Source organism: Phalaenopsis equestris, unplaced genomic scaffold, assembly GCF_001263595.1.
Source record: "Phalaenopsis equestris unplaced genomic scaffold, ASM126359v1 Scaffold223304, whole genome shotgun sequence".
Classification (NCBI taxonomy): domain Eukaryota; kingdom Viridiplantae; phylum Streptophyta; class Magnoliopsida; order Asparagales; family Orchidaceae; genus Phalaenopsis; species Phalaenopsis equestris.
In genome coordinates this window covers 83,643-227,818 of record NW_018241430.1, presented here as the reverse complement: position 1 = coordinate 227,818, position 144,176 = coordinate 83,643, and the positions used below count along the sequence as shown (strand labels likewise).

Here is a 144,176-nt window from a genome sequence, read left to right as displayed (position 1 = left end):
TATATATATATGTATATATATATGTATATATGTTTGAAGAATTACATAAGGTGAACTATGGTAAAACAAGAGGAAATTTGAGAGTCATGGTTTGGGAGAAAGAGCATGTTGAACAATTAAAATTTGTTCTTGATCAAGATGGGGGCTTCTCAAGTCGCATGCATGTGAAGACTTGGCTAAGGTGAACTGTGACAAAACAAAAAGAATATTGAGAGTCTTGGTTTGGGAGAAAGAGCATGCTTCACAATTAAAATTTGTTGTTCTTGATCAAGAGTGCATGCTTCACAATTAAACTTTGCTGTTCTTGATCAAGATGAGGTCCTCTCATTGCCATTATTCATGTCTCAAAGGTACTCCATAAGGGATTCCATGGGCTTGGAGTAGCTGCTTGAGTCTTGGGTAATCTCTTATTTGCTTCTGGGCTAAATAGAAAAAGGAGAGGGAGCGAGAGTCATGGTTTTCGAGAAAGAGCATGCTTCACAATTAAAATTTGTCGCTCTTGATCAAGATGAAGGCTTCTGATTGTCATTATTCACGTCTCAAAGAGATTCCATAAGGGATTCCATGAGCTTTGAGAAGCCGCTGCTAGTCTTGGGTAATCTTTTATTTGCTTCTTGGGTACGCTGGTAGCAAAAGGAGAGGGAGAGAGAGTTTTAGAAGAACTCCAATTATTTTCTATTGTTTTGGATACTATAGCTGTTATTGATAAGCACAAAATATCAATAAAAGAACTCAAATGTACATGTGAAATTAAAGTTGAAGATATAGTCAAACTCCTATTTTATGTTTGGGAAGTATCAAAGACATTATGGATCTAATCATATGGGATATCTTCCGTTCTGGATAAATATTAAATTCATACCGCAAGGGACTTCTAATAGCCGGGTGCATTGATGTTTCCTGTATGTTTTCCTGACGTAGCATTGATATTGGTACCTTGTAAGATTGATTTATTAATCTAGCATAACTCTAAAATGAGAATTGAGCTTACCTCTTAGAGCCTTTGGTTTTTGACAGCCTCTTAAATAAATCAAAATGGGAAAAATTAATATATGTTTCAAATAAGTTCTGATTTTATCAAAAGTTTATGGTGAGGTAAATGGCCAATCCCTTATACAGATGGAAGATATAAAATCTTTTTTTTTAATAATCCATATCATTACAATGAAAATATACAAGTTTACTAGTGCTGAAGAACAAATAACACATGTTCAAATATAAATGGCTGGTGATTGAAAAGGTTGATAGAAGACTAAAACTAATATATATTTCCATCTAAAAAATACACCTACAACATCAATGTTGCTTGGCTTCTTCATCAAACAAACCTTCAAATGTTATTCATGATTATATCACTTGGGGTTTCTAGATACAATAGGACTCATATATAGTGGGGATGTAGGTATAATGTATCGTAGCATTTTTTTAAAGGGAAATGTATTAGCCGGATAATAATAAGAATACATTAATGACATTTACCAATAAATGTTACAGTCAAAAGATTCGTACAACTAGGCAAAAGAAGGAACAAAGATTTTATTTGGTCTTTCAGTCCGCAGCCTAGTAAGAATAAAATAGTGATGATAAGTTTTTTTTTATTTCTACTACTTTTGGAATATGGTACATGAAATCCTACAATCTGAATAAAAACATGTTAGGACAAATATTCATCGTTTTGTTTGCCACTAGGAAGTTGTTGAGGCATTTCAAGAATTTGCAGAGAATTAATAATAGTTTTAGTAACGTGAAATGATCATCACAAGGCTGTAGGAGAAGTGGGAACATCAACCACTTTCTCTTGAAAAGAGAATGAACCTGCATATGGATTTTGAGCTTTGGTCTGATCATAAATAAGCTGATATTTTTTATAGGGTCAATAGATATTCAGGTTTTACAATTTAAATAAAAGGTTCCACACCTCAAAATGAGCATTGAAACATTATGATAATTTGTCTAAAAATTTGACAAAAGGAGTACAATGGTATACTTTTTAAATTTCACAGTTTGCCAATATTTGAAAGACAAACCCCTTATCCACACATTTTGAAAAGTGAAGGTCCAATCCACCTAGATCAGCAACATCAACCACATATAGCCTAACATGACGGGCTATTACAACAACCATTCGTAAAGGTTTTTTAAATGTTGAAGTTTAAGAGAACAATGTAAACTGGTTAATATAGTATAAATGAAGCCTTGGAAAAGTGATTCAAATTGGAGTGCCAAGAGGCTCCCCGAATAAATAATATTGTCTAATTACCTTCGGATTTGCGTCAAACCAAGTTCGATGGATAACACGTCGGATTGTTAGACGCAAATTGGACGCAAAAATCTAACATAAAAATTTTTTAAAAATTAATTACATTTCAACAACCTACACACAACATTTAATTTACATCACAACAACAATATATCCAACCATATCACAGATTAAAGCTCTTAAAAATATCAATACTGAAAAAGAAGATACCATCACAAATCTAAATTATAAAAAATTTAGATCTACACCCTGATCAATGCAAGTTCAAACATTTCCTAAATTAAAAATACGTAAAAACTCCTCTTACTCATCCTTTTCTTCCTTATCCGCCTCGACTAGAATAGTCACATTTCACTTGCCCTAACGATCTTCTATAATCTCCGTCAGACGTGCTATGCTCCACTCATTTCTCTGTTGGCCTTCACGTAGATGGCGAACCTCTTTAGTCATAGCAGTGACTTCCCTAACAAGCTCTGCAATACTCGGGTGTGACTAGCTCGTGCTACCCACAAAAGCACGATAGATCTCGACCTGCTTCATTCTCGTTGCCTGCATCTATAGCTTTAACTTAGATTGCATAGTGGTAGGCTGACTGTCACTACTGCTGGCAGTGCTCGGAGTCCGGGATCCCTGAGCTGCTCTTATTCTTCCTACATTATAAAAGATAATTATTAATTGTCATTTTAAACATTAAGAGTCAAAGTAAATATGAAAAAATCATTTTTTTAACTGATATTCACCCTCTCACTAGCACCACATGTGACCATCTGTAGTAGGACTAATAAAAAAAATAATCAGGAGCAGTATAGACAAGTAAAAGGAGGAATGTGCAAAAATCTAAACAGGAAACATATTGTAAATATGTTTAAACAAGAATAAAAAATAGGACAAGTATGACATACGTGGCAAAAGAAAACAAAAAGTTCATGGATATATTCATTTCAAATTTTGTTTCATTGTGTAAAGCCACTCATCCACTTTAGCATAAGTTTAAACTAACTTACTTTTATGCTTCTTTTATAGGCTAACATTCTGCAAGCATTGCAAGGCTCACCGTTGTCTTATAAAATTTATGCTCTAGTCTAAATGGTTCTTTTCTATGTACAATAGGTCTTATGCATTTATTCACTTCAACCATCCAATTTAAAGTGAAAATAAACTTAAAATCGACATTAACATAAGCATAGGGTAACTCATTAAGCCTAGAATTCTAAGCTTTCAAGCTTAACCTTTCCTCTGAACCTAAACCTAAAATGACAAGAGATAGTGTTAAAACTTGAATAGACTTAAATTAATCAAGTTTTAACATAAATCATCTAAACACTAACCACACAATCCCCATGCTATATTCAATTCCAAACTTAAACTCAAGCCAAATTACATAATTTAAAATGCAAGAAGGTTAATTTAAAACCCATAAATGAAACATAAACTAAGAAAAGCTACCTAAAATCAAATCTTAATTAAACTACAATCAACGCAAAACTAAACCTAAAATCTATATTACTCCAAACCAAATCTTAAAAGGAAAAAGAAGATCTCATCATGACTGGGTTGAAGACAGCCTCCATCTCACTATGTCTTCTATGCATGAACTAGAAAATTTATTAGCTGGTAACTCCTCTTTAAGCTTTTCTCCAAGCTTTAATTAGAAATCTACTTCAACTTTGAAGAGAAAGAGATGGAGAGGAAGTTCATTCTCATTGTCTTTATAGGGTGGTTAAGTGGCTCACTTAAGCTAAAATAGAGAACAAAGAAGAAGAGAAGGGGAAGAGCTCTCTTGATAAAATTTCTACTCTAGGCTCTTCAAGTTGATCTAAAAGTAATTCTCACATTATTCCAACCTCAATCTTAAATATATCTAAAAGCTAACTGGAACACAAGATACTAGGCCTAGCACCATAACGCTATGTAGGGTATCGTAAGCGCCAAGGTATGTGTAGCTTTGTTGTCTATGAAGCTCCCGATGGATGTTTGGGAAGCTTGGCATATAGTCAAAAAATATTTAAAATGTAGTCCACAATAATTTATATAAACCTAATGCTAAAATATGGATCCTCATTAATCTTCAATTTTTACATGCATACGACTGTACCCTTACCCATATACCTAACACCAAACTTAATTTTTTTACATTCATACCACATCACCTACATATATATATTTATATGCATTTCATGCATATCACTAATTTTTTTTGTTTATACGCACCTAACACTTAAACTTTAATTTTTTACATACATATCTCTGAACTTCTATGTATATACTTACTTAACACAAAAAATTTAGTTTTTACATACATACCACATCATCTATGCATTTTATACACGTTACACCTAAATATCAATTTTTACATGCATATCACATATGAATGAAAATAATGGCGCAAATAGACTTACCTTCTTCATTGCTTTCTGATAGGAGCAGAGTTGAAGGAAGAGGGGAGTTTTGGCGGTCTCTGTAAGCACGATCCGATTGTTCCCTCTCTAGCTAGCTCTAAAGGTGACTGTATTGCGAAGGTTTGTTCGGGAAAGCGATAGTTTTGAGCGAAACCGGAAGGGAAAGGGAGAGAGAGAGGGGAAGGGGCGAGGGAGCTTGAGAGAGTTTAGAGAAGAAGGAGAGAGCGAGAGACAAAGCGCTCAGAAATGAAATTTAGGCGGGCGAGATGAGTTATTTATGTTATTTGCGTTGGATTTTCGTCTAATTGACGCTAACAAGTAAAGTTTTAACATTGTTTTATTCGACGTCAACACCGTCACAACTCCAGTTGAAGTTTCACCATTTTCAGAATGTTTTTTTCTTTCGAACTTTATGAAGCAAATCAGACACAAAATCTGTTGTAAAGATCAGAACTTATTATTCACCGCTTTACAACCGTAAATTCAACATTAATACTTGCGTTCAAAAATTCCGTCGCAAATATCGGACGACTGTTTTCTTCTCCAAATATGTTTTTTTTTTTGCTTTTATTTTCTTTTATGGAATTATGAGTTTCCTATTATTATTATTCCATTTTTTTCTCTTTTTTATGTCATATTTCTTTCCTCTGTAATGATTTTAATTATGTTTGTTCTAGTTGTTCCTTATTATATGAGGAGAAAAGTTGTAATTTGATAGTTGAGAAGTAAGATAATGTGGTTTTCTCCCCCTTTCTACATTGTATCAAAGCTAAGTAACAAAACCTAGCTTTTCTTCTCTCAAATAGATTGGTTCGTAGTAGGCGCACAGATCACTTAAATGTGATTCTTTCAGTATGTCACAGATCGCATCCTTCAATTGCACATTCCATGATTCTTTTCGTCCGCACAGGGGTGTAGATTGCGTACACGATTCTTTTCGCTTACACAGGCATGTAGACCGCTTTCACTATTCTTTCTGTGCGCCCCCACCTTTCTGTCTGCACAGAGTCAATTCCTTCCCTCAATTGGATTCTCTCTCTAGTGGAAATCCTAAGCTGCCTTAGAGGATTGATAAGTTCAATAGCGTCTAGAACTCATTCCAGTCGTCGAAACTTCAGCCGACAGTAATTGAAATCCCTTTAGCTGGCGTTAAATCTACCCTACAGCTCTATTCCTTCTTGCTTCAGGCCCTCCGTTGTTCACGTTGTTGCCGTCTTAATTTTCTTCTAACAACACTAGTAGCCGCAAAACCAATAGACTCCTCTTCTATAAAAACCACTCACCAAGCCTTTCTTCCTACAACATTTGTGACTATCTTTCCACTTGTAACAAGCTGCAACCGTAAATACAAAGGATTTATTACCAAGTACGGTATGAAGACGTCGAGTTTCACTTTGGAGGCTAATTGCCTCTTGTGTGGTGATTACAATAAACTTGGTCAAACAAAGGACATGCGCTAGAAAATATATGAAAAACCTGCAGAATGGAAACCTGAGTAATGGAGGAAATATTAAGTCAGCAAGGCCCATATTTTGATCTCTTTTGAAGGGTTGGTCAACCTTTAACCCTTTCACAAAGGAACATCTGAAGATGTTGAAGAATCTTATTTCAAGCATGAGTGAGTGGCCAACCAACTTGATGATACACTAAGGTATCATGTCCTTTCTCTCTGAAAATGGAAGATTTTGACCTCAGATATGATCACATAAATGGTGATATGCATGCTCTCACCAACTATCAAGAGTTCACCTACTCCAAATTTGTCAAACTTGCTGATGGTTCCCACTTCAAAATTGTTGGGAAATGAGAAGTGAAGGTCTCCAAAGATATTAAGTTCTCTTCCGTGTTTTATGTTCCCCAATTAGATTGCAATTTATTGTCAATTAGCAAGTTTACTAATGCTTGAACTGTTTTGCTAAATTTCATTCTAACACGTGAATTTTGGGCAGTGGATTCGGAGAAGGTGTTCCACAGTTATAAATTGCATCAAGGTCTATACATGCTCAAGGAAATCTATTCTCTTAACACAAGTGTTTTCTTCATCATCATCTTCCCATATTTCTTAGTTTGTGATGGCTGATTTTGTTGAATGTCAAGTTTTATTATGACATTGTTGTCTTAGTCATCCCAATTTTTATTATGTTATAAAACTGTACCCTTATCTCTTTATTAATAAGAAAATCAAAGTTTATCGGTGTGAATCCTGTCAATCTTCTGTCCCTGTAGAAACTCACATTATTTTTCTATCATTCATAGTGACATTTGGGTACTATCAAAATTGAAACCAATTAATGTAGCTAGATGGTTTGTCTCTTTTATTGATGGCCACACTAGAACAGTTGGATATTACCCACGAAGGAAAAATTTAGAACTACACAAACCTTTTAGTTCTCTCATAATACGATTTCCACTCAGTTCCAATGCAAAATTTATATTCTCAAAATTATTAATAGAAAAGAATACTTCAATTATATCCTTGTACCCTACCTTACAAAGAATAATATCATCCATATGAGTTCCTGTGTTGAAATTTCACAATAAAATGGGATAGTTGATAGGAAGAGTAGACATTTTCTTGATGTACCAAAGTCTATAATGCTTTCTCACAATTTTTCAAAAGTTCTTAGGACAATTACTTACAACCATCTATTTCATTAATATTATGCCAAACAGGGTCATTAGAGTCAAATCCCGTCTCGATATTGTGATGAAAAAAATTCCCTCATGTCAGTGTTTTCTCATCCAATCTTTCTCTAAAAATATTGGTCGTCTTCTTTGTTCACATTCACTAACCAAACCGTACAAAGTTTGACCTAAAATCCTTCACTTGTATTTTTTTTAGTGTGTTTCTACAAAAAGGGACACAAGTTTTATTGTCCCATGACAAAAAAAAAATTATAACTCCAAAGATGTAATCTTCTTTGAAAACCAACCATATTACCCTAAATCTGATATTAAGGAGGAGAGTCCAGGTGAAGATTAGACTTGGGACACTACTCTGGATAGTCACACTGATTGAGAGTCATCACAATCTATTATACTTCCCTACGCAACTTGGGATTCCAACACTGATCCAAAGTTATTACAACCTATTCTCCTTCCTCTAACCACCTTGTCTCTCATGTTCCCCTAATTGAGAACATTCAACCTGAGATTGATAACACAAAACTTCATTTGTATACTAGGAGAAAGAAATTCACCGAGCGTGATAAAGATAATATGCAACTACAAGACTGTTCACAACCAAACCTAAATTCCCATATCTCTAAATTTTCAAAGGAGGTATAATCCGGTGGAGAAGATAGGGACAGTTGCACAAATTATCCTATTCAGGATTATGTTGCGTATGATAAGTTATCATCAACTTATAAATTCTTTGTATCTAATTTTGATAGTGTTAAGATACACGTCTTTTTATGAAGCACTCCAAAGTCTAAAATGGAAAAAAGGCAGTTGAAGAGGAGATTCAAGCACTTGATCTAAATGACACATGAATCTTTACAAAGTTTCTTCTTTATAACAAACCTATTGCAAAGGTGGCCTCAATGCCAACTACAACGTAGATGGGAGCATTGAGATGTTGAAGGCTAGTTTGTTGGCCAACAATTTTACTCAATCTCATGGGATAGACTATCAAGACGCATTTGCCCCGGTGACCAAATCAAACATTGTTAAGAGTTTTCCTTTCCTTGGCAATGAACAAAGAATGAGAACAACATCAATTTCATATCAAGAATGAATTTCTAATTCTAAATGGAGACTTTGAGGAAGAAGTGTATATGAAAATCCTACCAAAACCGGAAAATGACTCAAATAAACATCTGATTTGTAAAATTAATGGATACATCTAATATCAAGACCATACACTGTTCATAATGCATGCTCATGAAGGTTAGAAGGCTATACTCTTATTTTATATAGATGATATGATTCTGATTGGTGATGATGAAAAGGAGATGGGAAAATCAATTGCCACCGAATTTGAAATTAAGAATCTATGAGCGATGAGATATTTTATGGGTATGGAAGTTGTCAGTTCTAAGATGGGTATTGTGATATCCTTAAGAAAGTGTACCCTAGACATATTGAAAGGGACATGAATGCTAGGATTTAAACCTGTTGAGACTCTTATGGATTTCAGCAAAAGTTACTTTGAGAGGGAGAAGAGGCACTAGCGGAAAAAGACATACTAAAGATTAATGTGTAACATTATCTTCTGTCACACATTATACCCGATATCACTTATTCTGTCGGCATTTTGAGTCAAAATATGAATAGTCCATAAAGAATATTTGGAGATGATTTACAAAATATTGAAATTTCTTAAGAAGACCCCTGATGGAGGGTTATAGTTTAAAAAATCAGACAACAAGGAGGTAGATGTTTACACTGATGTTACTTGGGTAGAAGAACTCACTGGAAGGTCTGCTTATTGGTATTGTTCCTATGTCTGGGGAAATTTTGTCACATAGAGAGCAAGAAGCAAACAATGGTCTCTAAAAGTAATGCAAAATTTGAGTACCGGACACTTACTTTAGGAATTTGTGATAGAGTGTAGATTCAAAGTTACTAAGTGAGTTGAGATACTCTACGGTCAATGCTATAAAGATGTTCTGTGATAGCTAGACCGTCATTAGTATTGCAAAGAAGTTTGTGTATCATGACAGGACCAAACATGCTGAGATTGATAGACATTTCATCTCAAAAAATGTCAATGGAGGCATTATTCACTTAATCTACTTTCCAACTCATCTTCAAGTCGCTGACTTTTTTACTATACTCTACCTCTAGGTTGCTTCACTGATTTGAATACCAAGCTGAGCCTTTACAACATCTATGGCCCAGCTTGAGGGGGAGTTTGGAAGTATGAGTTTCCTATTTTAGTGTTATTCCTTTTTGTTCTCTTTTTGTTATGTCATATTTCTTTCCTCTTTGTGTTAATTTATGTTTGGTAAGTTGTAATTAAGTTTGCTCTAGTCGTTCCTTTTTATATAAGGAGAAGAGTTGTAATTTTATAATTGAGAAATATGATATTACAATCATCTCCACCTTTCTACAAATTGTAAGAATTGGGGGTTGTGATTTGGATACACGCCAGACTTTTTTTGTGGGGCATTGATGTGGTGCGTTGGTGGCATGGACATTATGTTTGTTTCAAGTACAAGTGGAGAGAAACAATATTTCTTTATATGCTTGGCATCCAACCAGTTAATTTCAGATTAATAAAATAAACTACATTTGTTAAAGTCATGCATTTTAAATAAATCCTTAAAAAAAAGCCTCAAATATGGGTTGTTGTATGTCTTTATATTAATTTAAGGTGCTCGTTCTGAGCAAACAATTGGAAAATAGATGGGGCTACATATAAGGTGGACAATATTGATGATATTGTTGAAGAAGGATGATAAAAATGAACCCAAAATGCTAATGAAAATAATGATCTAGATTGCAAGATATCTTTGATGTTTACATTTAAAAGAGTTCTTCTCAGTTGAGGAAAGTTATTAAACATTTGCGTTTTGTAAGATCTGCTGAAGCATCTAGTACGCTGAAAGTGTTACCTGCATGATATTTTATTTTTTTGTGTGCGTGCCGCACTATGATGGAAGATTTTATTTTGTTTTTTCATTTTATTCATATTATCTACTTCGATTTTTGGGTTGCAATGTAATGTAAATGCAGCCAACTTGATAACATTTAAAATTTTGAAGGAAATGAGCTATAAAATAAAATAACTTTACTTCAATTCCAAAAAATTAAATATGCATGCTAAGTGTTGTGTTTTCATCAAATTTTCACTCAGCTGAACAGCCCCTTAGTAAGTTTGAATTTATTGATACCAATAACATTATTAATGAGGGAAATTTACATAAGTAGCACACAATTCTTATGTATCATATCTCACACCTATGCTTACGTATTTACATAACACTTTGGTGCTTTAAAACTATGCATGAGGTGTTTTTCACTTTTAAAAAGTGGTATGAGTACTATTTTTTATGTGATGTTAAAAATTTTAATGCTGTTGTGTAAATATGAAAGCTTAGGTTTGAAGTTTGTAAATACATATTCATTTTAGCTCTGTTTTGTGCTATGTTTGTAAATGTCTCGAGTAATAAGCATTTTCTCCAGTTTGCTAATTTTATTATAGCTGCCAGGCGGTTGCATTTATTTCTTTCTGTGCTGTTACTTGGAGATGATGGCTGGCAATCAGGAGCTTGTTCTGACAGAGGAAAGGATAGTTATGCTGCAATTGTAGCTATATTCCGTAGTATTAAATGTTCAGAAGATGCTACAGACTGTGCAAGGTCTAGAGTACGTAAACATCATTTACACGATCTGATATGATATATCATCATCTTGCACAAAACATTCAATTTCTAATGTTTTTATAGGCTTTTATGCGTTAATGTAATTGTATTACTCATAAACTACAGACATCACATGCTCTTTCGGATCTTGGACTGTCAATTACAAAGAAGTTGGTTCCTGATCAAGCAGATGTTTCAGAGTTAGCTAATACAGTTTCATTGCCAGCTAGTTTATACAAAGCTTACGAGAGGGATGAAGAGAGCTCCAGGGTAAGCATTTCTATGCAGCTCTTCTATGCACCTCTCTTAGAATATATATTGCAAGGCCAGTGTTAAGCACATTCTAATTTTATTTTTCATTCTTTCTGCAAGTGTCTCTTATGGTTTTCATGAATATGTTGAATCTAAAGTGCAAAATACGAGGGTTATAATATCATTAATTGTAATAATAAAAAAAGTCTGTAAATGCATGAAATTTATGGAAACCTAAGAGAAGTGAGATGTACCGTTGGAGTAGCTCTAATTGATGAATGTGTTGGCGCTCATTTTTGGAGTTTCACTTGGGAGGGCTGGGTTCGGTGCAAACTTTGACCTATCCAGAGCTTTCAGTTTCTGCCTACTGACTCAATATAGCTCTTCCCTACTCGTATTGGAACAGCTTGGGCGGTATATATTGGTTGGCTTGATTTAAATTGTGCATTGGTTTGCCAATGAAAACTTCTACCATACCAGTAAGGAAAATGCTATTATGATTGCTGTGCAAATAAGTTTGTCCTTATTAGACACAACTATGATGTTTATTGGATGCCTGCATTCTTATAAATGTCTATAGCCTCATTCGTTCAACTCTATCAATTCACCCCACTAAACAGTATGTTTAAGTGAGAAGGTAGCATCCCACAAGACTGCGTGATCGGGCGTCCCACGATCCCTATCGCGGGATTCCTGTGATTTCAGGATTTCGTAAGCTGAATCAATTCGGCATGACTCCATCTTTTGGTAATCGTAGATCGAGTCCAGAAGCTTTATGGGAAGAAGACGAAGCTCCAAATCGGGGAGAAACGGGACGTGGGAATTTCTTGTGATGTTGTAGGCTACAATTTGCTGCTCGTGATTGTGGAATTCCGCATGGATTGCAAAATCAATCCCGCACGAGATCCTGTCCTGTAAGGATTGCGAGAATCCCACGATCGAGTAAATTTGAATGGAGCTCCGCTCCTAAATTTTTGCATATTTTCTCTTTCTTTTTTATTTCTTTCCTAATTTGCTATTTTTAATTAGTTCTGTTTCTACACGGGTTTCTCCTTGGTAGCGTGTCGTCCTCCCGGTCACATTTCCTGCTTAGAGAAAATAATAATTTAGGGCATGGTTAGTGTTAGGGTGAAAATTTGGTGGAGGTAAGAATGTTGGTTTTTGAAAATTTGGGGCCTAATATTAGGAATTGTGGTAGGAATACTTTTGGTATGGTGGGAATTATTTTTGGATTTTGTCCAGAAAAGACGAATCACTAAAAATTTTTAGTTAACCTTTATTTAATACCGTTCTAGGACTCTTAGAAGGTGTTTAAGAGGTTTAGAAATGTAGGATGGGAAGCTGGAGGATGATGTAGATTGAATTCAGCATGAATGATGACGGAACAACTATCCAAAACACCGTAAATAGAAGTTTCCTGCTGTTAGACAACTTCTTTCATTTGTTGAACAGTAGTAACAACACGAAGGATGGTTGGTCGGCTGAAAACAGTAGATAGTTGGCGTTTGGAAAGGTATCAAGGTTGAGGTTTGTTGTTGGACAACAAAATGGAAGAGTTTAGCTGCTATCTAGTTGGAAATAGTAGAACCACAAAATAGTAGAGTGCGGATATCGAGGAGGTTCACCACCTATTTTCGAATGAGCTGCAGACACACCGCTTGCAAAATGAATACAATACAATACTCCATAGGTATAAATCAGAGATTACAATCTCTAAAACTCAAACAAATCAGAAGTCTTCTCAAATTAGAAAGTAACAACATATAAATAGTCTCATGCCTGCAAGAAGCTTTAAGTAGAAACAAAATAAGAAATAAATCAAGAAAGGAAAATAAAATCACATGGAAGTTGAATTAGGAAGGAACGATATTGGCAGTTTGTGATTGATGTATTCATGCGGAATTGATTTTGCTTGTGGTATCCTGGATTCGTTGGAATCCTGTGATCGGGATTGTTGGGCGGCCCTGAGCCCATTCTAAGTTGCTTTCACATTAATTTGTTTGGAATTTTACATACCTGGCGCAAAAAATGGCTTGTGATAACTAACTCTTCTCCCGCCTAAGCTCGAAACAATAAAGACAAACAGTTTTCCTGATACTTGAGTTAATCTAAACAACAATAAGCAACAAATATTATTTCTGGAAAAACTAATTGGCGATGACAACCAACACATGGAAAGTGGAAATAATAACACATGGACATTTGAAAGTACGACAAATAATAACAACCCAAACTTGGGTGGATATTGGAGGGGTGGTGATGATCGACGAGGGTTTGGATCACCAAAGAGGTAGTAAGGGGCGGTTAGAAGGTCGGATGGTGGGGCTACAACAAGTTGGTGATGGTGTCGACAAAGGGAATGTGAGAAACTATCAGAACGACAAGTAGGCACACTGTCCAGGGCAATGGCAGCAAGGATGCGGGTTGGACAACGGCCGAATAGCAGGGCAAGCACTATTCCTGACTGCGACGACAAGGGAGGAGGGCGGCGACAATGGGTGTGTCAGCCGTTTTATTTTAAAAAGATAGTGATTTTATGATTTTTAAAGAAGAAGATATAATTTTGTAAGATATGTAAATAATTTAAATATAAATATGATTTTTTTTTTGAAAAGTAACATTTTAATTTAAAAATAGACGAGACCAAACGAGTCTCACATTTCCAAACGAGTCTCACATTTTGGTTTGGATAGTTTGGATGATGGAGCGCAATACCACAAGTAATACACTTATCTCGAAGAATAAACATATCAATTGTAGTAAGAACTCAATCATCTAGACTAAAGAATTTGTGACATTCGTTTGGTCTGTGAAATATTTTTATATGAGACCAACAAGTTCCTCTACCTAATATAAGGATTAGATAGGGTTTATTTTACCTGGATTTCAAGTTTAGCCTTTATAGTTAATTACATCTTAAATGACCAGGGTCACTTAAGAAAACTCTCGATTAAGATCAGTAGTTTTACTTTTCAGATTTCAAAGTTTAGGCTTCCACAATTAGACATGGGAAAATCAAGTGGAAGTGGCTCAAAATATGAACACTTATTTTTAAGAATCCAAATAAGTGAAAAATAGGGGATATCACAGATCCAGGGAGAACCCCGGTGACCTCTCAACTATCCTATTGTTTGGCTTTATGTCTTTGAAATGATGTTATTTAATGTTTAATCCTACAATTTATTTAGAATTTAAGACTTATGTTCACACGATATCTCATCGTGCAAATTGTCTAAAAAGATAGGAGGATTTACACCGTACCTTACGGTAACCTCGAAATCCTAAAGTGTTAGAACTTATAATTGCACAACATGGTTGTGCAAATGCCTAAAAGTGATATGTGAGGGCTTACATTGCACTAAGCAAACCACCTCGAAATCCTATGGGTTGTTATTTAAACTAAGGAAAGTGATCGGTGTTATAAATGTGTTTTGATGTTGCTCATCCACCTTGAAGTTGTTTCTTGTCGTGCTGCCCATAGTTTTAGCTCCAAAGCTCTTCGTAGTAGCACCTCCAGGTTTAATGTTAATTCTTATATAACCACTAGGTTTTCCTATACTAAGGTATACTGTATACTAAAACAAATAAAGCATGCGGTATATAAAAAAAAGGGTACAACATGCTAGCAGAACGATATGACGTGCTAGGAAATAAGCAGTATAGCATGCTAGGAAATAAGCGGTATAACATGCTAGGGAAAAGCGATATAACGTGCTAGGAAATAAAAATACTGCAATGTAAATCACACCTGTAAATTTGGGAAGTCTGATGCTCCTTTAAACTAGCTATTATTCACTGTATAAACAAAAGAAAACGTTGCCTGGAAAACTCGAGAAAATCGACGAAGAAGCCACGATGGAAAACTCGAGAAAATTGACGAGCAACAATTCAAATAAAACTACCAAAATCTCAGGAAAATTACGGAGAAAAGACCACGAGTGCTTTGTTCAAAAATTTCGATAAAACAAACGAAAAATCCGAAAAGAGGGGACCGCAAGCACTCGGGTCGGGGCTAGACTCAGATATATATTTGTACTCGAGGGATGTCGAAGACTAATCGGTCACCCGGATGTATAAAGTCCGCCACTCCACTAGAGGGATATCCTACTGAACCTAACTTAGAAGGATACTCCTTAGCTCAAAATCGGTAATCAACAAGTGGACAACTCAGTTGTAATATATGTAAAATTTAAATTTTAGCATGCACATGCATTTCAGGCATACAAAAGGAAAGTTGTATTTAATTTTGTAATGAAAATATTTTTTATAAATATTATATCTGTTCTTATCAATTTTAAAAGAAAGTATAGTCCACAAATCGATCACGTCATCGGACCTAGGACTACCAACATCCTAAGAAGGTACGGGTCCTCTAGTTTTATGTCGGTGAATGATAATTTTATTCTACAGTTCATCAGGTCCCATAATTGAGTTCTGATGTTGTAGGATGAGATATCATTCAGCTCTACCATCGACGTGCCTTTCTTTTTTGTCATCATTGCCCTACGCCCCAAAAACAAAACCGACCTACTTTGACCTTGCTTGATGGTTTCACATATAGCAAAAGACTATACATGAGCACTTATATGAGCACTTATGTATCGGATTATGTATCGGATATAAGCACAGAAAATCGAACCAAGAAGCAAGGAAAAAAAATAAAAATGGAGATGAGAGGAGGAATTGATCCACCCAAAAGATCGAAAGACAAAAAGGGTGAGACAATCCTCAAAAGAGAGCTCAAGATCCTTGAATCAATCCAAAAATGATATCATTTTTTCAAATTTTATTAATTGGATCAAGCTAAGGAGGGTATCCTTTCCAAATAGCAATTTAATGAATTTTCAAACCCTTCATGAATTCAATTTATATCAACTTCATGATTTCTCGAAATAAAATTTCAAGAACTTTTCATATGTCACAAAGCGAAAGAGAGTAATCCATAGGAAATAACTTTCTAAATTTCGAAAAGCCATGTCAATATCAAATTCATTCCATTCCATCTTTAATCAACAGTTTTTTATGTCAAATAAGCCATGAAATCACCATATAAATGTTTACAGCCAGGAACGACAGAGAATCAGTCAAATAGGACAAAGAGAATCAATTGGGATGTCTACGGGTAAAGGCAGCAGACAAAACCACCAAACTAGTCTCAAGGCAAAGGAGAAACAATCAAACAGGACAATAAGAACCTAGCTAAGATACTCATGGATAAGGGCAACAGGCCCAGGCCATCAAGCCAAACTCACGGCAAAGACAGCAGACCAAAGCCACCAACCTCATGGCAACGACAGCAAACCAAAGCCACCATCCTCACGGCAAAGCAGCAAACCAAAGTCACCAAAATTAGCTTCACAGCAAAGGGGAAAGCCACCATAAGTAGTGCCATTGCATCGTATTTGATATACATAAGAGAGTGAATTGACAAGTTATTATATATCATTAGGACCGAAACTGCTTTCATCATATAAAGCATGAGAACACTCATAATAAATACTCCCGCATAGAGTTAGATATTAAAATTCATGTATTTTTGGATGACAAACTTGATTACCAATAAAACTCTTAGGAGGAGGAGCATTAAAGAAGAGGCCCTCACCCAAACCGAGCCCAACAAAGGGGTCAAACCGAGTCTAAGAAATGGATCAAACAGTAAGATATTTCAACCAACATAAATCACCAAAAGAAGCCCCAAATCGAGCCCACCAAAGAGGTAAACCAAGCCCAAAGAATGGTCCATACAGTGAGATTTCAGCCAACATAAATCACCAAAAGGAGCCCAAACCGAGCCCAGCAAAGGGCCAACCCAAGCCCATCAAAGGGTCAAACTGAGCCCAATACAAGATACAAACCGAGTCCAGACAAGAGTGAAACCAAGCCATCAAATGGGTTTAGAAATTGTGTAAAACCTTTGCTAACTCTAGCCTAGAAGAAACCCAAATCGAACTCACCAAAGGGGCCAAAAACAACAAGGATTTCAGCCAACATAAATCACCAAAAGGAGCCCAAAGCGAGCCCAAGAAAGGGGGCAAACCGAGCCCAGCACAGGGGCAAACCAGAAATAATATCCAACATTTACCCATTTTGAAAGAACTAAAACCGATCCCAAAGAAGGGGAAAAAACCGAGCAGCAAAGGGGGAAAACCCAGTCCAACACGGGCAAAACGAGTCCAGCCACATGGGAGGGCAAGCAAAAAAAAATATTTCCAGCATTTACTCATTTCAAAAGAAATAAAACCGAGCCCAAAGAAGGGCAAAAAACCAAGTAGCAAAGGGGCGAAATCCAGCCCGACAAGGGAAAAACCGAAACCACATCCACCATAAAAAAAACACTTTGAAACCAAATTCCAAATATTTATATGTTTTAAAATGATCCAAAACCGAGCTCAGTTTATGGGCAAAAATAAGAACAATGATCTCAGCATTCATCCAGCCCTGCATAACTAAAACAGAGCAGCATAGAGGCTAAACCGAGCCCCAAGATAAGAGGGTTCCAGCTTTTGTATCAAATGGTGATAGACAATAGGTAAACATGAATAAATCCTTTTAGAGCCAACCTTTTCCAACATTTATCTAAGCATGAATAACAATAATAAAAGCTTTGATAAATTCTTCTAACATGCATTTCTAGAGGGATGAACTTCATTTCCAAGCTACCAACATAATGTTTCCAAGTATTCCAAGCAAAAAGAATAGAGGCAACCCATACGTGCTTTCCTTTTACTGAATCTAACATGTATCAATGCATTCTAACATGTATCAATGAATAAGCTTCAGAATAAACTAAGCCATGCTTCCATTAATTTTTTTAAGAGGATAGAGATACCTCAAAATGCAATCCTAAATAAAATAGAATAGGAAGAAGGGGAAAAATACCTCGTTTCAGCAGATTTAAGATAAAAAATTGAAAGACAATTTTAAGAAAACCACTCCAAGAGAAATATTCCTCCTAAAGACTTCAAGAAATGACAACCATGAATGCTCCACGCCACAAGCACCCGAAAGTATAGCTTAGAGAGGATTTTCGGCAAAGTAAACAGCACTCCACGAACACCCCACACTCCAAACGCACGAGAATCAGATTTTGGAGAAGATTTTAGCAGAGTTTTCTTTCTTAGAGCCTCCCACAGCAAAAATACAGCCTCTCCTTTCTCTCAAGAAAATTTCAACAACCCAAAACAGTGTTTTATGAAGCTCTTCTATAGACAGAGAAGAGAGGGGAAACAACCATCCACCACCGCCTCACTGCCGAATAAAAAAACAGGGATTGAAACGTCACAATAAAGAAGGAGAAACAAAAGCCTAGAGAAAGAGAAGAGTCGGTCAGCCAATTCCTTGCGATTGGAGAGCCGAAAAGTCAAGGGGGAGCTCGAGGAGATGAGCCGCGAGCAAGAACGGCAAAGGAAAGTCGCGTGGATCGCCCGCGGGAATCTAGGGCACGGGCGAGAGAGACGAGCCGAGCGCAAAACTTGTTCGAACCCGTGAAGTGGTCGAACGGAGAGTGAGAGGTGCGGGTGGAGACGTAAATAGGATTTAGGGTTTATTATGATAAATAGTGATATAAATATAAAAATACTTATTATTTTGAAAAATAAAATTTGCTTCATGTCTTTTATCCGTGTGTCGGATTGTAGATAATTGAATGTCTTTTTTAGGCAATTCTGACGTTTTGGACGTGCTAGCGTGGTCCGTTTCACTGTCGGAACTCGTTTTGATGAATTCTTCGATTTGCGTGTCATTTTCTTGCGTCGAAAATTACGGCAATATGGGTGTCCTTTCCTACTAAAATTGATGTCCCGGATGCGTTGGCATAGTCCGTTTTGTCGTCGAAGGTCATCCGGAGAAGTTCGCATTTTTACCCATCTTTTAGGCTCAATTTAAGTTCAATCTTGTGCAATTTAGTGAATTATGTGCATTTCGTGTGTGTATGTGACGACAAAATCCTGACGAGGTTTTCCTAAGACTTGAGATCTTATTGGGAATTTCTCCCAGAGTCTCTACACAATAGTTCTTAACCGTTCATCCATAAGACGATAGTTTTGAGACTATAAATGCTAGACTTCACAGGAAAATATGAAGTGGCTGGAATTTCTAGAAAGGGCGAGTCTCAATTCTAGTTTTTTAAGATTGTCAATAAGAACTCCTATAGCTAGATCTTAGGATTCTAAAGAATAATGACCTCAAAAATGAGGTCAACAGGGTGATACCAGAGTTAATTCAAACCACGACACAAACACACTATTATTATTGAATAGAACAAAGTTACATGGAGGATTCAAACAAAAAGAAGAACTACATAAAGTAAAGAGACAAAATTAAAGCAAACAAACGACACAACAAAAAATGACAAACAATCTCGACTTGTTGGAGATCCAGAGCGTAGGTTTAGAGGCAGATAGTTGCGGTAAAGGCCGGACAGTGAAGGATCGTCGATGGCGAAGTATCTTGCTGTTGTTGAAGGGGGAGGAAGGTAAGGGCAGCAAAACAACGATAGTGGAGCTGTCGAACTGCAGCTGACACAAGTAGAGAACGTCGTCGATGTTAGACGATCCGACTGGGCAAAGGAGGGAGGCCCATAGGAGGCGTGGACGGTGGTGGACGACCTGCTGGGGCAGGGAACAGTGGCGGTAAGGGAGTTGGTTGACCTACGAAAGGCAGGAAGGAGGGTTGTGGCTTGCTGGGAGGAAGGCAGCAGCTTACGGGAAACAGGACGACACAGGCGGTGGCCTGCTGGCTTCTATAAGGAGACGATGAGGTGGATTGCAGGGGGCAGGGTGATGTCTTGTAGTAGGCTGATAGGCAGAGGAGTTGCCTGGCTGAGAGGAGATAGGAGAGGCGGTGTCCTGTAGGGGTGCAGGGAGGAGTCGAAGCGACGGGTATAATCACCACCTCGAACGGGGTTACAACCAAAGCACCTCCTTGTCATTGGATACAACCCTCGAGATGGAAAATACTCAGGTAAAACCTGAATTTAGATGCAAAACCAAGGCCCCTAACTTTAAGCAGATCATTCCCTATTTATAAAGTGGCTAGGCTTATTTTAGGTAATAATAAATAAGAATAAAATATAAATAGAATTTCAGATTTTTAGGAATTGATTTAAAATAACAAAGGATTTAAAATAAGAATTTTAAATATAATATAATTATCATTTCAAAATTTAGGAAATGATTTAAAATAGGAAGGTGCTAGGAAGGAAAGTGTGAAGGAAAGGAAAGTAAGGGGAAACAGAAGGGAGGGGAAAGGGGGTCGGCAGTCGCCCCCCTTCAGGCCAGACTGACCCAACCAAGCTGAATCGAACCCTAAATCGGTCCTCTCTTGCGATGGACTATAGGACAACGAAAGGATGGCAATTCATGACGCTGGTAGTGAGGAAAAGGGGAAACTACAGGAAAAACAACAGTATGTGGTAGTTTGGGCAGCCGCAGCAAGGAAGGGATGGATTGGATGATGTAGAAGGGGGTAGAGAATGTAGTCACCACCTCAGGAGCAAGATACAACCGGAGCAATATTAAAACCCTTGAATACAACTTTCGATAGAAAAATCTGTGATGTCGACGGCTTTCCTTACATAAAGACACATAAAACTAACCCTAGAACATTGGAAATACAAATCTATAATAATCAGATAAATAGGAATGGCCCATGAGGACAACTAAATCAATAGTACGAAAAATAATTTGGATCAGTTTGGTTCAAGTGTTCAGCAGACAAACACTCGCTTGGTTAATAGAAATCTCGTTTTCTGCCTGGGTGCAGGAGACGCCGTCATCAGTATCCTGGGGTTAGGGGAGTTTCGACCTCAATCGTCGAAGCTTTTGTCTTTTCTTTGAAGGTGATAAAATTGTTGTAACATCTGAGGGTTGAAGGGTCTTTGATTGCTTCGATATGAGCAACTGGATCCTACGGTCGGTTGCATTGCCTCCCAAAGCATATGAGAAGGTTTCCCCATTTGTAAGTAGCCATTCATATCGGCCTAGCTATCTGATGGTACACTGTTGAACTGTGGTAGGGCTTTATGCCAAATATACTTTTCAAGATCTTCCAAAGGTGGCATGAGGTTAGCTCATCTCTATTTGATGTAAGAACAGAGTGAGCTTCTCTTAAATGGTGGCCATTTTGGTGGCATGCTATCAATCAGGATGTTGTGGAACTCTCTTTGCAGGGGCTACCATGTGTTTGAAATTGGCACCGCTATCTCATTATCTTATATTATCACCAAAATCGATTCGGTCGGCGCTTCTTTGATGACATGCCACCAGTATGCTTGGACTCCGCAGAAGGTAATAGAACGATATGTTTTGCATCCTTGTGAATGAGTAGGTGTTTCTGTACCTGTCATGCTAAGACGTGTGGTCAAATTGTCAAGCTCTTTTTAACAAGATGTGACAAACATCCACGGGCGCCATTTCACACCATAAATGAACCTATGGCATGTTCACAATAAAAAAAACTCAATGAGACATTGTCTGTTAATGTTTACTCTATTTTTCTTCTTTAATAATGTCAGAGAATATGACTGAAAATGTTTCTGAGTCATGAGGCTTAACTTGTCCACTATCTACGTTGACACCACATTCTTATTGCTACCTCCATTGATGTTGAGGTTGCATACCTTTTCTCCCATACTGCACCAGGTGTAGAATATGTTGTGGCGAAGCCACTGCCATTTCTTCGTAGCCTCAATTTGAAGGACTCGTCGAACCACATACATCTCTCATTTGGTGGATGTTGGTACTCGCTCTATTTTTAAGCTGTCTTTTCCTCACTTCCTCCACTACACCCTGCTCAGTGAAGGAAACAACTCAGCTTGTCGAGTAACTGGAAACGATGTGTTTAAGACCATGACATCTAAAGCATTTCCTGGTTGGGACTGTATTGGGAGTGCTGCTCTTCTTAGGTTTCTTCTCACTTGGGATAGTTTTATCATTCTTTTGACCAGACTTCTCAACTACCTTAGGTTTGTTTCTACTGATATCTCTAACTGTGGGTGGCTGTCTGAATGGAGGTGGGTGTCTGTCCTGCTTTTGCTGTCTCTATATCTTTTGTGCCAAGGTCTGAATGTCACTCAAAAGATCAGTGAGGCTATAAATGAACCATTTTCCCGATGACGGGTTTCAGGTCTCCCAGTACCTTGCTATTGTGTGCTCCTCTTTGTCAAATCATATTTTAACTTAAGTTGCATGAATTCCACAGTGTACTCCACTAATTGGTCCCTCTTCTGTGGATGTGGAACCTCAAGAGAATGTTTTGATAGTAGTGTGGGGGTAAGTTTGGTCGTTGAAACTTCCTCTCGATCTTTTATAGTAATCTTGCCCCGTCCTCTATTGCTCTCCCTCTTCATGTTCTCCCACCACGAGGCACTTTTCTTCAGCTTGATAGCAACAAGCTTCATTTTTCATTCATTTGACAAATCCTTGTATTTAAAACCCCCTTGATGTTCTGCAACCACTCTATGAAGTCATCGAAATTCATTCTCCCATTAAAATCCATTGTCTACTTTTATGAGTCTCTATATCTTCCAAATGACATTTCATTTCTCGACATTCTTTGATATTCAATTCCAAAGCGACGTGGGTTGTCTTCTTATTCACTGGGATCATCCCTACAGATGGGGTTCAAGTGTCCCTCTCGTCAGATCTTGTTACTATGCTCGACGATAACCTCCACATGGATCCTTTTCTCAATTTCATCAAACTATTGTAGCACTCTGCAGAGTTGTCGCTGTATCTCTTTCATGGTAAACTCCTAATCAAATCTTCGACAATTCTCTCTTTGGTGGCGTTGTTAGGATTTGTGTTTGAGGGATGAAAGGAAGAAGCAATGTATTGGAGTGATATAGGGTGGGAAACTAAAATTTTGGGTGGAGATAGGGTTAGGTAGTAGGGAATTGAAGTAACCCTAGAATAGGACTAGTGTTAGGCTAGCTTTGATAATAAATGATTCTGATGTTAACCCAAACGCCAATAAGCAACAAATATTACTACTGGAAAATTAATAAACGATTACAACCAACACACGAATATGAGAAATAACAACACTACACACAAGATTTTGAATGTGCGACAAATGATAACACCAACCCAAACTAAGTAGATCTTGGGGTGATGGTGGTGATGATGAATGAGAATTTGGATCTCCAGAGAGGTAGTAAAGGGTGGTTGGAAGGCCGGATGGTGTGGTGGCAGCAAAGGGGTGAAGGTTGCATTCAAGGGAAGGTGAGAAACTGACGAAACAATGAGAAGGTGGGTTGTTCTAGGTGATGGTAGCGGACGAGGGCTGGGCAGAGGCCAAACAACAGGGGAAGCACCATTCTGGATTGTGGCAGCAAGGGAGTGATGTGAGAGCTACCCTGGAAACTCCCATTCCGTGGTCCTGTTATAATGTCAAGCTATAGTACCACGAACCAGACTCAGGAGATGGGTCGTGCGTACATCGCCGACTTGAAGCGAGCTGCTCCCCTTCTATTTTATATCCAATTTTGAGCATGTTTCCTTTAATCCTTCATTCCTTTCTATTCCTTTCCTATATATGTGTTGTATTAAAGTTTGGATTCTCGTTTTTGCATATGTTTTTTGTCGGTACAGCCGTCGGCGTCTTCTTTCTTCATTATAAGGCTATATCCAACTGCAGGTGGTCCTCTGGTTGTAGCTTATTTGTGGTGTTCTCTTTTTCAGGGTTTGTGTGGTGCTTTGGCTGTAGCTTGTTCCTGCGGGGATATTTATCTATGACTTTTCTATCCTCAAAATTCCTCCCTTCGCTGCCCTGCCATTCCCGACTTTCTTCATTGTTGTCCCTGCCATCTTCCTTTTTGTTGCAGCCTTGCCAAGCTTTCCTGTTGCTATTTATCATTATCTTGGTTGCCGTTTTTTGCAATTCCTACCCCTGAGAACGCCTTCCCTGCCCTCTTCGCTGTCATCTTTGTTCCAACCCTCCACCTTTTTCTACTGCCACCTAAAAGTCGTTCATTGTCTTATCGTTGTCCGACAATCATACGTTGATGTCTGACAAATTCAGCTAATTCTATATTTTAAGTTAAATTTTATATTATTTAAAAAAAAATTTATATTACATATTTTTTAGTATTTAAATTTTAGTTTTATCGTAAGAATGATATTTTTAGTTTGAATTATATTTAAAATTTTTTTAAATCGAAATATCACTAAAAAAAATTCTTATAAATAATTGTGTTATATTCGAACTAAAATATAGAATCAACTGAATTTGCAGAAGATTTTTTTTTTGTAAGTTATTTAAAATTTTCTTATTTACTATTCTTGAGGACAGGTAAATACTATGTGCTCTTCTATAAAAGGAACTTGATAATGAATAAATAAGTTCTATGTAATAAATTTTGGATAATTTTTACTTTTATCTTTAAGGTAAAAAGCAAATAAATATTCTATAAAATAAAACTAAATATTGATTAATTAATTTTTAAATATATTTTTTATTTTTAAACCTTATTAACGTGCATGTGTGCATGTCAGCCACGGGTTTTCTTTTTTCAACTAGTGCTTTTAGTTTGACATTGTTAGCATTGTATGGTACTGGGGAAAAATATGTTCCTAGGAGTAATTGGGTAATAAGGCCATGGAAAATAATAACCTATAAGGCTACATGTTAGAAATAATGTCATAAGAGTTACATAGTTCAGTGATCAGGAGATCCGTCTGCATCGATGGCAGTGCAAAGAAATGCTTCCACTACTTGAGATATGAATAAAAGATGCAATATTTGCACACTCTAATCATTTGCCATTTTATCTCGTTAGTTAATCTCTCTTTCTCTCTCTTTTCTCTCTCATTCCTTGATTTGTTTCAACTATAGGAAATATTGAACCGCCAATTCAATAGTGCCCAACACAATATTGTCAGGCATCAAATCTCTTAGCAGCTACCTCATCAGCTGTAACCAGCCCTTGTATCACTTACCCTCAACTTCTAAACATTGTTGTTAATGTTTTCAAGCTATTTTAGCTAGCTTTCCAAACCTCTTAGGGGCCACTTCATTTAGCTTTCCCCAAAGATATGGACACCCTTGTACCCGAACAAATACGAATTAAAATCAATTTCCTTTTTGGTCTGAGTATCTCTTTCTAGATAGTAAAGGTTAATACAGAGTCATATTAGTTATTTACAGATTATACAATCAAAATTTGAACTATCCAATGCTGAAAGAGGCATCATCCTTGTGAAACCAACAATACTTCATGTCAATTAATAAAAAACCTATTAGAAAATTTTAGTCAAACTTAATCTTATTGACTAGTTATTCCTTGATCTTGGAACAACATTTGCCTCACAGCGCCCTCCTATTCTTAAGCAGTTCCATTTGGTAGAAATTTTATCCCACACTGCCTATTTGTGATCACTAGCTGTAGCTTTCAGTGTTGATCCTACTATTTTGGTATTTGACGTTCTATATATGGTATTAACCTTGCCTCCATATGCTATAACCGCAACACCTGTGGCTTCCTTGTAAGAAACATTACAAAAGTTTGCAATGTAACACACTAGTTGTACCTATTCAATCGATATTGGCTCTTCTTCTATGTAGGAATGTTCCTTACATTTTGATACTTCTAATTACAATCTTAGATTGTACATCACTAACTCCGACACTCAATGTTTCATCATCAATAAGATGAAACTTCCCATAATATTTTGTGCATATATTTAGCTATAAGTTTTTTTATGTGGAGTCATATGAAAAGGCACTCCCAAGTCTAAGATTCGGGATTCTATAAGGCTATTCACACTGTGAATCAATTTATCTTGTAATGTTTATGATTGACCCCAAATGATTTAAACTTTGCCCACCCGTGCTCGGTGATTAGCCTTTTTTTCATGTGATTAGTCCTGTCACATCACCAACTTGCACCACTAAGGAATTTTGATTGTCTTCTCAATTGAGATTTATTTTTCTTTATTTTTGCTTCTCCTTGACACTCCGTCATCTACTCTAGATATTCAAAGCAATAGAAGAGAAGCATTTCTTAATTCTCATATTTTGTTGGTGTTTGACGTTCTATATATGGTATTATCCTTGCCTCCATATGTATAACCACAACACCCGTGGTTACCTTCTAAGAAGCATTACAAAAGTATGCAATGCAACATGCTTGTTCTACCTTCTCAATCAATATTAGGTTCTTCTAGCTAAGAATGTCCCTTACATTTTGATGCTTCCCTATTACAATTTTAGATTTGTACATCACTAACTCCAACACTCAATGTTTCATCATCAATAACATGAACTTTCCGGTAGTTTTTTTTGCAAAGATCTAGCTATAATTTTTTTTATGTGGAGTCAAATGAAAAGACACTCTTAAGTCTAAGTTCCGGGATTGTACAAAACTATCTACACTAAGAATCAATTTATCTTTACTTGTCACGTTTATAATTTACTCCAAATGTTGTAAACTTTGTCCACCCGTGCTCTGTGATTAACCTTCTTTGTTCATATGATTAGTCTTTTCACATCGCAAACTTGCACTGCTATGAGCTTTGAATTGTCTTCTCAATTGAGATTTGTCTTTCTTCATTTTTGCTTCTCTTGACACTTTTTCATGTACTCTAAAAATTCAATGCAATGAAAGAGAACCATTGCTTGATTCTCATATTTTGCTGCCCGGTGCTTGACATTCTCTATATGTTATTATCCTTGCCTCCATATGCTATAACCACAACACCGGTGGTTACCTTCTAAGAATCATTCCATAATCTTGCAATGTAACATTCTTGTTCTACCTATTCAATCGATATCAGGCTCTTCTTCTATATTGGAATGTGCCTTACATTTTGCTGCTTCCCTATCTCTTAGATTTGTACATGCCTAACTCCAACACTCAATGTTTCAACATAAAAAAGATGAACCTTCCTGTATTTTTTTGTGCATAGATTCAGCCAATTTTATGTGAAGTCAAATGAGAAGGCACTCTCAAGTCTAAAGTTTGGGATTCCTTAAGACTATTCACACTAAAAATTAATATATATTTACTTGTAACGTTTATAATTTTTTTTCCAAATGATTTAAACTTTGTCCAGCTGTGCTTTGTGATTAGCCTTTCTTTTCATGTGATTAGTCTTGCACATCGCCAGCTTGCACCACTATGAACTTTGGATTCTTCTCAATTGAGATTTGATTGACTTCATTTTTGCTTCTCTTAACACCTCTTCATTTATTCTAGAGATTTAAATTAATAAAAATGAACAATTGCTTAATTCTCATTTTTTGATGCCCGAGCCATGATAGTTTTGGACATCATTGAATTTAATCTTTGTTGACGTACATGAATTGCTGACTACCATCATAATTCAAACTCAGCTTTCTGTTACTGAGGAAAACAAACTCAAATGCACAAACTTCATCTTAGCTCGGCTGATCTTAGTTGAATTATGAACAGATTGAACTTGTTGATATGGATTGCTATAGAAAAGCCTCTAGTCTTTTTGGGATTTAAAAACTCTCATTAGATGTATGCTATCTATTGATCAAAGTTTGCCGTATATCTATGAAAGCTTTTAGTACTCCAACTGTGGTCTGCTTATGTAATTTATCGAGGGAAATGTTCTTCGTTTGTGACAAGTGTATAACTATATACACTTGATGCTTATCTCTTCTTGATTGATGGTACTAGCACTCGACTCTAAAAAGATAGATCAACTTTCTATAGCGTCTTCCAATACTCAAAATCCTGTCATCGAATTTCTCGACCATCCCCTTCTCATCTTTTTATGCCATTGCTCCCATTTTTCTTGTAGAAATTTGAGAGCTTGTTTTGATTCCAATTGTTGGGGAAAATGCATGCTTGAGGAAATTGAGGGGAACAATAACCTCCAAGGATATACTTTAGAAAACAAGGAACAATTGACTCCTCTTCATGCAAAACTTGTTAGCTTCATATTTAATTTGATGCAAATGCCCATATCTGCACTGACGATTTTTTCTTCATTAAATTGTGTTGGTGCTTCTGGTGTCAGGTATTTTTTTTGTTAAGAATATTGGTAATAATTTAAACATCCACAAATTATATTTTGTAGCAATAATTTTTGTGAAAGTCTTGATATCTTCTGTCAGATCAATGGCGAGCAATCATGGCTGAGTGGTGAAAGTGCCTTGGCCCATTTTGAAGCTCTTATGTTTGAGGATAAAGAACAGGTTGTTTTATGTATAACTATTGCTTATCCAATGATATTCTTTTTTAATGCTAAGAGATTTGTTCTGAGTAGAAACATTTTTTGTAACATCGTTCCTTTTGACCACCCAGATTCTCTCAGATTTCAACAAGGATTCAATACTCTTGGGGGAGAAAGACAAGGATGATAATGATGTACCTCTGGGGAAGATGATGAAATTACTTAAATCCCATGGAACTAAAAAGAAAAAAACAAAAACACAAACTTCAACTTTTGAAATGAAAAGGAATGATGAAGAGGTTGATGTTCTTGGCATGGTGCGAGAAATCAATTTAGACACCATAAAAGCAGCTAAGGGTATGGAAAATAGTAGTCAAAAAAGAAAACTAAGCGATGCGACTAACAGTATTATTCCTCCAACTCCTAAACGGAAAAGGTCGAGCACTATTCACAGCTCACCCTCTTCAAACCGGGACATGAAGCAACATGTTTCCTCGGTAGAATCAGAATTGTTGCGTTCATCTTTACCAAAAATACAAAGCACATCCAGGCGTGGAGAGAAAAAAGGAGTACATAGTGGAGAAACTATCATTAATGACGTGAAGGTGAAGGCTATTATTTGTATTCAGTATTATCTGATGATTATTCTATGATATGGTTTTAATGATATTTTGCTTCAAAATGTATACTTTTTTCAGAATCATTCAATCTTAGAAGGCTCTGACAAGAAAGGTAGTGGCGGTTCTGCAAAAAAACGCAAAGTTAGAAGTATTTCTGGCTTGTCTAAGGTATTGATTTACTCATTTTCTATTTGGAAATAGAAAATCATGGATGGTTTTTTTTTTTTTTCTTAGCACAAGTCGTTGTGAAATAGTAGATATGGTCCTCCGTTGTTACTCTATGGTACCTCTTTTTGGACTTTATTTATGATACTTTTATACTGTGTTCCAGCATTGCGCTATTCATTGTGTTGCTCGTTACACAGCTGAATAAAGAATACAAAAATGCACATTTTAAACTTCAATAATATAATGCAAATATTTTATATATTGTAGTGCAAGTTTATATTTAAATTTCTAGTAAATAATCCATATTTGTTTTTATTTTAAATTCAAGAATAAAATCTGTATAATGCAAATACTTATCGCATCACTATAATATACATCTATTATTTTACTTACTACGCTTGTTACTTCTGGAATTCAACATTAATATGCATTTGCACATCTGATCTCATCCGTATGTATAAGACCGATTGAATTCTCTTGAGAAACATCTAATTAATTTTTTGGACCTTGTCCATAGCAAGGAGTAATAACAGGGAAATTCTTATCAAGGTCTAAATGTTTCCTGAAAGGTGCTTAAAATGATAAATATGTAAGACTAAAGAGACACTTTGTAGAGGACCATCATGGGGTTTTGCCAAATAAATATCTGATTTTCAGGGAAATATAAACTTAAAAAAATGTATTTGTGGGGAGTTGTATTTTATTCTAAAACATGACTTAACTAATTCTTCCACATTTTCAGTGTTCATCAAAGAAGACTCAGCTGAATGGAAAACTGGTTGGATCTAGAATTAAAGTTTGGTGGCCTTTAGATAAGACGTAAGTATTTTAATTAGCTACTTCTATTTCTAAAGCTACAAACACACACACACACACACACACACACACACACACACACATATATATATATGAAATAAATTTGCATCAATTTTGTTTTGTCTTGTTCAATATAAATTAGTTTAAATGGAAATATGGTTGTATCATTTTTAAAAAATTCTTGCTGTTAATATACAGACTGATAGGTCTTATGTCACTGTCTTTCTAAGGATTACTAATTTGTTCTTGTATTTCCAAACTTCAAACAGGTTCTACGAAGGTGTGGTGCATTCCTATGATCCAGGGAACAAAAAACACAGTGTAAGCTTATTTATTGAACTCTTCTCCTTCTGCATTGCAGTTAAAGATGTGAATGTAACTTGATATGGTTGGTAGTGTCTATCGATTTATCCTTAAAAAAAATGCAAGTATAGGATCACTAACCAATCTAATAGGGGCTGTTACACTAGTCTATGAGAGAGAGAGAGAGAGAGAGATTTTTCTTACTATTTTGTTTTGATTTATTTCTTAATCATGCAAATTCAAATTGGAAAATCAAGCTCATTTAGGGGTTCAACTCAACATATTAAACTTTACCCATAAAAACTAGTATGATAGTAAATATCATAAATTTTTTAAATGATTTGACCATGAATCAAATACCGGAAAAGAACACCTTGGTTGGTGGATTATACAGTCAGACAGATTATCCATTAATTTCTTGAATTCTAAGATGTTTTGATCTTGTATAAAGTATGAAAGAAACAACACCCTAAAGGATTTCTTAGCGAGATGAATGATTCATTATTTTCATATTGCAGGATTATTCAAATCACATAGAAATTTGTGATCATACTTAACAAGCATCTAGAATAATTCTAATGATTTTGCATTAAAGATTATTCTAAAGTATTCTTAGAGTAGGGCTAGCTCCTCTATTTCTTCATCAAGTTTGATAATTATACAAATTTTCATAAAAATTTATCAAATTAGATCAAGCTTTTTTTAAATTGTAGGTTATAATTAACTTAATCTTGCATTTGGAGGTAGCAATTTAGAGAAGTAATTGTGTTTAGAATGAATTTTGCCCACTTAATAGGATAGAATAAATCCCATAAATAAATAAATAAATAAATGTATATGTATAGTTCTATTCAGTTCAAACCCAATTTATTCGAGTTCTATCTGAGGTTTATCATGTTTTTTAATAGGGTCATATTCATCTTGATCTGAGTCTGATCCTGCCAAAAAATGTGTGCACTTTTTTAATGATATTCAAACTTTGAGCTAAATTATTTGCTCTGCTGTCTGGAGTCTTTGTATGTACATATGACCTTATCTAAGCTACAGGCTGATTCTTTTTTTCTTATTGGTCTGCAATTTTCGAGCAAAATCATTGGCCCTGTAGTTTTGATTCACTACTTTTTGGAGCAACTTTTTTTTGTTGGTTTCATGTGCTGTCCTGCTTTTTACATGGATGAATCATCTATCTTTGGTTAATGTTGGCAGAGTAAAATAGCTGTTTTTTAGGACCTGACAGCCATGAATGTGGTTATAAGTACTTACTTTTGTCTAATTAGACAAGTAGACCCTCAACTGAGAGTATCCAGTCAGAGGTCTTCACTATGAACAATTATGAAAATCTTGTTTTTTTTTTTTTTTTTTGGACTATTTCAGTCGAGCAGTTATATTATGTTTCACTTCATCGTTAACCAATCCTTTTCATTTTCCAACTGAGCTTAACATCCCTTATTTCAGTTCTTATTGGTGTAATGGTTTTTCTCTTCTAGTTTTCATGCAAGCTTTCCACATTAACACCTTGTAGTTTACTTTGCAGATTTTGTACGATGATGGTGATGTTGAAGTGCTTCAACTGGAAAGGGAGAAATGGGAGCATATACCAAATGGCTGCACTCCTAAAAAAGTATGACCATTCTATTTTTATTGCACTTGTTGATCATTGTTTTCCTTCTACTTTTGCTTATTTGCTACTTGACTGAAATTTATGCAAATGCTAATTTATTACATTTTGGTTGTTACAGCGATCCAAAAGTCACCAGTCCTCATCACATGAACAACTGTGAGCATCTTTCTATACCGCTATTTTATTGACTTTTTCTTTTTTAGACACGTGGGATGTTTTCTGACATATTTTGGACATCCTTTTGACACACTGAGTACATTCTGAACATAATTTTCACATAGTTCATTTTAGCCAGGTTGCATCTTATTTTAATCCTATTTTCATTTATATCTTTTATTGTCTGCCTTTTACTCTTTTATAATTACATACTCATGGGCTATGCGCCTCATATTTTGCAATTTTTTAATCATTTTTTATTTTAATGGACGTACTGCCATTTTTAGTTAATTTAAACTCAAAACATGATACTAAATTGTTGAGACAAGGCATATGATAATGATAATGATGATGATGATATCCATACAAGGATTTTAGCTCTTTTTCTGATTTTACTTTTCATGCAGCCTACAATCATGGAAAATAAATTTTCAGTATGTTTTGATACGTCTTTTATAGTAAGATGATAAATTAAGAAACTAATAAAATGTGAAATGCAATTATTCAATATTAGAAGACAGATAAATCCACTAAGGATACAGAACATGGTTCCTAGGTTATTTCTATGTTTCTTTAAATGTTTACGAGTTTTAAACATTTGTATTCTTTGTTTTAGTATTGTTTTCTTATCCTTGTGAAAAATGCATCAACATATCTTGATTTAAAGTTTTCCTCTTAATTTTCTCTTTCTACTACTTTTTTTTTTTCGGACATCTTGCTCTCTTTTACAATTCTAATTATCATTCTCCTCAAGTCCGTCTCTACCCATTCGTTAATCTTTTCTTATATTTCTCTTTAATGCCTTGCATGTCCCATTCTATGAACCGGTCTATTTTTCTTTTTGAATCCAGTGTTTAGTTTAACATAACAATTTTTTAATCAACAACAACAACAAGCCTTTGTTCCATTAAGTGGGGAACAACAACAGCAATTTTTTAATATTTGATTTATTTCATATTTATTCATTTTTATCTAGATTCATACTTTTACCTTACTTAAGCTGCAAGCCTTAACACCCATCTTCTTGTCATTTTTGGTGTCGTAATATCCTTGCTTTACTTTTAATATTCTTGTGGTAAAATAGAATATGTAAAATGACCAGTCCATCATAATCAATTTTGGAAAATTCTCTCTTATTTTATTTCATTGCTACTGAAGTTCGCTCGACATAAATGATGATAGCATCGACTATGATTCTCAAGGAAATAAGAAGCCTACGAAGAGGTAAAAGCATCAACTTATGTTGGAAGCTTCTGCAGTAAAACTTCAATTTTTAAAATATTTTATTGGCTATTCAGGTCAGCTGGTTCTAATCATGGAGGAAGACATGTCTCAGGAAAAGGTTCTCAGTCTAATGTCAGAAGAGTACCCAAAAATGATGTCTATGCAGACAAGAGTAAGATGGATATTAAGCGTGATTCAGAGGTTCCAGATGCTCATCCTCATTCTGGATCAGAGATTGATGATGTCAATTTAGGTAAATAGTTCAAATTTAGTGTCTTTCCTGTTTTCTGGAATGGATTAGAGTTTCAAAGCACCATCTTCACTATTTGTTCTTTAATTTTAATTTAGGTTGTGGTAAAATTGACTTGTGTCTCAGCAAATTATATTGTATACTTGATGTTAACATTTGTATTTTTCTTGAATAGATGATAATTTCAATAGTAGTGAAGGTAAACCTTCTTTTAAAATTGAATGTTTGTGGGGATATTTGCAAATTAGTAGATAGGTTAGCAGCTTCAACCGTTGGTAGGTTTGTTCTTGAATTTAGAGTTGAGCTATCTTGAGTTTCTCAGATCCCTTCCGTCAAGATGCTTGTTTTAACCATAAGCACACAAAACATAATGGACATTTGACGCCTCAAATGATTTTGAGAAGTTTTCAATTATGTTTTCTTGTGTTGATTTTGGCCATTTGGCTGAGATCCAAGTGTTCTTATTATTGTTGGGTTCTGGTTTGTCTTGCCAATTCGCATTGTCTCAACTATATGTTTGCTGAAATAATGTTTAAATGACCTCAAAATTAGTTTTAAAAATTTAAACCTAAGATTCCGGTGCTTTCAAGGCAAGAAAATTATGTTTAAAATAGGTTATTCATCAAAAATGAATTTTTCTGAGATGCATCAAGATTAATGTTTGCAAAAGGCCTTTGTTGAATTTTTTCTTTTAATCAAATTATGCACTGGGTTTTTGGTACTCTACATGAAAGTTGAGGCTTTGACACTGTAGCCATTTTATGCTGCCTTTGGCTGCATTAAATGAGTTAATTTACTTTATCGTATTAAATCAATTTTTTCTTGCTCTTGTTTTTGTTTACGTATTTATTGTAATTATTTTGTCCAACTACTTAATCATTTAGTAATTTAAATATTTTCTATTCTAATTAACGTTCAGTAATAGTTTATTTTTCAAGTTTGAATTATTTTTGAAGTAATTTCACTCTTTATGCTATTCTATAATTTTTTGTAACTAATTTATAATTGACTCAATAATTACAGTAGTAGGTAGTAGTCAAGAAAAAAAACGACATTTTTTTTTGAAACTGTTGGATTATTGTTGGATTATTGCTGTCTTAGGCAGTGTTTTGCACACTCTTTATCTTGTGCATGCTGAAGACTCCTAGCTAGGAATTTATATAGGTACAGTGTTCTTTTCTTTTCTTTTTTTTTTCTTTTGCTGGATGGATCAAATTATGGTTAATTTTAGAATTTTCTTTAGGTAAGTGTGCTTTTGAAAACGTGGATATATAAAAATTTAGATTTAACTAAACATCCTTGGAAATATTTGGGAGTCTTTTGGTGACAATTCTTTAGCTATTCAAGAAAAGGAACATTAAAATGCAGTAAATTTTTTTTGGTGGCATTTACATACATACCACCCAATTTATATGTATTTGCATATCTAAAATCTAGACTTCATTTTTTACATTTATACCACCCACTTCTATCACATCAAATACACCACAAGTTTAGGTGTTAAATTTCTAAATACATGTAATTAAGTGGTATGCTTGTAAATCTTCCTTTTTTATAATTTATTATCTTGTATCGTTCATGTAAAGCTTTATGAAGAGATTAGTCTTTTATGGCTGTATTTATTAGAAAAGGACACAAATAGAGAGAGGAAGTGTCTTTTATGATACCAGTGCTGACATGTTCATCTTCTTGTTGTATGTGTGCTTTCTCGCTGATTCTGTCGGGATCCAAGACTAAAAAACTGTACAAGTCTGCCTTGTAATAGTCTGTTTTCTTGCGCTACTTTTAGTTTTTAAACTTCTAACATTATTTGTGTAAAAGCCTCAATCAAAGGATAAATTATGTACTGATATAACACTTACATGTATCATCTAGACTAGCCAACCTGCACAATTTTGAAGCATTTATAATTCCATTTTTTTATTTAATTTATTTTTTGTTTCTGAAGAATTGGAGGTAAAAGAATCATATAGTCCAACCGAAATAGACGACAAAACCAAAGCGAACACATTGGAGTTGCCCAAAGAATCAATGAAAAAGATCGCGGATGTTCTCCATTTGAAAACCATGGAAGACTCAGACGACGAACCCCTCGTAAAACATCTTAATCTCTTCATCTATAAGTGCATTCTTTCTTGCTCTTGGCTGCTTTCCTCATTCTATGTATTGTAAATGTTTCAGAGTTTGTGGAAGCAGCGTGCTGGTAAAACCGGTTGAGAAAAAAAAAGGTAAGTTTTCACTTCTCTGTTCAACCATGCAGTTCTCAGTTTCTGCAGAATATCGTTGATGAATGGAAACATTGGAATTGTAGTTTTCGTCTCAGTATTAGTGTAGCAGATTCATTTTTCTATGCACTGAATGAGTAAGTAAGTTAACTATAGATGTGGATTGTTGTTTTTTTTTTTCTGCCAAATGAGAGAAGTTTTAGGATTGAAAATAATTAGGTTAGTATATCAGCATAAGTGTATTGTTCTCCTCTGATTAACTTATCCAATTAGTTTGTATTATTACAGTTTTAAGAAACACTTGAAAGTAATTTAGTCGTTTCTATTTTTTTTTTCGTGCTCTGTTTTCAGATGTTTTTCAATCACTCTGATTAGCTGTTTAATCATAAATAAGTATTTGGGTTTGTTAAAGAGACGTTAAAGATTGATCAATCCATGTTGTTCACTTTCTTAACTGGGGCATTTATATATGTACCACACAATTCTTATGTATTTACATACCTGACACCTAAACTTTCATTTTTACTCGCATAACGCTCTAATTTTTAATATCATATGAAAAATAGTGCTCCTACGAAGGGTTCGTTTGGGGCAGCTTATTTGGTGCAGTGGCGTTTTGAAAACGCACCTGACCTGTTTAGGTAAATTGCGTTTTGATAGATTATGCGTTTTCAAAACGCTGAAAACAGCGTTTTCACACCACACCTATTTAGGTGCGATGACAGCTTTCCGGTAGTGGTCTGGCTTTTCTAAAAAAATAAAAATTTGTACTAGCCACCGCATCTAGCTTATGAACAGATTATTTTTAATCCGCTTATTAACGAATTATTCAATAAGCTTCAGCTGAAATGCAACTTTTCATGCAAAGATTTGTGGCACCAAAATCTTCTAAATGTAAATATCAAAATACAAAGGAAATGTGTGGTATGTAAATATCCTTAGCTCTTTTGTTTTCCTTTCTTAAAAGATTCCTCCTTAATTTGTTATGGTATTTAGCTACTTCTTTCATCTGATGCCTACATTGGCTAGACTTCATTGATCCGCATGTTCTAATCAAAGTTTTTGACTTCATTTTTCACATGACAATAACTAATGTTAGGTTTTTTGCATCCTCCAACCTTTAAAAATTCATGAATTTCCTACATGTTATCGTGACATCAATGTAATCAAGAGAAATGGATTATCCAGAAGGAATGACTTGTTGCAACATCACAAATTTGAGGATTTTCAAAACATGAACATTTTTTATGGACATATTTTTTGTTGAATGACTTCATTATGGTCATTCATAAGGAAACTTATTTTAGATAAAAATAGCTATGAATAGTGATGAATGGGCACTTTATCCTTTGAAATTTGAGAGGATTATTTGGAGGGATCTGTCAATCATTAATATTATAAAACCAATATACTGAACTCAAATGTTTAGACCTCTTGAGTTTATCTTGTAAATTCAACTTTTATGATTATAAATATTATATAGAAATTAGTCAAATGCCATTGTGTGGATACAAAAGAAATGCCACGACCACATTGTGAGAAGCAAACCAAATCAAAAGAGCAAGCAACAAAAAAATTTAAATTTTGAAATGTAATAAACTCATCTGAAATTGAGAGGTATTTTATTAGCATATTTTGATACTAAAAATTTTAAAATTTGAAATTTAATAAATTCATCTAAAATTGAGAGGTATTTTATTTTTATATTTTGATAAAAAATTATAAGATATCATATATTATTAATTAGCCCCAAAACTTGTTTTGAAATCTTAATTACTTTTTGTTTATAAGATTTGTCTAGTCATTTATTGTTTATGGTCTCACACCATCTAAGTAAGAGCTTGTAAAAGAATGAGAATGAAGAGGAAGAACTAAATCATCAAGTGTATAGTGTGATTCACAGAATCCCTTATTCGTTGGGTCACCTTTACTATTTATATGTTTGGATTGGCCCAACGGCTACTACATAGATGGCTACACTAAAAAGGAAAAACATATTGAAATGATACAATGATGTAGCTAAATGTCTAGCATAGTGGGTTACATAAATTAGTCCGACTATGAAACAAGTTGATGAAGTCATCTTGACATGCGAGTTAGCCCACCAAACTAATTTATCAAACTTGTTGGATAACTTGATCCACCAAATTAGTTTGTCGAACTAGTTGGACAAACTGATTGGCCCAATATGTCAGATTAGGAAATTTATGAAGTTATCATGCCGAGCCGGTCAAAGTTGGATGTTGCAATGTGTTTTGTTTGAATATGCTCAAAATTTTGGTTAGATCTTAATCCTTAATCACATGTCAAGTGTTGTTTAATTTCTTGAACACAATAAAAGAGAATTCAATTATACAATATTATTTAAACAAATATGATTCAACATTTTAATTTGAATGGGTCTTTAAAATTTTATTTGGTCTTCTCAAACATTTAATGGACCTCCACAAATCTTGCAAATCTCCACAGATCTCTTAACAAGTCTTTATTAATCTCTTATTGATACTTGCTAACATTTATTCAACATATTCATTAATGTTGTTATGGATTTTCGTTCAAGCTTTCGTACTTGCCATTGTTTTTTTTTTTTTATCAACAATCTTTATTTAGAATGCGTATATAAAAAATATGATAGCACTGATCTGAGGAGATCTAACAATTCATAAGAGAAGAGTACAACGAAGGGCCAACTAACAAAAGATCATGAGACCTACTTGTCAGGCAGAATGAAGTTGTCTGAGCCAAGCTAGCAAAACCAAAGCTGACTGAGCCACGAAGCAGACAATAAGTCAATCATATAACTCAAGCTAGAGCCATTTGATCAAACACGAGGCGAAAGAACATCCGAACCAGCTGCTACTGGAAACACAATTTGCATAACTGGCCTAAAGGAAGATCCAACTCCAGAGTATTTTCGACCATCCAATGGACTCCCTAGAAGTTCCTTATTAGGGATTAAGCTTTGATAGCTAGGTTGTGTCAGCCAGCTGGCCCACACCAAACAAGCCTAACCGCCAAGCAGATCTTTCCACCCTGAAACCGCCTAAGGTGAGTCGACAAGTTAGAAAGTAGTCAAAAGAAAGACTTATCTATGTAAAATACCAGTTTGAAAGAATGAGAAAAAAAAAATATTATCATCATTTTATGCACTTTTCTCTAGAAAGAGGAGAATCATTTTATGAATAAGATATGATTGATCACGACGTGTTATTATTGATTACTGTTCACACACACTCTCTCTCTCTCTTTTTCTCAATATCTTTTTGCTAACGCTCTACTCTATGTGTGTGATTGACAAAAAAATTAGGATTCAACATTCTAAAATGTGTTTTAAATTTGGATCATGCCTTAAATAAGAAAAGAAGTAGCTCAAGAAGAAGAAACATAAAAGAGACACTGAAAACATGGAGTGCATCAAAGAATTCATGACCCAATAGATTCAAAAGTTGAAGAATCAAATGTTGGATGTCATCTGAGATGTACTAACTTGGAGAAGAGATCAACAGCCCCTGGATGAAGGTTTGACGCCCAACAGTAAAAGGTTCCCCTGACCTTGAAAGGGAAAGACGACACCGAGTAATTCAATAGTGTTGAGTCGACACCAATTGATTGACATCTGATAGAACGTACTGAGGCACCCGACAACCTGATAATGTGTTTTCTTGGTAAATCTTGGAGGCTAAATCTCCAAATTGATTCAAAGTCCAGACATTAAAGTCATACAAAGGGCACAACGATCCAACCGACCACATAGTAATGTTTGAGTTGACTATGTGTCTGTTAAGGATCACTGCTGCATTGAAGTGTTGTCTTTTCTTCACAATACTAAGGGAGTTGTTCCTCAGGTGGTTCAATGGATTACTGCTTGAAGTAATCACATTGTTCACTGACTTCAAGTAATTGTTTTTTGTGATATTTTCCAATGCCCAAAAGCAGTTGAAAAACTCGCAGGCTCTTCTACAAATGTGATAGGAATAGAGCGAGAATCTGTACTTATTTATCACTCACTACCATAAAGAAATATTGGAAGTGGGGGCCATGTTGTTCATAGTCAGTCATGTGTTGACCTCACTTTTGGGTGAGGGTTTTGGGTTTTTCCTTTAGTGATTAGAATCTAGCCTTATGACTTTCCTAATAACTATATTAGCATCTTAGAAATGGTACCTACCTTCTCCTCAGACATTTCAACCAATTCTCTGTTCTCTATGTTGGTTCTATATGTGATCAATAATCTTAAATACAAAAATTAGATATAAGAGAACCCTGATGAGAATTCTTATATGACCTTTGGACTATAGGAAAGTCTTGCACTGCTCTACACCTTTTTTGGACTTCAATACATTGCATCATCATTTATAATCTTCATGATCATCATAAATATTGCATTTTCATATCGCAATGTTGCGATTATTACACTCATGAGCCAGACCACAATTATTTGAACACAGTTTTCCCTAAAAACCCCACTTGAATATTCTAATTCTTCAAAATTCCCCAAAACTGTTATTGAATCACAAAACTCACTTTAAACCATTTGATATTATCATTTAGACAATTTGAAACCCAAAAATTGTAAAAATACCCAATTTTCCAAAAAATTACCAAAATGCCCCTGGACCCCCAAAATATCAATTTTTTCAAAATCTCCCAGAGTCACCGATAAGTCCTAAAAATCACACAAAATCATTTCTTATGTCTTCCTGAGAATTTTGACTGTAATATTGTCATACTTATGGATAACTTCTTAACACTTCGACACCAAAATAACAGATACTTAAAAAAAAGTTTAGGGGATCATCAAACCTTCCACATTGATCAAAAATGACTCGGAACACACTCCAAATTTCTTCCAACCTTTTGATCACTTTGACCAAAGTTGGCCAAAATTACTAAAATGTCACTCATGGCCCAAAAATTCTCAAATCCTCCAAAATCATTTCAAACACCCCTAAAATCAACTCTTGACCATCCATTGAGTTGATTTGACCAAATTCACTCGCTTTGACCAAAATTGTCAAATTAAGCTTCATGATCAATCTTACCTCAATTTCAAATTCAACATGTCTAGATCTAATTTCAAATAAATTTAAATCCATTTAATTAACTCATGATCAATTTCCAAAACGATCGATCGCGAACCAAAAATTCGACGAAAATTAAATTTGACGCATTTTTGACCCGATCGCAAAAAAAAGTGGTACGAACGATCACGGATGACAAAATGGATCGCGGGAGCGTGTTTGGAACGTTGATTTCACCTAGGGAGGTCGTTAATTTCACTGCGATGACGTGTTCGGCGAAAAATGCGCGGAGAGGTTTAAATAATAATAATAATAATAACATTATTATTATTATTATTATTATTATTATTAATATATATATATATATATATATATATATTGTTGTGCATTTGATTTAAAATTGGATAGGACAATAGGATTTATTTTTATTTTTTTTGTATTTTTTATATATCATGTTATATTATCAATGTTAAAAGTCACGCATGATGTGATAATATATCTACAAACATATATATATTCTCTATATCAAAATTCACGCATGGCTATTCCTCACACGCATACAACAGATATAATAATAAAAAAAATCTCTCCCCCTCTCTCCCTCTCTCTCCCTCTCTCTTCTTATATAAACAGCCAACACATCTCAGCTCAGCCCAACTGTGAACCCCTTCTCTCCTAAAGCAACAGCTCCCCCACCCCTTCTCTGCCGGAAACTAAAGACGTCGCCAGAAACGTCGAAGCTGAGCCAAATTCCGGCGAACCTCCGACTCGACGTTAAAATCATGTTAAATCGATGCCGCAAGGACTTGGATACGCTCAGAGAGACCTACTTATTCAAATTTAATTGAGGACAAACTTCTTAGGCTCAGGTATATCTCTTAAATTAAAACGATAATCCCGAACTTCTCTCCCTTCCAGATTGAAAAGTAGATCACAAAATACCCAAGTATCTGTATGGATCTGTTCTACTCTTCAAATTGAACAAAATGAGCCCAAGAGCTCAGAATTTTGTTGAGAATCGGCGGAGAATAGACTTCGGAAAGTTTCGGTCGTCGGTTCTCTTTCGCAGGTTTTGGCGCCCTGTAAGGAAGGAGGAAGGCAGAGTAGCAAATTTCATTTTATTATTATTATAATTATTTTATTCAAGAAAATTGAATTTAAAATCAAAATTGCATAATTTTTTGTAGAAAACTCCAAAACATAAACCGAAAGATGCTATGAACTCAGAAAAATGAGGAGGATTTTTCAAAACTAAAATCATAATTTTTCATCAACCAAATATTTTTAAATTAATTTTTGAATTTTTGGAGTATTTAAATCATAAAAATTAAAATATAAATAGGAAAAATATGAAATTTTGCAGAGACATTAAGTGGCTTGGAAACATCCTTCTCAGATTTTTTCAAGTGATTTCAATTTCTCTGTAGGGAGATTCTTTTTTTTAAGTGAAACAGGTCATTTTAAATAATTAAGAAAAATAAGAAATGTGAAACTTCCAAATCCCCCTTGATTTTATTCTTCGACTTTAAACAGATCTTTAAAACATTAAAATCATATTTAAAATCATTTTAATAATCATAATTCACCAATTAGGGGAGTAGGTTTGAGTTAGGTTAGGTTAGCCTAACCCGAGCTCAAGCTAAACCTAGTCTAGCTTATTTAGGGTTCATGTTAGTATCCTAGCATTAGTGGGACTGGTATGAATTCATCCCCTTAGGGTGAACCCAATTTAAACCCAATACTTGGTTAATCAACTTTGGGGTTACATTAGTTAACCTAACCTCAGGTTAGTTAATCCTAAATAGGATTAGTTAACCAAAACCTTAGGTTAGTTAACCCTAATCCATAAGATTAGTTAAGCATAAACCTTATGTTAGGTAACCCTAAACCAATAGGATTAGCTAAGCCTAAACCTTAGGTTAGTTAACCCTAAACCAATAGGGTTAGTTAACCTAAAACTTAGATTAGTTTACCCTAATCCATAAGATTAGCTAAGCATAAACATTAGGTTAGTTAACCCTAATCCATAGGATTAGCTAAGCCTAACATTAGGTTAGTTAACCCTAAACTAATAGGATTAGTTAACCTAAATCTTATGTTAGTTAACCCTAATCCATATAATTAGTTAAGCCTAAATATTAGGTTAGTTAACCCTAATCCATAGGATTAGCTAAGCCTAAACATTAGGTTAGTTAACCCCAATTAATAAGATTAGTTAAGCTTAAACATTAGTTTAATTAACCCTAAACCAATAGGATTAGTTAAACAAAACCTTAGGTTAGTTAAACCTAAATCAATAGAATTAGCTAACCTAAACCCTAGGTTAGTTAACCATAATCCATAGGATTAGCTAAACCTAAACCTTAGGTTAGTTAACCCTAAACCAATATGATTAGCTAAGCCTAAACCTTAGGTTAGTTAACTCTAAACCAATAGGATTAGTTAGCGTAAAACTTAGGTTAGTTAAACCTAAACCAATAGGATTAGCTACCCTAAACCCTAGGTTAGTTAAACCTAATCCATAGGATTAGCTAAACCTAAATCTTAGGTTAGTTAACCCTAAACCATCAGGATTAGTTACCTTAAACCTTAGGTTAGTTAAACCTAAACCAATAGGATTAGTTAACATAAACCTTAGGTTAGTTAAACCTAAATTAATGGAATTAATTAAACAAGCCTTAGGTCAGTTAACCCTAAACCTTAGGTTAATTAACCTTAAATCAATAGAATTAGTTAACCTGAACCTTATGTTAGTTAACCTTAATCTAACCATAATGCTTAAACAAACTTGAATCATAGCTTAGTCTTAAGCTAAACCTACGCTAAACCTTAGGTTAAGAACCTAACCCATAGGTTGAACACAGGAGAACCTTTTAGGTCAAACCTTAAGCCTAAGTAAAACCTAAACCCCTCAACTTGAACATCAATTAAGAAATAAAATAAAACACATTGGGAGGGGTAAAATTTACATAAAACATATTAAAACTTAAACTTAAACCAAACCAAATGCAAGAAGGCTTTAAAGCATAGCTTTGAGGTTAAATCAGCTTCAAAGTCATCAACTTCACATAAGTAGTAATAAGTGAACAAAAATAACTAAAATAAAACACTTAAAATCTAACTTAAAATCTATAACTAAAATAAAACACTTAAAATCTAACAACAAGATGTAAACAACCTAAAATATTTCAACCCTAAAATTGATGAAGTAATTCAAGAATTAGTCAAATTTTAATCAAAAAGATCACATCACGCAACTTAAACCCCTTTTTGTCCTAGTTTGCGAATATTTCTTGGACGATGCATTATGTGGATGTTGACAAGAATCTTCCGGTCCTAGTGGGAAACCACCTTTCGGACTAAGTAAACTATGACACCTGTCAACCCGGGACGACGGAGCCATAGACATCTTGACTGGGTTACCACTAATTAAATAATTATAATTTAATTAAAAATTGACAAGATATTGTTTCTTTATTCACTATACTTATTCTTTTATGTATCTCAATGTATGTTCTTTTATTGTTTTTATCAAACATAGGATGCATGTGTTAAAGATAAATAATGAAGGAATAAAAATTGTTTAGATTAGGGAGAACGTAGAAATCATAACACTAGGGTATTACTTAGCTTAAGTGAACTTAGTCTTGGCCTAGGTTTGAACTATACCTCCACCACCCTTTAATTAATTCATTATAAAATTATCAAAACAAATAAAACTTTTAATAATGAAACCGGAGGACCTGAAGACATTTCATTGTGGAACATATAGCAGGCTTCATGGGCATCTCGTTCAAGATCTCTCCTTAGTTTAAATAACAATCTTTACGATTTTGAGGTTGTCTTTTATGACATAAAACATCTCTTTCTTTTAGGCTCCTGCATAGTCCCGATATGCAACATGTCCTAACTTGTTTTAGGATTCTGAGGTAGTCACTCGACGCAAAACCTCCTATCTTTCTAGGCTTTTTGTGTAAATCATCGTTACAGAAATCTATGCCCTAATTAATAAAAATGGCAAGAGTTAACTTAAATTAATATCATCCTAAATTGAGCCAAACATTAGAATAGTTTGGGGGATTACCAAGAACCTATTCTGGACCTTTAATCTCCCCTACTTTTTTTCTTTGATTCTTAAAACAAAATCTTTCACCTTTGAACCAATTCCTATTGAACATTTCACAATCATGTTTGTTGAAAACCCTTCCTTTTGAATTCATGAAAACAAAAGATTCTTAGTTTTTATTGAGAGTTTTCTTAAGTGATTTGTTCGCTTAAGATGTGATTAACTATAGGGGCTTGCCCTTATAGGGAACTTAAAAGAACCCAGACTTAAAATAAACCCTATTTAACTCCCATATTGAATAGGGGATTCTGTCGGTCATCATTCAAACTTGCAGATCAAATGGAAGTTATTTATCTCTATAGTTTATTTAATTGAGCTTATTATCAAGTAGTGTATTACCTTTTCGAGTGGTACATTACTTGTGGTTAGCTCGATTTTTCAAATTGTAGGAATCAATGGGATCAGTTTGACTCCATTTTCTTCAAATTAAAATATTTCTTCAAATTAAAATACTTCAAATTAAAATACCTAATTTCTAAACACTGTATTATGCTAAATTAAACCGCACCCAGCAGCATGACGACCAAATAAATTATGGAGACTCCGCTGGGGACTAGTTCTTCTCTCCATATTAATCAGAAATAATTATTTTCATACATCGGTAATGTGTCTGTTTTCTTCTCGGACAAGCTTACCCTTCTTTTCCGTTACTTAGTCTATTTCTTCCTTGGATGAGTACAACTAACTCTTCTGGCAACTAACTCTTCAGTACAACTAACTCTTCTGGATTCCATGACTTTTTGTTTAAACATCATAAACAAAGGGTTCAAGAATCCTTTAGGTTTTTTTTTTGTGGGGTCAGACCCCCAATAGGTGTGTTGGTAGACTAGTTCCACTTGGGCGTTGTGCGTTGTGAAGTTGGTCCCGTATTGGGTCCTAAACATTGCACTTTTTCGTCTCCTTCGGGTTTGGTTTGCTTTTCTGCAAATCTAACCAAGTTGTTGCGTCTCTTCACAGTCGTTTAATTTGTTAATTGCAACCCTTTAATATTTTAATCACAAATAAATAATAAATTTGAAAATTAGAATAATAAAGGATGCCCAGTTCATAGGACAAGTGCGTCAACTTGAGTGCTTCTGTCGAAACTGCATGGCATAGGACGTGACCGACTTCCGGAAATTCTTCAAATGGCGGTGACAATGTCTTCACCAAGTTGATCTTTTCTTTCACCTCTAGAATGAAGTTAGTTGTCAACAGGGATAAGCTGCTTCATTTTAAGTTTGGACAAGGGTTCAATGATATTGGAGTTAAGTTTGGGAAAGTGGTCGTCATAGTAATGAAGTTCGAAACAAATAAGTCTGTGGAGCCTATTGTAGGGTTCAACTTGAAATCTGCCAAGGAATTCTCCCCTTCAAAGGTGTTGGTCGAAAAGAACCCTACTAGTGTTGTAAAGTTTGTCGTTATAAGCATTATGACTTCTCCAAGAATTATTTTTGCTCCTAATACTGGATTCACCATCACTGTGCCGACTGTTTTGCTCAATAAGGGAAAATAGATTCTATATGAGGTAGATTCAGTCGATGTGTATATCCTGCCGTTTTTCCAAATGCAAGATTGGGTCCAACTCAAAGTTCGTACAACTGTCAAAGGCATAGGAAAGGAGGCCACATCCTGCAGATAAAAAGTAGTCTTTAACAAAGGATCAACATTTAAGTAAGGTACACCCATTCAAACAGGAGTCAGTGTCAAAGATGTTCCATGACTTGCTAATGAGACCAGAATGTAAACTACCAGAGCTGAAAACCAGAGGAGACTAACAAGACTAACAAGAAGGATCATCCCCAATACTGCCCATACCACCGGTTGCTCGGCCACACCATAGAAAATTGTTTTAGCTTCAAAGATTGGCTCGAGAAAAATTTCAAGAATGAAAAAATAATGATCCTGAAAGAATATTTGACAGAATCTGAAAGAGGTTCCATCAATATGATTTTTGGTCGATCCCATAGTCCCAATTGACCCCTACGTAGCTGATGTCGAAGGGAACACAGTTCAGATGAAGGCTTCAAAGGAAAAGGGCGAGCCAGATCCAAACGGTTTTTGTACAGGCTAGAAAGCGAAAGTTCAGACCTTCCCATATCAGAAAATAGTAGGGTTTATCTTAGTAAGGTTTATCTTTTGACTAATAGAATCAGTGTAAAGGGACATTAGCAAGATTAATGTTAGTATATCTTGTCCCTCCCACCGTACTCCCACCGTAATGAATGAAAGAAAAGAAAGTTTGTTGTCGTCCATAATTGTTCAATATTTGAAAAGCTCATCACCTCGAAAGAAAAATTTGGATGTTTTGATAAGACTATGGCTTCAGGGGAGAATGAAATTAATGCTCTAATAACTGAGTCATTCACTTTAAAGAATTCAGAATGGGTCCTAAGTTGATTTCAAAATAAGATAATGTGGTTGAAATAAGAGTAATTGACTCGGAATATCACAAGTCTTTTAACTTCCTGCCACGTGACTGGGTCCTAACATTCGAACGAGTTATAATATCTCAGAATTTTTCTTAATAAATATTTAAGAATTATTAGTCAAGGGAGTTTGGGCATTCAAAATCTTTAAAAGAAATGTGTTTCACCAGATATCGTAATTCTTAGAAAATAAATGGAGCAAAAAAATGTGAGTCCCCTGAGAAGGAGCTTGAGGTGAGCATAAAATTAAAAATTGGTTTCTAAATTCAGACATTCAAAATCTTTAAATTGTGATTTACCATATATAGTAATTCTCAACAAAATAAGGGGAAAAGATAAAAAAAGGATTGTGTGAAAACTTTGATTCAAAAATTAAAGCAAAAGAAGAGTCTCTCTGAGAAGAAGCTTGAAGTGGACGTATAATCAAAAATTGGTGTCTGAATTCTCCCCTGATTGATAAGACTTGAAATGTTCTCTTAAGAAAATTCTTCTAATATTATATTCAAGAAAAAGTTCAAAGATCTCGAGACTTTTGGTCGGCTATTAATTGGCTCAGAAATATCTTTATAAAACAAAAAAAAATTTGATCGCATGACAGAAATTCTGAAATATGCTTAGGTCCAAGAAGAAAGAATTAAAGAAGTGACGATGATATTAGCACTTAATGGAAATCCAGCCCTGAAGTCATATCCTTTAACGCCCAACAAATATAACTACATTAACAACTCGAAGAACATCATAGCAATTTCTCAAAGACAACTTAAACAACTTTTACACTATCAGTGATAAGAAACAACAAACTGCTACAGATGAAATTATCAAGTTGCGGCCACTTCAGCTGTGGTGTCTTAAGAGATAACGCATCTTTATTGGTACTTGAAATAATATAATTCTGATAGCACCTTAAAGAGTGGGTTATGCTCTAACACCTGTTCTTAGTCAGTGGACGATACTTCAGGAAGTATTGTGCCTCGTAATGTTTCAGAGACAGACTCGTTCTTAGAAACACAAATGTCAGGCTTATCTAAAACTGAGTCCAAATCCTAAAACAAATGCAACAAAATAAAACTCAGCATCAAACAAAATAAAAGTCAACATTGAAACAAACTTCTGCACCTCATAAATTTTTGCGAATCTCTGCACAAACATTTCAATAAAATTTAACACTGTACGAACTTATACAGATGTTCTCCGCACTTCAGAAAATTTTCATGATCTCTGCATAAATTGAATCTCAGCAAAATTCCTTATGCAATTTTCAGCAATCTCAGCACTCAAGATATACTTTCGTCCTACTCCTTGCACTCGATAGGTGTAAGACCTCCAAGTTTGTTGAGTCACGTTGAGGCGTCTGATTCCTACAATTTTCTTCAGGATAAGGGAGTAAATCAACAAGGTACCTGATTTCTTCTTGCACTGGATAGGTGTAAGACCTCTAGGTTTGTTGAGGCATTTGATACTTACGATTTTCTTCAGGATCAAGGAGTAAACCAACAAGGTACATGATTCCTTCTCGCACTGGATAGGTGTAAGACCTCCAGGTATGTTGAGGCATCCGATTCCTACAATTTTCTTCAGGATCAGGGAGTAAACCAACAAGGTACCTGATTTGTTCCCTCACTGGATAGGTGTAAGACCTCCAGGTTTGTTGAGGCATCTGATTCCTATGATTTTCTTCAGGATAAAGGAGTAAACAAATAAGGTACCCGATTCCTTCATGCATTGGATATGTGTAAGGCCTCAAGGTATGTTGAGGCATCTGATTCCTACAATTATTTTTTTGGATAAGGGAGTAAACCAACAAGGTACCCGATTCCTTCCCATACTGGATAGGTGTAAGACCTCCAAGTTTGTTGAGGCATCTGATCCCTATGATTTTCTTCAGAATAATGGAGTAAACCAACAAGTTACCCAATTCCTTCCCGCATTGGACAGTTGTAAGACCTCTAGGTTTGTTGAGGCATCTGATCCCTACGATTTTTTTCAGGATAAGGGGGTAAACCAACAAGGTACCTGATTCCTTCCCACACTGGATAGGTGTAAGACCTCTAGGTTTGTTGGGGCATATGATTCCTACAATTTTCTTCAGGATAAGGGAGTAAACCAACAAGGTACCCGATTCCTTCTTGCACTGGATAGGTGTAAGGCCTCCAGGTTTTGTTGAGGCAACGGATTCTTCACCTCTGAGAGAGGAGTAAGACCCCCTGTGGCATCCGATATTTCTCTCTGGAACAGTTAATAAGTCCATCCAGCACCTTTGAGGCACCTATTCCACCCACATCAAATTAATATACGGGATTGGGAGGAAACCGATAAGATACTCAATTTCCAATGCACTGGATCGGGAGTAAGCCAACAAGGCACTCGATTCCTCCGTTGTCGCACTTCACACACTGGAGAAGGGAGTAAACAAACAAGGTGCATGATTCTTTTATACAATGGAGGAGTAAGCCAACAAGGCACCTTATACCTCCTCTACACCATATTAGCGCACACTGGATAAGGGAGTAAACCAGCAAGGTACCTGATTCCTTCTTACACTGGATAGGTGTAAGGCCTCCAGGTTTAGTTGAGGCATCCAATTCATCACCTCTGAGATAGGAGTAAGACCCCTGTGGCATCCGAAAATTCTCTCTGGAACAGCTAATAAGTCCTTGCAGCGCCTTTAAGGCACATGTTCCACCCACACCAAATTAATATACGGGATTGGGAGGAAACCAGCAAGGTACCCAATTTCCCATGAACTGGATCGGGAGTAAGCCAACAAGGCACTCGATTCCTCTGTTGTCGCACTTCACGCACTAGATAAGGGAGTAAACCAACAAGGTACCCAATTCCTTTGTACACTGGATAAGGAGTAAGCCAACAAGACACCTTATACCTCCGCTACACCATATTAGTGCACACTGGATAAGGGAGGAAATCAGCAAGGTACTCGATTCCTTCTTACACTGAATAGGTGTAAGGCCTCCAGGTTCTGTTGAGGCATCCAATTCCTCACCTCTGAGATAGAAGTAAGACCCCTTGTGGCATCCGAAAATTCTCTCTGGAACAGCTAATAGGTCCTTGCAGCGCGTTTGAGGCACCTATTCCACCCACACCAAATTAATATACGGGATTGGGAGGAAACTGACAATGTACCCAATTTCCCATGCACTAGATCGGGAGTAAGCCAACAAGGCACTCGATTTCTCTGTTGTCGCACTTCACACACTGGATAAGGGAGTAAACCAACAAAGTACCTGATTCCTTTGTACACTGGATAAGGAGTAAGCCAACAAGGCACCTTATACCTCCGCTACACCATATTAGCACACACTGGATAAGGGAGTAATCTAGGAAGGTACCCGATTCCTTCTTACACTGGATAGGTGTAAGGCCTTCAGGTTCTGTTGAGGCATCCAATTCCTCACCTCTGAGATAGGAGTAAGGCCCCCTGAAATGGACAAAGGCATCTGATAATTCTCGTCAGGATATTAAGCCCTTGTTGAGCGCACAAGGCATTCCTAAATTTTTTTTTTGTCTGTACACTTTGCTACATCGGCACTAACTACACACACACCAAACTAAAATTTGTACACTTTGCTACGTTGACACTGACTAAGCGTACATGAAATGAAATACACACTTTTCTATGCCCACTTATGGCTATGCTGATTTCTTTGTTCAAATCATGACAATTCTTTGCCAAATTACGGCGACCTCGGTCAGGTCGTGGCCACATTTCTACTGAATCACAGCAATACCTCTAAATTCATATCTACCTTTCCCTAACGCATATAGGTTGAATCTATGTATATATCTGAGCTAGGTATAAGACCTCTTTAAGTGTACACAGCATCCTAGACTCTTTTTATTTGGCACTTACTACCACTAAGACCATATACCTCAAATGATGCAATAGTGTCTTTGACTAGCTCTCAACTTGAAGATGAGTCCCTTTGTTTTTCTTCCTTACCTAGTCTTTTTTTTATGATATTACACATACTTTCTTTGATTTGATAATTCGAAATCTTAATTATAAGTCAAAATTTTTGTCTACTGATATCCAACAATGATGTTGCTCATCCAAATTCAGAGCTTCTAAAAAAAACACACACATACATCAACCTTTGATAAACATCCTTCTTGCTCATCCTGTAACACCTTCTATATCACTAGTGGGTGTTCACTAAGCTACCCATGGTGGATACTAGCACAATTCCTTCCTTACTGAGTTATATACTCTGTAAGGGAAAATTAACTTCAACCTTTCTGAATTAGTCCGCTGATCACTTCGGTCAACGCCAATACGCGAGGTGTGCTTGTTTAGCACACCACACCTATTTGGGGTCCATTTGTTGACCTCACTTTTAGGTGAGGGTTTTAGGTCTTTCCTTTAGTGACTAGGATCTAGCCTTAGGACTTTCCTAATGACTATCTTAGCATCTTAGAAATGGTACCCACCTTTTCCTCAGACATTTCAACCAAAGCTTTGTTCTCTATGTTAGTTCTATATGTGATCAATAATTTTTAATACAAAGATTAGAGATTACATAAGGGAACCCTGATGAGAATTCCTATAGGACCTTTGGACAATAGGAAAGTTTTGCACTGCTCTACACCTTTTTGGACTTCAATACATTACATCATCATTCATAATCTTCATGTTCATCATAAATATTGCATTTTCATATTGCAATGATGCGATCATTACACCCATGAGAGTGACCAAAATTATTTGAACTCAGTTTTCCCTAAAAACCCCATTTGAATATTCTAATTCTTCAAAATTCCCCAAAACCCACTTCAAACCATTTGATATTATCATCTAGACCATTTGAAACCCAAAAATTGCAAAAATACTCAATTTTCTCAAAAATTATCAAAATGCTCCTAGACCCCCAAAATATCGAATTTTCTAAAATCTCTCATAGTCACCGATAAGTCCTAAAAATCACACCAAATCATTCCTTATGTCTTCTTGAGAATTTTGACTGTAATATTATTATACTTCTAGATAACTTTTTAGCACTTCGACACCAAAATAACAAATACTTAAAAAAAAAGCTTTGGGGATCATCAAACCTTCCACATTGATCAAAAATGACTCTGAACACACTCCAAATTTCTTCCCGAACCACCTCGAGTCTTTAAATCAACTTTTTGACCACTTTGACCAAAGTTGGCCAAAATTACCAAAATGTCACTCATTGCCCAAATATTCTCAAATCCTCTAAAATCATTTCAAACACCCCTAAAATCAACTCTTGACTATCCATTGAGTTGAATTTGACCAAATTCACTTGCTTTGACCAAAATTGTCAAATTAAGCTTCATGATCAATCAAATACCTCAATTTCAAATTCAACATGTCTAGATCCAATTTCTAATGAATTTAAATCCATTTAATTAACTCGTGATCAATTTCCAAAATGATCGATCGTGAACCAAAAATTTGACGAAAATTAAATTTGACGCATTTTTGACCCGATGGCAGAAAAAGTGATTTGAACGACCACGGACGACGAAATGAATCGTGCGAGCGTGTCCGGAATGTTGATTTCACCTAGGGAGGTCGTTCATTCACCGCAATGGCGCGTTCGGCGAAAAATGCACGGAGAGGTTTAAATAATAATAATAATAATAATAATAATAATAATAACTATTGCGTTCAAGGTTACTAAACCGGTCCAGGCGGAACCCATCGGGCATCAACCTACCGATCCTATATATATTATAAATGTTAAAAGTCACGCATGGTGTGATAATATATATACATACATATATATATATATACTATCTATATCAAAATTCACGCATGGCCATTCCTCCCACGCCGATAGCAGATATAAGATTAAAAAAAAAATCTCTCTCCCTCTCTCTTCCTATGTAAACAGCCAACACTCCTCAACTCAGCCCAACCGTAAACCCCTTCTCTCCTAAAGCAACAGCTCCCCCACCCCTTCCCTCACCGGAAACTGACGACGTTGCCGAAAAAGTTGAAGTCGAGCCAAATTCCGGTGAACCCCGACTCGACGTAATAATCACGTCAACTCGATGCCGCAAGGACTTAAATACACTCAGAGAGACCTACTTATTCAAACCTAATTGAGGACAAACCTCTTATGCTTAGGTATATCTCTTAAATTGAAACGATAATCTTGAACTTCTCTCCCTTCCAGATTGAAAAGTAGATCACAAAATGCCCAAGTATTTGTATGGATGTGATCTACTCTTAAAACTGAACAAAATGAGCCCAAGAACACAAAATTTTTTGAGAATCGGCGGAGAACGGACTCCAGAAAATTTCGGTCTTCGGTTCTCTTTCGCAGGAGGAAGGCACGGTAGCAAATTTCATTTTATTATTATTATTATTATTATTTTATTCAAGAAAATTGAATTTAACTTTAAAATTTCATAACTTTTTGTAGAAAACTCCAAAACATAAACCGAAAGATATTATGAACTCAGAAAAATGAGGAGAATTTTTCAAAACTAAAATCATAATTTTTCATCTACCAAATATTTTTAAATTAATTTTTGAAGTTTTAGAGTATTTAAATCATAAAAATTAAAATATAGATGAGAAAAATATGAAATTTTGCAGAGACATTAAGTGGCTTGGAAACAACCTTCTCATATTTTTTCAAGTGATTTTGATTTAAATATGAAATTTTGCAGAGAAAATAAGTGGCTTGGAAACAACCTTCTCGGATTTTTTCAAGTGATTTTAGTTTCTCTATAGGGAGATTCTTTTTTGAAGTGAAACATGTCATTTTAAATAATTAAGAAAAATAAGAAATGTGAAATTTCCAAATCCCCCTTGATTTTATTCTTTGACTTTAAACAGATCTTGGAAACATTAAAATCATTTTAATAATCATAATTCATTAATTAGGGGAGTAGGTTTGAGTTATGTTAGGTTAGTCTAACCCGAACTCAAATTAAACATAGTCTAGCCTTTTTAGGGTTCATGTTGGTCTCCTAGAATTAGTTTGACTGGTATGAATTCATCCCCTTAGGGTGAACCCAATTTAAACCTAATACTTGGTTAGTCAACTTCGGGGTTACATTAGTTAACCGAACCTCAGGTTAGTTAATCCTAAACCAATAGGATTAATTAACCTAAACCTTAGGTTAGTTAACCCTTATCCATAAGATTAGTTAAGCCTAAACCAATAGGATTAGCTAAGCCTAAACCTTAGGTTAGTTAACCCTAAACTAATAGGATTAGTTAACCTAAAACTTAGGTTAGTTTACTTTAATCCATAGGATTAGCTAAGCCTAAACATTAGGTTAGTTAACCCTAAACTAATAGGATTAGTTAACCTAAACATTAGGTTAGTTAACCCTAAACTAATAGGATCAGTTAACATAAATCTTAGGTTAGTTAACCCTAATCCACAAGATTAGTTAAGCCTAAACATTAGGTTAGTTAACCCTAATTCATAAGATTAGCTAAGATTAAACATTAGGTTAGTTAACCTCAATCAATAAGATTAGCTAAGCCTAAACATTAGGTTAATTAACCCTAAACCAATAGGATTAATTAACCTAAACCTTAGGATAGTTAAACCTAAACCAATAGAATTAGCTAACATAAACCCTAGGTTAGTTAACCCTAATCCATAGGATTAGCTAAACCTAAACCTTTGGTTAGTTAACCCTAAACCAATAAGATTAGCTAACCTAAACCTTAGGTTAGTTAACCCTAAACAAATAGGATTAGTTAGCGTAAACCTTAGGTTAGTTAAACCTAAATCAATATGATTAGCTAACCTAAACCCTAGGTTAGTTCAACCTAATCTACAGGATTAGCTAAACCTAAACCTTAGGTTAGTTTAGGTTAGTTAACCCTAAATACCCTAAATCAATAGGATTAGTTACCCTAAACCTTAGGTTAGTTAAACCTAAACCAATAGGATTAGTTAACCTAAACCTTATGTTAGTTAAACCTAAATTAATAGAATTAGTTAACCTAAATCTTAGGTCAGTTAACCCTAAAACTTAGGTTAGTTAACCTTAAATCAATAGGATTAGTTAACCTAAACCTTAGGTTAGTTAACCCTAATCCAACCCTAATCTTTTCGTTAAACAAACCTGAATCATAGCTTAGTCTTAAGCTAAACCTAACCTAAACCTTATTTTAAGAACCTAACCCATAGGTTGAACACAGGAGAACCTTTTAGGTCAAACCTTAAGCCTAAGTTAAACCTAAACCCCTCAACTTGAATATCAATTAAGAAATAAAATAAAATACATTGGGAAGGGTAAAATTTACATAAAACATATTAAAACTTAAACTTAAACCAAACCAAATGCAACAAGGCTTTAAAGCATGGCTTTGAGGTTAAGTCAGCTTCAAAGTCATCAACTTCACATAAGTAACAAGTGAACAAAAATAACTAAAATAAAACACTTAAAATCCGACAACAAGATGTAAACAACCTAAAATATTTCAACCTTAAAATTGATGAAGTAATTCAAGAATTAATCAAATCTTAATCACAAAGATCACATCACACAACTTAAACCCCTTTTTGTTCTAGTTTACAAAGATTTTTTGGACGATGCATTCTGTGGATGTTGACAAGAATCTTCCGGTCCTGGTGGGCAACTACCTTTCAGACTAAGTAAAATAGGGCACCCGACGACCCGGGACGACGGAGCCATAGACATCTTGACTGGGTTACCACTAATTAAATAATTATAATTTAATAAAAATTGACAAGATATTGTTTCTTTATTCGCTCTACTTATTGTTTTATGTATCTCAATGAATGTTCTTTTATCATTTTATCAACATAGAATGCATGGGTTAATGACAAATAATGAAGGAATAAAAATTGTTTAGATTAGGGAGAACTTTGAAATCATAACACTAGGGTATTACTTAGCTTAAGTGAATTAGTCTTGGCCTAGGTTTGAACTATACATCCACTACCCTTTAATTAATTCATTATAAAATTATCAAAACAAATAAAACTTTTAATAATGAGACTGGAGGACCTGAAGACAATTCATTGTGAAACTTAGAGCAGACTTCGTGGGCAGCTCGTTCAAGATATCTCTTTAGTTTAAATAACAATCCTTAGGATTCTGAGGCTGTATTTTATGATATAAAACATATCTTTTTTTTAGGCTCCTACATAGTCCCGATATGCAACATGTCCTAACTTGTTTTAGGATTTTAGGATTCTTTAGGATTCTGAGGTAGTCACTCGACGCAAAACCTCCTATCTTTCTAGGATTTTTGTGTAAATTATCGTTACAAAAATTTAAGCCTTAATTAATAAAAATGGCATGAGTTAACTTAAATTAATATCATCCTAAATTGAGCCAAATATTAGGATAGTTTGAAGAATTACCAAGAACCTATTCTGGACTTTTAATCTCTCCTACTTTTCTTCCTTTGATTCTTAAAACAAAATCTTTCTCCTTTAAACCAATCGCTATTAGAAATTTCACAATCATGTTTGTTGAAAACCTTTCCTTTTGAATTCATGAAAATAAAAGATTCCTTATTTTTATCGAGCATTTTATTAAGTGATTTGTTTGCTTAAAATGTGATTAGCTATAGAGGCTTGCCCTTATAGGGAACTTAACAGAACCCAGACTTAAAATAAACTATATTTGACTCATATATTGAATAGGGGAATCTATCGGTCATCATAAATACTTGCAGATCAAACAAAAGTTATTTATTTTTATAGTTTATTTAATTGAGCTTATTATCAAGTAGTGTATTACCTTTCAAGGTGGTACATTACTCGTGGTTAGCTCGATTATTCAAATTGTAGGAATCAATGGGATCTTATTTTCTTCAAATTAAAATACATAATTTCTAAACACTATATTACGTTAAATTAAACCGCACCCAGCCGCATGGCGACCGACATCATGACATCCTAATTTAGGGGTTGAAGGAAGGATCTTTTTGGTACGCGCTAGTGATCCCCATGGCAATTTATGCATGCTCAGTGTGTAATTACTTCAATTTCAATTAACAAACAATTCTCGTTTTTCTCCACAATTCAATTTTACACATTAGGGACACTACGCAAGTGCAAGTATCATATCAAGTAATATAGAAATTTCTTTTAATCCCCAAGTATCGATCCTGAAAAACTCTTTTTATCGACTTAGTAAAACTCTACTTAAACTGCAGGTAAATTATCTAAGAATTAAGGTCAAAATTTTATTTGTAAAAAGAAATAACTAATACCTACAAATTATATTTCTAAACTTAAAGAAAAGGCTAAATTTTCTTAAGTTATTTTTATGTAGAAAAGTTAAACTTGTATGAAAAAACTTTCTCCTTGCAATGAGATTATAATTAGTGTAGGAATCAAATATTTATACATTTAAATGTAATTTTGTGACAAATAGAAGCATACATATTCCTTAACCTATTTTGAATGCATAAAGAACATTGGTTAATCTAGAATTAAATCCCTAAATCCTTGGTCATGATGGGTAGATTCTAACCTGTCACTCTAGATTATCCACGTAAGCCTTTAATTTGGCTAACCAAGCTTTATGTTCCAAACACTAGATTAAATTGGTTATGATTCTAGCATGTCACTCTAAAATCACTAATTTACATTTACAAAACTTATCTCCCTATTTATTTGTACCGCCATATGGACTATTTTTCCTTCACCCAATAGTGCAATGTGATTCTTACTAGTTGAGGAATTTATAGCCCTCCCGAGTCATTATGATTCACAACAAGTTTTAACTTATCAATTAACAAGACTGAATAAGTAAATTAAGTGTGAAGTAATGAACCATCTCAATTATGAAATAAAAAAAATACTAAACAAGTCTAATCCAACACATGATTATTTCCCATCATAAGGAGAAAGATAAAAAAAAACTACTCATATTTCATGGGAACAAAATAACAAAACATTATCTATACATATATATATATATATATATATAAGCAGGTTTACACAATAAAAGTTAATAAAGCTCAAACAAAAATACAAAACACTTATCTCAAAATCCTCCCTAAGGAAATCTTATAAAGTTCCTTTGAAGAATTCTTCTTACAATGACTCTCAAATATCACTCAGAAATGCAGATAATGAAAGAAATCTCACTTTTTCTCCTCTCATGCACTCTAAAGTGTTGGAAATATTAACCTCTTTACACTTTTCTCTCTCTCCCTATCTCCTTCTCCTTCTTTCCTCCTTCAAGCACCAAAAGACTCTTCCTCTTATAACTGAAATTCCCAAGAGTCACCTCTGAAATTCCCAAGAGTCACCTCAGATGCCCCATAAAAATTCAACCAAATACATTGAATTTACAAAAAAAAAAATTGATTCTGGCGTCTAGGCGCCTGACTGTGGCGCATAAGCGCCAACCTTCTTGAAGTTTGAAATAACTGACTAGCACCAGGCTCTTTGTTTCTGCGTATAGGGCTAGTTCACTTTTTGCTCCTTTGCTCAATTTGATCCCATTTTTCTCTATTTTCACTCATTTTTCTCCAAAACTCCATCTCTTGTGCCTGAAACCAAAAATATGTAAAATATCTTCCATTAAAGTGCAATATCATTAAAAATGAGTATAAAATGTTTATTAAAATATAACACATATTTAGGCATGTTAATTCCCCCAAACTTCATTGTTACTTGTCCTCAAGTGACTCATATTTTATAAAACAAATAGTTTAACTTATGGAAGTGAGTTTCTTTAAAGATTCCTATAATTTTGTCCCATAAATGTGATAGTGTAACTTTAGAAACATTTTCAATAACTTAGGCTAGAAATGGGGTATAGGAATATCTAGTAATTAAGTTAGGAATTCTGATTTTCTGTTCATTTTAAAAAAAAATTGTAATATAATTGTAATTTGTCACACTTAGGAATCCTAAAAGAATTAAAACATAGAATTTTATGAGAACTCTACTAGTAAAATTTTTGACTAATACATTTAGAATTGTAATAAGCTTAGAATTGTAATTAAGTTTCTTCCTTTAAGATGATTCAAGTGAAGCCAATTTTTAATTGGGCATTTCCTCAAGCTTCTTCCCACATATTTTCTTTTTAATTTTCCTTTCTTTTTCTTTTATTTTCCTTTTTTTATTTTCTTTCAGGATTCTTTTAATCCTTACTCTTTTATGCTAGGATTATTATATCTGGACAACATTTAATGATTTTGAACTTCACTATTCTCCTCTAAAAGTTAAAAACTTATCATGTTTCCTTACTTTATAATGTGTATTAGTATAAAAATAGTTTTTGATAGAGTCTCAATTCTTTTTAAAAGTGTAAATCTAAGATTCCTAGTGTTTTAAAAATATTACTTTTCCTACTATGAATAATAAGAACATATCTCTATTCTTTTATACTAAATTTCTTAACTCTAAAACTACCCCTTATCATAAAAAATTTTAACTTAAGTCTACTATAACATTCATAGAATAAAAAATATAGTTTTCAAAAGATAACACCACATTTCATAAGTTATTTAAAAATAATTTTAAAATGTAGTTTATTGAGGACAAATAAAACTTAGTTTTTTTTTTATATATAAAAAAGCTTTTATCCTCCCCCAAACTTAGATTTTTTTAAATAGTTTAAAAAATTTAATGCAAAAATATAGGTAAGAAAAAAAATTTTCTAAATTATTTTCTATGAAAATTTCTAAGCATGAACAGGTATACAGGTATAAACAATAAAGACATGTGTGTAGTAGAAAGTAGTTCTCAATTAAACTTGTTGTAATCATGAAGATTTGCTAAGTAAAGGATTATTCTATCAAACAAGTAGACATATCTATGAACTAAAAGATAAAGTAAACAGTAGTACAACAAAAAATAATAAGTACTAAATCCAAAAAGTAGTAATAATAACCAATACTAGGTCTAGTACAATGAAGTAAAACAAAGTAAAGTACAAAGTCATCAATAGCTAGAAAAAAAATATACACCCAGACTAATAATCAAGCTACTACTCATCATTCTCCTCATCATCATCTTCTTGCTCCTGCAAAAAAAAATAATTTGATTCTTAGCCTGAAATTGAATTTAATTTAAAGGTGTGCTAACTAGTCCTACTGAATTGTATCTAATTTAAAGGTTAACTCCTACAGAAATCATATTTATCCAAATTGGTTTGGTGATTATTAAGTTACAAAGCTACTTTCCCCTGTAATGGTTTAAGAGGTAGTATAGAAAATGTAAAGTGTCAATTGTGAATATGACTAGTGACAAATATGATCAACTCTCTTATTAGTTCTCTCCTAAGTGTATAAAAAAGTTTGGCCAAATTGATTTTAATTCCTTAAACCCTAACTTGAACCAATCAAATAATATATCATTAACTTTTTCATCTCTTAATAAAGTACTTGCACCATACCCTATAGATCAATGTGAATAATTTAGTTGTTCTACCAAAACTCTCCCGAGTTCTTATGGAGCACAACACATTTTAATTAATTACTTGGCCAAAATGAAAATTAACTGAAATTCATAAGGTTATTCATCACATTCAAAATTTAAAATCAATTTTTTGAAACACTTTGCACTCCTCCACAGCCTGCTCAACATTACAAGAAAAAAAGTAAAGACTACTCAGATAGCATTTAAAATACACCACAAAACATATTTTAAAACAAGTAAATCCATTACATAATTGTGTTTATAGAAATACAATAACAAGAGTAAACAATACTTTACTTCCTCCCTCTTCAAAGTGTTGAAAAAGCTTCCCCAAGGATCTCCTCATCCCCTTGCTGCTTTCCTCAAGTCTCTCCCCACTTTACACATAAAATTCTCTCGAAATATTTCACAAATGTTCTCCTACTCTATCCTACAACAAAGCGCATACGAAAGTCTTCCAAAAGACTGTTTCTTCTTCACCAATGAACACCTTTATCATGTTGAATAACTCCCCACATCATGTGGAAGAAATATTGAAAACTAATTTGGTAGTTTATGAGCCAAGGTGCCACTTTGCTGGCTCCTTGGAATCAGGCTCTCTGTTTGTTAGTTTTGTTAGGGGAGCCTAGGTGCCCAAAAATCTGGCGTCAATGTGTTGGGGTATTGGCACCTTGGCATCCACCGGCTGGTGCTTAGGCGCTAGCCTCTCGGTTTCCCAAGGTGAGACTTTCGCCTAGGCATCCAAGAAATCAGGCACCAAGGCGCTGGTCACCTGTGACCTCCATAGCTTCAAGTCACCTCTACTTTGTTCCATTTTTTCTCCACTTTGTTCCACTTCTAATATCTATTGTACCCACAAGAAAATATAAAAATACCTTTTTTAAAAGTGAAATTTCATCCATAAACATGTGTAAAACATAAAGGAAATTTAACATTCTTTACTACAGATCATAGGGACATAAAATCTTTTTACAGTTTGAATATATGGAAATGAAGTCACATCAGACACACATTACCACATGCAAAAATAAAAAAAAATAATTTAAACAAAATATGTACATTTAAATTTTAATCCACCTCGTTACAACATATCAAGCGGAGTGAAAATATTTAATTAAACCATCAGTCGTTACCTTAGCCGGAACATAACCTAGCAGAGACAACCACCCATATATTAACTCCCCTACTAACCAAAATTTATCTACCCTTTATATTTTAGACTGAATTAAAAAAACCAAATTTGCCTCCCATATAACAAACAGTTCAGCTTAAATCGAGCTAATTCTTCCTAAAGGACATTCTGCTAAGCTCGCATCACTGACATTTCTTTCGTTGACGGATCTTCAACATTTTTAGTCATGTGTTCTAAGGATGAGGGTGATCAGCCTCCCGGATCACTAAGGCTTCAGCCTCATGAGGATGATGCTCAGCCGAGCCAGATGTCCCTGACACACAGGCCTCTCTAGTCGGGTCTAACTCTTAGATAAGCCAGGGTACCTCCAAGCGGTCCTCCCAAACTTCTACAACCCTTGGCAGATCCCATATTTGCAGCAGCATCATGCTCCATGGGAGTTGGATTGTTCATCCCCTTATTAGAGGAAGGGCTCATCATCCGGTGCAGACAAGTAGTGGTGAAGGAACAAGCTCTATCCCTGGTGTCTTATTCGCTAAGTAGCGGAGAGGCAACAACTTCAGGGGCATCAACCTGAGAAGGATCATGGGTGGCCCTAGAGAAGCTACCCTATCTCTTCCAGTAGGACCACCATAACTGCAAGTTCCTGCCTTTACTCTTTTGCTAGCAGAAATAAATCCCGAGCATAAATTAACGACTTTGCTGACTTACCCTCTCGATGGGTTACTCCCGTCCTCCAACGCTTCATCACTAGAAAGCATCCCTCCTTCACTTGCGACCTCTCAGCAGGGTGGTTCAAAAAGTGATTTTAATGATCCCACTTCGCCTCTCTACTCAGAGAGTTTCGCCTCAGTTACAGAAGGTTTTTCGGGTCACTCGCTCTAAGAAAAAGCCTTTGTCCTCTGTTTCATGACTTGAAAATCTATTTTTCTAGCTTGCTTGCCAAACTTCACTGACTTGGATGGGCTATCAATCTCCATGATCAGTAATAATAGAGAAGGAAAGTTAACTCGCATGAAGAAAGCTAATATAAGATACAGTTTTTTTTTTCAACTCTTCCTTACTTATAGTGCTCTTCACATAAAACTCTAGGAGTATTCAATTATTGCACATTTAATAATCAGGAATGTCAACGGTTTTTTGAAAATTAATATTCTTTTGTTCTTATTGTAGCTATCGTTATTAAGGAGTAAGAGAATCAGAAAGCATAAATATGTACATAAAAGTTTGCCAGCATGAATCTAAAAAAAAATTGATAGTCAATAGAGAAGATGATGTGGCGGTCCAGAACCCACCAGGCATAGTTTGAGGGCCTGTAATTACCTAACCGACTCATGCATGCTGAGAGAAAAGTAACCTCATGGTGGACGGAACTCAACTATACTTTAAAGGGTCATTGGTCAATCCTCAACCAAGCCAGGTCAATGATAAGAAGTCTGAATCTCAGGTAGGAAACCGGCACCGCCCAGTCAACCCTTCAGCCATAGCCACCCAAGTCATGACCCAATCAGTCACCATCTTAGACTCCTGGCGCATAGTCCCCCAGATAATGATCCAGCCGAACACCATTTCATGCTACCGGTCATAATACTGTGTGCTGCCCAAAATACCCCCAACTTTACCTACTTGACTAGGGGTACATAATGTTGTCTTACAATCCTCCATTCCGACATATAGTGATTCATTTGATGAATAAAAGTTACACGATTTTATTGTTCGTCACTGTGCTATCTATGTTCTTTTCCACCCTTTCATGTTTTTTTTCCTTAGGCTTGTCTCTCAAACAAGTTTGGATTCAACAATATGATTTACTATTAATTATTATGAATTATTGTTCATTTGTTGGGACACGAAACTTTTTATTCGTTTCTTGCAAACTGAACAAACCGAATGTCTCACGAATTTTCCATTTTAGTACAATTTAGTTTTGCACCATTGGATCCTCAAAGCATATATTATGCATATATGTCTCTCTCTCTCTCTCTCTCTCTCTCTCTCTCTCTCTCTCTCTCTCTCTCTCTCTCTCTCTCTCTCTCTCTCTCTCTCTCTCTATATATCTATGCTAATGTATGATAAAATTTTATATCTATGAAAATTCCGTTGTTAGCATATCGTTGTATAACATTGGCTTATTTTAAGGGTGTCTATTTAGAGAGCGCATCATTTTTTACTTCCAAGTTATTTAATCAAAACATTTCAAAATACAAATAGCTTTCAATATAAATGATTGAAAAACTTTGTAAAAATTAGTTTATGAAGGAAAAAAAGTCAGCATAGCTCTTATACTTCAACACTTTTATCTCCTAGTTTTATATCATGAAATTGAGACAAATTTTATATCATGAAATTGAGACATTGAGACAAAAAAAAAAAAAACATAAAAAGGAGAAATTAATTAACTAGTCCAACTTACAATAGCAAAAGAAAATCTTTGACACTAAAACATCACATCCAAATTATATAACTTTAATGCAAAGATAAGGTGGAATGTATGTAAAAATAAAAAACTTCTGGTCTTAGATATGTAAATACATGGAAATTACAGGGTATGTATGTTAATATTCCCAAAACAAAGTACAGTGAATCAAACCACTTTCCATGCAACCCCAAATAACTGTAATGGCCACCACCAAAACAGTTTTTTCAATTCTCTGTGGACCATTCAACCCAGGCTAGTCGGGGGAGCCCGACCAGGATGTTGAACCCGAACCGTCATCCGGTTTACCAATTGGCGCAGGTGCTGGAGCCAGATTTGCCATCTCCGGATGAACCATGACATGCACGATAAGTTTCTGCCCGGCTTGACAATTCCCCGGTTCACCACTTATGAAGTAAAAATAGTTGAACCGATCGAACTGAAACGTGGGATTCCCGTCCTCATGAGTGGTTTTGTGACATTGCGCCGGTTGTGGTCGACCACCAGCACCAAGTCGTCCTTATACTTGAAATCTGTACGCACACAAAAATGTAAGCTTGCTAAATTATCTATAACTAGTAACTTAATCAAAACATGCCACACAATTTATGATTATTATAAATATTTTTATTTCTCAAAGTAACTAATAAATGATTAATAAGTTGTTGAGGAGGAAGGGCTAACAAAAGGAGTCGCGAATGTGGAATCGGTTCCTGACGGCCCAATGGTTGTACGTTTACGACTCGAAGCCAGTCGGCTTCTACCAGCCCATAGGTCCACCAAGCCGGAAATTGATAGGGTTTGAAAAGGAGGAGGAAGAGGTTGGCGGAGGTAAGAGAAGTGTGAGAAGCCATTGGAATCGGAGAAAGGAGTTGAAGAGGAGAATGAACCGTGGGGTAGCTTAATGGGATTGACCGTAAACTATAAAACGTCTGCCTTTAGAGAGCTATTATTGTTGTGATCATTAAAAAAAAAATTCATACATATCTCATAATTTCTATGTTTTTATTTGTCAGACGTTTAAATAGTTATAGCAGTTTTATTTATTTATTACAAATTAATAGTGGCAATTTTTTTAATGTGTTATGAAAGGATTGAATAATTTTGTTGAATCTTAAGTTGTTGGTGGGTTACTCTTAAAGAATAGAGCATAAATAACTAGGAGAGAGAGAGAGAGAGAGAGAGAGAGAGAGGAAAATTTTAGAATACAATATATTTTTTATTAGGTTTTCACCCTTGGCACCCCTTTTATACAATTGTTCTTATAATTATAGCATATGGGAGTAATATTTTGAAATGTATATCACTTGAAACTCTCCTTCATCCATTTATTCATAGTAATTATCATGATTATAGTTATTGTGGTTGAACCCTTTTATGTCAGATTATCGTTCGGCTAGCCCTCTGTCTGGTGAGTTGTTTGTAATTTCTATTTGGTTGATTCTTTTGTTTTGTCGGCTAGATAATTCATTTCCTCTCAGCTCTTAAGAGTCATTGTGGTCAGTTGTTTCTTTGACACATTATGTCGATTTAGCCAGCTACGTAGTTTGCTCCACTCTTACTGATGGCTCTTTGTGCTCGCCATGGTTGATTTTTGAACACATGTTTCGTTCAGGGTCATCTGATTTGATTCAACATATCTTGATCATATATATTTTAGTTCTCTGATTCTCTTATACATTGGTAGATTGCAAGTCGCAATAAGTACATGCAAATTAAATTCAATGAGAATTTTTCTTCTTAAAAAAACTTCATTTATTAATACATCTTTGATTTGTGTGCTCGTGGTTTATTATAAATAGCAAGTAGCCTTTACTATTTTGATTGTTCTGGGTTACCTTATCGCATTCCTTTTCCTTTGCATCTCAGCTGTTTTCTTTAGAGAGAAGTGTCCTTATGATTATTCTGGGTTACCTTATAACATTTAACCTAACATAAATATTAGCATTCAAAGAAAAAAAAATGCTCAAATGTTCAATATAATCACATACAAAAAAAATGAAAAATATCGTCGCTTATGCTCCTCTAAATCCTTATCCTCATTGTCCTCCGCCTTTTCCTCCTCTTCAAATGATTCCTTGCCATGCTGTCCCGTCCACTGTTGAAGCGCATCTATCTTGGCCTTCAACTTATTCTCCATGTTTGTCTTTAGCTCCGACCTCATCTGAGTGAAGCGACCTCCATCTCGGCAACGAATGCGAAAAACACACATAGAGACCTTCTCCTGTGCAGTAGACGTAAAAGTTGCAGATGCACTGGTGGAGGAGTGAGCGTCGTAGCCAAATGCTTGTGACCCAAGCCCGTAAACTTGACCCTTCTTCATCCCTCCAGCAATCTCTCTCCACTAGTTGTCCTTGGACAGATAATGATTTCAAATTGTAATATCGTATGACACCTCGGATCGGCTCTCATTCTACTGCTCTAATCTCTCCTGTAAGAAAAAGTAGTTACATACAATTTGAGCTAGCATGTTTTAACGTCAAAAAAGTTTAGCTAACTAGTTACCTGGGTCACACGGTATCTTTCATTGATCCACGACTAATCAAACTGTCTTCTATAGGTGCACTCATGTACATCGGTAGCAGAGGTCTCTTGTTTCATTGTCACATTATGCGCATGCAACAAAATGGTTAGAGTATATATTTGATCTAGAGTAAAATCTAAAGTAGAAATGAAACCTTAATATCCTTTGCTTGTATTCTGTATGTGGGAGCGCCCCACCAGCATGCTTGGAGGGACCCATGCCTCCAGTCCGACCGCCTATTCTGCTTCGTCTGACCTCTCTTCTTCTAGTATTCTAGAGAATTCCATGCCCTGGGCAGTGTGGCAAAAACATCATCTCCGAGCCACAAAGGTCGCTGCCATAATTTTCGAATATCATTGAACATGTCTCATAGGGGATAGCTTCCCTTGCGCTCAAAGTTGCACTTGATGTGTGCTTTGTGCTTAGGGCATCAGGTGACATATGTCAATTTTACGTAATTTTATCCATGCTTTTCCCAGTATTTTACTTGTTATTTACAGTTATTTATCAAAGATTTATATTTGAGAAACATTTTTCTTGATGTTGTGCAGGTTTCAGTTGTGGAAAATGAACATTTTGGAAAGCAAAAAATCAATAAAAAAGCGGCCTAAAGCAGCTTGACCATGCTTGGAAGTGGAGTGACCATGCCACCTGATCGAGAGCTACAAAATGACCACGCCATAATCTGCAGACCTGCAAGGTGACCTCGCTAAATTTGGGCATGAATAAGCCACCCTATTCATGACCTAGATGTGACCACAATAGTTTTCGACGTGACCACACCAAATTAGTGGGAAAACACGCTTAGAAGAAAAGTTGCTTGCCAAATCCAAGATTTTTTTCTATAAAAACAAATTTTAGGGCTTCTTGAAGAGAGAGCTGGTCTAGAGAAGAGTTGGAGACACATAAAGCCATAGATTGGGGATATTTTTTAGTGCTTCCCTTAAGGTATTCTTTATTCTTTAAGTTCAAACCTTGAAGGGTGACTTTTACCTTATCTTATGAGTGTGAGAGAGTATTGTATGAGAAGAAAGATTGCTACTATTGTGGAGAAAACAAGTTATTCTAAGTTTAACATGTTTTTGTTTCTTACAATGAATTCCTGCAAAGTTTTCCTTATTATGATTTTTTCAACGATACATGGCTAATTTTTTTTCATGTCTCTATGATGTAGGGGTAGTGGATTTAATCATGTTTTTTCTGAAATATTTTTCCTCAAAAAAATTTTTATGTACTTTCATGATCTATATTGATGGTTAACCTATGAACTTCAATTAATCCTAATCTAACCAACTAGGATGTTAGAATATTTTGTGAAGTTATGACATCTAACCGTTGCGTAGTAGAAGTGAAGGGTTAACCACAGAATCCTGAGAGGATATACATATTCCAATGAAATTCTGTAATCTTTCTAGGGGATTGGAACATTCATGCGGAACGTCATGGAGATTGAGAGAGCATCAACTTCATGGATTTTAGATTTTTTTACTTTGACATAGGCATAAGGAGTACTGTACCCCCAATTGACAACAATCACATAGGAAAACATTTAAGAAAACCACAGTCACCACAATCTCCAAATCATAGAGACACGAGCCTCGTCACTCTTGAAGAAATCTTGAGATTTTTTATTTCTCTTTCAGTTTTTGTTGCTTATGATATACTCTGCTTTTACTAGAATTTTAGGACTTGAACTATCTTTTCAATACTAGCAAGATAGGTTCATCAAATTTGTATACTTGATATTTCTCTGCATAAATAACTGTTAAACTTTTTCTTGTATGATTGATATGCAAACTCTTAGACCAAATTCTACTTGACGCGTGTACATGCATTATACGACCAACTTACTTTATTGTAAGTTATGGCATGTCAAGTTTTTTGTGCCATTGTCAGGGATGGACGTTAATAATTATTTCAAAATTTAGGAGAACCTTAGTTGAAAATTTTAGGATCTAGGTTTGACACTTTTGCTTTACTATTTTTTATTTATTGTGCGTTTATTATTTCTATTATTGTATATGTACTGCTGTTGTGTTTTCTTACAAGTACATAAAAAAGTTAATAAGCTGAAAAAAAATATATAGTCAAAAAATCCAAAGAAATTTTATTGTTAAAATTTGTTGTATTTTCTTCTTCTTTCATATTGTTTTTGCATTGCATGTGTGTTTTTGAGTAATGTGTGGGTCATTGTAACTGTTTGTTACATAAGTTTGTTAAGTTATTTTGTGCATGTTTAGGGAACTGAGGCCAACCTCGCCCCTTTTGACTCTAAGATAGATCAAACTTTTAGACATCTTAGGAGAGCACATTCACTTGCTAAAATACCGATTGGGATGGTTGACCTTAACACCCCCATCATGAAACCACTTAGAGAATAAGCCAAACCTTATGTTTGAGAGATCTATAAGTTGAGAAGGCGGTGACAGAGCCCTCCATGGCCGTTCGATTAGATGGTGCACTCATGACGAAGATTGATTGGTCGGTTAATGAGCCATGGATCGATGCCGACAAAAAAATTGCTATGGTTCGTGGCCTGATCCGTGGATGAAGGCCATGGATCGCTGACATGTCAAGCTGAGTGGCCACGTGGAGTGGTCACTCCAGTTTTACCTAGGCATGGTCACGCCCAGTCATGGCATGACCGCGTTGAAGAACATTTTAGACACACAATGAGGAACTTTCAGGCGTGGTCATGCCCAAGCCTGATGTGATAACACTAGGCCATAAAAAAGGCAGGTTGCTTTTTTTGCTAATCTGGTTGCACTGAATCATTGTGTGATTTCCAAAAAAGCCTTATCTTACCAAAAATGAGGCAAACAATTATTCTTACTTTGACCAAACATTCTATAAAGCATGATCAATCCTTCTTCAAGGAGTTTGATTGAATCTTTTTTATCATTATTCAAACATTGTTAAAAAGTACAAATAAGGTTTAAAAACTATTCGATTAAACTTGAAGCAAAAATTGATTTATATTCAAATTATTTATAGTAAAGTCGAGCGTTAATTTGAGTTTAGGGTTTAAAATTCATACAATGTTGTCAAATTTTAAATAATTAAACATATAATATTAATATCTTTGAGCAACTGCCAAGAGATAGAAACATAAAACTTTGTGTTAGAATTTAACCAATGATCAATCACATGCAAAAGACAATCACTAAATGTGGGAAATGTGCTTATCACAGGAAGAGTCAAATGACTTCTTAATCAAAAAGTTCTCATATATGTTTGCAAAAGCATTAATTCAAGTTCTATTTTTATAAAGTTAGGATATTTTAATTTGAAACAAACTTTTAAGTATATATCTCAAAAAAAAAAAAAAACAAAGAATTCATTTTTTGAATTTTCCCTATCATTTGATATAAAAAAACTCACTCACTCGCTATCTCTCTCTCTCTCTCTCTTTTTCTCTCTTTCTCTCTCTTTCTCTCAAAACAAAACTCAACTTTTTTAATAATTCAAACACAAGGAAAATGTGTTGATCATAGTAGGGTCAAATGGCATTTTGCTCGAAAGTTTGCTTATTTGATTGCTAAAGCATCGGTTCAAATTCTATTTTTATAAAGTGAGGGCATTTTAATTTGAAATAAACTTTAAATTATATTTCTCCATAAAACAAACAAAGTATAGTTTTAGAGTTTTCATTATCTTAAAACAAATAATTTATATATGTCTCTCTCTCTCCCACTAAAAATAAACAACCAACTTTTTGTAGCAATTCAAAGGCAAGGAAAATGTGTTGTTAATATGAATGGTAAAATATTCTTGCTCAAAAGTTTGTTTACATGTTTGCTAAATCATCAATTTAAAATTTTTCTTATGAAGTAGGGTATTTTAATTTGAAACAAACTCTTAAAGATATATCTTCAATAATGCAATAAAAGAGTATACTTTTAAAGTTTTCACTATAAGGAGCCATATAAATTAAATGTCTCTCTATATACAATACGATATTTATGTATTTATATATCTAACACCCAAAGTTTGATATTTACACATTTTAACATCTCAATGTTATAAATTTATGCATGAAAAAATGTAATTCAGAAGGATTTGAGTGACATTTATGTAAATTTAGGAGTTTAGATATTATATATGTAAATACATAATAATTGTGTGATGTACACACACACACACACACAAATCCCCCCTTCTAATAATTCAAAGAACAAACCAAAGGGCACCCAACATAAATTTCTATGCAAAACATGAGAGATGATAAAACTAATTAGCCCGAGATGCTCTGTTTTCATTAGGGCTTCGAGCTACTGTTGGCTCAAAGTCGGTTCGAAAAAAAATTGATCTAAAATTTTGACTCATAACTTGACTCATTGATTTCAAACCATTCTAGCTCGGAGCTAAAATTTGATCTTCGAGCTAAATTTATTAAATATAAGTAGTAACAGCTCATTTCTCTGGATGCCATTTGAATCGGAGCCATAATTGAGAACAGTTTTTGGGCGATCGACAATCTTAAGCTAAATTCATAACCCTAGTTCTCATTTGGATGGGATAATCTCAATTGTCGACCGGACTAGGTTTACTAGGGGCATCAGCACCAGAACACTTTCTTATTTCTTCACGATCCTCGCCGGCTTTTTTCCCATCCCCATACGATCCACCGAAAAGATTTGCGCTCAATTGTCGAAGATTACAGTGGGTTTCTTCCGCCTTACATCGCTTATTTCTCCTTTGAATCCTTCACCGGAAGCTAGCCCCATACAGCCTAAGATCTGCGTTCCGAGTTGTGAGTACTTCTATCTCTTAGGATCCATTTTTACTTCAATTGCTTTTTTTTTTTTGTCAGAAATAGATTTTAAACAATAAACTGTTTACAATCTATTGTTCATGTTTTTGGAAATCATTTAAATATTTTCACAAAGGGTGAAAACATGTTCTGTAAACACGCTAAAGTGTTTCTCAAAATTGGAACAGATATATATTTCAGAACAAAATTAAAATAGCACTTGGGCTATGTTCTGTAGTGTGTTGCGTTGCTGTTGTTGCTGTACAATCGCCACATTGCAACTGCACCATCCCGTGTTCATGCTGCCAAGCAAACCTTTGCTTTTATCATTCTTCCTGTCTCGTGTTCATTCTGCAACTTGCATTGTTGCACCCACCAATGTGGCCACTCACTTTCTTCCTTTTATCCTCCCTCACACAACTTCTTCCGTTACGTTCACGCTGTAACTGAATGGCATTAAAACCTAACCATTTTTTTTTAATTCTTACTAACAATCATATTTTGGTTTGAGCTGTTTGTTAAACCTTTATAATTGACTAAGACTTCGGTATGACTATATAGATTTTTGTGTTCCAATACCATTTACTTTATGCTACACCTATTCGCTTCCTTATTTTTGGCATTTGGATTTCTTTCCTTCAGCATGCCCTTTGCTCTTTTAGCAGATACTTGCTATTTTATGCCTTCCATTTTACCAAACTTGAATTAACTCTTATCTTCTATAGTTTACCTATATTTTTTCTGTTTTTAGTGCTTGTTAGCGTAATGTAGAAGTGCTATAATATTGTTGAGATTGCCGTATCAAGGTGTTTTTTGGAATTGGCGGCTCTTCGTTTTATCATATTAGCTAATCTGTTTTGACTGCTATATGTTTTTTTATTCCCATTTTTTGCTTTGTAGTTCTCATTTAGGTTGTCTGAGCTTAAGTTATGTTTGCAGGTAAATGCATGCAAATAATATTCATACATAAAGTATGATTGGTTTGTTAGTTTTCCAGAAAAAGGATGACCAAGTAGCCCAATGTTTTTCTTAAAATTTGTGAGATAAAATGATATAAAAAACATTTGATCAGCTTTTCATAGGAATTGGCATGTTGCATGGCTCACAAAAATTTTCAGCGTGCTGCAGAAAAATTTTTTGAGCACCTTATAAGAATCTAGAAGGTTCAGCTTTATAGGGCAAGTGATTTCGAATGAGATAAATTATCTATTAATATAGCTGTTAGATTTATTCTGATTTTTAATAAAATAAAATTTAACTGGGGTTAGAATCTTATAATTAATAAATAAGGAAAATTTTGATAACAGATTGTATGCTTCCTGTACAACTATAATTCAAACATTCATATCGGATTTAAAAAAGTCTGATGGAAAATAAATATTATTGCTGAATTCAAATAGGAAATTACAACAACACAAGGTGGACATATGAAATTGTAACAAATTCAACACACAACCTAGACTTGGGTGGACCTACGTTGGTGGTGGTGTCGGGAAAGAAAAAAAACAGATTGTTGTTTTTGGGTAGGCGACAATAAGTATTGAGGGCAGACACAACAAATATGTTGTTTCAGGTAGGTGGCAACAAGTATGGAGGGGAGAGAACACAACTGGTATGCTGTTTTAGGGTGGCAGTTACAAGTATGGAGGGGAAGGTTGGCTGGGAAGGCAGGGCAAGGATTTGGTGGGTTGTGTATCTGAGGAAAACAATAGGTGGGTGACTTTCTTTGGAATAGCAGCAAGGTGAAGTGGCGAGGATAAGGAAGCCAGTGTGGAGGAAGGGTATCAAAAGGATAAACAACACCTCGGGAATGAGATACAGCTGGAGCACCACTTTTAGCTCTTGGATACAACCCTAAAAATGAGAAGGGAGATGCTGACTGCTGTCCTGAAACACCACAAAAAATACTAGCCCTAAAACTTCACAAAAGCTAATAGATAATACTAGGATAACTAGCAGTGGGTCCACTACCTTGGGCGACACTCCTTAGGATTAGGAGTGCTGGTTGGCCCCTCCTAGCTCCTGGAAGGAACTGGTCAAGGGTTCCCCCAAACGCCTCGCGCATTGGAGGAGTTTCGATCTCATTCGTTGAAACTTCTGACTCATGATATAGAGTTAGGTCAGCCACATTGAAAGTGACATGATTGTTGTAATCTCCCGGGATTGGAGGGTGATTGCGCCTCTAGAAGCACATGGAACTATCTGACAATAGTGCGCTCCTCTAGTTTTGTCAGTTCATATTTCAGTATGAGCTGCTCAAAATTTTCTTTGAACTCCTCTACTGGTAATTCTCTCTATTATAGGTGGTAGAGCTTCAAGAACATATACTAACTGTAGTGTGGGAGTAAGTACTTTCTCTGTATCTCCTTCTTCATCTTCTCCCAAGTGGCGATAATAGTGCGCTCCTCTGGTTTTGTCAGTTCATATTTCAGTATGAGCTGCTCAAAATTTTCTTTGAACTCCTCTACTGGTAATTCTCTCTATTATAGGTGGTAGAGCTTCAAGAACATATACTAACTGTAGTGTGGGAGTAAGTACTTTCTCTGTATCTCCTTCTTCATCTTCTCCCAAGTGGCGATAGTGCTTTGACCTTCTCTCTGTCTCTCTCTTCAGATTATCACATCACAAAAATGCACTCTTCTTCAACTTTATAATACAAGCCTCACTCTCCTATTAATTGACAACTTGTACTAAAACATTCTCTCAACGGGTTGTAACCACTCTGAAGTCATTTAGATTCATTATCCCTTTAATATTTGGTAAGTCTACTTTCACTGTGAGGTCTCCTTGTCCTACAAGTTTCACTCCATCCCTCTGTCTCATCTGATACTGAATCACGAAGCACCGTGGTCTATCATCTTTTTCATTGGAATCATCCCTATGGAAGAGATTCAAAATTTTCTCGCTCTCTCTTTGAATCTTACTAATCACGATTGACGGTGATCTCTGCATAGGTCATTTCCTCAATTTCTATAAGCCTTTGCTGAAGTTGGTGGATTTATTGATGCATCTCTTCCATAGTAAGTTCCTACACTGCTTCCAGCGCTTGTCTCCTCCGTGACATAACTAGGGTTTAGAGTGTGAGGTGATAAATGGCATATGAGGTTGATTTAGGGTGGAAAAAAAATTGGGCGACTCATTTATAAAATCTGTAGGGGGAATGGTTTTTGGGTGGAGTTTGGGTTTGGTAGTGGATTTTGGTAACCTTATGATAGGACTAGGGTTATGTTAGCTTTGATGTCAAATGATACTCAACTTTAACAAACATGTAACGAAAAATAAATAGTATACTAATTTCAAATAGGAAATTACAACACCACAAGGTGGAAATATGAAATTGTAACAAACACAACGTAACCTAGGCTTGGATAGACCTAGGATGGTGTCGGTGTTGATGTGCAGGTGTGGTTTGGCGAGAGAGGGGTGTTGGAAACGGGAAAGAGAACATATTGTTGTTTTTGGTGGGTTGTAGAAAGTATGGAGGGTAGGCACAATAAGTATGTTGTTTCATGTAGGTGGTAGCAAGTATGGGGGGTGGGATAACACAACTGGTAGGCTGTTTCAGAGTGGCGATAGTGTGGCAGCAAGTATGGAGGGGGGAGAATAGAACTCACAGGTTGTTTAGGGCGGTGATAGCAAGTTGAAGGATTAGGTTGGCTGGGAAGACATATCTGAGGAAACACAGGTGGGTAGCTTTTCTCAGAACGACAGCTGGGTAGAGTGGCAAGGAGAAGGAAGCCGGTGCGGGAAAGAGAAGGGGGAAGGGTATCAGAAGGATAAACACCACATCGAGAATGAGATACATATGAAACACCACTCAAAACCCTTGGATACAACACTACAAGGGAAAGGGAGACTCTGATGGCTGTCTCGAAACATACACAACAAAAACTAACCCTAAAACATCACAAAAGAAAATATATTATACTAGGATAACTATAAGTTGGCCACTCTTTGGTGAGACTCCTATGGTTAGTGTTCCGACCAAACTCGATGTTTAGAATTAACTAATGTGAGTACAAAGATCAGACGATATTAACCTCTAACTATCCACATTTTAAAAACTTTCAATACATATAAAAGAATTATTAATCCACAAAGTGTAATAAAATTAAACATCTAGAAAAATCAATAATAACATCCAAAGACAACATCTCAAGCCAGTACTGAACAATAAATCCATATCTGAAAAAACATTAAAGAGAAACCATCATCATAAAATACCTAGCAATAATGGTCATTTTCTGGTAAACCAAGTCTCTTCTGCCAGACATATCTCTTAAAGTTTTTCTTTTCTTAACTGAAAACATTTAACTTCAACCGTAAGTTTTATTTAATGAGTAATTATAATCTAATATACATTAAATTCTTATGCTATGCTATGCATGATTGACCAAAATAAAATATAGTTCATTTCATTAAAACTTTAAATTGATCAATTCCCTTTTTATTTAAAGTGCTTATCGTTTTTTAACCTTTTTAAAGTCATAATAGGACTATCGTCATATCCAAACGTATCCTTAAAATGTACCCGAAGTTACCCTAAAAATTATGACCGAAGACACCCTCAAATTATAGCCAAAAATACCCTTAAATTATACCTGAAGCTAATCCTTTGCCATTCTTTAATATGTTCGGGTATATTGTATCCCTTGTCAGTACCATCTGGGGTTAATCATGTATGACTTAAATATTTACTTATTAGTTTATTTCCTTTAAATTACCTTATTTTAAAGACATTAAATATTCATTTTTCATTTTTTGGTTCATTTACTTTGATTCTTAAGCTACAAGATGCATAAAATAATTGTACAAAGCATTAAAGAAATTCTTTATTTAATAAACTTTAAATTTAATATATATAAGAAAATAATTACTCACCTTGGTAAAAAGTCATGTGAAGTAATTTAACCCTTCACTTCACTTCCTTTAATTAGCACCAGATCAATTAAATATGCAGATAATTATAAGGATCTCATTCTAAAAGAAAGATTTACATATCTAATAGCTTATAACTAAATTAATGCATATAAGTCAATTAGGAAATTCCTTACCTTTAAAAGATCTGGATTGCTTCTTGCACAAAACTCCTCTTTCCTCTTACAAATCTAATTGATTCACCTCTAATCTTTTACCTTTATATCTTGTTAAATTAAAGCTCTTACTAGCATTTAGCTAGAAACCGATATTTCATATCTAAATAATTAATATAACCCAAACTTACTAATTATTGTTGAACTCGATAGTCCTTCCCAAGCAATCATTCACTAATAATGTCTGATTTAAATTCATAAATTTTAATTGTGAATATTATAATTTATTACATACATTTATATATGTAAAACTTAAAGACATTTGAAACATACCTAAAGCTTCGATCCCAGACACGTGGCTTGCTTTCGGTCTTATAACCCTAACACGCATGAAAGGTTTCGTAGATTCTTCCTTTCTTCCTTCTCTTTTTCGGTCCCGACTCGTCTCCATAGACCGATTGCAGGATCTCCTTCCTTTGCACAAACCGCACGCAAGAATCGTCGGCTTCGACGCATATTGCAACCGTGGTCTCCTTCTTCCTCCTTTTCCTCGCCACAAGCACAATTTCAAAATCTCCTCCTTCGGCCTCGACCGTATTGCAGTTCCCTTACTCCTCTCGATCCTGGCCCTCTTCACGTAAACATGACAGGACAAGCTATCAAAGTTGCCTTCTCTTTCCTTCGTAAGCAGGCTTCAACGTCGAAAGTTTCCTTCTTCTCCTTCAATTTCTCCTCCTTCCTTTCCTACTTTGCACGGTATCAACGCACTAACCTGCGACTCCTTCCTCCACTTCGATTGGTAAGGGTTTGACTGTTTTTTTTCTCTCGCTTGAGTGTTTCTGAAGTGGAAGAGACTCCCGATAAACCCCTTCACGACCCTTAATCCAAACTGCAATGACGGTTAACCCACATGCCGATTTATTTATTATTATTATTATTATTATTATTTTGTTATTACCATCTTCCCTTGTAAATTTTCATCATCGAAATTTGAAAATATTAAATACAACAACAAACATACCTCAATAGAAAAGTTGTGGATATTTTTTGTATCTCAGAGACCTCCCAAGCAGCATCATTCTCCGACTCGTGCTTCCGTAAAATCTTCACAAACGGAATCTCTTTGTTTCACATCTTCTTTCTCTCTGCAACATCATAAACCAAATTAGCTCTAATAATCTTTCTTTCACCTGTTTCAACCCATCATAGAGGTGTCCTGCTCTTCCTTCTTGGCAAGACTTAATATTGAGCCATCCCAATGCTAGCCCAATAACAATTATTACAGGCAAACTCTAATTAATGTAGATGTGATTCCCAATCTCCACCAAAGTCAAGGACACAACTTTAGTAGATCCTCTAAGATCTAAATATTTCTCTTTGATTGACCATCAGTTTGATGGTGAAAAGTTGTAATGAAAGTTAATCGGGTACCCAAACTTTCAAAATTTTCTTCCACACTCTAAATGTAAAACTGCCATCTTTATCGGACAATAGATTTTGACACTCAATGCAACCTCACAATCTGATCCACATTTAATTTGGCTAGCTTGTCAACTGGATCTGTTTGTCTAATAGGCAAGAAATAGGCAGTTTTAGTCCGTCTATAGACAATTACCCATATAACATCATGATTCAGATGTGATCTCTGCAAAAACTAATAACAAAATCTATCACAATCTCCTCCTATTTGCATTCTGGAATCGGTGAAGGCTGCAACTGGCTTCTAGAACGCTGTTGTTCGACCTTCACTAGCTAACATGAAGGATACTTAGCCACAAATTTTGCCATACTCCTCTTCAACCCTGGCCACCAAAATGCTTTATTGAGATCCTGATATATTTTATTGCTCCTTAAGTGAATAGTGTAGTCGAATAAATGTGCTTCCTCCAGAATTTTCTTCCTTAGGTCATCAACGGCTGGTACATAAATTGTCTTTATAATTTAATAAACCATCTTGATCTTGCTCATACTTCTCTAAATTGCTTGTCTTATCCTGCTCCAGAACTTTCTGAATACTACTATCTCTAGCTAACGAATCTCCAGATCTGCTCTTTAAAGTTGGCTGCTACGTCAACTGATATAATTGAACCATGTTATCATCACCAGAATCAACTATAGATAGCTTCAACCTCTTTAGATCTTTAATTAACTGCTCATGTTGAGTAAATAAATAGTTCAAATTAGCTGAAGTTTTTCTACTCAGCGCATCAATGACAACATTCCCCTTCCGTGGATGATACTGAATTTCTAAATCATAATCTTCATTAAATTCCAACCATCTCCTCTGCCTCAGGTTCAACTATTTTTGAGTGAAGATATATTTAAAACTCTGGTGGTTAGTAAAAACTTCACATCTAACTTAATACAAATAATGTCTCAATATCTTAAGTGCAAATACAACTTAAGCTAGCTTCAAGTCATGCGTAGGATAGTTCTTTTTGTGATTCTTACCATGCTGCATAAGCACACATCCCAAACCCCACAAAGATGCATTGCTGAAAATTTGAAATCCATCAGAACCTGAAGAAATGATTATTTTTGGAGCAAACATTAAGCAAGTCTTCAATTTTTGGAAAGCCTCCTCATAACGATCAGATCAGTCAAGCTTCACTGCCTTTTGAGTAAATCTTGACAATGGCATAATAATTTGTGAAAGCTCTTTCAACAAACCTTTTGTAAAAACCTGCCAGACATAGAAAACTCCTGACCTTGGTGACAGTAATATGTCTTGGCCGATGTGCAATTTCTTTAACCTTATTTTGATCGACATATATGTCATCTCTACTGCTAATACGTTCAAGAAAAGCCACACTTGTAAGCCAAAATTCGCATTTATAAAATTTGACATAAATTGTTTTCTCCTTCAAAATCTGCAATACAACATGCAAATGATCTGCATGACTGATTTCATCCCCCGAATATACTAGAATATCTTCTATAAAGAAGATCATAAAAGTATCCAAAAACTGTTTGAAGACCTTGTTCATCAGTCAATAAAAATTATTGAAGCATTTGTCAGTCCAAACAGCATCACTACGAATTCATAGTGCCCATATTTGGTCTTGAAAGTGGTCTTCACTATGTTTTCTTCTTTAATCCTTAACTGGTGATAATCTGATCTCAGATCAATCTTTGAAAATACGGAAGTCCCTTCCAACTGATCAAACAAGCCGTAATCCTCGACAGTGGATTGTTATTTTTAACCGTGAGTTTATTCAACTTCTTGTTGTCAATACACATCCTGAAACTCCCATACTTCTTCACAAATAACACAGACGCTCCCCAAGTTGAGGTGCTAATTTTGATAAACCTCTTATTTAAACAATTACTACAATTGACTTTTCAGCTCCTGCAACTCCTTAACTGCCATTCTATAAGGTGTCTTGGATACAGGTTCAAAACCTGACATGAAGTCAATACTGAAATCAATCTCACACACTGGTGTTAGCCCTGATAAATCATCTAGAAACACTTTTGGATATTCTGTTCCACTGAAATATCACCCAAAGATTGTACTTTTGTAGAAGTATCTGGTACCTAAGCAAGAAAATCATGATTTCCATGATTCAATAATTTAAAAGCTTTCATGCAGGTAATTATCATAGATGTGTGTCCTCTATCATAAAAAAAATTAACTTCTACCTTCTCATTTATATTTATTTCGACAGTTTTCTTATTGCAATCAATAGTGACAATATTTAGACATCCGATCCATGCTTAAAGTCGCATCAGATTCCAACAGGGCAACACGATAAGCTGGGTATTAAAATCCTTTTCACCAATCGAAAGCTTCACATCACATGATTGATCAACTTCTAGAAAAGCATCGTTTAGCATTCTAATTGACAGTATCACAGGCATTGAAATAACATTCAATCGCATCACTAGCCAGTTCATCAACTATAAATGAGTGTGATGCTGCCGAATCAAATATTACATTTATCGGTCTACTTTGAAGATATATGATACCTATCATTAAAATTATCGTATTAAATATTTAAAGTTACTTTATTAATATATTTAAATCCTTATTTTATGTATGACATGACATGAATCCTAAGATGCTTAAAGTGCACTAGATTGTAAATATTAAAAATAAAACATGTGATGATGTCAGGTGAGTTATTAACTTCATGTTGTGATAATGTATATACCATGAGGTGAATATTCTATTAAGTCTGACTTGCATTTGACAGAACTAATTTTGAAGATTCAGCTGCCCGTGGTCTACTATAGCTCCTTTGAGCTGGTACAGCATTGCTCCTGGAGCCCTCCAACCCAATTTAGGGCAATTCTTCGTCATGTCCCGACTGGTGACACCAAAACAAGTGTTTGATCCAGACAGTCGCTCTCCCTTGTGAGATCTTCCACAATTATCACACTTCTTCACTTCAAATTGGGTGCCAACACTCTTGGATCTATCATTCTTAGCACTTGTACTTCTTGACTGGAAGGTGCTTTTGAGAGCTCTGAGGAAATCTGGATCCATCTAAATTTGTTCTCTTATGAATGTCCCTCCTCATTTGAGTAGCCTCCCAATCCAGCTCAATCCTCCTAGCTCTCTCCACCAAAACAAAGTAATCATCAATTTCAAGAGGAATCAATTACTGTCTAATCACATCCTTGAGTCCGTATAAAAATCTGTCACTTCTCCTCTACATTGGGAATCAACTGAGGTGCATACCTAGAGAGCATTGTTAATTCAGCTTTATACTACATAATCAAGTGATCACTCTTTACCAACCTGATAAACTTGTCCTGCATTTACCTTCTGGCGGACACCAGTACGAACCAGTCTCTAAAGGTGCTCACGAACTCGCCCCACTGAATCATGTGACTGGCTATACCACCAAATTTCTCATGCAACTGTCCATGTCATCATCTATTTGCTTCTTCCTCAAATACAAATGTGACTAGTGTAACCATTCTCTCTAGAGGACAAGACAATCCATCTAGAATCTTCTCCACTCTTAACAGCCAGCTTTCAACATCTATTAGACCTCCTCCAGAAAAGAGACATGGTTTTATGTTCTAAAATAATTTCAGTTACTTATCCATTTGACCTCCTGCATTGGAACAGACCCGAGTCTGAGAGTTTTAATCAGTTGTGTTACTGCAGTCATCATTTCAGTAAATGCATCAGAATTCTTAGTAATCTGTGGGAGTGCATTAACTTCTACAATATCATCTCTAGCGTCATTCCCCTATTATTTTATTTTTCTAAATAATATAAAATAGATTATAATTAGATACAATTGAATTATTTATCAATATTACTTGTGAATTAAAAAGTGATCATTCTAATGTCTTTTTTAGATCATGATCAAACCTAATTGCTCTAATATCATTTTTGTTACAACCCGACTTAATAGAATTAACTAAGACGGGTATAACGGTCGGACAATTTTAATATCTAACTATCTAATTTTTTGAAAACTTCCAATACATATAATAGAGCCACTAATCCACAAAGTGCAATAATTAAACATCCAGAAACATCAACAATAACATCCATAAATAACACTCAAGCCAGTATTGAACAGTAAATCCATATATGAAAGAAACATTAAAGAGAAATTATCATCATGAAATACTTAGCAGTAGTGATCTTTCTCTGGTAAATGAAGTCTCTCATGTCAGACATATCAACTAAAAATTTTTCTTTTTCTGAAATAAAATATTTAACTTCAATTGTAAGTTTGACTTAGTGAGTAATTATAATTTGACATGCATTAAATTCTTATGTTATGCTATGCTAGAATGACCTAAAGAAAATACAGTTCATTTCATTAAAATTTTAAATTGTTCCCTTCTCATTTCACTTTAAGTATTTATCGTTTTTAACATTTTTAAAAGTTATAATAGGATTATCGTCATACCCGAATTTATCATCAAAATCTATCCGAAAGTATTCTAAAAAATGTGTTTGAAGACACCCTCAAAATTGTACCCGAGTTACCTTCAAATTGTACCCAAAGATACACTTTTATCATTTTTTTTAATGTGTACTGGTACATCGCATCCTCTGTGAGTACTCTCTAGGGTATTTCAGCATGAATTAAACATTTACTTATTATTTCATTTTCTTTAAATTATCTTTTTTTAAATACGTTAAACATTCATTTTCCCTTTTCACGTTCATTTACTTTAATTCTTGAGCTACAAAATGCATAAAATAATTGTACAAAATATTAAAAAAAATCTTTATTTAATAAATTGTAAATTTATTGCATGTAAGAAAATAATTACTCATCTTGAATTAAAGTGACATCTGAAAGAATTTAGCACCCTTCACGTCACTTACTTTAATTAGCACCAAATCAAGTAAATATGCCTATAATTATAATGAACTCATTCTAAGAAAAAGACTTACATATCTAATGACCTATAACTAGATTAACACATGTAAGTTAATTAGGAAAGTCCTTACCTTAATTGGTCTGGTTTGCTTCTTTCACAGAACTCCTCTTTCCTCTTAAAAATCTAATTGATTTACATCTAATCTTCTACCTTTATATCTAATTAAATTAAACATGTTATTAGCATTTAACAAATAAACCGATACTTATATCCAAATAATTAATATAACCCTAATTACCTTACCAATAATTGTTCAACTAGATAGTCCTTCCCAGGCAATCATCCACTAATAATGCTTGATTTAAATTCATAAATTTTAATTGTGAATATTATAATCTTTTACATAAATTTATATATGTAAAACTTAAAGGCTTATGATACTTACCTAAAGCTTCGATCCAATACACATGGCTCACTTCCTGTCTTATAAACCTAACATGCACAAAAGGTTTTTTAGATCCTTCCCTCTTCCTTTTCTCCCTCGGCCTTGACTCGTCCCCACGCACGCATTTTCTGTCCGGACACCTGATGTACCTCTACGTGCGGTGTAGGTTATTCCTGAGTTATTTTCAGGTTATTTATGAATTATTTTCAATAATATCGAAATAACCCAGAATTGGATTATTTCGGGATTATTCAAAATAACCCCTCAAGGAGTCCGTACAGAAAAAAATTTTTGGCACCCGCGGTCTTCTTCTTCCTCTTCTTCCTCGGCACAAGAACAACGCCGAAATCTCCTTCTTCATCCTCGACAGTCTAGCGGTTCCTTTAATCCTCTCGATCGCGGCTTCTTCTGCACGCGAACGTGACACAACAAGCGATCGACGTCGCCTTCTCTTTTCTCAGTAAGCAGGGCTAGGCGTTGAAAGTTTCCTTCTTCTTCAATTTCTCCTCCTTCCTTCCTCTACTTCGCATAATATCAATGCTCCTTCCTCCACTTCGATTGGTAAGGGTTTGACAGTTTCCCTTCTCTCGCTTGAGTGTTTTTGAAATGGAAGAGACTCCCAATAAACCCCTTCACGACCCTTAATCCAAACTATAACTACGGTTAACCCACATACTTATTCTTTTTCTTTTTTTTTTAAATTTTTAATTATTATTATTATTGTCAAACCTTTCCAGGGTTCCCCAGGCGCCCTGCGTCAAGGCTAGGTGTTGAAAGCTTCCTTCTTCTTCTTCAATTTCTTCTCCTTCCTTCCTCTACTTCGCATATTATCAGCGCTCCTTCCTCCACTTCGATTGGTAAGGGTTCGACAGTTTCCCTTCTCTCGCTCGGGTGTTTTTGAAATGGAAAAAACTCCCGATAAACCCCTTCACGACCCTTAATCCAAACTGTAACTATGGTTAATTATTAGTTGTTATTATTATAATCAAACCTGTCCAGGGTTTCCCAGGCGCCCTGCTTCAATATGTACTTATGCTTACGTTCATATGGCATTTATGTCTGAATACCATACTGTTTACATGTACACTTCATCCAAATGTGCATTACATACATTTAATTATAATTGTATTTTTTTTTTCAATACTTTATGCATGTCAACATTGCAGCATTGTTTTAATGATTCGTATTTTTTGAAATATTTTAGGTCATCATTATTACTATTTGGGTTGCTTTTGTTTTGGAATCATGAATTTAGTTCCACCGAAGGATTCCCCTGATAAATCTGATCTGAAGCCATCATTCCGCAAACCTTCAAATGATTCTGTTAACAGGAAGTATCGTCACTATTCACCTGTTGATGGATCCGATTCCTCTTCATCAGGAGGTTAGCATGTTATTTCCTGACATTAAGTACCTTTTTTGTTTTATTTTCACGCAGACGAGCTGCTTATAAGCTGATTGTCCATTTTTTCAACATGAAAAAACCACATCTCTGATTAGCACGTTCTGAGTGCTGACCATGAGAGTTTTGATACACTAAAATTTTGAAAAATACTTTTACTTCATTTATTGCTAGTTATTACTTAGAGACGTTGAGCAGATGGTAGCTACTTTTTGCTTGAAAATCTCTATTGTAGCTTCTGAAAAAGACGAGTTATTTTAGCATCCTCTAGTATTTCATTGTTGCGAGCAATCAGCTAGGGCATTATCTGCCGATAAAATTCGGAGGGCTTACTTGTTGAACAGAAGTACTTTCTTTCTTTGTTAGTAACATTAATTTAAAAACTTTTGAAGGGCTAATGGTAAGTAATAGGTAGCATGCTAGCACTAAGGATTCAGTTGGGCAAGAATCAAAGTTAAGAATTAAAAAGATGCAGCGAGATAAATAGAGTTTTGTCTTCACAACTTGTAAATATTCCACTCTTATGTGCATTATAGCAGTGTTAACTGTTTTCAAGGCAATGATTTTGTCTTAAACCTGAGGCACTTGTTTGAATGAGATAAAGCCTTAGAAAGAAATAACTATGCCAGTTTTAAACTTTGCAATTGTGACAAACATTTTAAGGAGCATACACTAAATGATCACATTAGAGTAAATTGTGAAAATGTTATGCATCTTCAAATTCTATTTTATTTCAAGTTCAAAATTCATGGTATTTAGATTATATCTATCAAAGGAACACAGTAAACTATTTAGGATTGCAATTGTTGGTGACCAATGCCACCATTCAAACTTTTTTTTTCTATTAGTGCATTTCCTATCTCTATCTATTCCTTTATTGCATCTCTTCTTTTCATCTTCAAGGTTTACTATTTTAGGGTTGAAGCTCTTGCGTTAATTTCTTGTTTGACTTGCTTCCAAGTGCACATCTTTATTATTAATGCTGTTGAGACTCATTTTTCATTACTACCTCATGCCAAATTATCATAATAAAAAATAAACTCTTCTTTTGCATTGAAGCATCAATACCTATCCCCTCAATCATGATTGGATTCTCACTTCACTACTAGATGCTTGAAGGAAAAATGCTTTCCTAGTCCCGCTTTGGTGATGGTACTTGGCTGTATGATGTGCCAGGAATAATGGCCTCACCCCGTCTTGCATTGCCTGAGCTAGGTGAGCATTTGGCTTACCTTTAACATTGTTGGATGCAACTTACCTTTGAGAGTTTGAATAAGCTTAAGGGTATTTATACTTCAGTTGGTACATCTCTTGGATGGTATGATCATTGAGAACTGTAGTCGTGGTACAATATTGGCTCAAAATGAGGGTATTTTGGAAATCTTTGTTAACCTCATCCTCTTTTGACCCATGAGACTACAAGCATAAGAGAAAGCATGGTTTTCATGCATGACAAGCTCGTAGGCATGGATACAAAGGAATCAACAAAAACAACAACAACACAATAAGTGTTTATCCCACTAAGTGGGGTTGGCTAAGGAAAAGTGGATGGTTGTGTTAAGTAGCCAACAGTAAGTGTAAAATTTTTGTCTAAAAATCTTTCCATGAATCCTTTAGATGATTGTGTAGATACAAAGGAATCCAGAAGAAACGTAAAATATTTTTTCATTATCTCCAAGGATACAACCAAAAGAAGATAAAAGAGGTGAAAATGAGCAATTAAAGATGTAAATACAATGTTTCTTTTTAAGGGTGACCAACCAATCTGTAAGAAGGGCTTCTTTTCATCCAAGAAGGGCTTCTTTTCATCCTTGTATAATAAAGGGCTTTAGCTTTATTATTATTTTTTAAAGGCGCCTTGATCAAAGGGTGGAAGTTTAAAGTCAAAGGATAATTATGACTTTTAGTATAAATATTATTAATTATTCCATACTAGTACATAACATAACTTGTAGTAAGATTTTGAATTAATTTCTATTCTAGCTAATCCGAGATGAGTCCTTATCCAAAATTCTTGCTCTTTCTCTACCCCTTTTCTCTCTCCCATTTTCAATATATGGCTAGGTCTTTTCCACTCTAAAAGTTTCATCCATTATCTCACCTAACCAAGTTAACTTTTGTGTTGAACCCTGGCATCCATACTCTATCCTTCACCCCACTGCTCTCTTTACTTGAGGATTGGTGAAGGAAATGATCATATTTGATGCTCAAGGGGATTAAGAAAGGAGCAAGCAATCATGACAAATAGGAAGGACACACAAGCAATCAAGAGGGCTGCATGAAGGCAATGAGTTGAAGTTAAAGATTATGGAAGAATCCAGAGGTAAGAGTAGGTTAAAGGCTCCAAACCAAGGAGGCTACATTTGAGGATTGGTAAGACTCGGTATAATTTGTTGCATCTTTTTGATGCACATTCTCTTGAACCAATTCCCACACTTAATCCATGGCCAAATTTGTACAATATGAAACCATACCTTTGTTATTCATTATTCTTTTAAATCTTACAAGTTTAGGGTTACTAAACAATTAAGATTGAGTGAAACTACCTATCTTTTAGGCAACTAAACTACTATCATTGTTAACAGATGACAATGATAAGAAAACAGTGGGGATCTTTTCTCATCATCTAGATGAACATTTCAATTAATTGCACAATTGTTGATCAAGACAATGGTAACAATTTGATCTCTACAATCCTAATTGAGAAATTTGGGTTATATAACACTCTACTCATATTTCGTTCTGCTACGTGTTAGATTAGAGACAACAAATGGTTTAGGTTTACAAAAAAAAAAAAAAAATGAAGCATGGATATGGATATGGACACGACATGATATGAGGACATGTCTTTTTTAAAAAAAAAGTATAACACAATATGTCATGGACATATTTTTTTATTTAATAAATGATTATTATTCTTAAAAAATATTTTTTTAATTATTTTTTCTTAAAGACATTACTAAATAAAGTATGCAAGAATAAAATTTAACTTGAATTATAAAACTTCATGCGTACAAAAATCAATTTTCAAAATTAGACAATATGTTTCAAAAGAATTTATGCAATTTATTTACTAAAATTTAGAATATCCTACGATTACACTTTATTCAATTAATTAGGTTTAAATTTAACTTTTAGAATTAGAATAAGTATAGATTTATGATTATTAACTCATTAAGGAGTAAAAAATAAATTATAATATATTACTTATAGAATTAGGGCTGCTTTAACTTCATTCGACTTCAACAAATTGAAGCTTAAACGCAAGTCAGCTTTGACGAGGGTTATTTGGATCGACTTCAACGAACATGTTGACTCTTGCTCAGGTTTCAATAAAGAAGTTTATAACTTTCACTTTAGCGTGTGCAGACTCGAATTCAATGAGCAAATGAGAAATCCAAAGCTCAATTTCGACGAATGCAGGTAGGATGGACCTCTGACACTCAACTTCGACAAATAAAGTGGGAACTACCAATGCTCGATTTTGACGAATATTGGATATGCTTTTGATGCTCGGTTTTGACGAATTTTATAGAGAGCTTCAATATGATGAGAGACAATGTGGCTTTAGCTATGAGGTATAATTTAGGGCTATACACATATTTATAGTTTTTTACTTCTCATGTCCCATTTTTCAATAAATTGTGTTGAGCTCATGTGATGTTTCCGGGTCCAAATCAAATTCAAACACATCTTGTAGTATCGGACAAATTTTGGGGCGTGTTAGAGCCGTGTCTGTATCTGATACGTGTTCAACACAAGTATGGAGCATTTTTAGAAGTTTCGGTGCTATATAGAAAACTATAAATGGAGGTGCTTGGAGCAAAAGGAAAAATCACAATCCAAGACACTAATCTTTATTTTGCATGCGGGACAGTTCTCAATGACACTAACCTTTTTATTGAATGATTTGGGAAGGTTTAAGATATTAAGTTGTTGAGTATTATATCACACGTTGGAAAATATGGTGCTATTACCTTAACTTGTATAACTTTGAGCCTAAGAAAAAAATATTAGGTTAAAATTTGAATTGAAGCTTAAACTTGAAGATCAAGTGCATCTTCATCCCTAATGTAGGAAATTTTAAGGTTTAGATTTTCTAATGCATATCTATAGTACATTACAATGAACTTGCAAAAATTTGTAGGAAGATATTTATTATTCCAAACTAATTATTAGCTATATTTGATGTAAAATGACAACATACAACAACAACAATAAAATCTTTAGCCCACTAAGTGCGATCGACTACATGAATCCTTTTTCTCCATTGCGTCCTATTTAGTATCATAATTTCATTTAATTCTAATAACTTAAGATCATTTTCTTACAAAATGTAAAATGACAGAATGGTATAAATAAAATGAGTTGAAAATTCTATGGCCTTCTTTGTCTCTCTTTTTTTCTTATCATGCAGTTATGGAAAAAATTCTATAATTTTGTACCATAAAGGAATGATTAAAATAAGGACTAAAAATTCATGCAATTGAAAAAAAATTTAGATTATAGAAAAAGCACTTGAGCAAACATAATCTTACATTCTAATTAATAAAAAAAGATAGAAGTAAAACAAATAAAAGAGAAAGCGTTGCAACGAGAGTGAATCCCCTAGAAAAGTAAGCATATGACTTATTGAAGGAGATAACCTCCATTAAAATGTATTAGACCTCTCACTTGTTGATTGAACTAAGTCATAGAAGAAGAATTTGCACATTCAATTAGAAACTTTATTTTGCCAAGAAACTCCTCATATCTCACGTACATATTTATAAATATAAAAGTAATTCAGAATTATTTCTAGCATGACGGTAAACTACAATGGATTCTTTAAAAGTAAAATTATTGCAACCGTATGTATTTATATTTGTGCTAGATCTTGAGACTGAACTAAATGGTAGGAAGTTAAGGAATGGAGGGACATTCGTGAAGGATCTGTAGGTCAATAATTATCTGAAAAATCGAGGATTAAGTTGTGGACAAACTTGTGAATCTACATTGTAAAAGAGCCACACATCACATCGTTTTTTATATTCCCCAAATTGCAATGGATTGAAGCTATAATCCTGTAAATATAGAATTGCAAATTATGGATTTCTCACGCCATTGAGAAGCTATATTACTACTACCTAACTTGATAAAAGATTTTCTCTAAAATTTTTTGTATTGATACCTTTCTAATTGATATAATAATAGTTGTTGAATTAATTGTGGATATGGATGTTTTTTTATCTTTATAAGGTACCTTTGGTATCTAACATAAATAGTGGATGTGATTTCATCATCAATATTGGCTTAACACATAAAATTAGAATGATCATTTGCTCACTTTAAATGATACGTGTTTCATGAAATTAGGTGGAGGAAACGGAGAGCATTCAAGGCAACAATGATTGCTTTTGATAGTTAATTTGATATGGTGTATTTCAAATTGGACTTATACTTGAGTTTTTCAAAATCTCTAAATTGTATGCATTTGTCCCAGTTCATTACAAAATTTTATACATGGTTGTTTTTCTGCTCGTTAATTTCTTGAGGTTTCATGTAGGAAATATTTTATGTTTTATATGAGCTGTTATTTTATTGATTTGTTTGAATTCCATATATTTGCTGTTCACTTCTACCGAGACTTGTACTATTGTTGAAATATGATTCGCAGCTTCAGTTTTGATTCATGGTTTAACTCTTTTTCAAGGTTTGATTCGAGTACTTGAACATGTTTTTGTATAAACTCTATTGATATACTTGTATGGGTTTTCGTGCAAAATTAAATTTTGTATCACTTTGTTATAATAATTTTTTTTTGGCATATAATGAGGTGTAATAGTCTTAATAGGTGGATAATTATTATAGATTTCAATTTTTTTTGGCATATCATTATAGCTATTTTTTAAAGTTTATTTCATCTATTTTCATGGAGAATTATAGCTCAATTCATTCTTATTTGTTTGCCTATGACCTTTATGAAGTAGATATTTTTAGAATAATATTTCCTTGGCAAATAATATTGGGCTAGAAAATTTTTAAACCTACTAAAATATTCAAATACAATATATTTATCATGTTTAAGGCTTCACACAATTATTCTATAGTATATTTAAAATTATAAGAAATACTTGTGCTTCATATAAGCTGTTGTAGGTTTTTCCTGAAATTGTTCACCAAAATACTTTAGCAGGTCCCAAGAAATTCCTTTATTTTATTTTTTCCAATCCAAAGATATCACAATGTATAGAAAATGATCTAATTATCCGGGTAGGAGAGTAGATGCTTTAGATTCGACTTACGTTAAGAAAGATTGAGGTAGACCTAGAAAGACTTGGGCATATTGTTTAAAAAATGTTCTTAATGTATTAGAATTAAATGAAAATATGAAACTCAATAGGACGCAATGGGGAAAAAAGATTCAAGTAGCCGACCCCACTTAGTGGGATAAAGGCTGTTTTTTTTGTTGTAGTAGTAGTTTTGTTGAATTATCTAGAATAATAGGTAAATTGATTTTGTTTATCCATTTTTTTATTGTAATAACTAATCTTGATGTGATCTCCCATGTATTGAAGACGATGCAAATTTAAAACTCGATACCAAATTTGGTTCATGGAATGTTAGAGCCTTTGGTTTTTAGTGCAATTATAACTGTGTGATAAAGAATACAATACAACAAACATACCAAAACTCACCAGACGCCTAATATACAAAGCAACCATTGACTATTGATGAAAACAATTTCTATGATCTCTACTAGAAATTTGGACAATATCTGCTGATGAAAACAAAAAAACAGTAGAAATTAATTTAGACAAAATTAGCTTCGTTTCTACTAGAGAATATGAGGAGAATAAGTTTTGCTGATGGTGTCTCTGCAGACTGAAAGCGTGCAGTGGTAAGCCAATGATGATGCTAATTGATGTTTTTGTTTAATGTTATTTTAAAAATTAAATTGGATTAGGTAAAAATCATGCAGTAATGCTAAGAACATGACTATGCAATAAAAGAGAGACTCTTCATATAAAAGGGTATTGATGCTGAGTGAGTATAATGAATATGCCGCCAACTAAATGAAGATAGAACTGTAGTAATGAGGCGAAACAAAACCTGTGTGAAAGAGGATGTGTTTTGCAAAGTATTCCGGTATATACATGCATTGTCATATGAGGTTTTTGGATGCTTAACATTGTTGAGCGAATGGAACTTCATTTCTCTACTATAGCTTCAAATAAAGAGGAAAATTAGAAATTGAAATTTCATGGTGTCTTTCTGTGCGAGTATGTGACCGGATAGTTGCTCAGAAATGATTTTTGCTAGTTTTTTAATGTGTTTTGATAGGTCACTGCTGTTATTGTCTGCTGTATGCATGTGATAAGATGGACATCAAAGCAGCTGTGTTTTTTTACCTTTGAAGATTCAATGTTTATCTAAATAGTCTTATAAATTCTCTCTGTGATTTTTCTTATTTTAGCCCCATTGGTCCTCTTAAGCCATTTTAAGTCAAATGGGTTTGTTTAAACTTTTCAAGTATCTGTGCCTGGAATTCTGGACTGTCACCAGCTCGCCACTCTTGAAATTGATTGGGACTATTTTGATATGTTCTTATTTATTTATCATTTTTGTCGTGATTTTTTCTTCCTTTAAGGCTTCTTTTAATCATCAATTATGACATGCCTGAAACTTCTGGTACGACGATGGAGCTGTTTTAAACCGGCAGACTATGAACTTCTGGTTTTGGTTAAGCTGATTAGGACCCATTTGGTCTTAAGGTGTGGTTGCCTGATGTGGTTGGATCCCATGCAGTTGGTTAGCTTGCATGTTTAACTGTTTGCTGGCATAACACCATTTTTGTGGACCTTTCAAGATGCTTGTGTAGACACCCATCTGAGGTGCTTTTTGTTGCACAATATTTTAGTGGAAGTGTAATTTTTTGCTGAGTAGGAAAAATAGTTATTCCTCTACAGTTTCCTAAGAACAAGTTACAAGATAAATAACAGTGGAAGGCCACGAATTAGGAATGCCACAAAATCAGCCACATATTCTCATGCTAGAAAAAGGAATCAAAATTTACTAACAATATAAAATTCTAAAAGAGAAGATACTATATATTGAGAATACTAAAATAGAAGATACCAAAATAAAAAATTCCTAAAATTCTGACACCCACCCCCCTCTGGTTGGAGAATAGATATCTATCATCCTCAAAATACTTACAAAAAGCTCAAAACTAGGCATAAAAAGTCCTTTGATGAAGATATTTGTTGTTTATTGTGCAGTCAGAATAAAAGACATACTAATAACTCCAAAATCATACTTCTCTTTTATCAAATGTCTATTAATCTCCACATGTTTTGTATGATCATATTGTATGAAATTTTCTGCAATGCTTATGGCCTCTTTATTGTCGTACAACTTCATTGGTATGTTGGGATCCGTAGCTCTTCAAGAATTATCTTCAACCACATCTCAATACTCAGTTAGCCCTAACCCTATTTTCCGCCTTGACACTACTACATACAACCACATTCTATTTCTTACTGCGTCATTCGACTAGATTTTCTTGGACACTAGTACAGTATCTAGACATAGATCTCTGCCAACAACTAAGCCAACCCAATTTGCATCAGTGTATGACTCTATGTTTTCTTGTATGATCTTTTGAAAGGGCACACACTTGTCTAGTGTGCTTTTTTTGGTATCTGAGAATCCTGTTAATTGCTTCAAGGTGTTTCTCATAGGATGAATGCATAAATTGACTTGCTAAACTCTCATTAATATTATATCTGACCGTGTATGTGATAAGTATATTAATTTTTCCACCAAATTTTTATACCAAACTGTATTCACCAAATCACCTTCCTTTTCATCTCCCAGTTTTGGATTAGGATCAATTGAAGTGTCTGCAGGCCTACAATCACTCATCCTAGTTTCCTTTAGAAGATAAAAAACATGCTTTTGATGGGGAGTAACAATCTCTTTTTTTTATCTAGCAAACCTCCATGCCAAGAAAATACGTCAGAGATTTTAGGTCCTTGTCTGATGAGAGAGAAGTTTTCAAACGATTCATCCATATGCGTCATCTCCGGTGAGAATTATTTACGTTAACATATACAATTAGTATAACTTTATTCTTATCTTTTGAATGTTTAAAGAGCATTGTATGACATCCTTGCCCTTAAGTATACCCATGATTTTTAACAAACAAAGTAAATTTCACAAACGATGTTCTCCGTGATTGCTTCAACCCAAAGAAAGGTTTTTTTAGTTTTTACGTTGTTGTGTCAAACTTCTTGCTAAATGCTTAGTGCATCGATGTACACTTCTTCCCTTAAGCCCCCATTGAGATATGCATTTTTTATATCCAAAAATGGTTGGGGCCACTCAAGATTAGCTGAGGTGATGGAAGAACTCTTATAGTGTTTAGTTTTACGATTAAGGAGAATTTTTCTAAGTAATCAATACCATATGCCTGAATGACTCCCTTGGTAGCCAATGAGTCTTATACCATTCTAGAGTCGTCAAAATTATACTTGATTGTGAACACCCATTTGCATCTGACAGTTTTGGTCCCTCTAGGCGGATCAACAAATTCCCACGTGGTATTTTTTCCAGAGCTTTCATGATACCAGAGTTGACCTGAAGCTAATTAGAAAAAACTCATGTTAGTACTAAAAAAAATTGACGATTACAACCAAATACCCACGGAATGAGAAATTACAACAAAACACGATACAAAATCGAACTACGGCTCAATCTGGGGGTGGTGGATGTCGGTTAGTTGTTCACAAAGTGGTAATAGGAAGCTAAAATGCGATGTGTTGCTGCATAGCAAAACAAGTGATTGGAATTTCATTGGAGGTTAAGCGAAGGGCTTGAAACTTTAACAACAACCATGGAAAGGGCTCATAAAATGATGGTTAGCGAAGGGGAAGGGTTTTGAACTGTAGGACAACAAGAAGTGCTATCCCGGGCAACAATTGAAATAGTGAGGCGAGGGTGAGAACAGGGTCAGCGACAAAGGTGGAGGGTTGGGATTGCGAGGGCAGCGAAGAGGAAGGTGGGAAGGCAATGGCGGCATTTAGAATGATTGCGGAGGAGTTGAATAAGGAAAAATATCTCCTTCTGAAACGAGCTACAGTCGGAGCTTCTCTCGATCTCTTGAAAGTAGATCACCACCATAGAGAGTTACAGTGCAGACAACTGTCCTAACATAAACCACCATAAAAATGTCTTCTAAACCCTAATATAACACATATGTAGAAAATGACTAAAACTGAATGAAAGATAATAGAAAAAAAAACATAATAAAGGAAAACATGACTGTTTTGGCTGGTCGTCTCTCGTCTCGCATGATATTTAATCCTGAGGTGCTATAGCAGCTATAGTACCACAAATATTCTTTGCGGGAAAAGCTCCCGCATCATTTTATCTTCTTGAAGACAATCTCCTTCCACTTAAAAATTTTTAAGCATCCTACACAATATTAGGAATCTCCATACAAGACAAATATGAGGTATAAACCCAAAAAATTGGTGAGATTTTCATAGCACATAATGAGACAGTAGATGTTGGGTGCAAGTCCTCACCCTCTTATAAGTAATAATGAGAAAATTGGAATTAGATTTAAGCGTTGAGTTAGCCTAAGGTTTAGGACTATGTGGCTCAGAATTTGAAGTTTAAGTGAACTGATGATGGTGTAAGTGTTAAATGAGGACATTACTTTAGGGGTTCATGGATTTTGGGCGGTGCAAAGGATTCTTAGACTTTCTTTTGAGTTTTTTTTTTTATTGCTAGTAGACAATATCAAATGGTGCTAATATCGTAGTTCTTTTTGTCTATTTTCTCTTTGTTATTTATAAGTTTATGAACAATATGAGTTGACATTTTAGGAAGGTCTAATCGTCTTCAATATCTAAAAAACTCGACTCATTTTATATTGATACAGTATAAGCTGAATTTTCAGGTTAAATAGTCAAGTTTGGAAATACATTATTTTTTAAGACTTCGATTTGAAAAAAAATCCTGGAAAACAATAGTCGACTATTTGTTTTGCCCCCTTCCTGAACTTGAGATTGAAATTCAAAGAAATGTGACATTCAAGGTAACAAACATTTATTTAAAAATATGATTAAAACATTTATACTTCTTTTGGGTATCTAACAAACAATCATTTTTTAGCTTGAGGTTCAAGTTTTCCTTGTGACTCTGAGTATGAACAAATGTAATATACCCAAATAACTTTAAGGTAAATAAGATGAGAACTGATTGTTGGGTAACTTTTATGAAAAACATTAAAAGTTAGTTTAAAGTTAAAAAACTTTATTGGATGTTCTATTTATGAGAAATACATCATTAAGAATGACTTCACCCCAAATAATAATATCCCCTGATTTATATATGACAATTCCCAAACTACTTTAAATAAGTTTTTATTTTTTCTTTCAAACATACCATTTTGTTTTGTGGCGCCGACACGTGTTTTGTTAAACTATTATTTTTTTCGGAAAAAAATTGACCCATAATATTTTTGAAATATTCTCGGCAGTTATCACTCCATATTATTTGAATAGTTTTTTAAAACTGTGTTTCTATTATGCTGTAAAAGTTTATGAAAATTACTTTCAATTCAAAATTTTCCTTAATTAAAAATACCGATCTTAATTTTGTGTGATTATCAGTAAATGCCACAAATATTTTTTTTCCTGAATATGTAAGAGTTTTACAAGGACTCCCATATATCACTATGAATTAAAGTAAATGTAGTTAGTTTGTAAGTTTGGGGAGGAAAATAGACATGATAATGTTTAACAAACTGACAAATTTCACATTGAAAAGCGAACATTTTTATTCTAAATAAACTAGGAAACAAGTATTTTCAGTACTGAAAATTATGATGCCTTAACTTTTATTGTGATAACATATTATCATTGTCTTCGGAAGTAAAAACAAAATTTAAACATGTATTTTAACATTGTCTTTCAGGTCTAGTCCATCTTCAAAATAATAGAAGTCATTTTTATCGCTAGCATTGCTAATTATCATCTCAGTGATCAATTCTTGAACCTCACAATAAGAAGGTCGGAAATTGGCTTTGCACTGATGGTCAGGGGTAATCTTACTAATAGATAACAAGTTACAAGATAAATTAAGAACATGGATCACATCATGAAGAGTTAACAACGTAGTGAACCCGATAGTTCTTGTCCCGAAAATTACTCAGAGGGAACCATCGGTGATTTGACATCTTTATTACCTGCACAAGGTCTATGTGATGAGACCAATTTACAGAAACCAGTCATATGATTAGTTGCACCAGGATTAATTATTTAAGAAAGAATAGAATTATGAATAACTCCTAATAACACAGTAGCTTGAGAGATACTGTTTTGTACTATCAAGTAAGACGAAGTCAAGGATAAGTTTCGGATTGAAATAAATTTTGTTGTTGCTCTATGTGCTTTTTTGTGAAAGGGACTGAATCCATGTTTGTGAAAGGTTTAGTTTTTTCAGCAGTGGCTTCATAGGCTAAACTTTCACTTTTTATAAGTTATAGTCATGCTATGTTTTGATGTGATATGAAGTGTTTGGGTGGTATAAATGTAAAGGTGAAGTTTAGATGTTAGATGTGTAGATACATAAGAATTATGTGTTATGTATTTAAATGCTCCTTTTTTTCCTCTAATTTTGTCTGTGAGCCAGAAGCATTGGCAATCCTATCACTTTTTGTTTTTTTGCTTCAATGCCAGTTGTAGCCTTACCCATCATTTAATAATTTCCAAATTCAATGCCCAGGAGCTTTTTCTTCGCTCTTGTTTGCCACGTAGCTTTGTTCATTTTCCTAGATTCTTGATGTGCTAAACTATCTCTTCTTTACCTCCACCCCATACTGTTCTTTCCATGTTGGTCTCCTGCTACCCTATTCCAATTTTGTAAACCATTTTGCTGTTTACTCGCATCTTTAATTTTCCTACCACCAATAATCCTGATTATTCATTTGATCACCCAATTGTCCCGAGTAATTTTAAATGCATTATTTGTTAACATTTTTTTCGCCAGGAGACTCCCTTGACTGATCCTGTTTTTGAATTGAATCACAATGAAGAATTCTGGCATGAGAAGTAATTATCCTACTAGAGGATACTCTGTTAGCTTAATTTTCTTCTGATGGCAGCCATCTTGTTAATTCAAATTAGATATGGTTAGTCCTTATTATAAACTCATTAGTTTGGAAATCATTTTTTTTTGGTGTAATTGCACTTGATTATTATGATATTATGTAATTTGTCCTTTTTTTGAGTCCTTTAATTTAAAAAAATCTCACGGAGCACTTTAGTCATTTGATTTTCTGGCTAAACAACCGAAATAGGTAATCTATGGTTAATTTGGGTTAATTAAAACAAATTTACTGCTGTGAAATTTCATCTAAACAAAGTTCTTTCTTCACTTTATGAAGGGTCCCATTGTTTGAAGCCGTGCTTGGTAGCAATCTAGGTTCCACTATTCAACCACATCCTTTGTTTTCTTTTTTCCCTGCCACTCCGGCTCACATAACTACATTATAGGTGAAATCTGCCCTGAATGGAAATAACACTTAATTGGACTGTTTAGCATTCAGAGATTCTTATATGCTGAGTCTTTTTCAGGCATTCCTAAGCGTGAACATCACAACAGTTCAGGTAATTCCATGGCAAACAGGCATAAACTATCTGATGACAGAGACAGGAAGTATCATGAAAAGGAACCTGTGAAGGATCCTGGCCATAGTCATTCTACCAGAGGGAGTGATTCTTACAGATATTCTGATAAGAAAACTAGTCGAAGCTCTGCTAACTACCAGCACAGTGATGATGGAGGCTACCATAGGCTTGCCAATGATGAAGACAGAGATTCTAACTGGTATTCAAAGGATGGCAGGGAATTAAGAAGTGGCCGTCTTGATTTTGCCAAGCATAATGACAGTTCTGAGAGGTTCAAAGAAATTAGTCGAAATCCAGATAGAAATGTTGAAAGGTACGACTCTAGAGAAAAATATGAGAATTCTGGACACAGAAGTAGAGGCAAGGATAGAGAAGAGAATGCTCCTGATCATAGGTATAATGAGATAGAATCTTCGAGAGCTGCCATTGGGAGCAGACAAATGAACTCAAGAAGAGATAATAAAAGGGGAGATGAGCGGGATAGCCTTAGAGAAAGAGATGATAGAGATGAGAGAAGAATGCACCACCGAAGCCCAAGTGATTGCAGGAAAGAATATGTGTCCAGTCTTGATGACAGTAGAGGACATGCCAAGGATTCCTTTTCAGGAAGGGAAAGTGCTGTGTATCGACAGAGAGAAAGTCAGAGAAAAGAAGTTGATGAGCAGGATTATCAGGTACAGAAGAGGAGATACAATGATAAGGACACCAGAAGATACGAGGAGAAATACCCTCTAGATCATGATAAAAATAGGACGGAGAAAAGTGATAGTTATCTTGATAAAAACTCTAAAGCAACTGAGGAGCAAAATTCTTCATCAAAAAGGTTGAAGTCAGGGGAATCAGATAAGTGTATGTGTGGCATCTTGGAACTCTTTTTTTTTTTTTTTCTTAATTGTATTTTATCACATAAAATTTCTTAAATTGTAACTGCTGTTGACTATTCTAGTTTTATTTCAGTTCCACGAAGTATGGCGGAAGGAAAATCGTCAACAAGTTCAAATCAACTTAATGATGGGAAGGAGAAGTTCACGTTTGGGCAGACTAGCTCAGCCAATAACCATGCTGAACCTGCTCAAGATTTTAATGCAGCAAAAGTTGCTGCTATGAAAGCTGCGGAGTTAGGTGTGCACAGTTTTACTAATTCTTTTTAACCACCGAAGTTGAAATGTACAATTTTTTATGACGTATTTTCTCTTGTTACCGCCGTTAGGCGTTGCAAGTTTGTATTTCCTTAGAACGGCTTCTTAGAAAAAATGATTTAGTTCTGTTATGCGCTGAAGAAGCTATGTCAATATTTTGGATATCTATATCATTTAACCTTGTAGCTGGTTACTACGAATTCTTAGACTTCATTTGGTATGACAGTATAAATGATATGGTTTTGCTATCCTAAATAAAATTAAAAAAAACATTTTAAATCCAACCACTTTTATAATTAATTATACACGGAAAATAGTATATTTTTTTCAAGCCTAATTTTCTTGTAAATTAAGTAAAATTAACCTAAAAAAAGTGAACAAAACAAATCCTAAACCGTGGATTAGCTACATAGTCTTATAATAGTCAAAAGGTTGACAAATTTTGGCCCACATCTATTTTTACCGTTTCCCACGTAACTTGAGCACAAAGTTGTATTGAAATTTTTTTTAAAAAAAGGAATAAATATTTTATAGATTGAAAAACAGCTCATATTTCCTAATTCCAAATCATACATATCTCGTTGCTTGGAGAAATCATTGGTGATGAATATGCAAGTGCAACTATAATATAAATATTTATTAATTCAATTTTAAGTTGTGGTCATAATTTTCATAAAAATTAATGAAAATGTTTTCCTCCTTGTTTTTGACATTTTTCATATTATTGGTGACTATTATTTTTAGAGCCAGTGATGAATTGTGGAAGCTTGACAGGCTTATTTATGCAGTGTGGGTAAAGGCACATTGGATGTTGACTTGGCTAAATACATTTTGGGTGGAATTAGGCTCCTCTTGTGAGTAACCATTGTGACTTGAGAATTTCATCTGCAAGTGTATACTTCAATGGGGTTGATTAGGTCAACTTTTTTTTGGAATTGGGGGAAACAAAGTTGTCTTTATTCGGGGTTAATTCTTACATTTTGAAGTTGAAGTATGAGATGATTAGTGATTTATCATGTTCTAATTATTTCAGGTTTGTTATCTTATCAGTGCACAAATCAATTATACTACTTCACCTATTTGGAGGATACACCTCAAATTCTTTTGGTCTAATCTCGAATTAAATCGACCCAATTTTGATTTGAGATTGATATACTTATTAATATTGCATTTAACTTGCCCATGTATTGAGGTGCAATAGGGATCATCAGCAAGTCTAATGGTGAACATCCATGCATGTGGGGCATGGCCCTCATTATTCCTAGTTATTCATCAGTTTTGACCTGTGGCTCCTGTAATGAGTATTTTGGGAGAAAAGTTGTCAAACTATTGAAGCATATCACCTAAGATCTAATATTTACTCACCAAAGTCCTTAGGGAATTGCCTCAACAAGAAAGACAGACATTTTTGAATCCTCTTTACAATTTTAAAATATGGTAGTCCAACTCGGAGAAGATAATGAATTGAAGGAACTAAATTTTCTTGAAGCAAGTGTGTTTGATTCTCTAATGATAATGCAAACTAGTGCTTAAATTTGGGAAATAGCTTCAAGACATCAAGCTAATTCTGTGAAAATGAAAGGAAGATAATTAGTAGAATTTTCATTTGAGTGATTAATTTTAATTGAGATGTGACATGGTGTTCCCTTCCGACTAGTACAAAAGCCCACTATCCAGTGCGAAGATGTCCTCCCTCTATCAAATAAGCCTTTGTTCATATCGAAAGGAGTGGATGTAGTCCTTTATTCTAGATATGAAATATGGTGGCATAACACCACATTTATGAAAGTAATGTTATCAAGGAATCTTTTGGAGACACTTGTTACAGTTATCTTAGAATACTTTGTTGTGTAGAGCATGATTTATGCCATTTATGTTTAAAATGCCTAGCATCACCTTATTCGATGGTGACCTCCAACTAAGCACAACCAAATACAACCCATCTCTCGATCACATTGTGGCAAGCAACATTGGAGTGAATGTGATTTTGATTGAACTCATTTCCTTGGTTAGCTCTACTAGTGTGAGAGTATTACCATTGCATCTCAACATCTTGCTTCTTGGCAGGATCAAGCTCTTGTATGGGTATGAAAAGCAAGGGCTAAATTCATGTCTTTTACCCTCCCACACAAATTAAAGAGGCTCTACATAAAGACAAACATTTGATCAAAGGTGGCATGCAATTCCTTATGATTCTTGTAGTTGTGATCTAGAATGATGTGAAACACATTGTGTCAAATCAGCCTACTTTTTACACCTGTCCATAGTTGCAACAAATTTTGAAGCCCACTATATATAAGCTAAAATGGTAAATAAGAGGTCAGAAGAAAAATTAAGATACTCGATCATCTCTATGATTATAATGGCTACATACTTTCGCTCATTGTTTCTTACATGTAGAGTGACACTAAAGATGAAGGGAATGAAGACCGTTCTTTCTTTCCACCCAAAGGTGTTTGTAAGCCTTCAATAGAAATGTACGATTATAAATATAGAGCCTCTCTTCATGAATGCAAGGGCATTTATCTTGTTGTCGGGGCTAGCTAGCTCGGACTTTGAGATGTCGTTGCAATTTTTCATGTGCATGCAAAATATGGCACTCGATAGGATGCAATGGAGAAAAAAGATTCATGTAGCCGACCCCACTTAGTGGGATAAAGGCTTGTTGTTGTTGTTGTTGTTGTTGTTGTTGTTGTTGTATGCATAATAAACATATTTTAGAATCAACAACTTTAAAGAACTAAATAATTCTATTTTTTTATTCAGAAAAATGGCACAACTGCAAACTCTATTCCATTAGTTCAAAGGATCCCATAATTAAAATGTATTTGCTTGTATGATGCTTCTTTGACTTAATAAGAACACGGTTGGTGGTGGTTCCTCTCTACTTCTCTTGTTCTAATGAGCTTGATCCACACTTATAAGTTTATACTCTAACAAAGTCAAGGGAGGGATGGCTACTTCGTAAATTGTGAATGTGAGGCGGTTTTGAGATGCTTTTAGGTTTTTGAGCATGACAATTACAATACTAACGGTTTCAGATTCTTTCAACTATGCAGTGTTTAGGTAAAGCAGTGCTATATGATGAATCAAAATGTCTCCATAAACAACTTTACTGACATTGGCTATAGGCAAAACTCACATACAGACTAGTGCACTAAAATAATGGTATCCTTAACAAGCTTGATGATTACCCTTGACTCAACTATGTCAAGGAGTTGCACCAAATGACCTTGTTATGGAATTGAAGTTGTGAACATAAAGAACACTTCATTTGGTCATAGGCTAAGATGCTAAGCTTGGTCTTTGAATTGATAATTTATAAAGTTGCCATCAACCCTAAGGACCATTGATCAAAAAATTGCCAAGGCACATGTCTTTAATAAAAGAGAAGGTGATTGTTGAAATCAATAAGCGAATTGAAGTATGTTGCCCCCTTAATAGAAACTGTATTATTAGAACAACGACTATAGTTTTCTTGAAGTGAAAGAGCAAGCACATGCTCATCTATATTGACCTTTAGGTTTAATCAGAACATGTCTATAGAACTACTTCTTGCTCCTCATTAATGATTGATAATGTCAATACCATGACATTCTCATTTAATCTTCTATTGATTAGTCATTTTTCTATAATCCAATCATAGAAGATGAAAATCACATATTTTTTCATGCAAGTCAATATACAATGCCTTTTACTAATGAGAATTATCTTATGAGATATTTATCCGGCTATATATAGTGTGAGGTAAGCGGTTCAACTGACTTCTTGTGTGGCTTATAAGAAAGACATGCTACAATAAAATTTTGTTCTTAGGCTTAAAAGACATTACGGGCTTTCTTCTATAAGGATTTGAACCTTACTTTTGGACATTACGGGCTTTCTTCTAAAAGGATTTGAACTTTACTTTTGACGAATTGATAATTCAGGTACAAGAATGCCATGCTGGCATTAAATTCAATGGAAAGATGAGCCTTGTGAAATGTACTTTTTGGGTTTCCTCTTCTAGTTTGTGGTGCTTCATTGGGGGCATTATTTCTAACCTCACCAAAATTGAGGCCATTATGAAGACGCCTTTTCAATAATTCTAGGTTAGCTTTGCTCTTTATTTGGCAAGTTTGAGTAAATTATACAGTTCAAGTTATATCTCTTTGGGAGATTTAGTTCTTTTTGAAGCTGATGAATAATGCTTTATTCATTTAAGATGAGGCTTACCATTAAGATTTTTACAAAATTGAACAATATTTGTTTTGCCCCTTTAATCCTAATAGTGCCAGATTTAAGAGTGGCAATTCTTTATATAATAGCATGATGAGGTTAGTTGGGGGAGGAATAGTGGTTTTGGGTTGTCTTAGAACGGTAAGTGGAAGAGGTTGTCCTCTATTATTATCAATTAGGGGATTATGGGAGTGCATACTAATAACAACTGAAGAACACTAATGTCCATCGTTGTTGTTCATAAGCATTTCTTTTGCATGTTGGCTTGTAAGATGATACTGCCATTAGAGCTAGGCATGCTTAAAATTCTGAGAACCACGCCTGTGTTGATCAATTGCCTTGCCGAGTGGATGGTGTTCCTCCTAAAATTTGACTTGTATCTCACAGGAGGTTATGAAATGGCAACTTTGGGTGGTCTTGGGAGTTGCATGTGCAATTCTCACACCTCATAACATGATCTACTGAACCAATAACTTAAGAAGAAGGGCGAGTCTCTTATAGCTATAATTTGATAAAGAATCATCCATGTTGTCTCATAACAGTGCGGGGAACAGAAGATCCCCTATTATTATCAATTAGAGACTAGTGGATGTGGAAATCAATTATTCTCCAATGGAAGAACATTTTCTAGTGTTTATCATTGCTGTTCATAACCTTCTCCTTTGCATGGTAACTTATTGATAATATTGTTATTAGATGTAGATACGCTTAAAATTTTAAAAAATAGATCAGTGTTGATCAATTGTCTTGCTACTAAATTTAATCTGTATCTTTAAAAGGTTATAAAATGGAAACTTTGGGCAGACTTGGTAGTTGCATGTGCAGTTCTCACACACTCAACATGATTTGCCTATTAATAACTTGAAAAGAAGAGCTTATCTCTAATGGTTATACTTGCATAAAGCATCATCCATGTGACTCTTCATGCTCTCATAATTTCTCAAAATACTAGCCATTATTCTTCTTTGTTTTTATCTCACTAGAGTGAGGCATAATATGTCACTCGACTAATTAGAGTTCTATTCAAATGACTGGTAGAGTACAAGACATTGATAACAAGTCTCAAATTTTCGAACTCATTATCACTCAATTGATTGGTGATTACAAGGTAAAAAATATATAGTTTTCTAACACAAATGCGTCCTATTCTTATGGAGAAGTTGATGATAGAATGACAGACCTAAATGTGATCATTTGTTATAACATTTTGTAGTTGTTGGATGTTAGAGTCAACCAAGTTATGTTGGAGTAGGAAATGAGAAGCCAATTGAATGCAATCTTATCTTTTATAAATCCCCCATGAACTCCGCCTGCTTGGCCATCAAAGTTTGTTTGACCATTATGAAATTTCTATTGGAGCTAAGTTAGCAAAACTCCTAAACAAATATGTAGCCTATAATGATGCAAATACATATGCTCGCCAAGATTTCAATTCAATTATCTTAAAAATCTCATGTCTTATAATCTTTGATAAAATAAAGATACCATAACAAGCTTCATCGCTCCTAGAATAAACCCCCCAAGAGGAAATTACTTATTAATCAATAGAAGGATCGATACCAGATTTAACTTAAACCACAATAAAAAAAATAAATATTATTACGGAAAACAAATAAACGTTTACAATCAACACACTTGAAAGGGAAAATATAAGAACACGATACTCGAAAATCTGAAATAGCAACAGACATGACACAAACACTTAAATAAGTGTGGATATCAGGATGGTGGTGGTGTCGACGAGGTTTTGGAAGGTGGCGTAGGGTGGAAAAGGCGGCCCCAAGAAGAAAGAAAGGCGGTTGTTTCGCCGGTGTCGAACAACAAGCAAACAAGAGGGAGCGATGTGGGGGGCTTGACCACTGCGATGGCAGTAAAGAGGTAGGATTGAATGGCAGCGACAATGAGGAAGGGCTAGACAACAGTTAGGTGGCAGGGACGTAGTCAGAAATGGCTAGCACAACATCTTTTGGGAAGGGAAGGGAATTTCTGGTGGGTGCAATAACAGTGGCAGCAATTGGGAGTGCTTGAATCACAGGGAACTTGGGTTGGAATGCATAAACTACAGGAAGAATAACGTCGACAACTGCAGCAAGCAACGACGAAGGGGAACAGTGTGGGAAGGATGCGGAAGGGGAATGTGAAAGGTAAATATAACTTGGAGATCAAGATACAGTCGAAACACCACCTAAGGATACAACCCCTGAATGGAAGAAGAGATGTCGGTTGCTGTCGTGTTGCAAAACACATGAAAAACTAGCCCTATACTCATTCAAAATAAATAGATAATAAGAGGATAATTAAGAATAGCCTGTGAAAATGGGTTGAATCAGAAGGGAAGAATATGGATCTAGTGGATCTACACAAACTAGTCTGTCACTGTTTATGCGAGAAGTATATCATGCAGGATGTGATCGCTCTTCACACATGCAGGACACAATCTTGCTTCATGCCATGCCAGTGTGAGCGGTGCTCCTGCGTCAGCCTCCCGGGGTTGGGGGAGCCCCTCATAGCATAGTATCAGATTGGTCGTGTTGAAGGTTGAGCTGCTGTAACTTTTCGATAAGTCAATCTTGTAGGCGTTGTTTTTTCAAAGCATATTCTGATAGAATAAACATCTATTCTTCTTTGGCACAACCTGGGTTGGAACTGTATATAGATGTTGATTCTTATCAAGTAACCCGAGTCATTAAATCTATAATTTGTTTCTTCTTTTCATACTCGAGTGAATGCATATGATAAACAAGTATGATAAGAGGAATCAAGTCTGGGACGAGATATGTGGGCAGACCGAGTCACTTTCACTAGCAATCACTTAGGGGAGACCTCTTCTTCTTCTCTGGTAGGATTTAGGTCCCATTGGTGAATTTTCTTTGCCACTAAACTTCTAAGAAAATTTTTAAATCTGTGATTCATCCATTTTATTTTATCGTATGTTGGTGGGTATACTATTAATATGAATCCAATATCCTAGTATTTTATATAATTCTTCAGAGGTTGCTTAAAAGCTCTTTATCTCTGATATGTCGGGCCTCCCTCAATAAGGGCAAGTCAGGAGGTCGGTTGTATATCTGAGAATTTTGAAATCGTTTTATCTGAAGTTGTTGGTCTAGTATCAGTTCCTCAAACTCATGGTCTTTTAGGACATTCAATGACAATCATGTTGATGCTCCTCTCAACATCTGCAAAAAGATAGTTTTATGTAAGGCTGTCAAAAAAGCTCGTTCGTGAACCGTTTGTGTTCAACTCGTTAGGGAGTTCGTGTTCGATTCGTTCGAAAAGCAAACGAGACGAACACGAACATTTTTTTTTTAATTCGGTTTATAAACGAACCAAACACGAACAGTCATTTGTTCGATCGTGTTTGAATCGTTATTGTTCGAAGTATAAAATAATTTAAAATAATTATATATATATATATTTATTATATTTTAAAAATAATTATAAACTCTAAAAATTAGTTATATTTTAAAATTTTAAATCTTATAAATTATAATCTGATCTTCAGGTTTGTCTCTTAGCTTATATTAAATTCTATAATTTCGTATTTATCTTCATATTCATCTCTTAGCTTAAATTTTCTTACATCTCTTTTAGATTTATTTAGTTTCCTTAAGTGAAACAGTTTTTGGGAGTGGAATCTCACATATTGCCTCTAGATTTGATTTTTTATGGATGAGATTTGATATTATGGTTTTATTATGAGTTGTGCTTCGACTATTTTGCATTTGTGTTGTGATTCATACAGGTTTAACCATTAGTTTCATATAAGTTAAGTTTTTGAAAGATTTTGAACTATTCGAACAATTTGAACTAAACAAACAGATTTGTAAGATTTCAAATAATTCAAACAATTTGAATAAATCAAATAATTTGAATAATTCGAACAGTTCGAACATTTGAAACATTTCAATCATTTCAAACAAATCAAACCAAACAGGAGTAGTATATTCACGAACAATTTCAAACATGAGCTTATTTCAAACTCGCGTAATTTCAAACGAATAGAACACGAACACAAGCTCCATTTGTTCGTGTTCGGTTCGTTTACACCTCTAGTTCAAGGCACCCTGATCTCATACTTTGCTTGAGTGGTCATTGCTTGGAACTCACTACCTTCTAGAATAACTACTGTCAACTCAGCTAGAATCTCTCTCTCTCCCGGGTTTAACTGGAATTGATGACGTCTCTTCCTCATCAACTGCCAACTTTTCCTCCTTTTTTGTATCCTTACATTCTTCAGCGTCTAATGTGTCATTGCTCATTTCTTGAACACCCTGCTCAGTGAAATACATCATTCCCTTGGTTGTACAATCTGATTCAGTATGAAACACTTTTTGGCTGTGACAAATTTAGGAATACTTGTTTGCTCTACCTATTCTGTAATTTGAATCAATTTCTCCTGAGATGGGGTCAGCTTGGATGTTCCTCTAGATGTACTCTAGTTGTAAGAACTTAGAGTAAACCCTGCCTGCAAGCTATGACAGCTATCCGGTGATATTATTATAACTATTGAGGTCTTATAAACATATCATTCCTATGAGGTATAGTTAGGTATTGGAATTGCATCTCACGTTTCTTCTTAGACCAGGTAGTGATCTTGGTTTTCTCTCATGCTGGTGTAGGTGCTTCAAATTTTTCCACCAAAACAATGCACATTTTTAACTTACTGACGGCTAGCTTCACAATTCCGCATGGTGAAACGTCCTAACACTCAGACACATTCCAATGTCCAAAGCCACTCGATGAACTCGTCAATATTCATATGGTCATCATAATATGGCAAGTTCACCATTAATTTGAAATCCTGGCTTCTCAGATATTTTAGGTCAAATCTTCGAGGTAGATGTTATTTATCTTTGGAATCAAATGGAGTTTGGGTGACTCCTCTGGATTATTTTCGTTCCTCAAGTTCATTGAGCTATTGAAGCTCTAGGCGTTGTTTTCGTTGTATCTCTTCCATGGTAAACTCCTGATCGGTGTCCAACACTTATCCCCTCGATGCCGTGATTAGGATTTAGGTGTAAATAGATGGAAGGAGGTATGTAATGATAATGTACGTGAGAAACAAAAATTTTGGCTAAAGATGTGGGGGACGTAGAAACTCTAGGATACCAAATGATATTAGAATTAACCCAAATCACAATAGAAAAAATGAATATTATTACTAAAATCAAATAAACAATTACAACTAACGCACCTGAAAGAGAAAGTATAACACGACACCCAAAAATCTGAAATATTAATAGACACGATAAACGCTCAAAGTAGTGTGGATACCGCGATGGTGGTGGTGTTCGACTCAGGTTGGAAGGTCGCGTGGGGGTGGAAAAAGTGGTTGGCAAGCAAGACAGATGGGTTGGAATGCAGAAATTGCAGGACGAACAACATCAGTCAGGGTGATGGCAGTAAGAAGTGGTGGGCTAAAATGTCGGTGGCAGCAAGGAAGATGGGTTGGACAGTGGCTGGGTGGCAGGGATGTGGTCCGAGATGGATGGAACAACTGGTGGAAAGAGGAGAGGATTTTTGGTGGATGTAAGAGTGATGATAGCACGTGGGGGCATTGGAATCGCATGAAACTTGGGTTGGAATGCAAAAACTGCAAGGAGAACAACACTGATTGCTATTCCGAGCAGCAACAATCTGGAATAGTGGTGGGGTGCAGTGTAGGGAGGATGAGGAAGAATAATAAGGAAGATAAATACCACGTGGAGGGCAAGATACAGCCGAAGGACCACCAGAAATCCTCGGATACAACCCTCGAAGGAAAGAACAGACGCCGATGGTTGTCCCGATATGAACACGAAAAAATGAGTCTAGGTTCATATGAAAGCAGTTGTGTAATAAGAGGAAAACTATGAGTAGCTCACGAGGACCAGCCGTTCCTCTGAAGGGGAAGAACTTGGACCGGTTTGGTCCAGGCAAAGCAGGCGGTTTCTACTTACTTGAGAATTATTGTGTGTTGGACGCGATCCCACATCACATGTGTGGGATGTGATCCCGCTTCACACTGCGTCCGTGCAGGCGGCGTTTCCACATTAGTCATGACCTTAAGATTTAGCCATAATCATCAAGCAATCTCATACATAAAATACTTCTGCATCCAAGGAACCCAAAGTGTGCCTTGCCTTACATTATTGATTGGATTGAAAGCAACCTTTCATTGACTGCTCGTAGGAGGGAAAACTATCTAAAATGGATCCATGCTTATGAGAATCCATTTTAGGGTCACACGACATGATATTACTATGATTTATTGGGTTATATGAGGTTAAGGTAGCCATGGACAAGTTCATGTAGAATCCTAAAATAAAAATAAAAATAAAAATGAAAATCAAAGTCAAAACTAAAATGTTGGGATGCTTTTGGTTAAGCACTAGACAGGTCTCTTGTGGCCACACTTTAACAAATATTTTATAGACATTAAGTTAATGGGGAGACCATCCATTTGCCTAAAAATTGGCTGCATATAACGAATTTATCATGTGATGAGGTTTTTTAGAGATCACAATCTATATATCTAGAGTGCTACCCTGGATTTATTCAAAAATGCTGTCTTTTAAGAGCGTCAAAATTTGCATTGGAGTCTATTCGCAACAATTGGGGCTCATTTGTGTGTGCACAAGCACTTTAGTTTTTCATTTCGAATATTTTTTTTTCAATTTAAACCTACACATTAAACAAGTGTAATATAGTTGTACGGATCAATCAAGTAATGAATGGCAAACACATACACATTCTAAGTTAGTGAACAAGATTGGCTATGCTAATCTTTTAGACAATAGACAACTTGTAGTTGAATGCATGTTTTACTTTTTGAGAACAAAAATAAGTAGTTTAACCAACTCTTAACTTATGTGAATATTCACGTAAATGGTTTTAGTTGGATGTGTATAGTGTAAAGCATGTGGGTGAACAATGCATCTATTAAGCTCTATATAAAAATTAACTTAGCTTAACAGGCTTATGATATCTTGATTTAACAAACACCAGAATCACAGTTATATAAAAACCACAATAGAAAAAAATAAATATTATTACTAAAAATAAATTACCAGCTACAACCAACACACTTGAAAGGAGAAATGCAACAATATGACATCCAAAACTATAAAATTGCAACAAACACAACAAACTCAAACGAGAGTGAATCTTAGGTAGTATTTGTAGCTGTTAAGGGGCTTGAAGGGCGGTAGCATAGGGTGGACTCGACAACAAAGAAACGACGGCTAGAGACGGTTCTGGGTGGCGGGAATAGCAACTAGACTGTGAGGAGGTGATTCCAATGGCTGGGAGAGCAGCGAGGTTGCAGGTGGAATGGTTTTGGGGGGTTGAAACATCAAATGACCGTGCAAGGAAAGTTCTGGAATAGCTGCTAGGTTGCAGGGATGTTGTTCAGGTGGTTGGAACAGCAGTTGACATCAAGGAGAGGGGCTTACTTGGATGTGGAAGCGAGGCTGAGGGCTGGGAGAAGGTGGAGGAAGGTGTTAGGATGGTAGAGCAGGATGGCAATCAGGATGGCAGACGGTTGGCTACTGGGAGAGGGAAATCATATGGAGAACAACCGAGAGGGTTGTTTTTGGACGACTGCAACAGGGAAGACAGCGATAACGTTGAAGGGAAGGATGCGGGGGAAGCGTAGCAGAGGATAGTCACAACCTTGGCCGTGAAATACAAGCTAGAGCACCATTTGTTTGTTAGATGCTGCCCTGCAATGAATAATGTGATGCCAACGATTGTCCGAATAAAACACGCGAAAACTTAGAACATTAGAAACACAAATATATAATAATAGAATAGCGAAGAGTGGCCCGAGAGGACCAACCGACTCCACAACAATGGCAAAACTTGGACGGCTAGGTCCAAGCATGAAAACTAAAGTCTGCATGGTTGCAGGAGGTTTCTGTGTCATTTCTTTGTATGCGGGATCGCGAAAGGTGTCCCTGTATGCGACTCTCCAGTGCCAGCTTCTCAGGATTGGGGTAGCTTCGATGTTCGACGCTCTCTTATCAGTCTCCCAGGATTGGGGGAGTTTCTACCTCATTCGTTGAAGCTTCTCTCTTCTCTTAGTATGGTGCTTGGTCAGCCCAGTTGATAACGGAAATGTTGTATTCTCCCGGTTAAATCTTTTAGGTTCTTTCATTCTAAAGTACTTTATGGTAGAATAAATACGCATTCTCTTTTGACACAATTTGGGCTGACATTGTTGATAAACGAGTATTCTCATGAATCAAGTCTCGAGGCACTACATCTGTAAACTACTCTCCCACTTCTGTTGCTCTGTTGGACGTATCTGATAATTAAATATTTGAGGAATCAACGCTAGGACAAATTATGTGACAAACTAGGCCACTCTCTCGAGCAATCATTTACGAGGGACGTATTTTTCTTCCCTGGTAGAACCTGGATCCCTTTGAAGATTGCTCTTTCTTGCAAAGCTTGTAAGGTGCTTTCCAGCACAAGGTCTTTAGGAAGTAGCTCAAAAGCTCCTATTGTCTGATGTGTTGGACCTCCCTCAGTAGTGGCAACCTAGGAGGTGGGTTATGTATATGTGAATTCTGAAATCATCTTATTTGATGTTGCGCTGTATCTAGTATCAATTCCTCAAACTTATCGCTCTTTTGGACTTCCAATGTCAGTCTTGTTGATGCTCCTCTCAATGCCTACAAAGAGGTAGCTCAAGGCATCATAATTTGATAATTTGCATGAAGGCTCATTACCTAAAACTTACTTTCTTCTAGATCAACCTTGATTACTCCAACTGGAGTCTCTATGGTAGGATCATCTTGAATCATCTTATTGTCTTCGTCTTGAAGTTGAGGCTCATATCCGACGTTTCATTATTTTCGATGTAACTGACTATTTTTTTAATTGCTACTCCTTGATCAATGAAAGTGATCATTCTCTTAGTTGTGCAATCTAATTCAATATGCCCAAATTCATGGCATTTGAAACACTTCCTGATTTGGATGGATTTGGAAATGCGGATTGGTTACATCTGTTCTCCACTCTAAGCTAGTGTCTCGTCAGGCAGAGTTGGTTTAGATGCTCCATTAGGCGTACTCTTGTTGCTCGATCATGGGGTTAGAATCTACCTGTGAGATAGCATGACCATTCGTGAATGTTCTCTCCACTTTAAAGCTAGGGTCTGCATATTGTATTTGGAATGAGTTGGTTGATACTGGTGTTGCATCTCTCATTTAATGTTGGACCAGGTAGTGATTTTATGTTTTTCTTCATGTTTTCATGTGATTCAAAATTTAAAACCAAAATAACACACTTTTCTTTAACTGATTCGCGACTAGTTTTTACTAGTTTGCTCGATGGGTTGTTCTGGTACTCAAAGAAAAGCTCCATGATCTGGAGCAACTAGAATTTGTTCGAATCTATGCGGTTGTCAAAATATGACAAATCCACCTTTACTTCAAAATTTTGGCGTTTCAAATATTTCAGGTCAAATCTTCGCGGTAGAGGTTCTTTATCCCTGACATTTGTATAGTGGAAGAGATTCACTCCATTTCTTCGATCTAGCAAATCACCGTTGTAGCTACGGGTGATTCTGCTGGATTGCCTCTTCTTGAAGGAGGAAAATCTCTATTGTAGTTGGATGATTTCCTATCACTCGTCCTCCATAAAAGGTTGGTTCTTGGACATTTCTTGGTGGATTTTTTATAAATGGTATTGTGTTTTTTCCTCCCTTTTGGGTCTTCGGTAGTTGTCTATTTGTTGGCGTGGTTAGGATTTGGGTGTAGGTAGATGAAATAGGGTGTATATGGACGATTTAGGGTATGGAAGAAAAATTTTGAGTCTGAAAAATCAACAAGGACAAGGAATTTAGTTGGGATGGGTATCTGGGGGGTGCTAGAAACCTTAGAATAGGACTAGGATTTAGGCTATAAGATCAGATAATGAATGATATTGAAGTCAATCCAATCAGAATATAAAAAACGAATATTTTTACTGGAAACAAATAGTCAGTTACAATCAACACATTTGAAAGGGAAAATTCAGTAACACGTCATCCAAAAATTTGAAATAGCAACAAAAACGATACAAACACTCGAGCTAGGGTGGATCTTGGGTGGTGGTGACCGTTGTGGGGCTTGGAGAGCGATAACATTGAAGGTAGGTGGATCGAACAATGAAGAACTATCATCTAGGGGCGGTTCTAGGTGGCGGGAACAACAACTAAGCTGCAGTGAGGTGGTTCTGGCGGCACGAGGAATGGTTTTGTGCAACTGGAACAGTAGTGGCAACACAGGGGAAGTATTTGAACAACAACTAAGCTGCAGGGATGCGGTTCAGGTGGCTGGAAAAGTAGCAGACAACAAAGCGAGAGGATTACGATGTTGCGTCAGTGAGGTCGAAGTCTGGGAGAAGGTGGAGGAAGGTGTTAGTATGGTAAAGTAGGGTGGCAACCAGGATGGCAGATGGTTGGCTGCTGGGAGGCGAGCAATCAACAGGAAGAACAACAGGGAATGCAGCGACGATGACAGAGGAAAGGATGTCAGGGAAGGATAACATAGGATAATTACCATCTGAGGCACGAGATACAACCAGAGCACCACTTGTCTCTCAAATACAACCCTCAAAGGGAAATCTAAGTTGTTGATTGCTGTCCCAAACAAAACACAAAAAAATTAGCCCTAGACCATCAAAAAACAAATATATTATAATTGATAGCGAAGAGTGGTGTAACAGGATCAGTCGACTTCACAACAACGACAAAGCCTGATCTGGTTTGATTGTGGTGGCTGAACCAAGGAATGCAGTGACGATGATGAAGGGAAGGATGCCGGGGAAGGATAGCGTAGGATAATCACCACTTGGGGCACGAGATACAGACAAAGCACCACTTGTCCCTCAAATACAACCCTCAAAGGGAAATCTGAGATGCTGACTGTTGTCCCAAACAAAACATGAAAAAATTAACCCTAGAACATCAAAAACACAAATATATAATAATATGATAGCAAGGAGTGGCGTAACAGGACCAGTCGACTCCGCAACAATGACAAAACCTGGTCTGGTTTGGTCCAGGCGCGAAAACTAAAGCCCGCATTGTCGTAGGAGGTTTCTACATCTTGTCTCTGCACGTGGGATTGCGGAAGGCATCCTTGTGCGTGGTGCTCCTGTGTCACACAAGAACATCCAAATGTCCAAGCTCATGACTATAATGGTGTGGTATAAATTCAATGTATGGTATAAATTCAATGTTAGGAGTAAGTAATACAAGTTTAAGTACTGTTTTAGGATTATCAAATAAACATGGAAGATTAGCAAGTAAAAATACATCAGTGTAAATCTATACTAAAGATCAAATACAAATAATCTGTATATTGATCGGCTTCAAATTACCCCACATGCTTGCCTAATTTCCACCCAATCTAATATTTCAATTTAGAACCTCTTCGCTCCTCAAGCAATGTGGAGAAATTGTTACAAACACACTTTCATTCAAGGACAAGCCAAATTTACTTGTTTCAGCAAAAGGTATCTCAACTCAGATATTACGATGTAAAGCTTTTCGATGTCCTTCAAATGTCGGCACATATAAGATTAAATTAAATTATTTAGTCAGTACTTTCTTGAACTTTGGTGGTGAACGAAAACAATCATGAAATAAACAAAAGACAATGTATGCAATATTTGATTGAAAGTATACAATTAAAAAGAATGGAAATGATATTTATATGACTTAGGATATTGAGTGTGAGAGATTCCAATTGAATGAAGAGACCAAGGGGGATCTAATGTAATGAACATGTTAGACTTTGTCTTGGTTTTCGCTGGAAATGATATAACGTTTCATGCCTTTTGTAATTTTCGCTGATTGTGCTATGGTCATGTTTGGTTGGCTCTGGTGCGCTCTATCTCAAGCAATTGGGAAATCAGTCTGAAGGGTAAATTTAGTAATTATATTGAACTTAAACAGTGTAAATAATTTAAAGAAATGACACTGAAGTATATCATGATATATTTCAAAATTGAATCAAATAACTCTATTGAATCTCATGAAATAAGAATTAATCTGAAATTTTAGTTTAATATTATCAATTTAATCATCATTTTATTTCAACTAATGGCTTTGCTGATGAAATAATCGTTATGTTAAATTTTATACAGGGTAACCGAAGTAAAGGAATTTTAAAAGTTTGTCACGTGAAATATCATCTATGCCTACAGGACCATTTTAACTTTCCCTTCCAAGTTTGCATGCTTCTAGCTTTTTATTGTTTCAGCAACAAGTAGCTTATTCAACCACATTCACCTCTCTTATAAATATTTGTTCATTAAATGTTCGATTCTTGTGTGTTTCTGGCTATTCCATTCGTAGATTTTCTATGAGAAGTTGTCTAAATGGTCTGTCTTTTACAGGGGATCATTTTAGTCCCCGAGTATACAAAAGTGTCAATTTAGTTTCCATATTTTTAAAATATGGGCTGAATTTGTTCTAAAGGACTATTTTAGCCACAGTTAAAAGAGTTTGGGGATTAATTTGATATTTTTATAAGCTCTATGACTAAAATGGCCTCATGTAAATAGTCAGGGGACAATTTTGGCACTTTACTCTTTTGTTTTGAATATTCCATTTTGTTTCCAATCTAATTGGAAGCTAAAATCTATTTGCATGACTGTAACAGTAAACAGGAACCTTGTTGGGACTGGAGGCTTGTCAACCGACCAGAAGAAAAAACTTCTTTGGGGCAGCAAGAACAGTTCCGAAGAGGTAGGCCCCTATGTATGCAATACTTCTACTTGTTTGCATTATTTTATGAATAAAAGAAATTCTGATGTGCTTCACTGCACTCTACTTTCTCTACATTTTATTTTCATTAATGTTCTTAGTCCGGCTCTCGATGGGATTTACAACTCTTTACAGATCGAGAACGCCAGGAAAAGTTCAACAAACTCATGGTAATTTTTAACACCTTCTTTCTCTTTACTTTGCATCAAGCTTTCGAAAATTGGGGCATTTATATACATTCCACACAATTCCTATGTATTTACATGTCTAACATCTAAAATTTTCTTTTTAGATTCATACCATCCAAATTTTCATCACACAAAAAAATACCACCATTTTCACTTCTATAAAGCGAAATACATCTTTTCATGCATAGGTGAGATACTATGTAAATTGAAGTATATGTGTAAGACATGTAAATACATAAGAAGTGGGTGTTAATTTTGTAAATCTTCCTTTTTTAAAAAAAAGATGAATTCAACATTCATTCGTTGCATTTCCTACCGCTTTGTTTCTCTGAAATCGACCATTTACTAACACATGTTTTAAAGTCTGAGGTTGCCTGTATGGCCAATTGTAGGGTGTGAAGGGAGAGGCAGCTCCTCAGGAGCGCAAGCCCGACGAGAAGGATGCAGAGAAGCAGAAGGAGCTGCAGATGGATTTGGAGAAGCAGTACACTGCCGGCCTGCGGCGCAGAGATGGCCGCACCGTCGGCCTTGGTCTGTAATTCTCACCGTCTTTCGCCATTTTCCTTTTTTAAACCATAAGCTCAGTGCTGGATTATAGATCTGATAGTTTTGCAATTTATTGCAATAAATTTAAGTGGAATGCTCTTGACTTAATTTGAAATCTGTTTATTTCTCTTGGTTGGATGATTTCATGGCCTTCGAGTGAGGTTCTCTTGCTGTTTCTGTGGGGTTTGTCTATCAGTTTGTCGTCAGTACAGATGTATGGGATGTTTTTTATAAATATTTTTAGTATCAAATGCCTTGGTAGTTAAAATTGTCTTACATTTGCTGGACTTATTGATTTCTTATCTTTTTTTGGAGGGATATAAACTCACTTGTACCAATTATGCAAATTTATTTGGTGGTAAAACACACACACACACACACACACACACACATAAGAAATCATTAAGTCCAGCAAATGTATGTATGTATGCATGCACGTACGTACGTACGTACGTGCTTTTATCTATTTACATAGTTTAACACCAAAAGTTATTATTTTTTGAAATACACTTTTTCATGGATAAGTAAGCTGATATTTGTGAAAATTAGTTTATTGTTCGATTTGCAAATATATAATGATTCTGTGGTATGCTCGCAAATTCTTTTTATGTGTACAGAGAGATAGTCGGCATCTAACTTTACTATTTGACATTATTTGCATTTTTACAACAATGCTTCAACGAGCATCTATTGCTTCCTTGAATGCCTCTACGACATTTTATTTTCTATGGCCAGGATTGTATTCCCAAGGGAACCCCTATTATGTCATTGCTAAATCCTTAGCTAATTGCTTCTTTAATGCTAGTTGGCGTGCGGAGCTCTATTAATTCTTGCAGGACCAAACTAAGAGATTTCAGTTAAATGAAATAGGGGGTTCTATCCCTTTTGAGATGCGAAGTCTTTTTGTTTTAGAGTTACTAAAGCTTTAACTCTACAGTTATTTCCCTCAATTTGGTATTATTTTGATTGGACAAATATGAATCCCATTAAACCTATTATTTGTATGCTTGATTATTGCCTTATTTTAGGCGACAATGTTTGCGTAGGACATGCGAAATGTTTGAATAGCTTTATGTTTAGGAACTTCTAAATATAGTCCCTTCACTGAGCTTTATGGATGAAGCTTGGTGTACCTTCTGTGATGATCTTGTCTTCATAGTTTATTATAGAAGTTTGTTAGTAATGGAACTCAACTATCGCTTACTTGTTTTACAATGCCATTTTTATCACTAAGGAGAAGTGTTTGTGCCTCTTTTTGTTTATGTGCATATTAACATCTAATGCCCTTAATGTATGCCCCTCTTCGAATTCTCTTTCTCGAAATAGCCTCCATCTAAATGGAGTGGGAGGAAGGAAAGATGAAGTCAGACGAACATTATGAAGGCTTAAAAAAAGCACAAATACGAAGACATTCATACACAACAATCATCATAACATAAATAAGAGAAAAGTGATCCAAAAAAAACTAAACCCTGTTTTTTCCAAGAAAATTATTCATAATTCCTATATGAATTAAATTTATTTTTTGATGGTTTGAAAAAGATCTCCCACAACAACGTATCATTCTGGTTAATTATAATCTTGGGATATCCAAAATAACTAATGATAAGAGATGTGTTTGCAAGAAGTTGTTATGTAAGTAGGCAACAAAAAAGATTTTGATAGTTCCTGTAGAGGGAACTTCTACCTGTAACGGTGAAATTAGACTAGCAGGCAAAGGGTGAATCACCGTAACCTTGCGAGATAGCCTATGACACGAGCCCACAAAGGCTTGACAAAGCAAAAGAAAGTGCACGAATGGGGTAGGTCATGTCATAGGTTGGAATTTTGACCAGGTCATCTCCACATGTCTAGGTTTCTCTCAGGATATGCAAATGAATGCTATTATTTAAGACATCCCAAACATGGATGCCTTATTAAAATATAAGGAGATAAATTCATGTAGTTTGATTGTCTAAAACGTAAGAATAAAAAAGAAGAGGTGCAACGCCCAGGCTCCGACAAGCAGTGCCTGCCCCTCTTACTTCTTGGATAGCAAATGAGTTGTGCCGACACCTTATATGCCTAATGCAACCTAGACCTAGCTAGTGGTACGACTTGAATATTATCATATAAGTCTCACATAGGTGGTTTACAAAAACGTAAAAAGCAAAAAAAAAAAAAAAAGGACTTACACCAGATTATGTCGAAAATGGCATAGGTGATGTAAGATAAGAATCTGCAATCCTATATGCTGGCGTACCAATAATTCAAAATCTAAATCCAAAAAAATCCCTTAGATTATAAAGGCCCAACGGACATTTTATTTGGCACAAGCCAAACTTGACTACAAACATAGTTGAAGTGAAGACCACCACCCTCACGGCGAGTGTACCAATGGTCTTGGATAAACCATCTAATCCACCAAATCTATAAACATTAACTGACATGATATTTTCAATCCAACAAAATTGGACCTGATTACTCAACAAGTTTCATGTTTTTGTGCATTATATAAGGTAGTACATCGACTGCATGACTCAAATAAAACAAGTCAAATTCATCTGAGTGGTAGTGTCGTCGTTGATACCCGCTTCATGGTGCACTCACACTCTAAAGGCTCACGTAGTTGTACTTCGGGTATCAGTAATATCAGATTTTTGAGTCTGGAATGTCGATTCCACAGGGAACAGGGGAATTAGACCTAGGAAAAGTTCTAGCCTACAAGTTGTGTTCCTAGCCTGGAATTTGGATTAAGTTAAAATTCTACAAACTAAACCTACTGTATTGCAAACAATTTAAAAGTTTAAATCCCACAAAAATCTTACTTAACCTAGTTTTTGGATTGATGAATATCATGTTCTAAAGTTACCTTCCCTTGTAATGATTTAAGCGGAGTATAGGAAATGTAAAGTGTTAATTATAAATTTGGTTAGTGACAAGCAGGAGCAACTCTCTTTTTTACTCTGTCCTGAGTGCATAAAGAAGAATGGATCAAATGAGTTTAATTCCTTAAATCCCATTTTGAACCCATTGAAGAATATTTTCCTAACATTTACATCACCCTACAAAGCATATCCACCTATACTTCACAGTTCAACGTTATTAACTTAGTTGATTCTACCATAGCTCTCCCAATTCATGAAGGCTCACAACACATTTAACCTTTCACTTGGCCAGAATGAAAAGTAAACAAAGATCTGATGGTTAATCATCACATTAAGTAATGTAAGAAAATAATTTTGAAAACATTTTGCACTCCTACACATTCTACTTAATCATCACAAGGTAAGGTAAAGAGTACTACTCATAAAACATGAAGAACATGCCACAAAGCTTCATTTGAAAACAAGAGAACTCCACTAAATGATGTGTTTAAGGAAATACAACAAACGAAATATAAAATTACTTATCTTCCTCTCCTTTACAACTGAAGATGCTCCACCAAATGCTTCCTTGGTTGTTGCTCCTGAAGTCTTTCCATATTTTTAACTAAAGAAGAAGTAGAAGGAACAAAAATCTACATCATGCACAACCTTCTTCTTACTTTACACTTCAATTCTCCCCAAAATACTCACTCCAATCCTAGACCTACCAGCATCAATCCATCAACAACACTAATATCTCTCTTTTATAAACTCATGTACAACAACATAAAAGCCCCCCATGACCTCCTACACAACTTCCCACGATTCTCCACGTCAGGCTGCTTGAACTGCTAAAACTGCTCCATGCATTTACTGGCGTCTAGGCGCCAGTCTCTCGGTTTGCTGAGGAATGCATGGGCATCTTAGCGCCCAAGGGTGTGGCGCCTAGGAGCCAGTATCGCGGCACCTAGGCGCTGACCTTTCAGGTTGCCATGAGTGAGACTAGCTAGCGCCTAGACGCCCAAGGGTCTGGAGCTTAGGCACCAGCCTCCTGCATGCTCCTTTGCTCCAACTCTCCTCCACGTTGCTCCACTTCCAACGCCTATTTTACCTGCAAGAAAAACACGAAAATACCTTTCTTTCAAGTGCAATTTCATCCATAAAAATGTGTAAAACATAAAGGAAATCAAACATTTTTTTTTATACATCAAAATCCCCCAAACTTAAAGATTACTTATCCTTATGTAACACTATAATTTAAATACCAAAATTAGTTAATTTGAGGAAGTGGGCTTCATAGAAACTATCAACAATTATGCATCAGGAGATTCGTAGTGATAAAAAGAAGATAACTCTAGTAAACTAGTCCAAACCTAGGGTATATGAAACTTTGCATCCAACCAAGAAAATCTGATTTCCTATTTATTTCTAAAAAAAATTAATGTGTGTTTAATAAGGTACATTATATGGTGAATATATAGAATGTAAGCACTCCCTTTAAAAAGTTTACTAATACTTCTTAAACACCAATAATTTAGGAATGAAGTGGAGTTGAAAATTTAAAAAAAATCTAGTGAAACCAATTTTTGATAAGGCTTCTATGTATATTTTTTTTTTGCTTTAGGATGAATATTTTAATCCTTAAATAAATTTTTAAGGACTACTATATTTAGATAGACATTGTAATAATTTTGAATTCCACTATCATCTCTTTAAATTAAATACTCTATATTCTTCTTCTTTTTGATTTTTCAAAAAATTAAGAAGTACTAGATGAAATATAATTTTAATGAGGCTCAATTCATGTGAAATATATATCTAAGTGCACCTAATTTAACATATATGTAAAACTTTTTAAAAGCAATAAGTTAAATCATTTTTCTACATGTTGAATTGTAAAATTAGCTCAACACTAGTCTAGCCTAATTTAAACATTTTTTAAAATGAGTAAACTATGTTTTTCATTTATCAACATTGTGAAAGTTTAAAATTTAACCCCACATTCCTCAAGTTGATTAAACATTCTATTCAAACTCAATTTACCAAGGACAAATAAGTTTAAGCTTTAAACAATTTTTCTTCCCCCCCAAACTTAAATCTAAACATATTCAACAATTTAAAACATGAATGTAAATGGGAGAGAAAATAATATAAAAATACTTCCTACCACATGTGTCTATTACCAAGATCAATGAGTATAAACAGGAATAAACATATATGAAATAGCAAGTAAATATAAACTAAACCGGATATCAATTGAAATTACACCAAATGTTTGAATATTACAATAAACAAATAAAAACAAGTTCCACAATGAAAATACATATTGGTCAAATAAAAGTACATCAGCAGCAACAATAGTAAATAAAAATAACATCCAGTACATCCACATTAAATAAAATTAAACTACTCATCATCCTCCGCATCATCATCATCATCATCTTCTTCTTCTTTGTCATCATCCTCTTCTTCCTCCTCAGAGTCCTCCATCGGTTTTCTATGCTCGTAGAGCAGATAAGAAGAATACATATGGAACTCAATAAGATTGTCTCCTCCAATCCACTGATTCCTCTTGTACAATTCTAACTGGGTGGCTTGAAAACTAGCAAAATGATCACATTGACTTTTGTTTTTCCAATCCATTAGTGGCATGTGGTCTACCAAATCATAAAATGTCATCTCAATAATAGTAATATCATCCTCAATAGTATGCAATCTTTCTGACATAGAAGCCAGAATAATGGATGGACTAGGCTGGGAATAAGAAGTAGAGCGCTGAGAAGATCTATCCCCAGTACCAAAAATAGCATGTTTATCATATAGATTCAAGCTGGTCTTGAAGATAGGCTTTAAAGGCTGAAGCTTATCCTCCTAAATCCCAAAAGAAACATCTAATTTTCGGCATAAGAAGAGATGGTAGATGGGTGCCACAAACCAATATTAGATCCTCCCTTATGGTATTAACTATAGAATGGTGGATGAGTGACCCTATATCTATAAATTTCCTGGCTTGGATGTAGAAATTCAAAGAGGCTCTATTTCTGGTGACCTCACTTCAATTGGTAGAGGGAAGCAGCTTAGCAGAAATGAAGCAGTGCCAAGCCTTAGAGGCTGCATTAAGCTTGAACAAAGGAAAATTGATTTTATGATCATTTTAATTTTCCAAGCCCCCTACCATTAGTCAAAAATCTACAGGAGTGAAATAAGAGCAGAAACTATCATGGACATCTCTCAAAGAAATTAAAGTGTTTATATGAGAAGAAGAGATGTCCACCACTTTCTTTCTAACATAGAATAAACCATCAAAATCCTTAGGGAGATTAACATAAAATTCCCTAGCAACTGAAATCACAAGAACACTAGTATATAGAGATTTTCCCAATCTCTACTCACAATCATACTCTCAATTGTACCCCCAGGGCTATTAAATCCATATTCTACAATCAACTTCTTCGATGTTAGGAAGTCATTCTAGCGCTTATCAACTTCTATTCAGAGTTTAATCCAATTGATGTCAAACTTGATGAAATGATTGGGTTCTTGTCAGATGGGCAAGGAGTTTGGAAGAACAAGAACGGACACCGGGTAAGTTTTTCTTTTTCAAAGCTTAATGTTAATTCTCGGGCTTGACATTATTTTATTTCTACTAGACTTCTTCCAACTAATCATTTTAATGAGGAAACCCAAGAGAGAGCTACATTAAACTATTGTATTCAAATGAAGAACCTATAGATATTGGCTCTCTCATTTACAAGAATATGATCATTTCCTCTAAAGGAGGAACAACCTGAGGTATTGTTGACCTCACTTTTGGTTGAGGTTTAGTTTCTTCTTTAGAAGCTTAGGATCTAGTCATATGACTTTTCTGTTGACTATTCCTACTATATTTTAGTGAAAATAATTTGTAAATCAGATGCTAGATGGCTTTATAAAATCTACTTGTAACGACTATAAAATTATCTTATTTGTATTTACAGAATTGTATCATTATTTTACATTTAGATGTTTGTAATGTTTTTTGAATACTGAGATAAATGAGAAATAAATATAAATAAATTATGTTCGAGTATCTTTTTTAATTTTTTAATAGATATAATCAAAATAATAAAACATTTGAAAGAACTATGGTGGAATTTTGTATTGTATTGTATGTATGAATATTACATGATGTCTCTACCTTATTTTTTTACAATGATTAACAAATTCCAATGCTAGCATTTATAACTGTTCACAATAGATAATTTTTTTTTTGGTTTCTTGGCTAGGAATGAACCTACATTTATTTTAATGAGAGGTAATTTACTTTCTTGTCTTTTGTAGTTTTCCTTCCTATTGTTTCTTTGGCTGTGGTTCGAACAAAAGTATTCATATACTAATAATTTCTAGTGTTACTTGGATTGTTAGTTATTAATACAATCAAGCTATTTCTACGCTCTATGGGTTTGTTTGAGGCGACTTATATGTTTTATTTCTTACTTTTATTTTTTGCTTTTATTTTAAAGATATATTGTTCAGTCCATTTTTTGCATGTTTTTATATTTTCATTTAAATGAATAATTAATTTTTTAAGGCATTTAGAACATTTAAAAATTATTGAGTAATTTTAAAATAACTAAACATAGTATTCCACATAAAGCATGTTTTAATTCAAGTAAAAGTATACAACAACAACAACAAGAAGCCTTTATCCCACTAAGTGGTGTCGGCTACATGAATTCTTTTCCTCCAATGCGCTCTATTGAGTGTTATTTTCATTTACTTATAATAAATTAAGATCATTTTTTATACAATATGCCAAAGTCTTTTTAGGTCTACCTTTATCGTTCTTAACATTAGTCGAATCTAAAACGTCTACTCTCCTAAGAGGATTATCAGATGGTCGACGTTTAATGTGACCAAACCATCTCAGCCGACTCTCCCTAATTTTGTTTGCCACAGGTGCTACTCCAATCTTATCATGGATATATTTATTTCACCTTTCGTCTCTAAGTGTAAAACCACTCTTCCACCTAATCATTCTCATCTCGGAAAAACTTAACTTAGTTTTATGCTTCTCTTTTAAAGGTCAACATTCTGCGACATAGAGCATTGCATGTCTCACCACTATCTTATAAAACTTTCCTTTCAGTTTAAGCGGTACTTTTCTATCTCATAAAAGGCATGAAACATTCCTCCAATTCAACGAACCAACTTGAAGTCTACAAATAACATCCCCATCTATATCACCATCACTTTGAACAATAGACCCAAGATATCTAAAGCATTCACACATTTTAATAATTTGATCACCCATAGTTACAACTCTATTACTAGAGTTGCTACTAATAAAATTACATTCCATGTATTCAGTTTTAGTTCTACTCAAACATTGGCCTTTAGACTCTAATGTAGACCTCCATAATTCAAGATTTTTCTAAGTTTTTTCTCTTATTTTATCCACATGAAGGTTATATTCATCGAAAAGCATGCACCAAGGTACATCCTTCTGTAAATGTCCAGTAAGAGCATACATAACTAAAGCAAAAGGATATGGGCAGAAATCTGATCCCTGATGTACTCCAAATGAAATAGGAAAATAATTGCTCAATCCTCCTTCAGTTCGAACATAGGTAACAACTCTAGTATACATATTCTTAATGACTTGAATAAGTCATATCAATACATTTCTTCTCTAGAACTCTCCAAAGGTATCTCCTAGAACCATATCGTAAGCTTTTTCTAAATCAATTAAAATCATATGTAGATCCTCTTTATTATCTCTGTACTTCTCTACCAAACCTCTAAATAAATATATAGCTTCCATAGTAGACCTGCCCATCATAAATCCAAACTGATTATGAGAAATCATAGTAATATGTCTTAGCCTATGTTCAATTACCCTCTCCCATAACTTTAAAGTATGGCACATCAACTTGATTCCTATATAATTTCACACTCTTGTTCACCCACTTTATTCTTAAAATTGGGACTAAAATACCCTTCCTCCACTCCTCACATTTTTTTATTTTTCTAAAATAATATTAAAGAGTTTAGTAATTCAAGAAACTCCCAAATCTTCTAACTATTTCCATGCTTCAATTGGGATATCATAAGGTCCTACAAACTTAACACCCTTGGTTTTACTTAAAACCTCCTCAGCTTCTTTTTTTAGTAATGCGACGGTAAAATAAGATATTTTGTTATTATTAACAATATTAAGATCACTAGGGCCGATCGTATTTTAAAATTGACACCTCTTATTAGTTTTTAAAACAATAATTCCAAGTAAAATTATGAAAAAAAAGAAAATAAAATTAGAAAATCAAAATCAAAATAAAATTCCAAAGTGGTCCCAAAAGACCTCTAAACAACTATCAAATTTTGTTGCTAATTTTTTTTTGACTTGGAAAGAATTTCATTTTAAACTCTCGCGTGTAATGCATATGTGATATTTTGAACACAAAACCTTTTAGTTGAAGCCTAAGCTTCCAATTAATTTGCTGAAATGTGTGAATATATCTGCTTGCTCTAGCTTATGGACTCTAACTTCTTCTTGGTGAATGAAATGATTGAAAGTTATGGTTGAGTCATTTTATTTATTTTTGAATTGCTACTTCAGTTTTTTATTAGTTGTATCATTTGTCATTTTATTTCTAAGATTGGTGTGTCTTTTTCTAATTTTTTTTTCATTCTGTTTAGCACCAAGATCTTTTTATTTATTTATGAAAAGAATTACATGCAATTGAAATTTAGTGTAATTAAAATCTCTTTGATTTGTTTGATTACATGTAACAAAAATATAAGAGATTATTTTTTTGTGTTTGATTTGAGATAAAAATAAATCTAATCTAAATCCCAAATTACAGGTCAGTTGATGGCTGCTCGATAGTAATATATAATTGTTGGGCATGTAATATTGAGCAAGAGGTGGTTGGTGATCTGTAGATGGGCAGCTGACATGAGTAAATAATGTTGAATTTGAAATTTATTAAAATTATACATTGCTTTTCATTTTTTTTTTTCAAATCATAAAAGTTTAAATCCTTATATTTAGAATTTGTACACTCTCATATCAGTCATATGTACCCATTCAATTTTTCTTGGGAGATGCTAAAGACAATTGATGTCAACACATTCTCTCACTAAAAAACTAAAGGGTTATTTAGTTGCGAAAATTTGTGATGTATTGTAATTTTTTGTACAAAATTTCAAAAATTAAATGCTTGATAAAAAAAATTACAAAACAATGTAAAATATGAATGAATTTAAAGTTTACACTTGTACATTAGAAATGTGTCAACACAAATATAAAGGAAATCCAACGAATAAAGAAACATGAAAGTACGACCAGGGATATTCCAAAAAAGGAAAGCCATTACTCCTATCACTAGAAGATCAAAATATTTAAATTGACCCAGTGTAGATCCCTTCGATAAGGATTAGAAGTCGATCGAATGCAGGTTGTCTGAGCCAATGACCAAGATCTATCGAGCCGAGAAAAGGCCTCAGCCTAACTCTCATCCCAGTATTGCCACTTGTCTTGTAAGAGCTGTCGAGTCTCTTCATCAGGAGACTGAAAGTTTTACCATGATATACTCTAAGAATGCCTCGAAGGACATTTAGTCAAGGGTGGAGCTACTTATCAAATTACTGTGATTCACCCTCTGCCCGACAATCTGTTTCATCATTGTGATAGAAGCTCCTCATCTAAGAGTCAATAGCTTATAGCAGGAGAAAATCAACCAACTGGTAGACTCAAGCCAACCAAGCCAAGTTCAGGTGACCGAAGATTAACACCAACTAATCAATAACCATAATATACTTAATGAGCTCAGATGAACGAGTCCTACTAAACTAAGGCTCGTTAATCTCAGCTGTTATGTAAATGCTCTGTAAAACCCCGATTAAAGCAGGTGTAATTATGTAATGATACATATTGTAGCCCATTCGCCTATAAATAGCATACCACTCCAATACTATTCAATATTTTACTTCCTCTCTCTCTCTCTTTTTCCCTCTCTCTCTCCCCCTCCCTCCCTCCCTCTCTCCGTGCAACTCCCGTACAAATTCAGATTCAACAACAAGATTGTACACCATTCATTAATGTAAAATATTATCAATAGACTGCCGCCTGCCATTTGTTGTTGCCTGTCGGTCGATGGAACCAAGCACTACTGCCGCCCGCAGGCCGTTGTACTAGCTCATTAGTGTCAATTGTCTATCGTCACATTCAAATGTCTTTCATCACCCACTAGTAATATCTTATATATTTTGAAATATATTATTTTCAATCTACTTCAAACTAAAAAAAAGTATATAATATCATGTTTATTTAACATTAAACTAAACAACTATAAAGTATTGAAAATACATTATATTTTTTTATATTACACTCATTTTAGCCCCACATTATTTTTTAGCAAACCAAAGATCCCAAAGATTTGTATTTTTATTATTATTTTTATCAGCAATATTTGCTAGTCCTTCAACATTTATCATAAATTAAATATTTATAATTTTGCGTCAGCTTTTAAATTATGATCCAATACCTGCTTTAGAGGCTTATCAAAAAAAACCAGAAAAAAACATCAATTTTGTGCCCACCAACATCAACCAAGCCATGCTGATATTATCTGCTAATTCCACTCTGAAGGAGAAAAAGATTGGATCGATCAGCAGACTAAAAATCATCATTTGCTCCACGCAGCTTTCTGTTCCTTAGAACTCCATCGACATAGAGGAGGAATCACCATTTGTCTTCATAAATACTCCATCAAAATCACGCCTTTTTGCACTCAACAGAACTTCATGGAAGTATTCGATTTAAAAGAAACAGAGCCAGCACATAGAAAAATACCTTCAATCAAAAATCAAACATCACAAAAATAGCTTTCAGATCCTCACGAAGAAAATACTGAGCTCCGGCCCGCTGTTGCCGTCGGGATTAAGCATGTAAAAGGTCTCCGAATCTCTGCTGCCGACAACGCGGTCAAAATAGGCTCGCATGTAAGTAAGCTCGCCGTCATTCGGATCCGAGACGATCAGCGGAAGAACACCGGCGCCCATGGAGACGGCGTGCAGGAGCTGCAAAACTTGAAGATCGGATTCGTTGGGTTCCCGGCGCTGAGCGTAGCCGATCCTCCGCCCGTTGACGAATGCACACCAGAGCTGCTCTTCTAAAAGACGGATTCGCTCGCCGGGTTTTTTTTCGCATTCGAGCGCGACTCGCAGCAGCCCGGTGCCCATATCCTGCATGAAGCGCGCGGTGGGGACGGCGAGCTCGAGGACCAGAAAGGGAATGCTGCGGGAGTTGTCTTGGATGGCGATGGAGATGCGGGACTTGCGGTGGCCGAACAGAGTACCGGTCGTGCGGGCGGCTCCGTGGATGTGGCCGTCGGTGTGGGCGCCGGCGGTTGCGCGGGGGACGGAGCCGTGGAAGCGGCAGGCGGGGTTTATGATGGGCAGGGAGCGGAAGGCGGAGCGGAAGGCGCGGAAGAGTTTGGAGGGCTTGGAGTCGCGCCGGCGGCGGGAGGCGGGTTGGAGGATTGGGGCATCGGTCGGGGTTGGAGAAAGGGGCGGGGGAGGCAAATGCGGCGGTTTTGTCATGGGGAAGAGGGGCGGCGGAAGAGGTTAGTGGTGGTGGAATGAATGTATGTGAAGATTTGGGTGGAATTTAGTGGTTGTGTGCACGTTGTTTTTGGTGCAGGGATGGACAGAGAGGAAGAAGAAGATGAGAGAAACTGCTGGCGAATGGGAGGTTGGATGGTGGGGAGGAGGACATGGAAGGGATGGTCGGGCGTTGTTTGAGGAGTTTTTAAGGGGGAATTTGGAACCAGACAGGTCTTGGAACGAAAATTTATGTAGCAAAATTAAAATTGAAATTAATGGTATGATGAATTACATGCCTATGAGTTGATTTTATATATTTTGGATTTACATGTGTGCATTTAAATTTTAAATTTTTATATATAAGCCATTGTATTTATACATGAGATTATATATTTAAATTTTTTTCAATTTATAATTGTGAGCTATTAGTGTGATATGAAGGATTTGACTTGTATAAATGTAAAAAAAAAATGAGATTTTGATGTTAGGTGTACAAATATATAACAATTGGGTGGTATGAAGGCACTTTTTGTTTAATTAAGAAATTCTTCTTAATTAAATGAAAGAAATTAATAGGACTATAAAGAACATAGAAGTTATCATCTACGAAAATAGAAAAAAAATTATTACATTAATGTTATTAAATATTTATTTATATATATATATGACATCTAAATTCATATGGAAAAATTAATACATAAATTATTTTAAAAATATAATTAGTATTAATCTATTTTAAGTGAAAGTACTTATTTTCATATGTATTTTCTTATGTTAGTTCAATAATGAAATATTATATAATTAAATATAAATTTAGATATTGAATATATAAATACATAAGAATTAATGATATATATGTAAATTCAAAACTAAAAAATCAGTTATTAAAAACAACTTAATTTAGTCATGCAATCAAATATTTAGGATTATGAATCATGACACGTAATAAAATTATCATGATCTCAATTTCTTTCAAGGTGCCTAATGCGAATTCTTTCTATAAATTTGCTAAAAAAATGAGCATGGTTGTTAATTAAATAATTATTTTAGTTAGAATTTAAGAGGCAAACAGACTCTCATAATTAGAATGTTGGTTTTCGAACGTTAAAGCTGGATTGACATGAAATTTATTTTATTTTAAAAATCATTCTAATGGCAGTTGAACCCTTGTTTGGGGTTATCTAATCAAGAAGTGTAGGCTGCATAAAAGAAACCAATTTGGCCAAGCGTTATTTTTTTGACCAATTATTCTATAGTTCATGTTTGAATTCGTTCCTAATTGTTACCTAGCTAACATCCTCGGATGTTATTTTTAGAAAGCCTTGTTGCAGGCTTTTGAATCTTATTTTGTCCATAAATCACAACCAATGAATAGAGTGTGAGGAGGGAGGGAGATAGGGTTGTGAAAGTGTTGAATCCAAATCTATCTGGGAGTCACGTGCAAGGATAGAGATTACAACAGGAGGGAGATGGAGTGCACAACGACTTCCCCCTCTAGGGCAAATTGGAGTATTCTTGGGCTCTTGTGACTCTTTTATATAATCAAATATTTTTAATACATAAGGGAGTGAGCCTAAAATGGATGTTCCTCCTACTTGAAATGACCCTTTATTTATAGTTAAAGTGAGTGCAATGAAGGAGAATTACATTTTTAAACCGGTTTAATAAGGGTTGTACATTTTATTTTGGTCATTTTACATAAGTGAGCTCATGGCTCGGTCATCTTCAACTGATTTTCGTCTGGTTTTCTAATCGTCCAGACTTGCTGTATTTTAGACTTTTGGTCGTATGGCCTTTTGGTCGTTCGAACTTCTGGTCAGTTGGACTTCAAGTCATCTGTCCTTCTCATCATCTTGTCTTTCGGTAGTTTGAACTTCTAGTCGTCTGGTCTTCTGGTCGTCCATACTTCTAGTTAACTAGAATTTTGCTCGTCTGGTTTTCTAGTCTCTTGGACTACTAGCTGTCCAAACTTCTGGCACCTGAGATTCTGGTTTTTGGGTCCTCTGGTCATCCCGACTTTTGATCATCTGAACTTTTGGTCATCCAAACTTGAGATTGTTTGGACTTCTGGCCATTCCTTTGAGAGATTCGATCTGACACATTTTATGAGTACATAAACATACTTTTTTATTGTGAAATTGAACATTATTTTACCCAATGGGGATCATAATTTGGTTACATTTAATCATCCCTCTTTTTTTTTAAACAATATCTCTACTTAAAATAAACATACACCATCATTAGGCCTAGTCTTCTAGAGATATCTAGATGTCTATCTCGTCACATCATCATTAAATTTAAGATCTTCACTTGGAATTTTCTTTTTATGTCAAACAATTGTGTAGCAAGTGGATTGCAAATCATCTGCTTCCATGCTACTATCATTGGAATATTTATTTCGGCATTTGCACTTTGTATACTCATTCTAGATCATTCATACTCTCCCTCTCATAATTAGTCATCTGAATTTGATTAACGTATGCCTGAGCTGACACTTTCTATCATTCACGCTCTAAGCTTGATCTTTTAGTAGGCCTAGATAAGCAAGTAGGTCATCAAGAAATATTCTTTTTACCGTTGGACCGTATTAGTTGTCTTTAGTCATACACTAATCTATGATATTTTGCACAATGTCTAATTAATATATTCACAGGTTAATATAAGAGCTTATTTGGAAAAAAGTTAATGCATCAAAGAAAAAGGCCCATATCCCTATTTAAGCTTAATAAAATAAATAAATATATTGTCTTTAATCTCCTCATCTTTATTGTATATTAAACTCAATTTGGAGCCACAATAAGCATCTCCAAACCATTATCTCTAAACTTCCAAAAGGAAACTGATAAGGTTAACCTTATGAAAGCTTAAATTTTTATTACTTTATAATGTCTAATGTCACCATCTATGTTATTTGAATTTTATGTTACTTCTATTTCATGTAGGTATAAAAATTTGTTATCGTTTATTCCTTTTTATGTGACTCTCACCAGTGAGTCGCAGTGTATACCAGAATAACTCGACCAAAATTTGCTCATGAAAGTAAGCTTTTCTACTCCAATGCATGATGCAATTCTTCAAGTAAGGAATGCAACCCCATACTAGTAATAAGTTGAGATGTTAATTGTAATGCCCAATAGTGCATTAATATGACAGACATGTTAAGTAGCTTTTATATTATGAGTATGAATATTATTTCAAGTAGATGTTTGCATATGTATGAGTATTTTTCTTTCTTTTGACATAGCTCATGTGTATGCTATATTTTTTTCCAAACTTTTTCATTAGACGAATGCATGATTTAAGTATGATTAACTAGTTGAGATGTTTGTATGATCATATGTATATTTTAAAACTTTTGTTAATATTAATATTTCAAAATGAAATTTGATATTTTTTAATATGATTGAGTTTTTAAATTATTATATAAATAAATAATAAAATTTAAATATTAGATATATAAATAAATAATATTTTTTGTGTTCCTACATATGTCACACTGTCCAAAAAATTGTCGTTCGCTAACTCGCAATCAGTTTTCTAAATAGCTCGTGTTCGAATCATTCGTCAAACAATTGAGTCAAACACGAACAACTTTTTTGAGCTTGATTTATAAACGAGATGAATACAGACAAACTTTCGCTCAATCGTTTTAGCATGCATTAATTTAATAATAAATAAATAATTTGTAAAATTTAAAATAGCGATATCTTTGATATGATATCAAAATTTTGATTTTTATAGATATAAAAAAGTAAAATTTAAGTGTTTGAGTAAATACATAAAAATTGGGTGGTATGCATGTAAATGCCCAAACTTTTTAAATATATAAATACATAAGAACTGGGTGGTATGCATGGAAATGACCAACGGATTTTTTGTATTTAAGTGTGAGAGATGCAAATACATAAAAATTAGGTGGTATGTACATAAATGCCTTAGACTGGTCCCTCGCCACGCCTTATCGCCTTTTGACATTTAACCATGAGATTTGACATTTAGGGCATGTTTGAGGCAGCTGCAGTTTCTCAGTTTTTCAGCTGTAGCTGCGCTGACTCAATAAACTGCTGCAGGGAGACTGATTGTTTGTTTGTTGCAGTTGTGTAAAAACAACTGTGGGACAACTATTTCTGGAAAAATGACAATTTTGCTCATGTTTAGTAAACTTGTTTAAAACAAAACCGAGACAGCCACATATTTGATATTTCATAAGCAGAAATTCATTTCAAAATAAAACAAAAGTTCAAATACACAACCCACTTAACAGTGAGAGTCAAAAGTGCTAAAGAAAAAGAAAAAAAAAACAAATAAAATTACAAGTAATAATGATATTATTTTTAATATGAAGATGATGTATGTCTCGTCCTAAGCTGTGCTCTAATGTTTGTGATTCATTTGTAAGACACTTTGATAATAAGATTCATGCTTATAGTTACTCATTAAATTGTTAAAAATGTACCGCTAAGCTTGTTGGAGTTAATATATCTAGTCATTTTACATAGTATTAATCAAGGCATACGAGTCAAATAAGCACCTCTCATTAAATAAATTATATCCTTGAATGTTATAGAACATGTCATCTTAATTATATAAAATCGAACAAATTTGTCAAAGCACAAAAAAAAAAAAAATGAGAGTAGAAATAACCATGCATAATATTAGTTTTCTTGCAATATTCATATACAATCATAGTTACACACAAATTTGCTCTACTATATAATCCCCATCATCATCATTAACATTTCCAAACTATTAGGGAGTCAACATCACAAATCTCTACTATATAATCCCCATCATCATCATTAACATTTCCAAACTATTAGGAGTCAACATCACAAATCCTCACTCTCCATTAATTTGTATTGCATATTCTTTGTGGAGCTAAATTTGATTATCAACTATTTTTCCACAAGAATGCACACCAGAGAGCTTAATAGTTTCCCCTTTATATGTCTTTTAAAAATGTGTAGGCAAAATGATTCATGAATATTAAAAAAGATTGTACAAAAGACTAGATCTGGAAATAATCACAGTGTTAAAATCATCTTTTCAAGATACCATTAAGTTCTTTGGTGTGAATATACATCTATTAGCGAGGGAGGGAGCGAGGGAGCGAGGGGGGAGAGGATACCTGAGTCGACAGTGAGGGAGAAGCGCGAGCCGGAGTCGAGCAAATGAATCAAACACGCAACAGTGGGGAGGAAGGGGACCGTGAGAGCTTCGGCGTCGAGAAGAAGAATTTCAGTTAGAGTAGGGCCGAGAGGGGTATTATAGACGAGCGTTACGAATATCTACCTCGCGAACGCAGGCCGCGAGGTTCGATTCGCCGCGCGCGTTCCTCCAAATTGGCATCCCGCCCCGAGCGGGACGCCGAACCAAACAAAAAAAATTCACATCTCGCCGCCGCGACGCAGTGCGATCGCAGTCCCAAACAGACCCTTAGTGATGGGCTCAAGATATGTAAATACATATATATTGGGGGTGGTATGTGTATGTAAGTTTCCCTTGAATTACATGACAACAATTTGATAATCCCACGTTCGTAGAAGATGCCGTCCAATAAAACATTAGTTTTCTTAATGATAGATTAATATATTAAAATCTATTTAATTCTATCATACATGCAGCACTTGATTTGGTAAAAAACAAGCTTTGAAGAACTATGACAGACTTACATTTAAAAGATCACGGCGAAGTTACCCTGACGGTTCCTGCACCGACGCATAGCTGTCAACAAAATTCGGGAATGGCGGAGGAGGCTCGCAAACCGCCGACAGGCGGGGCGGAGAACTCGCAGGGAGATGCAGGGGAGCGCGGCGTTAGTGATGTTGGAGAAGGAGGGGGAGGCGCAGGATGGGGTGGTTGGGGCTTCCCGTCCTTTTCTGTGTTGTCGGATCTACAGAAGGCTGCCTCGGCCGCAGCACATGAGATCTCCAGAAATGTGCGTTTTCCTCTAGTGATTCGCTAAATATTAGGGTTTTTAATTGGTTTTTTTCCTTGGATTGAACCGATCGGATTACGTTCTTAACTATTGTTGATGGGTTTCTTTTTTGGCATTTTATCAGGCTGCTGCAGTTGCTAAAAGCATCACAGATATAGAGATTGCTGAAGAGGATGCAAAGTTTGATGCCTCTGCTGACAAAGAGGAGTTAGTGAATGACATCGATGATGAGAAAAACCTTCTCCGCAAGTCAGCTTTGGATAAGTTGGAGAGAGCTAGTGAAGAGTCTTTGCTAGGACAGGTAAGTCACTAAAGTTGAGCCAGAATACTAGCATTATTATTATTATTTGATGTATGCTTGGAGATTCGCGGCGGCATAGTAATAAATTAGCATATTAACATTGGACAAAAATCCAACACACATATAGATAATAAAGAAGAGTAAGTAGTAGCATAGACATCCACTTTTTACTTGAAATATCTTGGGAAGGAGAAAAAATCATATGACCTAGCTTAGTTGAAATATTTCACTATGTAACAGTGAGTACATAAACTCATGCTTCTCTTGAATTAGAGAATATTAAATTATAAAGTTGATATATAGTGGTATTTCAACAACGATATTCGTAACAGGTCGCAAATACCATAATTGATTGTTATTGAGATAATAGTCCTACGTGACTGTTGTAGACAGTGGTTGTAGCTCCAACTTGTCCTAGAGGTTGTAGTTGAAAGCCATGATAGTAATTGATCATGTGGGTCATTGATAGTTATTTAAGGATCGTCAGTTGACCACAGATGATTAATAGGGAGCTACAAAAATATTTGTAGGACATAGAAGCCGAAGTTGGAGTTATGTACGCTGCAAGCCGCGTTGGCCATAGTCAGTCACATAGGCCGTAACAGAGTGTTGTAATAATGTTTGTAGGCCGCAAAGGTAGAAGATGAGACTTAGATGCATTATAATAATATTTTTAGGCCATAAATGCTGAAATTGGGAACTGAATAAGCTGTGATAATGTTTGTAGGCCAAATAAGTTAGAGTTGGGAGCTGCATGAGCTATGACAACATTCATAGGCTGTATAAGCCAGAGTTGGGAGCTGGATGAGCTGTGGACCATGTTAGCCATAATTAGTCGCGTAGAGCGTAGTGGTGAGTTGTGGTAACGTCCGTAAGTCATAAATGTCGAAGTTGTGAGCTACATGAGATATGAATTATATTGGTTGTAGTTGAGCACATAGGTTGTAATGGTGAACTGTGATAATATTCGTAGGATATAAAAGTTAGAATTGAGAGTTACACAAGTTATGGACTATGCAGATCGTAGCATATTACTCTGCAACATATGTCAAAATTCCTTAACGCACATCATGATTTTGCAAGTGAATTTGTTGCAACGAGCATAGGGCAATAGATGGCAGCCAACGAGCGATGCTTGACTGTGGTCAATTGTTGCAAGGGTGGGTGGCGTTCACTGAACCTTCGTTGTAAAACACCATACCTCAATTTCATTTCCTTCAAGCTCCGTGCTTGCTCCAGTTTAAGTTCTAGGTTCCTTTTCATGAAGGGCAAAGACTCTATTTATAAAGTATGAAAGATGTCTCTGACAGATAAAGAAGAAATCTAGGTCACTCCATCGGATGAGTCAGAGAGATTCCCTCGATCATACTGTGTTTTATGGACTTTTGAATGCCTTAGTGTTGCCAAAATTGAATTATTTTAACCTCGTTCGATTTGTCCAGTTGAGATGCTCTATTCAACTAAAGTTGTCAGATTTGAAATTCATTTGACTTTCTAACTAGGCATTAGAAGATTCCAAAAATGGCGTAACGCTCAATCTGCGTTTGATTTAATTTGAATTGGACCGACTTTAGTGTCATTGCGCTCGTCTTGTCGAGCCGGTCAGTCTTATTATAAGTTGCTAAAATCAGAGTTTTGCATGAATTTGAATTGAAGTTTGAATATTTCTTGCTAAAAAATTGCCTCTTGATTCACATCACGTCTCGGGTTCTCTATTGGATAATGAAAATTTATTGATGGCGCATTAGTTGTACTCTATGTTCTTGTGAGGCTGATTTTGAATTTTTTCCCCTTTTTAATCCTTTTTTAATATTAGTATATATCTTTACAAAGAAAGAATTTTAGCTCGATTGATAGGCGTGTCATTGACATGCGTCAATTTTAGATGATTTCACTTGCATTTTTCTCTACATTTTATATTCATTTATTAATTATAGATTTACACTTGAGAAAGTTTTTTCTTGATGTTGTGCAATTTATAGGTGTCGAGCACGTAAAATGGGATCAAAACACGTCATATAGTGCTATCTGGTGTGACCACGCCAGATCTGGGCGTGATCTCGTAAGTGAAATAACCACACTAATTTTATGGCGTGACCACACTGGGGTTGGGCATGACCACGTCGCCAGACATCCAGAACTCGTATTTTGTGGTATTTTTTGTCGTTTTTGAACCTATTGATAGATTTAGAGAAGTTGGATGCCTAATTTGGATTCCTAATGTAAACTTAACTATAAAATATATTTTTATCACAAGAAAAGGGGATATTGTCCTCTTCTTAGCTTTTGGAGGGAGAAGACAGCTTGGGCACTAAAGTTGAGGGTGTTTTTCATCTTTTTTTTTCTTTTGTATTTTCTTATATGTTTTAAGATGTTATTATATGAGAGGAGTTGACTATTGTGGAAGAGGAAACTAATTATTTTCTAATTGTTTACTTTTTCAGTTTTACTTCAGTAATGATTTTATTGGGATTTCCTGTTTTCTTTCTATATTGTGTGGCTAAATTTTCTTTTACGTCTCTGTGATTTATGGGATGTGATTTTGTGCTTTTCTCTAATAAATTTTTTCCCTATATTGTTTTCCTGAGACATCGGAGTTTTTTTATTGTTGTGTTAACCATAGAGTTTCATTTACTCATGATTTGATCAATTGAGATATTAACATATTTCATGATTTGTGAATCATACTCATTGCGCAGAGGAACAAAATATATAACCACAAAATTTAGGTAATAATCGACATTTTATTTGGGTTTTGCAACCTAGAATAAGGATTAGAACAAATTCATGGGATGTCATGGGGATTAAGGATGTCTCAACTTTATGGATTTAGCATTCTTGTGACTTAAATATATGCACAAGGGGAACTTACTTTCTCTATTGACAAAAATCACGTTAGATAAAGTTTAGGAAAATCACAAATTGTCATATTACCTGAATCGCAGTGTCTCGAATCTCACATAACTTGAAAACACAACATTTATTTGCTGTTGTTTTGCGTATTTATTTAAACACGTTTTCTTTTGCTATTGCTTTTAAGTAAGATTTTAAGAAACAATCTTTTGTTTGTGATCACGCTAAATTACGTTTAGAGGTTTAGTAAACTAGAGATACACCGATCAAAATAGTTCTTAGTTCTTTCATTGTGGGATCGATGCGCTGTATATTTGAACCGCATTACTACTTGACATATGCACTTGCATTGTATGACCAACTTACATCCCGACATGTTTTGACGTGTAAAGTTTTTGGCGCCGTTGTTGGGGAAAGACGTTAAAAAGAATATGATTTTAGGATATCTTTTGTTGAACCGCTGAAAATTTAGATTTAGCAATTTTTATTTTTATTTTTCTGTTTCTTTCATATTTGTTTACATCTGTATTATTGTTGTGTTTCTTTACACGTATTGGAAAAATTAAAAAATTAAAAAAATTATAAAGCCAGAAAACCAAAAATATTTTATTCTTTTTATTTTTATTTTGTTTTTTTTGTGTTATTTTGTTCTTGTGTTTCTTTATTTTTTGAAATTAAAAAAAATTTTCAACCCTCTGAAATGACAAATCCTCAAGAAAAATATTTTAGATTTTTTGAAGAATATAACAACTCATTGATGGCTAGTCTTCACAATCTTTACCCTTTCGACATAAGAGCGATCACCCCTTTCCCAATACATACAACCCAAATTTGACTATTTACCCAAACTCTAATTGGAATAGTAGTGATATTAGTATAAAAAACCAAGTTTAGGGCCGAACTCAAGCCAACCTTGTAGAAAATTGAAATTGGTGCAGAGGCCATATTTGTCAAACTCAACCTTGGGAAGTCATCTCAAAGCCCCAAATTAGGGAGGATAACTTGTAGTTAGAAGAATTGTTTGTAAAATTTAAGAATGAATTCAACACGTACACCCAAAGTTGTTCGACCTACTCAAATGCCAATTGAAACAATAATAGCCTTAGTGTAGATAATTAACAATGAGAGAGCACCCAAGTTAATGTTGTAGGAAGTTGAAATAACTAGGATAGTGATTACCTTAAAGTAAACGAGCATTTGAATGAATTAGCTGAACCAATTACAAATTCAAACTGCAGTATTATAAAACTTAGAAAATCAAATGAAACAGTTAGTTAGTCTAGAAACTCAAAACATGTCAGTTGTAGTGGAGAACTATAACTTCGAATATGAAAAAGTGATATCTAAAGAGCAAGCTGAGTTGAAAGATTTTGGTAAGACAATGACTGAGGAAGAATCTTCCTCTTTTTTTCATGACTCTCCCTTGCATTGCAAGGGAGATAGTTGAACATATAGTACCACCCATTGGAGTGCCTGAAGAGATGGAATTTGAAGAAAGCATTAGGTAGGAGAGTAACCTAGTGGAGCTAAACCCCGAACCTGAAAAATTTAGGGAGAACCCAACCCAAAATTTACGAGACCTTAAATTATCTTATAAGGACCCATTTCTTGCAATTATCGGTAAAATATTGATCTACAAAAACAGAGAATTAATACAAAGAATTATAGATTTAGAAAGAACCCTCAGGAATGATAATATGAACCAATCCTCTACATTCCCTCAGAATGACTGTCATTGAATCGAGAAGGAAAAGTTGCCAGAAAAACTGAAATTTAATGATTTAGTAGAAATACCAGGATCAACAAAAGATTGGGCGATTGATTGAGGATTACTACATTGGAATTTCGAAGGAAGTGTTTTTCATCATACTGAGGACGTTAAATCAAGCATTATCTTGGGAGGCAACCCAAGCGTTATATGATTTGTTAAACATATGTTTTTTCTTTCTGGATTTGCTTTGAAATTTACTTTGAAATTTCATTTGAATTAGTTTTGAGTCTTGTCTCTCCACAAAGCATTTTGCACCTGATAGTAGGGTAGGAATCGAGAGCCCTCGAATTTTTGAACTACTTTCTGATTCGTACATTTTTACATACATTGTACACTTATATTTCTGAAAATCATGTATCCATACATTTACTCCTTTCTTGCAATTACTTGTTTTTTATTTCTACTGCTACTTCATGTTATATATGTGATGGAAAAAGCAAGTTTGGGGAGAGAAAAGGGTACCTTATTATGAACCTGAAAGATAACTCACATAACTTTGTAGAAAATTAAAATTAAATCTGGCAACTTCGGTTAAAAATCTCTATTTCTTTCAAATTGTTATCATAGTATAGTAAAATTAGATAAATGTCATTTAGAAAGATTAACTTTAATTAGTTAATAATATTCAGATCATAACAATTTCAAACTTTGCTTAAAAGAACCCATAGCTTATTAAAAATGTGTGATTTAAGTGTTAAGTAGAAAATCAAGAATGTTTAATCTTTTTTATTTCATGTTAATCATTTTAACTTTATCTTAAGTTTTAACTGAAAATATAACCTAGAAGGTGTGGCATAAAATATCAAGTATTGAGTTCTACTACTTAAGAAATACTACCCTTCACATTATTTAAAGTTAAAAAGAAAAAGCTACTAATCAAATATGGTAATTCTCAGGAGAAAATGAAAAAAAAAACAAAAAGTCAAAAACTCCTAAGTAGAAGCTTAAGGTTGATACAACTACAATTGAAAGAAAAAGAAACAAGAAGGGTGTCTGGTGGGACTTAAGTAATAAAACTTTTTCATGATTCTTTAATAAAACTTCTTTTTAGTTATCTTCGAAGGAAATAGTTAAATAATATTTAGTTGGCTAATATCTATTAAAACTGAATCAAAAAACATTTGAGGTTAGCAAAAGAAACTTTAAATCACACCAATTTAAGAATCTATGGAATCTTCTTAAGTAATGAATGAAGGGAATTAAGCAAAAGTCATTAAAGATAATTGATTGACATTTGAACACTTTTATTTCGCCTTAATTAACAGGTTGAATAATTACAAATTTACAGGAGTATGATATAATTCATAACAATCCAAACCGAACCATGTGATTATTTTAGGGCAAGCAATCGGGTAAGTTTGGGCGTATTGACATGTGCTAATTTTACTTGATTTCACCAACATTTTCCCTCACATATCATATTTTTTCATTTATTATCATAGATTTACACTCGAGAAAGATTTTTTTTGATGTTGTGCAGTTTATAGGTGTCAAACACACAAAAAAGGGTCAAAATGTGTCATATAGTGCTGTCCGGTGAGAGCACGCCTGATCTGGGCGTGATCAAGTCAGTTTCGTGTGTGACCGTGCCGGGGTTTGGGATGACCACGCCGCTGGACGTCCATAACTCGTATTTTGTTGGATTTTTTGTCAATTTTGAACTTATTGACGGATTTGGAAAGCTTGGATCCCTATTTTGGATTGCTAATGTAAACATAACTATAAAAATATGATTTGTCATAAGAAAAGGGAATCTTGGCCTCTTCTTGGGGAAGAGAGAAGGTAGCTTGGGCACGAGTGTTTTCCACCTTTTTATCTTTTATTTTCTTATTTCTTTTGAGAGATTATTGTATGATAGAGGAGTTGACTGTTGTGGAATAGGAAACAAATCATTTTGTAAGTGTTTGCTTTTCAATTTTACTCGCATTAATGGTTTTATTAGGATGCTTTTCCGGTGTTATTTCTATCATGTATAGTTAAACTTTTTTCGCGCCTTTGATATTTATGATGTGGTTATGTGATTTTCTCTGATAATTTTCTTCTGTGTATCATTTTCCTGAGACATCAGGGTTTTTTCGTTGTTATGTGTTAACCATAGAATTTCATTTACTCCTGATCTGATTAATTGAGATGTTAATATATTTCTTGATTTGTGACTCCTACCCATTCTGCAAAGGAACAAAATGGATAACTACAATAACCAGACAACAATGGACAAATTTTATTCAGTTTTTGCAATCTAGGAAGGAGATTCGAACAAATTCGCAGGATGCCATGAGGATTTTAGGAAGCCTCAACTTCATGAATTTTAGCTTTTTTTGACCTAGACATAGGCATTAAGAGGACTTTCTATCACTTTTGACAACAATCACATTAGGAAAAGTCTAGGAAAATCACGAATCACAACATTACCTAAATTACAGGGGCACGGGCCTCACATACCTTGAAGACACGTAACATTTATTTGTTGTTGTTTTTCATATTTTCTGAACACGTACTTTTGTTATTGCTTTTAAGTAGGATTTTAGGAAACAATCTTTTGTTTGTGATCATGTTAAACTATGTTTAAAAGTTTAGTAAAGTAGATATTCTTCCATCAGAATAGTTCATAGTTCTTTCATCGTGGGATCTATACGCGGTACTCTGGAGCCACATTACTACTTGACATGTGCACTTGTGTTTTACGGCCAACTTACTTCGCGGTAAGTTTTGACGCTTCAGCTGTTTTCCCTGTGACTTGGGTTCATTCCCCCTGGCCATCATAATGGAATTATTTTGCGGCGAAGGATGTGGCCGGTGGTGGAGGCAGCAAATCGTAGCGGTGAATGACGGTCGGCTACCTGTGGCAGCTTCGGCCGACCACTGTGGCGTGAGGGCGTGGGAGGCGATGGTCTGGGGGTTAAACCTAGGATGCGAGGCAGGGGAGCGGGCCGGGTCGACAGAGTGGGGTGGGCTGGAAGTCGAGCCGAAAGAAAGGGTTGGGTCTGCAGTCTTGGATTCTCAGTCGCACGAAACCCCTTTACTGCGCGGTCCTCACCTATCCCACATGAATCGCACGATCCGGGTGCGGGTGCAAGCTTTCATGTAGATTGCGATTTATGTTGCAAAATCATGTTGAACGCGTGTTGGATTTTTCTGATCGCTTGAAATTTAGTGGTTTCAGTGGGCTGCTATGGGAACACTCAGATTCTGGTTATTTTGGACAATTTTTTAGCCCTTCTAACCCTATAAATATGCTAAGAAGAAGAGAGAGTTGGTGTTTCCCAGCCATGCGTTTCGAAGGGGATCTTCCGTTCTCCTAGTTAAATATTTCGGAGGGGATTCTTTAAGGAGAAAATTTTGAGTCTCCAAGTCTTGCATTATGGAGGTAAATCTTTGTGGAGAATAATTAAAGCCTCCCTGTCGTACATTTTGGAAGAGATTCTTCGTAGAGAAAAATTGAAGTCTCTCCGCTGCACATTCTGGAGTGAAATCTTTGTGGACAAAAAATTGGAGTCTTCCCACTGTGCATTTCATAAGGAATTCTTCAATAACAACACAACAACTACCTTAATGCCACTATGTGGGGTCGGCTACATGAATCCTTTTTCTATATTGCGTCCTATTTAGTGTCATATTTTCATTAATTCTAATAAATTAAGATCATTTGTATACAATAAGCTCAAGTCTTCCTAGGTCT

At 35.0% G+C, this 144,176-nt stretch overlaps 4 protein-coding genes across 9 annotated transcripts in view; 3 read left to right on the top strand and 1 right to left on the bottom strand.

Annotated features, from left to right (window-relative positions):
• Nucleotides 1-35,742, top strand: part of LOC110037675 (sister chromatid cohesion protein PDS5 homolog A) — a 64,552-nt gene extending 28,810 nt beyond the window's left edge. Inside the window, exons 21-33 of the mRNA XM_020742374.1 lie at nt 10,818-10,974; nt 11,097-11,240; nt 28,308-28,388; nt 28,498-28,971; nt 29,065-29,154; nt 29,897-29,973; nt 30,240-30,291; nt 31,808-31,894; nt 32,013-32,050; nt 33,209-33,274; nt 33,349-33,527; nt 35,473-35,618; nt 35,706-35,742. Of these exons, the coding sequence (XP_020598033.1) occupies nt 10,818-10,974; nt 11,097-11,240; nt 28,308-28,388; nt 28,498-28,971; nt 29,065-29,154; nt 29,897-29,973; nt 30,240-30,291; nt 31,808-31,894; nt 32,013-32,050; nt 33,209-33,274; nt 33,349-33,527; nt 35,473-35,618; nt 35,706-35,741 (1,627 nt within the window). The 3' untranslated portion in view covers nt 35,742. The remainder of the gene's footprint in view (nt 1-10,817; nt 10,975-11,096; nt 11,241-28,307; nt 28,389-28,497; nt 28,972-29,064; nt 29,155-29,896; nt 29,974-30,239; nt 30,292-31,807; nt 31,895-32,012; nt 32,051-33,208; nt 33,275-33,348; nt 33,528-35,472; nt 35,619-35,705) is intronic.
• Nucleotides 35,743-71,170: 35,428 nt separating this feature from the next.
• LOC110037678 (arginine/serine-rich coiled-coil protein 2) lies at nt 71,171-117,443 on the top strand. Of its 6 annotated transcripts, none has more exons than XM_020742377.1 (7): nt 71,171-71,502; nt 84,485-84,664; nt 98,311-99,213; nt 99,322-99,486; nt 116,363-116,448; nt 116,602-116,636; nt 117,018-117,443. In XM_020742377.1, the coding sequence occupies exons 2-7, from the start codon at nt 84,526-84,528 to the stop codon at nt 117,250-117,252; spliced, it is 1,563 nt and encodes a 520-aa protein (XP_020598036.1). In that variant the 5' UTR covers nt 71,171-71,502; nt 84,485-84,525; the 3' UTR covers nt 117,253-117,443. The 6 variants fall into 6 exon arrangements, with proteins under 6 accessions (XP_020598036.1, XP_020598037.1, XP_020598041.1 ...); XM_020742378.1 differs by having other exon boundaries at nt 116,568-116,636; nt 117,047-117,443; XM_020742382.1 differs by having other exon boundaries at nt 117,047-117,134.
• An 11,113-nt stretch (nt 117,444-128,556) lies between these two features.
• LOC110037682 (protein MIZU-KUSSEI 1-like) lies at nt 128,557-129,840 on the bottom strand. The gene has a single exon (XM_020742386.1). It carries the CDS (start codon nt 129,629-129,631, stop codon nt 128,918-128,920), a length of 714 nt encoding a protein of 237 aa, XP_020598045.1. The 5' UTR covers nt 129,632-129,840; the 3' UTR covers nt 128,557-128,917.
• A 5,457-nt stretch (nt 129,841-135,297) lies between these two features.
• Nucleotides 135,298-144,176, top strand: part of LOC110037680 — a 73,389-nt gene continuing 64,510 nt past the window's right edge. The window contains exons 1-2 of the mRNA XM_020742383.1: nt 135,298-135,572; nt 135,697-135,873. Of these exons, the coding sequence (XP_020598042.1) occupies nt 135,378-135,572; nt 135,697-135,873 (372 nt within the window). The 5' untranslated portion in view covers nt 135,298-135,377. The remainder of the gene's footprint in view (nt 135,573-135,696; nt 135,874-144,176) is intronic.

Bases quoted from the DNA above. Each gene is read 5' to 3' on its own strand.
- LOC110037678 (XM_020742377.1), top strand. From the start codon at position 84,526: ATGAATTTAGTTCCACCGAAGGATTCCCCTGATAAATCTGATCTGAAG. The intron at 116,449-116,601 runs GTAGGCCCCTAT...AACTCTTTACAG, and splicing joins GCAAGAACAGTTCCGAAGAG to ATCGAGAACGCCAGGAAAAG. The intron at 116,637-117,017 runs GTAATTTTTAAC...CATGTTTTAAAG, and splicing joins AAAAGTTCAACAAACTCATG to TCTGAGGTTGCCTGTATGGC.
- LOC110037682 (XM_020742386.1), bottom strand. From the start codon at position 129,631: ATGACAAAACCGCCGCATTTGCCTCCCCCGCCCCTTTCTCCAACCCCG.